Raw genomic sequence first — 144,179 nt, 5'->3', positions numbered from 1 at the left:
CCCTTACTAGACTGTGAGTTCCCCCAGAATCCTCCTATCATGTGTTTTTTAGTTAAGCTCAACAGACATAGGGCTTCCCTGGTGTTTCAGTGGTAAAGAATCTGCCTGCAATGCAGGAGACACGGGTTCAGTGTCTAGGTTGGGAAGATCCCCTAGAGAAGGAAATGGGAAGTGACTCCAGTATTCTTGCCTGAAAAATCCCGTGGACAGAGGCATCCAAGGTGTCACAAAAGTCAGACACGACTTACCGACTAAACCATCACCACTACTACCAGACATATGTAGGATGAAGGCATAAATTATGAATGGGTCACAGTGCTGAAGGTCAGCTTTGAAGACAACTTATGTAACTTTGAGTTCAGTTCTCTCTTCTCTTCCTCACTACCTCTAGTGTTCATCCTACAGAAATTTTATCTAAGCTCGTGTTTCAGTTATCCTCTCTGCCATAAGGCAAAATCTGTAAGCCTGCTTCCTGAGTTCTAATCAGAAGTCACTAACTGCCCCTCAACAGTTTGGACTATGTCGCAAGCTTACTCTGTTATCTAGCCAACACATACTTTCTAACTGATGACCCTAATTTTCTTTTACAGTTACCATTATCTTCCCATGCACATAACCTTGAAACCTCAGCAGTTTTAGATCCCTCTTCTGCCCTCCCCAGCCTCATTCAGTGAGTTATCAAGTCTAGTTTATTCATTCTTTACAATAGTGAATGTCTCTTTTCCTCTCTTTTCCTTCCTCTATTCAAGATTGAGTTTTACTTTTTGATAAACAACTAATTGCTCTCCTTGTCTCAAGCCTTTTGCCTTTCAACATAAATGTATCTATTCTGTTGTTGTTCAGTCACTCAGCCATGTCTGACTCTTTGTAACCCCATGGACTGCAGCACTCCAGGCTTCCCTGTCCATCACCATCTCCTGGAGCTTGTTCAAACTCATTTCCGTTGACTTGGTGATGCCATCCAACCATCTTATCCTCTGTTGTCCCCTTCTTCTCCTGCCTTCAACCTTTCCCAGCATCAGGGTCTTTTCTAATGAGTTGGCTCTTTCCATCAGGTGGCCAAAGTATTAGAGATTCAGCCTCAGTCCTTCCAATGAATATTCAGGACTGATTTCCTTTAGGATTGACTGGTTTGATATTCCTTGCAGTCCAAAGGACTTGCAAGAGTCTTCTCCAACACCACAGCACTCAGCCTTCTTTATGGTCCAACTCTCACATCCATACATGACTACTGGAAAAATCATAGCTGTTACTATATAGATCTTTGTTGGCAAAGTAATGTCTCTGCTTTTTAATATGCTGTCTAAGTTTGTTTATCTCTAATGCCAACAAATATTTAGCCAGTGTCCATTGCTGTCTTAGAAATTAGGGATACAGCAGTGAATAAAAGTGACACAGAGTCCTTGCTTTCATGGATTTGTAACCAATGAGGGATACAGCAAACAAACACATGTATAATCATATAATGTCACATAGTAATAAATTATGTGAAAAAATAAATTATGGGGATAGGCAATAACAGATGGGGCTTCCCTGTTGGCTCAGCAGTAAAGAATCCACCTGCCAGTGCAGGAGTCTCAAGTTCGACCTCTGAGTTAGGAAAATTCCCTGGAGAAGGAAGTGGCAACCCACTCCAGTATTCTTGCCTCAAAAATCCCATGGACAGAGGAGAGTGGGGCAGGCCATAATCTATGGGGTTGTGAAGAGTCGGACACGACTTAGCTACTAAACAACAGACTTAGCTACTAAACAACAACAACAATAACAATAATGTTAGAGAGGTATGACTTTTGAAAAAATAATAGTAATTCTTTCAACATTTAAATTCATATGCAATTCAAGGACACATTACGTAGAGTTTCTTGGATTAACTTTCCTGAAACATGTCACATAACGTCTCTTCTCTATTGAAACACATTTAACAGATATTCATCCATAAAACAAGTGGAATAGAGTCCAAAGTGGTTAGCTCAGGGATACCTAGTCTGGGCCCAGGTATTCTTTTTTACCTTTAGTGTATAAACACAAAACTTGGTTAATTTCTTGGCCTTATACTTTGCTATTTAATTGGTTTATTACTATCTTAAGCCTTTCTGAAGCACCCTTACTCTCTCCTCCCTTCTTCCTGCTCTAGGTCACCCAGTGTGACATGGAATCCACCACCTCGTAATGAACTGTCTCTTTGTGGTTATATTTTATATTCCCAGGTGGATGGCATATTTTTGAAAGATAATTGTCTCATATTACTTTATACACTTCTTAGTACTTTATAAAGTGATTGGCATACAAACACATGTTTGTTAAGTAAGTGTTGACCAACCAGCTACATGAATTGACCACAGGCAGGCTCTTGGCTCCAAGTGGTCACACCCTTGCATCATCTGCTCTTTTCCCTTGGTGACATTAGGCCTATACCTGAGACAGAATCATCACTTGACTTTTCCATTTGAATATGCCTTTTATTTTTCCCTTAAAAGCAATATGTCACTGTAATCCATATAGAGCTTACATCATTTTGTTCTAGGGTGAAATGCTTTGCTTCATCGGGGTGTTAGCTTTCTATACTTGCCACAAGGGGGAGCAGCAGTTCTTTTTCAGGAACCAGAATGACTCCACACTTTTCTTTCTTCTAGTTTCCACCCCAACATTCTGCTCTTCCCCACACGTGGTCCCATAAATTTTTCTATTTTTGCTTTTTCTCCTGTATGCATTTTCCACAAGTGAAAGGAAACTTCTTCACCTTAAAAAATTTAATTAAGATTTCATTTCTCTAGCCGTTAATAGTTTAATTTCCATTCAGATGCTTAATTCCTTATTGTTATAGAACTCTTCAACAGTTCTGGAAAATAATTATCATTGGGAACAATTCAGGGGCAAATGAGAAATTATCTTTCAATTGCTATTCGATGTGGACAACAAGTAGCATATATTTTTGTCCCTCAGTTTACCTAAAGTAGGGAGTGTAAATAAGTATTTAATACTTGCCAAATAGGAAAAGCTCTTAAAACTGGATGTTTCAGCATTCTACATATATGCAGTTCTAGAGTTAGCAGGAATATTAGAAATAATCTGGACCCAAATCCCATTATAAATAAGGACTTTGAATCACAGGAAAATCAGATAATGAGCTGAACTAGTTCAAGGGCTCATTCTGGTCCAAGGCTTTTCCCATGAAGCTCTATTGTCTCTCTTTTGTACTGGCTTGAGGCTCAGATTGACTGAAAGAATTATGATAAATAATAACAACAAAGAAATTATATCTATGATAATATTATATAGTATGATTTTACATTAAATCTGGCCTATAGTTTAAACACAGAAAAGAAATAGTTCTTTTACAAATCCAACAATATTATGCTAAGGATCATTATAAAAATGTTGCTTTCACTTCTGTATACTACAAAATACCTTACATACATGCATAGTCCAAATGTTACCTTGCAATTATTAAAATTATTCAAGTAGATCTATTTGTACCGGTTTGAGGCTCTGATTGAGTGAAAGAAGAATGATAAATAATAACAAAAGTAGAAATTATAACAAAATAATATTATATAGTATGATTTCTATTTATATAGATAAAACTGTATATATAAATGCATCAATAAAGTTCTGTAAGTGTATACAGTCAAAATTGTTAACCTTGACACTTGCTCTGGGAGAAAGAGAAGGGAGCAGGTAAATGCCTTCCAGGGAGGCTCTCATTTTGCACTGCATTTATTTCCATAAAATTAGAGATTCTGCAACAAACATGCATGACTTCTCAGTTTATGAGCAGTTAAAAGGCAAAAATTAAAAGTATAAAAGGAAACACCACATTATTATAAGAAGAAAATGTCACTTTTATGAAAGGCCATTGAATTTGACTAAAAAAAAACCCCCCAAAAACAAAGACTTCCTTTATTTTCTCACTGGAAACATAGTCAGTGATTAGCCAGCATAATAATAAGAGCTCAAAATTCAGTCTTAATGGCAACTCCATACTGAGTTACAACTAACAAAGAATGGACTTGTTTTGCAGGAGTGATTAAAAAATTCTTACGGGTTACTTCCTAGAACATCAGCTACGTTAAGTCTACTATGCACCACAGTGAATATCTTGAAGCAGTAAAGACATCTAGGCTTTATTATTGCTCAAAGTCCAGAGTCAGATGTTTTTCACCCTCCGCTAATGCTTGAGAATGGCCAAGCCCTGGAGAGCTACTTCCAGGTAGCCCTCTATAGACTTCTGGCTAGTGTCTCCTTAGGTTCACTAATCCTCTATTAGCTTTGCTTATTAAAACACAATTATGTTCATGAGTTTCTTTTATTTAAATTTAGCTCCATGATTTCTCCTTCCCTAAAATTAGAACATAACAACATAAATTTTGAGTCTTTTATGTGTTTCTTGCCTTTATATGAGTTTGGAATCTTTTATTAAAAGGAAACATGGAGCCATGGCCCTCACCCCTCTTCAACATTGCGTAAAGGAAATGGTACTCAGGCTCACCCCTCTGACTTATGAACTGCATGTTAGAATAAACACTCCTAGTTCTTCTCTCTACCTGGCCATTTCTCTTTTGGATGAAGAAGCAGCTTATTAGAGTGCTGAGTTCACTGAGAATCTGAATTTCATCTGTGCCACGTTTTTCTATTGGCTGAGATAGCTGATATTTGAGGCCTTGTCCATGAATGACCCCACCTCTTCTCTATTGTTGTTTTCCTCTTGGAGTGTTCTGTTCTCAAGTAGCACAAACTTTCCTCCTCTACCTCTTTTGTATCCATTTAGTACCTTCCTATAGGGCATGTTTGCACTCTCTAGATTGAGGAGATAGAATCCCAGGCAGAGGAAGTCCTACAATATATTCAAATCCACTATTTTCAGAATCTGACTCTGGACTTTGACCCCCACTTATCACCTTGGGTTAGTTCCAAATTGTTTATAAACCTAGAGGAAGATTTCGTAGGCAATCTGTATTCTTCTCTGAGCTCCAGAACTGTATATCCAAGTGTATCTCCTCTTGGGCATCTCAGTTCAGTCGCTCAGTCGTGTCCAACTCTTTGCGACCCCAGGAATTGCAGCACGCCAGGCCTCCCTGTCCATCACCATCTCCCAGAGATCACTCACACTCATGTCCATCGAGTCCGTGATGCCATCCAGCCATCTCATACTCGGTCGTCCCCTCCTCCTCCTGCCCCCAATCCCTCCCAGCATCAGAGTCTTTTCCAATGAGTCAACTCTTCGCATGAGGTGGCCAAAGTACTGGAGCTTCAGTTTTAGCGTCATTCCTTCCAAAGAAATCCCAGCATTGATCTCCTTCAGAATGGACTGGTTGGATCTCCTTGCAGTCCAAGGGACTCTCAAGAGTCTTCTCCAACACCACAGTTCAAAAGCATCAATTTTTCGGCGCTCAGCCTTCTTCACAGTCCAACTCTCGCATCCATACATGACCACAGGAAAAACCATAGCCTTGACTAGACGGACCTTAGTCGGCAAAGTAATGTCTCTGCTTTCGAATATACTATCTAGATTGGTCATAACTTTTCTCCCAAGGAGTAAGCGTCTTTTCAAAATTGACACAGCTAAACTGAGCTCATAATCTTCTTCCTTATGTAAAAATAAATTAACAAAATGCTGGGGTATTTTTGAGCATCCTATAGCTCAGCAAATGCCATCTTCTCTCTAGTTGTACAAGCCAGAATTCTTCCCTGGTTTCTCTTCTCCATTTCATGCTTCATGTATCCAATTCATCACATTTCTCTCCATCTCTACTTGGAGATGACATGGCAACCCACTCCAGTATTCTTGTCTGGAAAACTCCATGGACAGAGGAGCCTGGCGGGCTACGGTCCATGGGGTCTCAAAGAGTCAGACACGACTGAGCACATACACACACTGCCTCTTCCTCCTTATTCTTAAACAACCTCGTCTCTAACCTGAACACCTGAACTTCTGCCATTGCCTTATAACTGATCTACCCACTTATCCCCTGGACTCTGTTCATGAGCTCACCAAGTTAGAGCCTGAGGCATTGTTTTCCATGCCGTTGATGGCATTCTGTTTTGCTTTCAATAAAGACAAAAGAACTCTCAGCATAACCTATAATGTGAAAGTGAAAGTCGCTCAGTCGTGTTCAACTCTTTGTGACCCCATGGACTATAGAGTCCATGGAATTCTCCAGGCCAGAATACTGGATAGGCTTTCTCCTACCCAGAATACTGGGTGGCTTTCCCTTCTCCAGGGATAACCTATAACAGGGGTCAGCAAATTTATTCCTCTAAGGGACTAGATAAAAAATATTTTAGGTTTTCCAAGCCACACAGTCTCTGTTGCAACTTTCCAACACAGTTATTAAAGTAAAAAATCAGTCACAAACAATATGCAAACAAACAGAACTCTGTGGTCCACTAAGACTTCACATTATAAGCAAACAACAGGCTGGGTTTGACTCACATGCTCTACTTTGCCAATCCCTGTCCTAAAATATTCTGCGTATGGCACCCCTATTCATCTCTCTACTCTCTTATAGAATATCCTCCTGCCATGGCTATTCCAGTACTTGCTTCATGCTTTTACCCTTAGTCCACCACATGGCCCTCACAAATGTTCTTCTCTTTGCCTGGTTTGTTCTTCCATCTCTTCTCCTTAGCTCTTATTTGTCTTCAGATTTTGACCCAAAGCCATCTATGGCCTCCCCATCTTTCTACAGTCTCTCAGAGCCACCTAGATCCTTCCTCCAGAGACTTGTTATGGGCAATTCTTATCTCTGCAATTATCCAAGTAATGTCTGCTATCTAAACCTCAGATAACCTCTACTCCCTACCACCCAAGTGTGAGATCCAGAAAGATAAGGATAGTATCTTTCTCTCATTGCTTCTCCTTGCCCTGGTGCTCAGCACATAGTTGGCACTCAGGAAATTCTTGTTGGGTAACCAAGTAAATGAAGACATGAATGAATTATTCCTACTCTCACCCTCATCAGCCTCCTACATCCCACAGAGACCCATGTCTATTTTCTAAAGTTCTTGCTTCATAAATTGTGTCTAGCAATGTTCCTCTCTCTCTCTTTACATATCAATTTCCCATGTTTCTTCATGCTCAGAAGAATTTTTATTGCTGTTGTTTTTACCCTTCTGTCCTTTGTATAGATCTGTCTTCTATGGTGAGTGTTCTTCTAGCTTTGCTTTGGCCCCCAAATGCTTGTGCCACAAATTTGTCAAATCTCTGCAGCCAAAAGTCTCCCTGAACACGTTTGTAGTATGACACAGTTGCCTTTATTCACTTGTTATAATGAGAGAGAACATGCACGATGAGAACCCTTAGGGGCATCTCAGTGAAAGGGTGTGAGAAAGAACTTAGAAGATTCGGACACTATATTTGGTGACTTTAGGGAGAGTTCAAGGAAGCAGAGTTTTGCTCTGGAATAATTGCTGCTATCAGGAATTGAGGATAATTCTTTGAATTCTTTGGGCATCTTAATAATTATTTTCCAGGAGGTAAAGAGGAATGCATATAGCTAAGCCTGTAACTGATCAAAAGGCAGTAGTTACTCACATTAGCCAGATTAGGGTAACATCCGGTCTTTTCTACCATTTGGGTAATGCCCTTGTTTTTGTCTGACAACATATGACTACAGGAAGTTCTTGTCTCTGTCTTGATCCAACAAAGTCAGTGTGGCCTTGCCTGGTTTGGGCATTCTCTGGAATTATTTCTGTTTAATAGGAGAATGACATAGCCTAGCTATGAGTGTGGCAGGCCAGCTCCTAGCAACACAAGGACTTCTAGAGTGCCAGGCAGCTCCCGGCTTTTGGAAACTGCTGATCTTTCTCTCAGAGTGAGTCCTCTGAGAGAGGAGTGAATATACGCGAAGGGTGTCCACACACAGCAAGGCTCTCTGGGCCCTGTTCTGTGCCTGGTAATCTGCCCAGAAGGCTGACCTTGGCTAGCATGGAGTAGAAGTTCAAGAGTAAATACTCTTGTTTATCACTTTTCACTGTGTCCTCGTTGAAGAGTCACATTAAGTTATGAAGTTAGATAAATAAAATTCCTCACTTAGTGAAAAATGTGTGGAATCCTTTGGCCTGTGTTCAATATTATAATCACAGATAAGAATTTGAAAGCACAACAGTTCTCAGTAGTCTCCCCCTAATACATCATTTTTAAAAAATCTCTTGAGTAATTTTGCAAAGATTCTCCATATGATGTCAACAGACAACTGAATTTTAGAAAACAACCAATTCACTAGCAGTGATTATTGGCTGTAGACATTGAATCTCGATATGACATGTGAAAAAGATTTATGAAAAGAAACCAAGTGTAAGGCACAGCCAGGGGACTGTGATAAGGAACAGTCTTCATCTGAATGTAAACTTTGAGGTTTCATATTAATATTAGATGGTTCAGTGAAATAAGAGTTACATAAGCTTGCATTGGCTGATCAGAGTAGAAAACATCTGATTCACCCAAATCCTTTTGAGATCAGTGAGACACAAATTATGAAAGTTTCTGGAAGTCTCTTATCAGTACTTATTTCTGGGAGAAGAGCTTTGATCATATCTGAGGCTATGCGAAAGCAGTTATCAAGGCTGAACAGAAGCAAAACACTAAGTCGTTGGTTGGACATATAAGTTCTTGGCTGGGGGAGGTGGTGAATTTGAAATAAGTTTGAAATTTTATGAACCACACACACATGATAAATTCACATATCACATTATTTATCATTTAATAATCTACAGATGTATCACATTATTTATCATTTAATAATATACAGATGTAGATATTGGCACATGTGTGATTACCTTGGAAATCTGGGTCCTGAGGGAAAACTAATCCATAAAGTCTAGAAAACTCAGAGGCTGGGGATTGGAATCATCTGAGATCTTGTTCATGCACAGGTCAATGATGGCTACAAGCTGAGACTTAAGCCGAGGCTCTGGACTGGAGCACTTATGTATGGCCTCTCCATGTGGTCTGGGCTTCTTCACAACAGGGCTTCTGGGCTCTGAAGGCAAGCATCCTGAGAGCCAAGTAGGAACCTTTTGTGATCTAGCCTTAAATGTCACATAGCATCACTTCTGTTGTATTCCATTGATTGGGCAGTCACAGGTTCCCTCTCAGACTGACTTACATCAGCTTGCTTTTCATATGTATCATTATACATCACGTCACCAAGAAAACTGGAGAGTCAAACTTTTGGGGAACCCAGTGTATTTTTTTCACTGAAGTATTGAAAGACTCCTCTGAAAAAGTTAGAATTGAAACCTAACTTGGTGTCATGGGTACCATGAGAGGGAAATGCCATAAAAGCAGTCAGAGTATGAGAACCCTGAATTCTATGTATAAACTTTGCCCAAGTCTCTGGGTGATCCCTGGACTGTGCATGTACGCGGTGGACTGACAGGAGAAGCGCGACCTGAGCTGCTGCCCAGCACAAGTAGAGTTCTCAGTGTGAGTCTAATCAAGTTAATATCCTGATAGCCCATGAGACGCCGTGTTCCTCAGGGGGGTTAGGATAGAATAGAACAGAGTAAAATAGAATAGATTAAGACAGTACAACATAATGCAATATAACACAGTACAATACAACACAAACCTGCAATGTTCTCTTTTTTTCTTTTAAACTATTGAGCTCATGATCTTCGTTTCTCAAGTCTTACACATTTTCAAAATGGAAGTCCAGATTTAGGGTATCAGATTAATATACAATTTACTATCCAAATTGCTTTGTAAGAGACATTTGATGTTTAAGGAAATCTTTTTTCTAAGATTAAGCTTTTGTCAACACTCTATCTTTGAGGTAGAAAGTTGTATTTTGCCAAGAAAAAAGAGAACTCCAATGTTAGCTTTATTTACATGATCTATAAAGCTGCCATGCTGTGTTCTTCTGCCTTTAGAGTTACATTTCTTTAAAGAAAATCTAAGTTAACAATTGTGACATCCTTTACTGTCTAGTAAAATCTTAGTTAGCAAAGCAATTCTCTATAATTAAACAATACAGTATATTTTATTCTCAAAGAACTGATAAACCTAAAAAACATGCTCTAATATTTTTTAACCACTTTTAATTTCAAGTAAGGTATTTCATTGGTTTGATAGATTCAAGTCATGACTTATCTTTAGTCCAAAACATGTATGTTTTGGTTTGTGTTTTTACTTTGGAAACCGTTATGTAGTTTAAGAAAACAAAGCATTATTGAGTTTAAAAATGTAATGACATTTACACTGAATATTTGTGGCAGGCATGGCTGATAAACTAGGATTTCTGATTTCCAGCCATGGGCTAGTTCTATGCTTTTCTGCCATCTCCTCTCACTGGCAACCCTGGGTGCTCTGGTTTCCCTACCCTTGTTAAAGTGAATTGGATAACATGACATACCAATTGTGAATTAAGAAGCATTAATATTTTTAAAGCATGGTTGCAAAAATAAACTTCCCAAACCAGGAATGACTACTTATCAAAAATTATGATGATTCCTCCTCAGACATGTTATTTTTTAACCATATACTTTTGTTTTATTTCCTGGGCTTTCCTCATGGCTCAGCTGGTAAAGAATTCATAGGTTTTATTTCCTACAGGGTATTAATTTGATATTTCAGAAGAAAAGAAGGGATGATTAATTGCAAATTTCAAATGCAAAACTTGAAACTTTGCCTATATTCTTGACTACAACTATATAATGAAACAAAAATATTTTCCAAAGAAAATTAAATCAGAGTTTAAAAGTAATAACTACAATGGCAACTTTTATTGCATCACATAAGTACATACAGCAATAAGAGCTATTTTAGATCCTTTTTTTTTTCCATCCATGAGACAAAAATAGTTAATAACTATGAGAATACATACTTCATTGTTTAAGACTTACTGAATCATCACAAGCAGATGTATTAATAAGGCACTGGAATCACACAAGGACCTGAATCACTATGTCTTTAAATTTAAGAAAAGATTAGTTTCTTATCCAAAGAAATAAATATTTATAGTTTTTATATACAAGGCATATTGTGTGTGTATATATGTGTATATATATTTGAATTTCTGTATAGCATAAAAATATAATATATATATATATATCCTGCATGGAAACATATAGTAATCATAGAATATAAAATAGAATATAAAAATTGTTACCAGAAACAAAGAACATTTTATCATGGCAGAAAGAGCTAAAACTGGAAGGAAATCAACTATTTACATTTTTGAATGCTAAAAATGCAGAAAGAATATTTTCTCTTCTTAAGTGTTTCCCATGTTTCCATATTTTCTAGACTTAGCTGGGTATTACTTTTAAATCTTAAAAAATTCTGCCACAAAAAAAGGCAAGTAATTATTTGACCAGATTCACAGGTAAAAATAGGAAATGTAACTCTTATATGATCTAAAAATTGTAATCTTTATAATTTCAAGTTTAGTAATCAGTTTAGCATTAAAATGATGTTAGTCATTTTAGCATCTTAGTATCATAAATAATAAAGTTGCAGAGCCTTTAATGAAATATTTCTATCAAATTCAAAAAATGTATCAAATGATGTCTCAAATGACACACTAATGAATTACTGGCATATTGCACTATTTATATATTTGATGTAACAATAACAAATAATAACATGTTAATAAAATTTACCTAATCTATATAAACAATGCACTGACTCATAATAACATTTAGACCAAATAACTTATTAACATAAACAATTACAGATATCTTTAGGAAAAAATTGCAGATACTTTAACAATAATAATTAAAATTAGAGAAACTAACTTCTGCAAGACTAAAACCCCAAAGAATTTTCCACTTTCACTAAAAATTTTGATAGGTAACAGAACTTTACTTCTGGGTCAAAATCATATCGCAAATTTTCAGGCCAACAGATTACTCACAAACGGCTAGAAAAGGTACATGCATTCTGGAAAAAAAAAAAGATTATAACTCAATCTGTAGATGTGAATATCATTATGTCATTACCCATGCATGCTAAGCTTCTCATTCTTGCCCAAGTCTTATGTCAGAGAAGAAAACTTTCTTCTGGGTCACTTATTTCCACCAATCTTCCTTCTTGACCCATAGGAAATCAAGGCTTAAATTTCTTCAACTTTTAAGTAAATGTAGATCTTCAGAGATGGGGAAGACACCCAGCTAACAATTTTAAATCATTTTCTTAAAATTCCCAGAAGTTCCATGTGGCCAGACACATTAAAAAAAAGTGACAAATAACTCGTCTTCAACAAATTCCATTTCAAAGAAAGATCTGGGGAGAAACTAACAAACAAAAAACTACAGGTAGAATCAATGTTTGAGTGGGTTAAAAGAAAAAGAGCTATCTGAATTTAGATGGAACATTTCCAGGAACAATAACACAGGCATGCATTCTCATCCTCTTTTTGATCTTCATTCTGATGTGGAGATTGTGATGGAACTTCGACTTTCCAGTTCATTGACTCTAGCCATGGGCTTCTGCCCTCTGAGTAAGGGTATAGGCTCCTAGTGTCTGCATATTGAGATGATCCTCTCACTTCACTGAGAGCAACTTCATGCGATGGAACAGGATACATTTGATCTCCTTGCCTGTATCTGATTTGGGAAACAGTGAGTTGAGGTACAAGGATTTGCATTGCAAAAGAAAGGCAAAATGGCTTGAAGACAATTTTACCCTCATTGGGGACTTTTTCTGGGCTCCCTGCAAACTCCTCCTGAAATAGCTCATGCTGACTCACTGGCTCTGAGGACACACTTATTGTAGTCAACATTTTTTATGGCACTTGATTGTGAGATCTTAGATTTAGCCATGTTGCTTGGCAACACATGAACATTTTCACTTTGACTTACCTAAATTCAAATTTTAAACTTTCAGAAAGAGCACAGATGGTTTTAAGATTTAGCACTTTATATTTATAAGGAAAAAATATACTCTCTTTTAATGTATTCGCCTACCAGAAGAAATTCTAAGTTTTGTGCTAAACAACTCCATTTATATCTATTTAAATGTCCCTGCCATTTCCTTCAATTTCCATCCCAGCTGTTCCCATCACTACCCACAGTCAAAAAAAAAAAAAAAAAACTATGCTTATACATTTTTAGTCATACTGTCTGCTCTAGAGAGGAATGTGCTGTAATTCAAATAATGCCTCAGTCTATCATCAAACATAACTGGCAAAAGAGAGCATGAGGAGGGTGAGGAAGAAACAAAGAGGGAGAAAGAAGTGGGAAGAGGACGAGCCGGGGGAGGGGAGGAGAAGAAAAAAGAAAAAGAAAGAAAGAGGGATGGAGAAAGGAGGAAGGAAGGAAAAAGAAAGGGAATTTACATATGAACCGCCATTCAAGAAATTACTTTTCTGTATGTGACAAAGTATTTTCAAAGGGACTCATATACACAGTAATTATCATCAGGATTCAAACAATGTAATAAGAACAGAACGGACGTTTCTTCAGAATTTAGCATATCAACAAATGCTTGTAATGATTCTGAAACACAGATACTCATCACGGCATAATTTAATACAAATTATTTAACACATCCCAAAATGAGGGAATGATGATTTATGATATATTAGCATATCTATGCACTATGGACTTCCCTGGTAGCTCAGATGGTAAACGCGTCTGCTTACAATGCAGGAAACCCGGGTTCCATCCCTGGGTCAGGAAGATCCCCTGGAGAAGAAAATGGCAACCCACTCCAGTACTCTTGCCTGGAAAATCCCATGGATGGAGAAGCCTGGTCCGTGGGGTCGCAAAGAGTCAGACACGACTGAGCGACTTCACTTTCTTTCTATGGAGATATGCTAATACTCTTTGTGGACAACAACATTGTGATTGTGGATTATTTAACAATAAGTAAAGATGCTAACAGTATATTAGATTATTAAGTATAAGAGTAGGTTTCAAAACTTTCATGCAGAATATGATTCTAGTTTCTGCAAAAATAAGATGTGTATGTGGACATAGAAAACAAACTTATGGTTACCAAAGGGGAAGGGGTGAGGGAGAGATAAATTATGAGTATGGAATCAATGGATATATAAAATAGATTAATGACAAGGACTTATATATAACACAGGTAACTATATTTAATATTTTGAGAAGAATCAAACAAAATAATATATATGTATAACCAAATAACTTTGCTGTACTCCCAATAACACAATATTGTAAGTCAACTATACTTCATTAAAAAATGTGTGTGTGTATGTGTGTGTTTGTCTGTGTGTAATAAGGACAAAAGATATACCAATTTTTTAAATTGTAGGATTATAGGAGACCTATTATTTTGCCAAGTTTTACTCAATAAGTATGTACTGCTTTTATAATATGGAAAGTAAGCCAATTCAAGTTGCTTTTATACATGTTGTACAGTAGACTAAATTAACGATCAGTTTGCTGAGCTGAATATTAACATAATGTATATCATCTCCAAACCCATCCTTCTATACTCCGCTCTGTGATACTTAGGTTTCAACTTTGCAAATAGTCTGCCTCCTTTCCAGCAAGTTTCCTGTTAGATTCTACCAGTGGGGGCACTACAGAGACTGAAAGGCAAACGGAGAAAAGGGAGATGTTCTTCGCATTTGCTCATTTACATGGGTGTCATCCCAGCAGTGGCCTGTCACATCGTGGTTTGTTTCACTCGGCAGCTTATGGCAGCACTCCCAGAACAAGGCTCACTGCACCCCCTTGGTAGTACTAGCATAAACCCGGGAGTGTCCTCTCCCAATTACTAACCCTCCTAACTCAGTCACTCCTAAAACTAATCATGTGTGAGGGGAAGCAAAGCAAGAGAAGGCTCCCCTTCCACATATCAATGCTGAGCTCCCACACTCGGCTGCACCCTGAGTGGGCAGTGTGTACCCCAATGGTGGGGCAGGTGGCAGAGGTACAGGGTGGCTGGCAGGCCCATCAGCTTGGCAGGGCAGTAAATCATCTTATTCAGCAATTCTCTTTAAAAACTGTTATGAGACAGCAGAGTTCAAGTCCAGGAGTAGAAATGTATAGTAACTGAGGACAAAGGTTGGGACCTCACCCATGGCTTGTTGGAACAGACCCTGTTTGAGTTCTGCCTCGATTCTGTCACCTGAATCAAGGAGATTCACTTGTTTTTGTCACCTGAATCTGCCAGCTGTCACAGGCCAGGGCCAGGAGTTCCTCAACTGAGTACACTGGCCTTTTGTGTTGGCTAGGCAAGACAAAAGGTCATGATGTCCCAGAGGGAATCACTATTGTCCCATGCAACGGAACTGAAACAGGGAGCAATAAGAACATTCACATTCCTCTGGCTACGGTGACCCTGAACTATTCTGATTTCATAAAGATCATACACAGTCTTGGAAGTTGCACAAGACCTGGCAGCCACTTTTAGACTTCTTACGGCTCCTGGGACACTTACAGCGATAATTCAAATGCTGTACAATTAGCGAAATCTTTATGCATTGATTCTCAAATAAAAAAGTATGCATGGGGATATGAACCAGCTAAAATAAGTGAATGCTATAGACTTATAAATTTGCTAGAACAGGGTAAAAGTTGAGATTTTAAACTGACTAATGTTTTTTATTCCTCTCACATTTTTATATGAGTGATTACAGATGATGAAAAGAATGTTGTGGATTAAGTAAAATTTCAGATCTTGTAAAGCAGTTGTTGTTTAGTAGCTCAGTTGTGTCCAATTCTGTGACCCCATGGGTTTCAGCACACCAGGCTTCCCTGTCCTTTACTGTCTCCTGGAATTTGCTCAAACTCATGTCCATTGAATCTATGATGCTCTCCAATCATCTCACACACTGTCACCCCCTTCTCTTCCTGCCCTCAATCTTTCCCAGCATTAGGGTCTTTTCCAACGGGTCAGCTCTTCGCATCTGGTGGCCAAAGTACTGGAGCTTCCACTTCAGCATCAAGTCCTTCCAATGAATAGTCAGGGTTGATTTCCTTTAGAATTGACTGATTTGATACGATTGACTGGATTGACTGTAAATTAGGGGGAAGGGAAAACAAACGAGAAATAAAAATTTGCACTGATGAACTGTAAAATTTACCTGTGTAATGTGGGAAGGTTTTTAAGAGTTTAGAAATAAATTAAGAATGAGCTATGACCAAGAAAAAAGAGATAGAAAAAAGAAAAGAAAAAGAAATGATCAATTTTTAAAAAAAAAAGGCAAAAGAAGTTTCTTCAGCAAGTCTAGTGGTCCTGCCTGACCACTTGTAGCCTCACAGTGGCAGATTCTAAGATTCTAAGCATCTGGGTAAAGAAGGCTGCTGCAGGGAGCCTCTGGAAAACCCCAAGAGGAGGACCACAGTGCAGACCTCTAGGATATGGGAGCAAATGGATGCTCTCTTGGTACATTCTTTTCTTCTTTTTAGAAACAGTTCCTGGAGTGCTTTTGATCCTTAAGAGACTGAACTCCTGACCATGGGACTGTTGACTGAGGAAAAAAAAAAAAAGCACAACCTTAAAACTGAGAGCTAAGCTTTATTTGGGAGACAAACTCAGGACTTCAGCCCAGGATGCAGCCTCTCTGATTGCTCTGAAGAGATAAGGGAAGAGTCAGGATATTCAGGAGTTTTTGCAACAAAGACCAGGTAGTCAGAACTTCCGAAGACTACCTGTAATTAATCAGAAAAGTAGACATCTCAAGTTAATGAATTTGGTGCTTTTCTATGTATGGGAAGGTACAAAAGTCTGGGTTCATTGAAATCATTCCCTTGATATGAACTTCAGCTGTCTGAGGGCAGCATCCTGTGCTTTTCAGTCCTGAGAGTCCTTAAAATGGCGTCCTTAGGGTGCACCATTGAGGTTGGCTGTAGCAGCTGATGGCTTGATGGCTGCAATGTTCTTTGTTCACTGATATGGCAGGCAACATTTTTTCCCTCACAAGACATGAAATTGACCATCCAACCTGTAGTACCCATCATGAATGGGGTATTACATGGTCCACCAAACCAAGAGTTTGGGCAAGTAATTAATCATCAAGTGGATATGTTCTTAAGAGCTCAGGGTAGCTGCAGCCTTCCCTTGTATTTCAATGTCCCTCTTTGATACCCATCCTACTTTGGTGTCTCTTCTTCTCTGATCTAAGGAATTTTCTTATGACAGAGGAAAACAGCTTGAGCTGTTTAAGGATGGATAGATTCTAAGGCAGGTGGCTCTCACACAATTTAGACTTCAATGGACACCAAAACTTTCAATAAACTGGAAATTAAAACTATTTTCCTGGTCACTTCAGCCTCCTAATAGGATTGAACTAACACTCAAAAAAAGGAGTTGGCTGCACAGGGTGGGGAAGTTAGTGTCAGTTATCAAAGAAGACTTGAGTTGCTTTTAAACAGGCATGAGGGTGGGGAGCACACTGAGTGGACCCTCTGAGCACCTATTAATACTTTCACATCCAATAATAAAAGTTAATAGAAAACTATGGAAACCATAAAAAGGCAGGTTATTGAGGATTCAGATCCTTCAGAAACAGAAATTGAGATGAGTTCCCTAGCAAAGAAACACAGTTAGCTGAGTTTTAATGGAACACACAAAAAAGAAAGCTACAAACACTGACCATCTAATGATTAGTTTTATAAATAGGACTATAGAAGGTAGGCATCCTTTCTTCCTTGCTTATTATATGTATCTAATTTGTATTATTATGTGTTCATTCATTTTTATCTTTTCACCTTTTCTTATTATTTTACTTAAGATTTATTGGGTGGTAGATCTGTTATAATTTAGAGTACAGATGAGTCTCCAGGTGAGACTGTAACAGAATTTGAGAAGGTAGTAACATCACCCAGCAAAAGATACTAAGACTCCAGAAATGATTACTGCAGTTAGGACTTTGTGTCTCCCTTTTCCCAGAAAGAGAGGAGAGCAAAGGATTGTCTCTCTAGGCAAAAGAACAGTGTTTGATTTTTGGCAGTTGAAAAATGAATAGACATATGGGTATAATGCAGAGTAATCCAGGAGTGAATTATGCCAGTTCATTAAGCTATTTCCTTTCACCTCCAGACTCTTCGCTCTGTACTGAGGGCTGAGACTGCATTCAGCATTTCTCCTTGACTTGATTGTGTCTTTCTAGACGAGCAGTAGGAAACTCTAGAGGGAGAAGGGCAGGCATGATGGAGGAAAGACAAGCTCATGCTATGTCCTTACTCTTCCTTCGACATTTCCCTACCAATAGTTTTTTTCCCAGGGTAGCAGCAGGAACAGCCCCTTAAGAGCACACGACAAGCTGAATTCTTCCCCCAGCAGGCTGGGTCTCAGCTCTGCAGATCCTGCTCCCAGGGTTTGGATAACTCACCCCAACAGCTCCCATTTTATCCTGCCCTATGGTTATCTGAGGAGACTTCACAAATAGCAAAAGAATGAAGAGAAGTGAAAAGCAAGGGAGAGAGGGAAAAGTACATCCAATTAAACACAGAGTTCCAAAAAATAGCTAGAAGAGACAAGAAGGCCTTCATCAATGAACAATGCTTAATAATATAAGAAAACAGCAAAAGGGGAAAGACTAAAGATCTCTTCAGGAAAATTGGAAATATCAAGGGAGCATTTCACCCAAAGGCACAATAAAGGATAAAAATGTTAAAGACCTAGCAGATGTTGAAGAGATCAAGAAGAGACGGAAAGAATACATGGAAGAATTGTATAAAAAGGATCTTAATGAACCAGACTACTACAATGGTGTGGTTAGTCACCCAGAACCAGACATTCTAGAGTGCAAAGTCAAGTGGGCCTTAAGAAGCACTGCTGTTAATAAAGCTAGTGGATGCAATGGAATTCCTGAAGAACTATTCAAATCCCTAAAGGGTGATGCCATCAAGGTTTTGCATTCATTATGTCAGCAAATCTAGAAGACCCAGCAGTGGCCACAGGATTGGAAAAGGTCAATCCTCATCCCAATCCCCAAGAAGAGTAGTATCAAAGAATGTGCTAATCATTGGACAATTGCATTCATCTCCCATGCTAGTAAGGTCATGCTTAAAATCTTGCCTGCTAGGCTTCAGCATTATGGGAACCAAGAAATTCCAGATGTTCAAGCTTGGTTTAGAAAAGACTAGAGATCAAATTGCCAACATTCACTGGATTATAGAGAAAGCAAGGGAATTTCAGAAAAACATCTATCTTTGTTGTGTCAACTATGGTAAAGCCTTTGACCACGTGGATCATGACAAACTATGGAAAGCTCTTAGAGAGATGAGAATACCAGACCATTGTACCTGTCTCCTGAGAAACCTGTATGTGGATCAAGAAGTAATAGTTAGAACCCTGTATGGAACAACTGATTGGTTCAAGGTTGAGAAAGGAATATGACATGGCTGTCTGCTGTCACCCGGTTTATTTAATCTGCATACTGAGCACATCATGAAAAATGCTGCCTGGATGAGTTACAAGCTGGAATCAAGATAGATGTGAGAAACATCAACAATCTCAGATATGCTAACGCAGGTAGTCACCAGGTATTGTACAGGGAAACCTGAAGAGCTACAGTCCATGGGGTAACAAAGAGCTGGACACAACTTAGCGACTGAACAACAATGAACAACTGTCCAGAATATACTAGAATTCAGTGTACTGGAGCTAAGGAAAACTAAAAGCTTAATTTAAGCTTTGTTTCTCTTTCCATAGTCCCAAAGGAAAGGACTGTCAAAACTTAGATATGAACCCAGATGAGACTAACCCAAATATCAAGCAACTGTTGAACAAATAAATAAAATTTGGTATGACCATACAATGGAATATTACCTAGCAATAAAAAAGAATGCAGTATTTATACACAGTACCAACATGAATGAACTTTCAAATCATTATGTGAAAGAAGTCAAGCCAAAAGGACAACATATTTTATGAATCCATTTATACAAAATGTCCCCAATAGACAAATCTGTAAAGACAGAAAATGGACTAGTGCTTGCCAGGGGCTGTGGAGAGATGGAATTAGGAATGACTGCTAATGAGTATGAGATTTCTTTTTGGAATGATGAAAATTTTCCAATATTAGATAGTGGTGATAAATGTATCCCAAAGCACTGAATCGTACACTTGAGTGTATGCATGTAAATTTCATCTCAAGAAAACTGTTCCAAAAATAGTAATTAAAACCAAATAATAAAACAAGGGGATGAATAGCTTCATTAGTATTTACTCCAGGAAAGTAATTACTTTATTTTTGTTAATCAACCTAAAATGTTTTCAAAGAATGGCATTTTGTGTGTAAACAGCTGTTTTGCATGTGTGTTTATGCAGGGGTGGTGGGAGGTGTTGGTGCATTTTCCATGAAAAGCTCTCACAAAGAGAGGTCTTTAATTGTTCATGGTGTTGCCATGTTGATTTCTGAGACTTTGCAAAGTATTTGTGATCCTGGACTAAAAAGACAGAACAGGACACCTGAAATGATCACATCAGTGTTAACCAACTATATTCCATATAAAATAAAAAGTTACACATAGATAAATAAGGAGAGCATTTCACAGAAAAGGAAGTATGATGGCTAATACTATAAAAAGAGATGCTCAACTTCACCTAGAGTATGCAAATGAATTTAACAGGAAGCTATCACCTCACACCATCAGACTGGCAAACACCGGAGTGGTTACAAGTCAGGAAGAGAACTCTCCTACATTACTGGTGGAAACATAAACAGTGATGGCCATTCAGGAAAGCATTCTAGCATTCACATATTAAAATGAATAATCCACATATCCTTTTATTCAGCATTCCTTGTATTCTAATCTATAGAAATGAAAGTACTAGCATATAAGGAATAGTAACAAAGAGGTATTTTACAATTTCAGAAACAATTGGGTACTAATTTAATATGTGGCAATAGTTTCATATGATATTACTTAGCCTCAAAAAATGAGTTTATATATATATGTATATATAATTTCCCTGGAAATATGTTCTTCATTGATATATAGATAAACAAAAACAAAATTCAGAGAAATTTTGCACCGTTCTATTTACATAAAACAAAGTTTCAAAATGTGTTATATATGTGCCCTGTGTTTCTGTATGTATGGTTCTGTATATGTGGGAAAGGTATAGAAAGCTGTAGAAATTACCTACACCAGATAGGTAATTTTTAACTATATGGATATGGGATGAGATGGGGAGGGGAATGTGGAATAGAGGGAGAGGAGATATCAGTTCATAAAAACAACTGAGCCAGCAAGTATTATATTGCCCCATTTATGTCATTTTATATACAGTATAAATATATGTGAGTGCATGAAGCTGCATAAATGAATTTAACCAACGTGCTACAAATGGATATGTGAAAGGAGCAAGATTCCAGAGGATATTTTCATTCTTCTCTCTAAATTTATGGTATACTTTAAAGTTTTACAAAGGTTATGAGCCATTTACATAATCAGAAAATTTTATAGGACTGTTTTTGATGGGGAAAATAGATAACATAAGCAGTATTTTGCTATTGTTATTTTTAAAGTCATTAAACTTGTAATATCTTTGTTAATTTGTAGGTTCAGAAATTAAAATACTTTGGAGAAAAGATGAAATTGAAGATTACCTTTGCTAGACTGGAAATAAAATATCCAGCTAATCAATATCATAAATCTTACATGAGGAAGAGATGTGTGTAATTAATACACAATGCTTTTCAAAATCTCTGACCCTAGTTCCCCTACCCAAGTTGAGGGTGAGGCATTATGTGAATGGGATCGCTGAAATCCACTGTGTTCCTTGCTCTAATATTCATGTCTTATGTGGTCTCAGTGACTTCTCATTTCTGGGCCTGGAGTTTCTGATCTGTTAAGTGGCCCAGACTAGATTAAATGTTATCCAACCTAATGATCAACAGACTCCCCTACCATGAGGCCAGTACCAAGCATAATGAATCTGAATCTCTGATGCTGGAGGTTAGAAGTTTAGATAGCACAGGTGGTAAAGAATCCACCTGCCAATGCAGGAAACAAAGAGACAGGGGTTCAATCCCTGGGTTGGGAAGATCCCCTGAAACAGGAAATGGCAACCTGTTCCAATATTCTTGCCTGGAAAATTCCATGGATAGAGGTGCCTGGTGGGCTACAGTCCATGAGGCTGCAGGGTCAGACAAGACTGAGAGACTGAACACACACACACACATACACACACACATATATATATTTAATTCAAACACTAAAACACCATCCTTTACCAGGAAGATTGTGTGCATAAAGAAACAGTATGGTAGAAGTCTATATTTTTAAAAGTCCCTCAAGTCTGGAAGAATTAAAATCACATTCAAAACCATGTCATATTCAGCCATGATTGTTTTAAATCTCTGCTGCATTCCTTTGCTGCCGAACCCTCAAACTGTGGAAAACAACTTATCTCCAACGATCTATTGCTGCTTTGGTGACCGATGCCCATGACTGATTTGCTGCTTCTGATATGCACTGGTTGCAGTGATTTCACAAGGTCTGGGGAAGGAAGGAGAAATAGCTTTTCTTCCTAAATTATTTGCAGGTAAGGTTATTGAGGCTGAGGAGGTACCACCTGGAAATAAGTGGATCCTTTCAGTTCAGTCACTCAGTTGTGTCCAACTCTTTGCGACCCCATGAATCGCAGCACGCCAGGCCTTCCTGTCCATCACCTACTCCCGGAGTTCACTCAGACTCACGTCCATCAAGTCAATGGTGCCATCCAACCATCTCATCCTCTGTCATACCCTCCTCCTCCTGCCCCCAATCCCTCCCAGCATCAGAGTCTTTTCCAATGAGTCAACTCTTCGCATGAGGTGGCCAAAGTACTGGAGTTTCAGCTTTAGCATCATTCCCTCCAAAGAAATCCCAGGGCTGATCTCCTTCAGAATGGACTGGTTGGATCTCCTTGCAGTCCAAGGGACTCATCACAGTTCAAAAGCATCAGTTCTTTGGCTCTCAGCCTTCTTCACAGTCCAACTCTCACATCCATACATGACCACTGGAAAAACCATAGCATTGACTAGACGGACCTTAGTCGGCAAAGTAATGTGTCTGCTTTTGAATATGCTATCTAGGTTGATCATAACTTTTCTTCCAAGGAGTAAGCATCTTTTAATTTCATGGCTGCAGTCACCTTCTGCAGTGATTTTGGAGCCCCCAAAAATAAAGTCTGACACTGTTTACACTGTTTTCCCATCTATTTCCCATGAAGTGATGGGACCAAATGCCATGATCTTCATTTTCTGAATGTTGAGCTTTAAGCCAACTTTTTCACTCTCCTCTTTCACTTTTGTCCAGAGGCTTTTTAGTTCCTCTTCACTTTCTGCCATAAGGGTGGTGTCATCTGCATATCTGAGGTGATTGATATTTCTCCCAGCAATCTTGATTCCAGCTTGTGCTTCTTCCAGCCCAGCGTTTCTCATGATGTACTCTATAAGTGAATCCTTTACTTGCCATTATTTCTTTATCTTTGTGGTGAAAACTGTGTCTCTCCTTCCAAAGTGATGAACTGGATTTTCTGGATATGTATTGTATTAGTCGATCCAACTATTATTGAGATTTTTCTTTTCTTTTTTTTTTTTTTTTTAATTTTAAAATCTTTAATTCTTACATGTGTTCCCAAACATGAACCCCCCTCCCACCTCCCTCCCCATAACATCTCTGTGGGTCATCCCCATGCACCAGCCCCAAGCATGCTGTATCCTGCGTCAGACATAGACTAGCGATTCAATTCTTACATGATAGTATACATGATAGAATGCCATTCTCCCATATCATCCCACCCTCTCCCTCTCCCTCTGAGTCCAAAAGTCCGTTATAGACAGCTGCGTCTTTTTCCTGTCTTGCATACAGGGTCGTCATTGCCATCTTTCTAAATTCCGTATATATGTGTTAGTATACTGTATTGGTGTTTTTCTTTCTGGCTTACTTCACTCTGTATAATCGGCTCCAGTTTCGTCCATCTCATCAGAACTGATTCAAATGAATTCTTTTTAACGGCTGAGTAATACTCCATTGTGTATATGTACCACAGCTTTCTTATCCATTCATCTGCTGATGGACATCTAGGTTGTTTCCATGTCCTGGCTATTATAAACAGTGCTGCGATGAACATTGGGGTACATGTGTCTCTTTCAATTCTGGTTTCCTCGGTGTGTATGCCCAGCAGTGGGATTGCTGGGTCATAAGGGAGTTCTATTTGCAATTTTTTAAGGAATCTCCACACTGTTCTCCATAGTGGCTGTACTAGTTTGCATTCCCACCAACAGTGTAGGAGGGTTCCCTTTTCTCCACACCCTCTCCAGCATTTATTGCTTGCAGATTTTTGGATCGCAGCCATTCTGACTGGTGTGAAGTGGTACCTCATTGTGGTTTTGATTTGCATTTCTCTGATAATGAGTGATGTTGAGCATCTTTTCATGTGTTTGTTAGCCATCCGTATGTCTTCTTTGGAGATGTGTCTATTTAGTTCTTTGGCCCATTTTTTGATTGGGTCATTTATTTTTCTGGAATTGAGCTGCATAAGTTGCTTGTATATTTTTGAGATTAGTTGTTTGTCAGTTGCTTCATTTGCTATTATTTTCTCCCATTCAGAAGGCTGTCTTTTCACCTTGCTTATATTTTCCTTTGTTGTGCAGAAGCTTTTAATTTTAATTAGATCCCATTTGTTTATTTTTGCTTTTATTTCCAGAATTCTGGGGGGTGGATCATAGAGGATCCTGCTGTGATTTATGTCTGAGAGTGTTTTGCCTATGTTCTCCTCTAGGAGTTTTATAGTTTCTGGTCTTACATTTAGATCTTTAATCCATTTTGAGTTTATTTTTGTGTGTGGTGTTAGAAAGTGATCTAGTTTCATTCTTTTACAAGTGGTTGACCAGTTTTCCCAGCACCACTTGTTAAAGAGATTGTCTTTACTCCATTGTATATTCTTGCCTCCTTTGTCAAAGATAAGGTGTCCATATGTGTGTGGATTTATCTCTGGGCTTTCTATTTTGTTCCATTGATCTATATGTCTGTCTTTGTGCCAGTACCATACTGTTTTGATGACTGTGGCTTTGTAGTAGAGCCTGAAGTCAGGCAAGTTGATTCCTCCAGTTCCATTCTTCTTTCTCAAGATTGCTTTGGCAATTCGAGGTTTTTTGTATTTCCATACAAATCTTGAAATTATTTGTTCTAGTTCTGTGAAAAATATGGCTGGTAGCTTGATAGGGATTGCATTGAATTTGTAAATTGCTTTGGGTAGTATACTCATTTTCACTATATTGATTCTTCCGATCCATGAACATGGTATATTTCTCCATCTATTAGTGTCCTCTTTGATTTCTTTCATCAGTGTTTTATAGTTTTCTGTATATAGGTCTTTAGTTTCTTTGGGTAGATATATTCCTAAGTATTTTATTCTTTTCGTTGCAATGGTGAATGGAATTGTTTCCTTAATTGCTTTTTCTACTTTCTCATTATTGGTGTATAGGAATGCAAGGGATTTCTGTGTGTTGATTTTATATCCTGCAACTTTACTATACTCATTGATGAGCTCTAGTAATTTTCTGGTGGAGTCTTTAGGGTTTTCTATGTAGAGGATCATGTCATCTGCAAACAGTGAGAGTTTTACTTCTTCTTTTCCAATTTGGATTCCTTTTATTTCTTTTTCTGCTCTGATTGCTGTGGCCAAAACTTCCAGAACTATGTTGAATAGTAGCGGTGAAAGTGGACACCCTTGTCTTGTTCCTGACTTTAGGGGAAATGCTTTCAATTTTTCACCATTGAGGATAATGTTTGCTGTGGGTTTGTCATATATAGCTTTTATTATGTTGAGGTATGTTCCTTCTATTCCTGCTTTCTGGAGAGTTTTAATCATAAATGGATGTTGAATTTTGTCAAAGGCCTTCTCTGCATCTATTGAGATAATCATATGGTTTTTATTTTTCAGTTTGTTAATGTGGTGAATTACATTGATTGATTTGCGGATATTGAAGAATCCTTGCATCCCTGGGATAAAGCCCACTTGGTCATGGTGTATGATCTTTTTAATGTGTTGTTGGATTCTGATTGCTAGAATTTTGTTGAGGATTTTTGCATCTATGTTCATCAGTGATATTGGCCTGTAGTTTTCTTTTTTTGTGACATCTTTGTCAGGTTTTGGTATTAGAGTGATGGTGGCCTCATAGAATGAGTTTGGAAGTTTACCTTCCTCTGCAATTTTCTGGAAGAGTTTGAGTAGGATAGGTGTTAGCTCTTCTCGAAATTTTTGGTAGAATTCAGCTGTGAAGCCGTCTGGACCTGGGCTTTTGTTTCCTGGAAGATTTCTGATTACAGTTTCAATTTCCGTGCTTGTGATGGGTCTGTTAAGATTTTCTATTTCTTCCTGGTTCAGTTTTGGAAAATTGTACTTTTCTAAGAATTTGTCCATTTCTTCCACGTTGTCCATTTTATTGGCATACAACTGCTGATAGTAGTCTCTTATGATCCTTTGTATTTCTGTGTTGTCTGTTGTGATCTCTCCATTTTCATTTCTAATTTTATTGATTTGATTTTTCTCTCTTTGCTTCTTGATGAGTCTGGCTAATGGTTTGTCAATTTTATTTATCCTTTCAAAGAACCAGCTTTTGGCTTTGTTGATTTTTGCTATGGTCTCTTTTGTTTCTTTTGCATTTATTTCTGCCCTAATTTTTAAGATTTCTTTCCTTCTACTAACTCTGGGGTTCTCCAATTCTTCCTTTTCTAGTTGCTTTAGTTGTAGAGTTAGGTTATTTATTTGACTTTTTTCTTGTTTCTTGAGGTATGCCTGTATTGCTATGAACTTTCCTCTTAGCACTGCTTTTATAGTGTCCCACAGGTTTTGGGTTGTTGTGTTTTCATTTTCATTAGTTTCTATGCATATTTTGATTTCTTTTTTGATTTCTTCTATGATTTGTTGGTTATTCAGAAGTGTGTTGTTCAACCTCCATATGTTGGAATTTTTAGTATTTTTTCTCCTGTAATTGAGATCTAATCTTAATGCATTATGGTCAGAAAAGATGCTTGGAATGATTTCGATTTTTTTGAATTTATCAAGTTTAGATTTATGGCCCAGGATGTGATCTATCCTGGAGAAGGTTCCATGAGCACTTGAGAAAAAGGTGAAATTCATTGTTTTGGGGTGAAATGTCCTATAGATATCAATTAGGTCTAATTGATCTAATGTATCATTTAAAGTTTGCGTTTCTTTGTTAATTTTCTGTTTAGTTGATCTGTCCATAGGTGTGAGTGGGGTATTAAAGTCTCCCACTATTATTGTGTTATTGTTGATTTCCCCTTTCATACTTGTTAGCATTTGTCTTACATATTGCGGTGCTCCTATGTTGGGTGCATATATATTTATAATTGTTATATCTTCTTCTTGGATTGATCCTTTGATCATTATGTAGTGGCCTTCTTTGTCTCTTTTCACAGCCTTTGTTTTAAAGTCTATTTTATCGGATATGAGTATTGCCACTCCTGCTTTCTTTTGGTCTCTATTTGCGTGGTATATCTTTTTCCAGCCCTTCACTTTCAGTCTGTATGTGTCCCTTGTTTTGAAGTGGGTCTCTTGTAAGCAGCATATAGAGGGGTCTTGTTTTTGTATCCATTCGGCCAGTCTTTGCCTTTTGGTTGGGGCGTTCAACCCATTTACGTTTAAGGTAATTATTGATAAGTATGATCCCGTTATCATTTACTTTATTGTTTTGGGTTCGGGTTTATACACCCTTTTCGTGTTTCCTGTCTAGAGAATATCCTTTAGAATTTGTTGGAGAGCTGGTTTGGTGGTGCTGAATTCTCTCAGCTTTTGCTTCTCTGTAAAGCTTTTGATTTCTCCTTCGTATTTGAATGAGATCCTTGCTGGGTACAGTAATCTGGGATGTAGGTTATTGTCTTTCATCACTTTAAGTATGTCTTGCCATTCCCTCCTGGCCTGAAGAGTTTCTATTGAAAGATCAGCTGTTATCCTTATGGGAATCCCCTTGTGTGTTATTTGTTGTTTTTCCCTTGCTGCTTTTAATATTTGTTCTTTGTGTTTGATCTTTGTTAATTTGATTAATATGTGTCTTGGGGTGTTTCGCCTTGGGTTTATCCTATTTGGAACTCTCTGTGTTTCTTGGACTTGGGTGATTATTTCCTTCCCCATTTTAGGGAAGTTTTCAACTATTATCTCCTCAAGGATTTTCTCATGGTCTTTCTTTCTGTCTTCTTCTTCTGGGACTCCTATAATTCGAATGTTGGAGCGTTTCATATTGTCCTGGAGGTCTCTGAGATTGTCCTCGTTTCTTTTAATTCGTTTTTCTTGTTTCCTCTCTGATTCATTTATTTCTACCATTCTATCTTCTATTTCACTAATCCTATCTTCTGCCTCCGTTATTCTACTATTTGTTGCCTCCAGAGTGTTTCTGATCTCATTTATTGCGTTATTCATTATATTTTGACTCTTTTTTATTTCATCTAGGTCCTTGTTAAACCTTTCTTGCATCTTCTCAATCCTTGTCTCTAGACTATTTATCTGTGATTCTATTTTGATTTCAAGATTTTGGATCATTTTCACTATCAATATTCGGAATTCCTTCTCAGGTAGATTCCCTACTTCTTCCTCTTTTGTTATTATTGAGATTTTTCAATGTACAAATAAAAAGTAGAAAACAGAAGGAGTGAAAAATTTTGTTACATAAATTACATTTTGGAACATTTTAAGTCAAACTAAACCACTGTGTTAAGAATCTACAGGATCTAGAACACTTTGTTTCAAAAAGGAAAAATGTGTCTTCTTATTGCTCCATATATTCTAAATACCAAATAAGACATAAGTTCATTATGTATTTTAACTTGGGTGCTTTCTGCTCTTCAATTAGTGGAGAATGCTCACATAATAAATATCTTCTTTGGTTACTTTCTAATTTTCATAGAGTTGAAAATATAATGTAATCAGTTAAATATTCATCGCCAGTGATGAACTCACTAGAAAATTTCTTTTCATATATTTTATACTTCTATGACATGTTTCAGTGTGTGAAAATGAGCAGTATGTTGTTTGTTAAAAAATTAATTGCTATTATTTCAAAATTACTTTGTTAAAACAAGTGTGATATATCTGAGGTCTTAGTTCTTTCATGTTTTACTTATTAAATATTTTTAGTTAAGAGCCTATTATGCCCCAAGCATTTTGCTAGGTGCTGAAAATTCAATAATGAACAAAATATAGTTACCATTTTCCTGTTTCCTAGATGTGGTTGGTACCCTGTCATATAAACAAATAACTGTGATAAAATGTAATGAAATGGCCACACTTTATCACTTCATCTATAACTTCCAATTTTCCCCATTTCCCCTTAATACAACAAAGTATAATGATATATTTAAATACTCTGATATGTTTATATGCCTTTAGCCATCAAATGCAATATATTTTAATATCTCTATTGATCTTGCTTCCCATTTAAAAGAAAGGTAGCTTATAAAAATGGCATGAGTTGAATGAACTGCCTGTTAATTTTGAAATATTATTGTTTTTAAATGAAGGATATCATCTATAGGATCATATGTATATATTATATTTAATAATATGATCAAGGAATCATATGTATCATATCTAATAATATATTATACTTAATAATATAAATATAAATGTCAAATTCCATTGTTTTCTATTGGAAAGACTTTTTAAAACATGCTCTCTGTGGACTTTTCTCCTTTTTCCTCACTCCTTTCTTTCTCTCCTCAGTGTCAAGAGTCATAGTGTTAAAGCAAGTGAGGTGTTAAATTCAAAAAAAAAAGATATAATAACAACAACAACAAAAATGGAAAGAAAAGAAAGTCAGAAACACAACATTTAGAAAATGCATATTTAACCAAGTCTGGGAGATCAAGCCAGACAGCACTTGGTAAATACTCTTTGAAGACAGTAATTCTCAAAGGTTGTGTTTGCTGTTGTGCTTGAAGTTTGCTTTACATGGGATCAAAAACACCAGATGACCAGTAATCTCACTTGCCCTTTCTTTTTCTACTCTCTGAGGGCTCTGTACATACCTCCTTTCCTCTGCAACCTTGCCTGCCCCTGGCCATCTCCCAGCTCACTTGTTCTTCTAAAGATGTCTGGGATGGTTAGGATTCAGCAGGTCACACCTTAGCCTGTCAGGACCTGGTGCCTTCTATGCCCAGCATTAGTTCATCGCTTCATTTAGCTTCCAAAGGGCCCACTGACAAGTCTGCCTTGTTAGACATAAATCTCAGTGAGCCCAAGGCAGCCAGCAGTCTCCCGTTTGGTTACCTGTCATATCTCCTTATGTTTTGGCAATCTGAGACACCCGTAGTTCTCAAACTCAGCCGGGGCCATGCCCAGGAGGGTGAACGTAGGATAAATGACTGCACTCCAGGGCTTTTAGATTTAATCTGCACAAAGTCACAATTTACAAACTGCATAGGGTTAGACACGAATTCATGGTAAATTTTTCTAAAGTTTTAGTTTAGTTTAATTAAATTCCCTAATTATTTATTAAAATTATGTAAGCTGAGGGAAACTGTACATGGTACGTAAGGTGTAAAAAATTAACTTATCATTCAATACCAGTTTAGATCTTTACAACAACCTTACAAGAAAAGTAGGTAACTATTTCTTCCATTGCACTGAAGTCCATTCATTTATTCATCAATTCATTCACTTAACAATTTTTTTTTTTCTTTTTAAGAATCTACTCTATCTGGTACTGCTCTAAAAAGACTGATGAAATATTGTCCTTACTCTATAAAGACTACCTGTCTTTCAGGAGAGACACAGAATTAGGCACACACTACATAGAGTAAACGCAGTGACAGAGGTAAGCGAAGGAGAGTATATCCAATGAGGTGAGGTAAGAGGCCATATACAAGGAGAGTATATCCAGTGAGATGAGGTAAGAGGCCATATACAAGGAGAGTATATCCAGTGAGGTGAGGTAAGAGGCCATGTACAAGGAGAGTATATCCAGTGAGGTGAGGTAAGAGGCCATGTACAAGGAGAGTATATCCAATGAGGTGAGGTAAGAGGCCATGTACAAGGAGAGTATATCCAATGAGGTGAGGTAAGAGGCCATGTACAAGGAGAGTATATCCAATGAGGTGAGGTAAGAGGCCATGTACAAGGAGAGTATACCCAATGAGGTGAGGTAAGAGGCCATGTACAAGGAGAGTATATCCAATGAGGTGAGGTAAGAGGCCATGTACAAGGTCTAGATGCACCAAGGAGGTGATGCCTGAGGTGAAGCATGAAGAGAAGTATGAGTTTGCCAGGAAAACGAAAACTCCTGACATGTTCTGACCTTATTTTGTAATTTCATGAACTCCTCTGAGGTTCATATGCATATTATTTGCCTCTCTTCAGATGTTTTAATCCAGACTTCATGCAGTTACAGGAACTAGGCAAAGTCACTTAGCAAATAATTGGCAGAAATGGGACAAAACAAACTCGTTCTGTCTGATTCACATTTAGTGCTCTTTTCATGAAGCAATGCTATTTCCTTGGAGGAGCTAATTCTATTTTGAAGAAACTATTGATAGTGGATAAGAAGTGAATTATGAGATCACTTTAATCTAATTATAAGCCAGAGAGCCAAAATAAGTTAAAGAATTTTGCTGAAATACTCCAATTTTCTAACTCCTCTGTACAAAATAAGTGAACAAAAATTTCCATTCATATTTTAAATTGGGCTTATTATGTGGTATTTCGTATTTTTTGTGAAGCACAGATTACCATTTAAACTTTGTTAACTAAGAATAGAGTTGAGTTACAATTTAATTCCACACTGAAGAAGTTTTTTTTTTTTTTTTTTTTTTTTTAAGAATCATCAGAGAACTCAAAAGTGTGCTCTTACTCAGTCAAAGAGAATGTTTAAAATCATTTTCCTGAATAATTAGAGGAAGTGAGTTCAGGTAAAAGAATATAAGTGCATTCCTCTTATAGACTTTTCTGGCAAAAGAGCAGGAGGTATTTTACAAAAGGTCACTAAGAATACACAGTGGAAAACCACTAGACACAAAATGCCAGCTCTGCCAAGGTTTGCTGTGTGGCTCTGAGTACATCACTTAACCAAGGTTAACCCTTTTTTTTCTTTTGTGTAATGGAGACAATACTCCTATTTTATTCCATTTTATAAGGTTCCAGTGCATAAATTAAATGATAAACATATATATGTATGCATATATCATTATATATATGCATATATCATTTATATGATACATTATAAATGACACATATGTCATTTGCATATATGCATATGTATTATATATATACATTAGATAATATATATATCATTATTATTACATATATAATATAATGCTGAAGTAGCTGAAGTTGAATGGTTCTATGAAGACCTACAAGACCTTTTAGAATTAACACCCAAAAAAGATGTCCTTTTCATTATAGGGGACTGGAATGCAAAAGTAGGAAGTCAAGAAACACCTGGAGTAACAGGCAAATTTGGCCTTGGAATGCAGAATGAAGCTGGGCAAAGACTAATAGAGTTTTCCCAAGAAAATGGACTGGTCATAGCAAACACTCTCTTCCAACAACACAAGAGAAGACTACAAATGGACATCACCAGGTGGTCAACACCGAAATCAGATTGATTATATTCTTTGCAGCCAAAGATGGAGAAGCTCTATATAGTCAGCAAAAACAAGACCAGGAGCTGGCTGTGGCTCAGATCATGAACTCCTTATTGCCAAATTCAGACTTATGAAGAAAGTAGGGAAAACCACTAGACCATACAGGTATGACCTAAGTCAAATCCCTTATGATTATATAGTGGAAGTGAGAAATAGATTTAAGGAACTAGATTTGATAGAGTGCCTGATGAACTATGGAATGAGGTTCATGACATTGTACAGGAGACAGGGAAGACCATCCCCATGGAAAAGAAATGCAAAAAGCAAAATGGCTGTCTGGGGAGGCCTTACAAATAGCTGTGAAAAGAAGAGAAGCAAAAAGCCAAGGAGAAAGGGAAAGATGTAAGCATCTGAATGCAGAGTTCCAAAGAATAGCAAGAAGAGATAAGAAAGCCTTCCTCAGCAATCAATGCAAAGAAATAGAGGAAAACAAAGAATGGGAAAGATTAGAGATCTCTTCAAGAAAATTAGAGATACCAAGGGAACACTTCATGCAAAGATGGGCTCAATAAAGGACAGAAATGGTATGGACCTAACAGAAGCAGAAGATATTAAGAAGAGGTTGCAAGAATACACAGAAGAACTATACAAAAAAGATCTTCACGACCCAGACAATCATGATGCATGATCACTCACCTAGAGCCAGACATCCTGGAATGTGAAGTCAAGTGGGCCTTAGAAAGCATCACTATGAACAAAATAGTGGAGGTGATAGCATTCCAGTGGAGCTATTTCAAATCCTGAAAGATGATGCTGTGAAAGTGCTGCACTCAATATGACAGCAAATTTGGAAAACTCAGCAGTGGCCACAAGACTGGAAAAGGTCAGTTTTCTTTCCAATCCCAAAGAAAGGCAATGCCAAAGAATGCTCAAACTACTGCACAATTGCACTCATCTCACATGCTAGTAAAGTAATGCTTAAAATTCTCCAAGCCAGGCTTCAGCAATATGTGAACTGTGAAATTCCAGATGTTCAAGCTGGTTTTAGAAAAGGCAGAAGAACCAAATTGCCAACATCCACTGGATCATCAAAAAAGCAAGAGAGTTCCAGAAAAACATCTATTTCTGCTTGATTGACTACGCCAAAGCCTTTGACTGTGTGGATCACAATAAACTGTGGAAAATTCTGAAAGAGATGGGAATACCACACCACCTGACCTGCCTCTGGAGAAACCTATATGCAGGTCAGGAAGCAACAGTTAGAATTGGACATGGAACAACAGACTGGTTCCAAATAGGAAAAGGAGTACATCAAGGCTGTATATTGTCACCCTGCTTATTTAACTTATATGCAGAGTACATCTTGAGAAACGCTGGGCTGGAAGAAGCACAAGCTGGAATCAAGATTGCTGGGAGAAATATCAATAACCTCAGATATGCAGATGACACCACCCTTATGGCAGAAAGTGAAGAGGAACTAAAGAGCCTCTGGATAAAAGTGAAAGAGGAGAATGAAAAAGCTGGCTTAAAGCTCAAAATTCAGAAAACAAAGATCATGGCATCTGGTCCCATCACTTCATGGGAAATAGATGGGAAGATGGTGGAAACAGTGTCAGACTTTATTTTTCTAAGCTCCAAAATCACTGCAGATGGTAACTGCAGCTATGAAATTAGAAGACACTTACTCTGGAAGAAAAGTTATGACCAACCTATATAGCACATTGAAAAGCAGAGACATTACTTTGGCAACAAAGGTCTGTCTAGTCAAGGCTATGGTTTTTCCTGTGATCATGTATGGATGTGAGAGTTGGACTGTGAAGAAAGCTGAGTGCCGAAGAACTGATGCTTTTGAACTGTGGTGTTGGAGAAGACTCTTGAGAGTCCCTTGGACTGCAAGGAGATCCAACCATTCCATTCTGAAGGAGATCAGCCCTGGGATTTCTTCGGAGGGAATGATGCTAAAGCTGAAACTCCAGTACTTTGGCCACCTCATGCAAAGAGTTGACTCATTGGAAAAGACTCTGATGCTGGGAAGGATTGGGCGCAGGAGGAGAAGGGGACGACAGAGGATGAGATGGCTGGATGGCATCACCGATTCAATGGACATGAGTCTGAGTGAACTCCGGGAGTTGGTGATGGACAGGGAGGCCTTGCGTACTGCGATTCATGGGGTTGCAAAGAGTTGGACATGACTGAGCAACTGAACTGAACTGATACATTATATATCATATGTATCATTATAAATGATACATATATCATTAAATAATTTGAAACATGAAACACTATACATAAAGGACTGAAAAGAATGATTGTATTTGCTATTATAAATTAAATATTTTATTTGTATCAAGAAGAAGGTTTGAATTAATATGTTTTCAAGGGAAAAATATAGACATCTTAGGAAAATCATAAGTCCTCTCATGAGTAGTTTGTAACAACTCTCATGTTGTTGCTTACTGTTTATTTCAAATCTCAGCATAGATAGTATGATAGAGAGGGTATAATTTAAGTATAATCTACACATTAGAATGGATTATAACATTTAAAGTTTTCTAATTAGGATAATTAGGTAGTTTTTGAAAGACCCTAATCAGTGTTGTATGTCTTTCTATATCGATGACTTCTAGTGATGACATCCCCAGCTGCAATGGAAAAGAAGAGATATTTACAATACTTTTCCCCATTGGAAAGGTGATCTGAGAACTTGGTGAGCCAGCCCCTGCTATCTTCAAAGCAATGCCCTAGTCCTAGGACACCTATTCTTTCCCAGGGCCCAACAGCAAAATCAAAGTCTCGGTTTCAACCAGATAACTCACTGATCAAATTCTCAGTTTCAAGCAGATAACTCACTGATTCGCAAAACTACTGTCGCATTGCCTCCAAAGTACATTTCATGCAAGGTCAGTGGCTGAAGGTGCTCTGTCACTCAGTCGTGTCTGACTCTGCGACCCCATAGACTGTAGCCCTCCAGGCTCCTCTGTCCATGGGATTTTCCAGCGACAATAGTGGAGTGGGTTGCCATTTCCTCCTCCAGGGGATCCTTCTGACCCAGGGATCAAACTCTAGCCCCCTGCAGCTCCTGCAGTGCAGGCAGATTCTTTACCACTGAGCCACCTGGGAAGCCAACGACTGGAGAAGAGAGAGCTAAAATTTCACCTAAAGAAAACGTTGTTTGAATCCCTTTGTACCTTTTTGGCGATACATTTGTTTATGCTGCTTTGTGTCTGTGACTTGTTTTTGTTGTAATGTACCACTGGGCAGATTGCAAACTTGTTGAGGAGATTACTTGAAGAACTATAATTTGAGTTCCTATTCAAAAGATTCAAAAGAACTTATTTTTTGAAAACATTGCTTCCTCTGAAGAATTAATGTGATTCCATCTATTTTAATAAGAGAATCATGCAGCCTACTTTATCTCCTTGTTTCCTTTGGTTTGAAGAAAACTCTAAGTTAGGTTTGATATTTGATTGTGTGTCCTCTGGGCTGATCCAAACAGCCTTTATTTTTGTTTTGTTCCTTTATGTAGTTTTTATTTTTTTGAATTTTGGTCAAATTGCTCTATATTTTATTATTCTAATGGATTTTTATTTTGTTTTTCATTATCTGAAATCCTATATGTAAAAAGGATTAGAACTATGAGCATACTTACAAACAAATGCATCATATAATATGAATTTATGATATTATAAATCCATAATTTATTATGCAATTATGGACTATTGTAGGAAAGTAATTATGGACTACTGTAGGAAAATTTTGCAACAGTAAAAAGACTACCTGTTCTCTACAATCTTATTTTCATAGTAAATAATTGAGAATACAGAAATTAGTGAACATTGGAAACAAAAGTATAAAAATCAAATTTTTAATGAGCTGCAAATTATGGGAAAATAGAATGTTGTGCACATTTTCAATAAGGAATTTTATTAAGTGCATCTATAATAAATGGCTTTTTCAAACAGTAGAATTAGAATAAAAGTTCTCATTATACATCTTTTAAAATGCCTTTAACAGTATGTTATAATACTCAGTCTTTATAAATTTTCTAAACTGGGAAAAGTTGCTAAGCAAGTTTTTAAATCAATTAATTATTTTGAAATTGATAAAATACTTTCCTATTGCCACCCTTCTCAGCCCCAAGCTAATAACAAATGCAGAATCAAGTGGAGGAAGTGCAAGAAAACGCTTAATATCACTTTGAAACGGCCTGTTCTCCTTTAGGTGTTAAAATTTTTTTTGTAGGAAGTCAGGAACTCGCATTCAAACGAGCTAAAGCGACTGACTGATTAGCACTAACTTCCAGTATCTGTGAAGAAGCTAGTGCCCAGTTTTTCCTTTGAACATTTATTTCCTTTGTACCCAACATCTTTGAGGTTTAAAATTAGGATTAATTTCTTAACTTTCATGTTGTGGTCCTTATCATCTCTCTCAATAGTCTAATCTGAGTTAATTAGAATCTGTAGTTACTTCTCAATCTGTGTTATATTAGAACAATTGAAAAGAGAGGCACAGACACAATTATGTTGTTTTATTGTCTAGAGGAGACAGAAAGCCAGTGGGGCTTCTCTTATTAGGTTAATATCTACCTGACTTCAAAATGTTCCAATGATACAAAGAGCAATGGGAGCCACTGCACTTTTCAAATTCCATCCCTTTTCCCCTCGCCCTACCCTTTTCAATCCAATTAATTCAAAGGTGATGGAAGAAGAGAAGTGTTCTACATGTCAAAATGACAATGTCCATTACATGATTTGCAGAATGAGTAGCATGTATGATAGTCTGGGGTGAATTCATGTTTTGACTTTTAAAATAAATTCCCATTTTTGTCATATTTTGTTAAATCCATTCCTTTCCAATCAATATGGATGAAGTATGTGTCTAAATAATCTCTTTTGATGACCACAATGATTTGACAAATACAAGATTGAAATAAATATAAAACTTTGTGAATCCATTACCTCCAGTTCCTAGATAATCTGACAGTTGTGGTGTGGCTTGATACCCCAAAATAAAACTTTGCTTTTGAGTATAGCTTATGAGGCCAACTTTTATTATAAAGGTTAGATACCCAGTTCCTCAAAATCTATGTGGCTTAAATCTGATCTGAATGTCAATGAACAAACATGCTATTTTCAAAAACATCAAAAGAAAGGCATACTATTTGATATAATTAAATATACATGCCAGTTACTGTAATCAAGTAACCTATAAGCCTCCAATCCAATGACTGAAAATTAGTATGAAGAATATAATCAATATGAATGATTCATAAATGTTTAACAAATAAAGGTTTTATTTTTAAAATACATAGGTACAAACAATATTCATTGTAAATGTAGAAAGATCTTAAATTTCACTCCCTAAGAAAACTCTAGTTGAAAATCACCAGCAGCCATTAGAACATGAATAAATGTAAAACAAATGAAAAACAGATTTTAAGGTACCAAGATCAGGTGGTAGGAAACAAAATAAATGTCAGCTACTTAAGAAATCTACATTGAATAAGAAACTACTAATACTCTTCCAAAAGGGATATTAAGGAATTATCTTAAAGATATTCTCCTCAGAGCCCTCTAGATTCATAAAAGCATTAGCTAAGTTGTTTTTTCCTTATGTTTAAACAAAATATATAGAGTGAAAACAATGTTTATTATTAACTAAAAATAGATTTTAATTGATTATAATGTAAAGTTGTTTCTCAAAGGAAGCTGTTATTTTCAGGAATATTTTCAAAGGAGAATTTTTTCCATAGGCCCATTTAGGTAAATTGTACAGAACAAAAATCCTAATAAATATATTAGATATTAGAAACACTGTATAGCCACTAGTTTTTCTACTCTTTTAAACATAGAAATTATATACCAAAACATGATTAAATATTTTTATTAAAAACCAAATTTTGGGTTGGTTTTTAGAAGCTGAAAACATGGTCAAGTTATTTCCTTTTATTATAATCTGTTTCTAGCTGATATATGTTACATTAACTTTCAGTTGCAATGTTTATGTCTATTGGGTTGCTTCACAAATTAAGACTTATAATTTTATTTGCAAAGCAAAAATATGGTAATTCTATGATCTATTCCAGTCCAAAGAGGAAATTCAATTTCATTTTCTTGATAATCAAATGAGGGCAATACTTGCTTAGCTTATCTACCAGTATTATTGTAAGAATACTGATAAAATATATGTGAAAGTTGGAAGACTAATAAAACCTTTGAAAAATGAAAAGTGATAACAGAATTTTTACTACCTATCATGTAGAAAGATCAATGCACTCTATCTGGATGATCTGAGCAGAAAATAATGTTCCAAGCATGCTTTCTATAATATTGCAATATTACACCTTGATGCAAATATGCAGAATTACCTAGCCTGTATGCTGTTTTTGTGCCAATTAGAAAAAAAGAACCTCATCCTCCAGACAAAAGAATACCCTTGCCAGGACAATGACTGGTAAGTGGAGTACAGGTTGGATTAATTTAGGCACACTTGTGTTGTACACAACCTTTATAACTATACACTGTGACTCAGCAAATATGCTTTAATTTAAAAACTCAGGTTTTCACTAAAATATCAATTGAATATGCTAACAGCTGACATGGTCTCACAACCAAGAAAAAACTTATGTCCCACGTGGTTAGATTAACTGTAGCTATATGGGATGAATATGCTCTAAAAAGGTGTAGTAATAATGGCCACAAATTTCCTGAAGTGCAAAACTTAAGCTTTAACGTCTATTGCTGTTACAGTGAAAATATATTCAAGCTCTATTTGTCACTTACAATTGCTAGAAGTCACATTAAAAATACTAAAACAAGTAAATCTAAAAATTTTCAGTATTATGTTTTATATAACCCAATATATCCAAAATATTATTAATCTAACATGTAAAAAATAGAAAATTTCTTATTTTTGTTTTTCTCCTTTATTTTTCACATTGTATTATTAATAATCATCAGACATGCTTTGAATTTTTTAATATATGGCACCAACAAATGTAACAATTTTTTTAAATGATGTTCAAAGACATAAACTATTAACCAAATTCCAAAAAGTAATATTTTAAAAAAATACATAGGTTATATAAAAGATTTTTCAGAGTAATAAATGTCTACTTCATTGAAATATTAATTTCCTATACTTGTTTATTAACTAATGCTGTTGATTGTCATCTTTATTCATAAAATGACTTTTATATTTTTAATAGTCATGTTCATAATTTTCTTTTTAAAAATTAACTCAAATGTTACCTCATAAAAACTAGTATCTCCTCCTATGATCTTCTAACTTGATTGAACTTTGTATTATTTATTTTCAAGGAAGGAAGAGGAAAACTCAATTTATTTCTTTGTTAGTAAGAATAACCTTTCAATACAGAAGGAGTTGGAGAATGTGTTTGATGCTTTATATTACTGTTTTTTTAAGTTGCAACTTGGAAAATAAAATTATGAACAAAATTCTCAGTGTTGATACTCAACTACTCACAACCCTAGTCCCCGGGATGATGCAAGAATTGTAAAGATCTACCAGGCATTAAAAAATTAATGTTTACTGAAAATTTTATTGCACAATTTTTTCTACTTTTATATACTTCTTACATATTCTAGAGAATGTCCACTTTTTAGAGGTAAGCTTTATTATTTTGATGGAGAAAAGATTCTTGAGGATTTATTCTATTCTATTATCCTGTACCACTTTAGTCACCATCAAGCAATGAGATGAAAATTCTGAACAGATGTTCTCTACAGGAAAGCAAATTTGAATGTAATAATCTTTCTCTCTCCAAGTAAATGATTAAATATCATTCAGACTTTTTATATATTTCTACTTAACTAACCTTGGAAGTTTTCATTATGTCCATTGTAAAGTATATAAGTGTAATATATGTGAACACGTGGTAAACATTTCAGAAATTAAACATTTTCATTTTCCATAATTCTATTTATTGAAAATATCTATACCTCAGGTTTCTAAAAACATCTTGAATTAATTTTCTTGTGTATGACATTTTGATAAGATGAAAAAGATGGAAATTTTATAATAGACAATTGCATAAAATCATTTTCCTCAAAAATGGTTACATTGTCTTAAAATTCCATACTAAAAAATCACACAGCAACCCTTCTTTGTTTTATATGGATATACCACCTAAAACCAGTCAGCGAGAAAGTATCCAAAATATTAGAAGCAATTAATCATTAAAATTTTATCCTTTACTGAATCTTTTCAGCTTGCAAAATCTATTCAGTTGTATAAACAACTTTGTATCTGGACTTGATATGAACTCAAATGACTTTTACTGGTAAATGACACAAACTGGTTCTAGGTTCACAAATTGTTCTTCCTTCTATTGAAAATTAAAAAGAGTGCTCATGGAATTTATGTCAGAGAAAGCAATTGTCTTGTTATGTTCCTCTTCATGAAGTCCTCTGAACAGGGAAGCATTGTCAGATTTATTTCAGCAATGTAATTCATGCTACTATAAATATGCTGCATCTTCTAGTAACTCCATGAAGAGGCAATGAATTGCAGTGATAAAGCAGTGTTCTATGCAGAGAATGATGCACAAATAAGAAATGCATGCAGCCTCATCTCTTTAAAGGAAACGAGCTTTTACAAGACAAATCTCATTGTAGATAGTCTGTTAATACACCTGACAGTTTTTACACTGACATTGTATTGTGTATAATGCAGGTTGTAATAAGTAATACAACAGTTAGGGTATAGAAAACCATACTGTTTTACATATTTTTATTTTAATGTAAATAGTTACAGTGGAATTTGAGTTCCAGCATATAAAAGGAAACTATGTCTTTGCAAATTTATGAATTAACTAAATCTTTTTTGTATTTTGGTGTTCCTACTGGAAAATGTTTTTCATCAATGCATAATGCCATATTTAGCCATATAAATGTCAATATTTATTCATATGTATCACAAAGAACACATCCACTTCTGTTGAAGTGTAAAAAATATTCTAGTTAAAACAATATTTCTTCATAGTCTTAAGAAATACATCCAACCTTGTTGTTCTTTTCCGAACATAAAGCTGTTGAGAGTTGTCACTTTATATGTAAGGAAAGATCTATCTATTTTTACCAGTAGAATGGCTGCTGGTCAGTTTCACCCATTTATATTTATGTATCATTTTAGATTTTTGAGGCTCAGGATATAGTACGGGCAAGGGCAAAGATGGAGAGAACATAGCAATACTTGAAATTTTGTGAAACAGTCTTTATTTTTCCCCTAAACTACTTTGGGTTCTTTGCTTACAAATGCTAGGCTTGTCTCTTTGTTGATAAAACCAAGAGACTGAAACTATTGGGAGCTGGATATAAATGTGCGCTTCTTTCTCCTTCCTTTCCTGCCTACATGCCCATTAGAGCACACCACTCTTGCAGTGTCATCTAAAGACCATCCCACGTTCTGCCATGCTGCATTTCATTGTTCACCCATGAGTCCCTTCTAAGTAAAGAGAAACAGATTAGGAGATGTGTGTATGGCAGTGGTCTTCACAGCCTGTACCCTGCTGGAAGAGTAAGAAATACTTGGGAACTTGGTAGGAAACGCAAATTCTTGGGCCTCACCCCAACCTACTAAATTAGAAGCTCAGGGGGTCAGACACACCAATTTGTGTTTTGACGTATCCTCCAAGTGATTCTGAATTTTGAGGACCATTGGAATAGTGAAAGGCAATACACAATAGTCCAAAGTCACATAGCCGGTGATAGAAGAACCTGTGGTAGAAGAACTGAGAAAGCCTGTGCTCCTACCCCAGTTTAGATCCACTGGCTGAAGACTCTATGCATGTATAAACATCAGGTTCTTCTTGTACTTGTATTTAAGGATGATTTGGATATATTTGAAACAGAACTATTCCAGGACTTTAATTGAAGGAATTAATTACAGCACAGGTTTTTATATTTTAATACTGCAAAAATAAGTGAAAATATAATGAATAATGACTACTTTTATTAAATATTACTGTACTTTGACAATCCTACTGGAGATAATGGCTCTCTGATCAAATTCAACTTGTTCTAGAAAAATGCTCATATAACGGGGAAACTGAATATTTCAAAATGCTTAACAAAATCTTTGTGAAGTCTGCTTCGATGCATCTGTTTGAGAAGTGAGTCTCTTGCAGGACAACACTGATGTATTAAACCACATTGATGTGCTCAAACACCTTTCTTTTCTTCATCTTGGTATCAGAAAATCCATTAAAAAACACCAGGGAAACGGTATTCAATTCTCTTGGCACTTTCAGACATTCTATGCTTTAGAACTATTTGTAAACACATAAATGAACTATGGGCATCATCATAATTGTTTTACTGTTTGCAGCTAAGATTTACTCTGCATCCCTCTACTCATAAAATAGCTCTTTTTTTTTTCACTTTACTGCTGGTAATATCTATTTATTTGCATTTTATATATTTTAAAATGTTAACATGGTGGTCCATCTTACCCTTCAAAATACTTAGGGATCTAACAAATTCCATTATTTTGGAGAAAAATGAATCATCTTTCCTCTCAAAGTTAATCTTTCACAAATGATCACAGTTTGGTATGAGCATGAAGTTTTCAAACGGGGCTCTGTTTTGTTTTCATTATAATACAGATTTAAATACACTGTGTGGTAAAATTAGGAGTTGTGGAAAGAAGACAAGTTATCAGGTGATTATTAACAGGTTTGGTTCTCCTACACCTCAGATATTCCCACCCACCCTCTCAAGGGAGACTTTGTGTTATATACAATGAAATTATCATCACTTGGGGGCTTGCACTGCCAAACGTAATCCAGGTGAAACACATTTGTATGATGCAGCCAAGTGTATGACTTAGTGTGCTTATGATGGAATTCCTTTTGGTCTGTAAATTGATAGGTACAGCCAGAGGGATTATGTAAATAATCAGGGGAATGAAATGCAATGCAGAGGGTGTAATTCTATCCCAGGCTGCAAAGCAAGAGGCAGCATGTACCTGGCAATACGCTGGTCTCAAGCGAGGTATCTAAAAATGGAAGCAGTTACTTTTTATAGTCCTGCTCCTCATGGGGACCAATCTCCCCACACTTCTGATGCTACCTGGGAGATTCTAAACCATTCAGTAATTTGCTGCCCACAGGTCTGTTGGCAAACTTTAGGCTTCTGAATTTAGTGTGCTTTGTCTTCATAATAATTAAAAACAATTTATTATGTGCCTAGTATACAAAAGGAATGGTTTCTTACGTCACTACCCCTCTTCCCAGGATCAAGATAAATATTTATTTATGTAATTAATAATTATTCCTTGAATATACCAACTTTAAGCCATGTGTTGCACTAGTGTCTGGGGCACAGTGATAGCAAAACACAGCCATGTCATATCCAAGTGTATCTGAGAGAGTCATAGACACCCTAGTGTGGTAAATTCTGTGGTTAAAAGGCATTGTGTGTGTAACAGTCCAGGTAGTCTTGAGGATGGGGGAAGGTTTCCCAGAATACAGACCTAGTAATACCAAGACCTGAAGTAGTAGTTAATCAAATAGAGAGATGGAAGAGAGATTATTATGGAAACAAAACTTAGAGAACAATTTCATAATTATATGCAACAAATCACTAAGTTCATTAGGTCTAATTGCTTCCTACTAAACAAACCAGTGCCTTAAAAGTCAAGAACATTTACTAGCCATTATTTATCTAGTATTTTGCCAGTCCCCTGAGTGGACATTTTCCTCCACGTTTTGCGTTTATAAATAAGCATAGTCTCTGGAATATTGTAGATCCTCAATAACTATCTGATGAAGTACTATTTAAAAGAATCTCCCCTTGTATCGTGTAGTTTAAATAGAGGAAAACAATCAGATCTTTTTTCTAGAAAATGTCTGCATATATCTTTGGCTTTCTCTTAAGAGCAGAAAGCTTTCTTTAGAAATATCAATCGCACCAGTGATATCCTATCTCTGAGTATTCAACTCCAGGATGTTGGGGTGTGGAGGAGGAAGTCTTTTAAAGAGTAACTTTTATCTTAACTATGAACTTTAGCTTCAAACTAGTTTAATCTCAATCATCATATAATGACCAAGCACTTTGGACATGGCCTTTCCCAGGGTTATACAAGAGAAAGTGTTTCACAATTAAGCAATTAATTTTTATTATCTTGCTGCTAAGTCACTTCAGTCGTGTCCGACTCTGTGCGACCCCATAGATGGCAGCCCATCAGGCTCCCCCGTCCCTGGGATTCTCCAGGCAAGAACACTGCAGTGGGTTGCCATTTCCTTCTCCAATGCATGAAAGTGAAAAGCGAAAGTGAAGTTGCTCAGTCGTGTCCGACCCTCCACGACCCCATGGACTGTACCCTACTAGGCTCCTCCATCCATGGGATTTTCCAGGCAGGAGAACTGGATTGGGGTGCCATTGCCTTATTATCATATTCTACCACATTTATGGAACTGGTAAATCCTCTTTACTTGCCTTAAAATGAAATGTCTTTAATGTGACTCTTAACTGCAAAAATATATATCTACATATTTACTATGTACATATCAATTATGTAAAAATCAAGAGGCTATCTGAATCTTGACTTTGAAACTAAGATTGCTGCAGGGAAAGATGAAAGTTGCCTAAACAACAATTGTTTTCAGTAATACAAGTTGAAGATTAAGGACTTCAGCAATCTGGAATCTGGTAGGAGGCTGAGGATCTATTTATCTATTCACATTGTATCTAATAGAGAAAACTTCATCAGTCATTCCTTAAACACTGCATACAAAATACTTTTTATAAGCAGGGAAATCTCAAGTTAATGTTTAATTTGTTCTCTTTAGACAGGTCATATGAGTCCGATTATTATCATCCACAGCAAATAAGTACCTGCATGAGCAGCTTTGAAGTATAAAGTGCACAGAGAACTATGCATTTTGAAGACTGAAATGCAGGCCTATCTAGGCCAAAGCATTGTTTCCCAGCTGGAGACACAGAGGACTTGAGAGCCCAGGGGCCTGCTCCTGTTCAGGCTCCCACTGCTGATTTTGGAAGGGCTGCACAGGGACCCTGGACTCCCAAGTCAAATCAAGACTCTCTTCACTCAATCCAGCATCTCAGTTTTTTTGCAAAGATTTCCTCAACTGGAGCGATTACTAGATTGTGAACTGTATCTCAATTCTACTTTAGGATTTTCCAAGTTGGAGTGATTAATACGTTGGCAGCTTCCCTAGTGGCTCAGATGGTAAAGAATCCACCTGCAGTGCAGGAGACCCAGGTTCACTCCCTGAGTTGGGAAGATCCCCTGGAGGAGGAAATGGCAACCCACTCCAGTATTCTTGCCTGGAGAAGTCCGTGGACAGAGGAGCTTGGTGGGCTACAGTCTATGGGGTCTCAAAGAGTCAGACCAGACTGAACGATTAACACTTTTACTTTCAATACATTGTGAGCTTCTGAAGAAAAATTTAAAAGTTATTTGCAAGCAGTATCATTACCTTTGGATTACCTGTTATAATCACTGACTTCTCCTGTGAAGGATATTTTAGTTTATTAACCTGTTTCTTTCTTTTATTTTTATTTTTTTTTTTGCTTCCCACTGTCAATAAATAGCTAAAATTTCACAAATGCATGGGAATTTGATACATAATTTGTATTCCCTAGTAGGTGCATCTGTGCTCAGCCACTTGGTTGTGTTTGACTCTTTGTGACTCCATGGATTATAACCCCCCAGAATCCTCTGTCCATGAATTTTCCAAGCGAGAATACTAGAGTAGGTTGCCATTTCCTACTCCAGGGGATCTTTCCCGACCCATAGATCTAACCCGTGACTGCTACATTGGCAGGAGGAATCTTTACCAATGTGCCACCTGAAAAGATGCATGCATGTGTGCTAAGTTGCTTCAGTCATGTCTCTGACTCTTTGCAACCCTACAGATTCTAGAAGGTACATATGTTCAAATGAATCCTTTTCTGGAAAGATTTTGAGAGTAATTCTTAAAGTAATCATTGACTAGTTTTCACAGATTGTTTGATTACTTGGTAACTCCTGTGATATATTAACTCAGGTAGTCTATTCTGTCATTTCCTTACCCACACAAGATATCTAAATTAGTGTCGAATTATTTTTTCTCTCAAGACCTTTTTCTCTTACTAGAATGACTTGGTTCAGAACAGGCTCAGGCAATATAATTTATGGTTCACAGTCTTCTAAAATATTGAGCAAAAATTAGGCTGATGAATCTTCTTACGTTATATAGGAGCCTGGGGGAAAGATGCATGACAGAAACTTCTCTATTACATCACTATGAAGCACATAGGAGTAAAAAATCGAAAAGGAGTTGTGATTCTGAACTTGGGCCTGAACTTGAGACTATTCCTAAGAAATCATAATTTTAATGAGGACTCTATTAAACACTCTCTCTGTGAGACTGATGGACCCAAAGCATTCATTATCCAACCATGCCATGACAGCCACTTTGGAAAGATATCTGAGAAGAGTACCCTGCTAGTAACAACAGAGCCCTGGAATTCCTCTTAAGAGTAGGTCTTAGCCTTAGTTATGCTGCTTTGAGTCCACTATTAGGATACCTATCCCCATGACAGTTATTCACAGGGATGATTTCTTTTAGCAACTTTCATTTTTTTCCCAGCAAATACTTATTGAGCTAATTATGATGTGATATGATATTTTTATACATTATATTTAATACTGTATGGAATATAATATTTTATATCATATAGTGATAAGTGAAAAAAATTCTTGACATAATACTGACCCTTACCACATGAAGTGCATGCTAATATAATATTTCTACTGAATTCTATTTTTAAAAATGTCACAGAGAACAAATCTGACACCATATTGGATCTATTCTTTTAGTTCGAACCTTTGGGCTCTATTGACTGTGCTTAGTCATGCTGGCTCTGCACCTTTATAAAAGAATGTTGACTATTGCCTGAAATAAACACGATAGCCCAGTCTCAAGGCCCTGCCTCCCCAGCTTGACATTTAAAGGTATAACACTTTTCATTCTTACAAAGATTTTAAAAGTCGCAGAACATAGACTAGCATTTGTCTTGTTAAAAGTTTAGAGGAGCAACATGACTGGACCTAAGTGGACCGCTGTAAGAACAAAGGGTTCAATTAGTCCCAAGGGGGTCTGGCCAACACCAGGTAGTTTGCTACAACCAGCCACATCCCTCCCCTTTTAGCATAAAAGAAGCATGAATTCTAACTCAGTTTTGATGGTTCTTTGGGACAGTAATCCATCATCTTTTCAGTCTGCTGGCTTTCTGAATAAAGTCTCTGTTCCTTGCCCCAACACCTCATTTCCTGATTTATTGGCCTATTGCGAGGCTATATGAGGTTGGACTCAGTAATAAAAATGTTCATTTTAAACCCACTAAATTGATATCATTTACATTTCAATTGGACTATTAATTTGACTTATCATTTGATTTGTCATTTGAAAAATACTGTTTCAAACCATATTAAAAATTTTAAGCCATTTAAAAATGATTTGTAAACCCTGTACATAATTTTGGGGTTTTGAAACACTTTAAGAGTTTTTAGCAAAGAAATAGAGTTATCCGTTTCTATCTTACTTTACTTTGTGCTCAATTAACATTTAATTAAGGGTAACATTGGAAAAGACCCTGATGCCGGGAGGGATTGGAGGCAGGAGGAGAAGGGGATGACAGAGGATGAGATGGCTGGATGGCATCACCGACTCGATGGATGAGAGTTTGAGTGAACTCCGCGAGATGGTGATGGACAGGGAGGCCTGGTGTGCTGCGATTCATGGGGTTGCAAAGAGTCAGGCATGACTGAGTGACTGAACTGAATTGAAGGGTACCAAATAATAATTAGATGGTATTTTAATTAATTTTCTCACTATAAATAGTCTAATGAAAATTATTGCTAAATCTGATCTAAATTATTTCTCCACACAAAAGCAGTGACCTCAAATTACTGTACCTGTGAATAGAAACATCCCCCCATTTTTTCCAGCTTTATTAAAATATAATTAACATATAACATTGGGTAAATTTAAATGATATGACATTCATTTGATACATGAATATACTGCAAAATGACTATTGCAGTGTTAGCTAACACTCCCATCACATCATATAATGGCCATCTCTTTCTTGTGGTGAGAACATTTAAGATCAACTCTTTTAGCAACTTTAAAGTATACAATATTATTAACTGTAGTCATTATGCTGTACATTAGGTCCCCAGAAATTATTCATCTATATAACAGGAAGTTTGTACTCTTTGACAAACATCTCCCCTTTTCCTCACCCCCTCAACCTCTGGGAAATCATTCTAGTCTCTCTTTCCCTTTTTGGTATTTTAGGAGAAAATTCTGGGCTTCCCTGGTGGTCCTGTGATTAAGAATCCTCCACTGCAATGCAGAGGACACTAGTTCTATCCCTGGTTTGGGAAAATCCCACATGCCTTAGGCAACTAAAGCCATGCGCCACAACTACTGAGCCAAGCCTAAGTGCCCTAGAGCTTGTACTCCGCAGCAAGAGAAGTCTGAGCACCTCAACTAGAGAGTAGCCCCCACTTGATCCATCTAGAGAAAGCCAGTGCACAGCAACAAAGACCCAGCTCAGCCAAAAATAAAAATTAATTAGTTGATCAATTAATTAAAAATAAGTCAACAATAAGTTCTTTAGGAAAGAAAATTCTGCCTGTGCCATGGAACATGACTTGGAGGGAATGGAGACATCCCAGATGTCAACCATCATTCAGGAGCCTGGACCTTCACTGAGTAGCAGAAGGGGATCTGTGGCCTCTCCTTGGCATGACTTGGCCCAGATTACCAAGGAACCTTTGGAAAGCTAGAGTTTTAGGATGGTGATTTCCACGTGAGCAGTGGTCAGCCCAAGGAAATAAGGAACTAAAGCAAGGGGATTATGAAATCAGTCTAATCAGTTAGAGCTGGATTTAGAAACTTCAAACTATAGAATCTACTTGAACGATAGCCATGTGTACTTTGTTATCCAGATTAGCTAGTATTTTAGTCACTCATGTGCTCATTCATTTAAGATATATAAAATAATTACTATGCATCAAGACTGGATTAAGTGTCAGGAATTTAAAGAAATAAGGTAAATTCCTGGTCTTAAAAGAGATCCACATATCTTTCCCTTGAAGAAAACAAATCTTAGACTTTATGTAATTATTTCTCTTTTGCTCTTTCTGGGATTCCCTGGTGGCTCAGATGTGTCTGCCTGCAATGCAGCAGATCCAGGTTCGATCCCTGGGTTTGGAAGATCCCCTGGAGAAGGAAATGGCAACCCACTCCAGTACTCTTGCCTAGAAAATCCCATGGATGGAGGAGCCTGGTGGGCTACAGTCCATGGGGTTGCAAAGAGTCACACACGACTGAGCGAATTCACTTTCACTTTGCTCTTTCTATGTGCTTAGTAAAACTCTGAAAATCTAGCCTGGCTTTGTTGTGCTGAGAGGAACCTATATTATCAGGAAAAACCAGCATGACAGGAAAGTGGAAACTCGAGAGAACAAATCTGGAGTCATTTGGTTCAAAATGAACATCTCTTCCATTGAAGGCTTTGCTTCCTGTAAAAAAAATCTTTCCAGGTTCTGGATTCTGTTTTAGAGAGATGGCATTCCCTTAATCCTACATTATAATCTTAGTTTAAGCCTTTTCAAAACATGTTAACTATTAGGGAAATCAATTGTTTATCACAAAGAACTGAAAGATGAATGAATGACACTCTCCATTATTCATCAACACATCTCTCTAAATGTGTTTAAGCTCTCAGCAAGTAATGCTGGCAACAGCTGAAACAGGATTACAGAATACTAAGGGACATAAGATAAAGATCTGAGCAGTACACAGAACAGACGTAGAGTTATTCAAAGCACACTTTCCCCCAAACTCCAGCACACACAATAACTCCCTCTGTGAGTAGCAGGCTTCAGCGGAAGATCACAGAACTATCATTTGAGACTATATCAAGAAATCTAGTCATTAAAGAGCCAAAAATGGAGATCAGAATCTTCTTTCAGATTAACTGAGGATATGAAGCATAAGACAATGGGCAAAATATCTTTCCAGTGAAGTGAGGAAGAAAAAGTAAAAGAAAAGAAAGCAGTAATCTATAGGTCAGAGTAGATCCCTAAAGTATAAGCATCAAATATTGTATGCATTTTGGGTCCCTGTAGACTATCTCATCCCCCACCAAGTTGCTATTTCTCCCACATTCCTGAAAATTATAAAAACACTGTAGAAAACTTAAAGTTGTAATTGAGAAACAAGAAAACTCTGAAAACTACTCAATAATCCTGGTAATTATCACTGCAGGGGGACTAGGTTCAATGGCAAACCATTCCTGGGATCCCACTTGGCCCAAATAATTGGTACTCAGTACTTTCACAGGTAGTCGATAGTACCTAGCAAATAGTTCTTTACTATACTAACTGGCAAAATAAAATGGTAAAATGAAATGTTTTCTAAGGCACTTTCCTGCCTTAAGGCCTTATATGTCCAAAGCTTTTGGAAGGATACACCCACTTGATTAGATACATATGAATATAATATAAAGATTCTGTCATAGAGAACACATCTTAACAGTGATATTTGTGATAAATGGCACCAGAAAGTGGGTCTTTATGTTTCTAAATTTATCTATCCTGATAGACAACTTAATATGCTAAATAAAAGCCCCAACTGGACACATGACTTATACAACATCTGTTGACAAAGACTTCTTTAACCTGATAAAAATGCAGTTTTCCCTGGATTTAATCTATGTGTTAAAGTTTGACCTTTAATTTCTTGCACAATGAGTCAGCATTATTTGGTGCTGCTAAGGAGTGTAAACTAATTTCCACACTTGCTGTTATGTAACCTGTAGCTTTATCTTCCCCCTTAGCATTCTCATAACCTTGTATACAGTCTTTTGTGAAAAAGCACACACCCTGTGTGTACACCTAAGGTCTTGTTTATATTTGGTTGCTGTGGCGGTAACCTCAAGAGTACTTTTGTGGTAGGTGTTGCTGTTTGCATCAGAACTCTAATTCACACTTAACTTCTATACTCCACAACTTGGTAAACACAGTGAATTCCATGGGACTACATTGTTTTGTATGCAAACACTCTTTGTGAACAGTCAGCTCATTGGGAAAGATCCTGATGCTGGCAAAAGGAGAAGGTGGCAGAGGATGAGATGGTTGGATAACATCACTGATTCAATGGACATAAACTTGGGTGAACTTCAGGAGCCGGTGAGGGACAGGGAGGCCTGGTGTGCTGCAGTCCATGGGTTGCAGAACTGGTCATGTGCTGAGTAACACTGTAAACAGTGCCTCTTAGAATGTGATGACTTTTGTATCCTTAATGGATGTATTCACCTCTGGAGAGAGCAAGTTGGGGGGCTTGCTCTGAGAAAGAGGCCACATTATAAAAAATTTCTGAATTGCTTGATATTAGTAGCTCATGTCTTGCTAAAACGATAGACTTCTGTTCTCTAACAATTAATTTGTCACTATTCATGACAGGAAAAGATCTTGAAAGAAATCAGAATGTTGGACTTCCCTGGTGGCCCAGTGGTTAAGACTCCATGCTTCCCCCACATGGAGAATGGGTTCAATCTGCTAATCAGGGACCTAAGATCCCACATAACGTGTGGCGTGGCCAAAAGAAAAAAAAAAAAGAAATCAGAATGTTATTTAAAGCATATTATCTCATGAACATATAATACCCTACTCTGTCTAAAAGGTGTGACTCTTAAAACAACATTCCCCTTATCAGCAGCTCGAAATACAGAGTATTGGATTAGTAGCCAGGGGATCCAAGTACAGAAGGAAAAGGTTTTAATATACTGAAATTATTTAGGCCTATAATCTCTTGGATTGTTATATAACATTTCACTCCACTCTTTGGAAATGTTTCCAAACCACAGAAAGTCTTCTGAATTGCAAATAAGTTACTGTGCCAACAGGCTTCTGCCAGTCTTTTGAGCTACATTGTCAGATGAGTTCCCTGGGCACAAATTATTATTTGAGGGACTAGATTCACGTGGTTGGAAGCATCAAACTTTCAATAATCTTTAACACAAAAATCTGGGACCTCATTGTATGTATTTATTTGGACATTTGCTAGGAGCTGTAGGACTGGATGTAGTGAAAAGAGTAAAGACAATTAAGAAATGATTCTCATCCTGGAGCTACTCAAAGACTAGGATAAAAAAAAGATACATAATCACAACCATAAGGCAATATGGTTAAGATTAGTGCAAGGTGTTATAATAATAGCAGGGTTAGCAACAGACTGATGGAGCCTAGAAAGACTTGAACAGGTAAAACTGAAGCTGGAAATTATAGGTAACATTTAGGCTGTTCAGAGAAGAGAAATTAAGACTTTCATTGTAGAGAGTACAACATTATAAATGATAGAAACTTAAAAGATTAAAATCTGTGAAGAATATTAAGGCAATGACAATTTTTATGGCATGGATGATTTAGAACTCGAAATACGTTAGGGGTATATGGAAGATGACAAGGAAGGTACGACGGATCTTTAGTTTGGTGTACCTAGATGCCAGACAAAAAGACTGCACTTCATCTCATGAGAAACTGGAAGCCTTTGAAGAATTTTTTGAGCAGGGAACTAGAGACATAATTATAACTTTCTCTTAACCAGATAATTCTGGTGGCCATATTTAACGAACATCTATCAATTTTCAGTTGACTCCACCACCCTTGGTTTCAAATACGGTACCTTCCTCATTCCTTGTGATTCTGGTGGGATGGTAAACAAAGGTCTCCACCTCTCCACCAAACAAGGGTCTCTATCTCTCTACCCTGAGGCTGGGCACATGGCACAAGCTTGCTAATCAGACCGGCCTAGGAGTGGACCCTGGCCCAAGATAGCTTAATATAAATCTTTGGGGGTAGGTATGATCACACCTATACTAGCAGTCATAATGCTCTTTCTCTGCATTTTCTATCCAAAAGGCTCATTCACATAAGCCTTTGCTTCCTTGGCTATCTTTGTCACCACTGTGTGAACAGAACCTGACCAAGGAGGCCATCAGTGAAAAAGTAGAGCTGAGGGATAGAAAGAGGAACAGAATTCTGATAGCATATTTGAATACCTGTCTCTAGCTATGCTTGAGGCCAACTCTCTTCTTTAGTATTTATTTAATAAAATCTTTTTTGTTTATTTCATAAGCATAATTTGAATTTGGTTTCTGGATTTGTAGCTGAAAGTGTTCTCCTTAATGTAGAGAATAAAAGTCAGATAAGAGTGGAAGAAGAGAGATGCACTTATAGGAATTAAAGTAATATACATGAGTGATGATAAGGGCCTGACATAAGACAATGGAGCTAAAGAAGAGGGTATATCCAAATATATGAATCCTGAATGGATATGCTTCAGTGACTTATTAGAAATGTGAGGGAGGAAGGGGAGAGGAAGAAAGAAGAGTGCCAGATGTTATCCATGAAACCCTCTCCACCATAACTTCTGGGCAAATGAAAGGTCCCATTCTTCACTAAATTGAATGAGTGAAGAAGCAGGATACATTTTAGTTTTCCTTGGGGTTCAGTCCAAGGATATGTATACAGTTTATCGCACCCTGGTGAATAGCCAATGTGAAGAAACAGAGGCTATTGTATGCATCTCCTCCTCGATACTCCAGGAGTCAAGTTCTAAGCTTAGTGTAATTACGCAACATGGCAGTTGATTTTCCTTCATCTAAAAGCTGGGCACTGTCAGATGTGACCTGCCAGCTAAGCTGAGCCCTGGAAAGGATGAGGATGACTCACTGTGCTCTGCTTCTATGCCTGCTACTGCTTTAAATGGGATAGAAACTTAAGCCCTCATCTTTGAAGCTTGTCTTTGTGGGTAACTCTTAAGCAGAGCCGTAATTCAATCTCCAGGTCCCAGAGGTACACGCGATAGTTGTTTCAGAGAGACGATGCCACATCTGTGCCAGAATGCAGCTGGAAAAGGATCTTGTGTGATTTGTCCAATATGATGGAACAAAAAAAAAAAAACAGACTGAGCAGGTGCTTAAAATAAATATATGCTAGTACTTTAAAAAAGAAGTCAACTTATATGTCTAAATCTGTAACCCATAAAGAGCACATTCAAATTTTTATGTAAAGGCCCAAGATTTCAATATAAAGAGAATGAGCAGGAGGCCCACTCATGAAGAGACATGCACAATACACAGACTCTAGGAAACCTATTTAGCCTCATGGGCAATCAAATACATACTACTGAAGCTAAGCCAAAGTACCATCGCATTGCTAATAATGACGAGGCAGGAAATTAAAATGTTAAAGTGAAATTGTCCGTTTGGAATTGAAGATGTCAATATTTAACTTATGGTATTTAAAAACCATAAAATATCATTACTCTTTCTCAATATTCCTACTTCTAAGATTATATCCTGAGGTTATTATTCAGCAGAAGAAAAAGAATTGTGCATAAAATGTGCATTATAGCATTCTCTATAGTATCAAATATATTAGAAAAGTTTAACTGACCAATAATAGGGAATGGATAACCAAAAACGCTGCCAAAAGGTATACAGGCACAATGTTATAAAACAGTGTGGAAATATGGAAAATAACTTCTCAAATAAAGCAGTATAGAAAACTGAACATATACTATATGAACAAAAAGTGTACATTTGGATAAAGACTAAGTTGATTCAAAGAAAACAGAAAGGAAGTAATGTATGTATTGAACCTTAATTTATGACTGAGATCAAAAGAAAGACAAAAAAGGAACTACTCAATAAATAGTACTGAATGACACAGACAAAATCAATTCCAGATAGTTAGAAACTTTAGTGTGAAATGTAAAATTGTCAGACTTTTAGAAGATAGTCTAGGAGAATTTTTTCTGGCTTCAGGACAAGGAATAACTCTTTAAACAGGAAAAGCATTTACCATAAAAATGATACAATTGACCTCATGAAAATAAAAAAAAAACTTCTGTTCATCCAAAGACACCCTCAAAACTACAAGCTACAAGTTGAGAGGAGATATATGTAACACATATAACCCACAAAACACATATATCCACAAAGTATACAGACTACAAGATTTAACAATTGGGTGAAAGTCATGAATATATGCTTCACAAATAAAGAAGTGTGACTAATCATTAAACAAGCTCATTAATAATTAAGTAATTTTACATGACAATCACACTGAGATACATTTCATTCTGGGGTTGTTATATATACAACCCCTTCATGGATTACCCACTTCTCAACTCCAGGAAGAACCGTTCTTATGCCCTTAAATACAAGTGTCACCCCCTTGAACCTGTGGAATGCACTGGCTCTGTTTCACAACCACTAAACTGGCAGAAAATCAAAAGTCTGCCATATCAGCAAGGATGTGGAACAATGAGAATCTCAGTCACAGCTTACTGACATGTAAATTGGTTCAACCCCTTTGAAGAACAGCTTGTCATTATCCAGGATGATTAATGTCAGGTTTAGAGAAGAAATGGGAAAGAGTGTTAACTAGTGACAAACAGAGAAATAAGCAGATATTAAAAATAAAACTGTGGAATGGCTCCAATAAGCATACGTTCCCCACCCCAGAGATGTCTCTAGACAAAAGCGAGGAAAGCAGATCAAGACAGGATAAAAAAAAAAAAAAAATCAAGATAGATGGGGTTAAAGCCCAGGAGAGCACAGGTAAAGGAGAAGCTGAAATAATTATTCAGGCTATCCGTGTTAGTATACCGACTAAGTATACACCAGTGCACTATGACCTATGGACCAAATCCAGCCCAACGACTGTTTTGTAAATAAAATTGTATTAAAACAGTCATATCCTTTCATTTCTGTATACTCTATAAGCTGCTTTGCTCTACAACAGTGAAGATGAATAGCTGTGCAGAAACCTATGGCCTCTTAAGCCTAAAATATTTACTATCTCATCCTTACAGAAACATTTTGCTGACCCTGGACCAAAATATTAGGGAAAGTTAAAAAGAATTAGAGTGCTTGGTAAAATTTTTTAAATATATTTTAGTGAAACAATGAAAATATTTTATATTTCTATCATGGAAGAGAATTACAAGATTCATGTATATAAAGTCAAAGCTAAACTGAAAGATAACAAGGTCCAAAGTGTGTTCTTGCTGGTGGCTGCCAATCTGATATCCAGCTGAAACTAAATCTAGCAGACTTTTTGATCTCTAGTAAACATAGTGGAGGGAATCCCACATGGTACGGTGGCAGAGAACCTGCCTGCCATTGCAGGAGACGTGGGTTTGATCCCTGGGTTGAGAAGTTCCCCTGGAGAAGGAAATGGCAACCCACTCCAGTATTCCTGCCTGGAAAATCCCATGGACAGAGGAGGCTGGAGGGCTACAGTCTATGGGGTTGCAAAGAGTCAGACACAACTGAGCATGCAAGCATAGTGGCAAATCTGGAATAGAAGGCCAAATATAGCTGTAGGTATAACTGACCCAATTAAAATGATCAAAAAATAAATGGTGAGAGATAGAATTTTGCTTCTAGATTGCCTGGGTATTCAATTGCTTTTTATGACTCCTGCAGTTACAACAATGATTTACAATGGGGTTATCCATTCATAGATGTATTTGTCAAGGTAAGACTAAACAATCATAAATTATTTCCAAAATCAAGATTAGAAACTGTCTTGATGTCCAAGTGTGCTGGTTGGGGACTCTGGTTTTTAACTATGATATGAATATTTTACCTGTGGCAACTCGAGTTGAAACATTGCTTGGGTAACCTGGAAGCAAAAACCGTTAACTATTCAGAAGATGGATACCCAAATCTAAGTACTTCTCTAACATCAATATCAATAATTTATAAAACTTTATAATGATTATGAAATATTTTATGTGCAAGGCAAGCTTCCCAGATGGTCCTAGTGGTAAAGAACCTGCCTGCCAATGCGGGAGACATAATAGACGAGGGTTCGACCCCTGGGTCGGGAAGATCCCCTGGAGGAGGGCATGGCAATGCACTCCAGTATTCTTGCCTGGATAATCCCATGGACAGCGGAGCCTGGCAGGCTACAGTCCGTAGGGTTGCAAAGAGCCAGACACAACTGAAGCAACTTAGCACAGCACACATGTGCAAGACACTCCCCTCTGGGCCCAATTTGGAACGAAGCTGAGGGGAATAGGCCATTTTCTCAATGTGTAAGCTGCTGGAAGGTGAGCAAGGGTATATTTGGGAGCAAGATCAAAAGGTATATCAAGGTGTTAACACATTTCTATAGGAGGTGGCAAGTCATAGGAGGTTGGGACTAAATTGATTTGGATAGTAGGTTGGGAAGGACTGGGAAGACAACAGGACTCTGAGGATATTTCTGACCTCACCAAACCTTGGTTTTTCCATCTGTACAATGGGGAAAATAGTTGTATTTTCAATGTAGATGTATAGAGCACTTAGAATAGAATTGGATTCATAATAACTTCAGCTGTCATTGTTACTCTTTATTTTTGGTTAATGTAGTTTTTTGAAAGTTTGATTTTGAATCATGAACAGAGAACTCCAATAGTTCAAAATGGTTGTGTGTAGAATCCCAGGCAGATGCAATGGAATCAACTACTGGATACTTCATTGGTATGAATCCAGAATGTAACAGGATTTAGTATGGATTTACTAAGAAAAATGCCTTTCTAAGCCAGATGCCTGAAACAGTCTTTGAAGCACCAAGGTTTTGGAGTCCTTGAGTCTATATTCACTCAGTTTTAAGAATTTCCTATTTTATACTCTTCAAGGAGAATGCCACTAGTCACCACTAGTCGTTTTCTGGGATAAAAGAATTTATCCATGCACAAATCAGTGATAGCCTAGATTCGGATGCACATAAAAAGTATCTCTAAGGTCAGTCCACACTCAAATGGTAGTTGAAGTTAAAAGCGTGACATAATGTTAATTCTGATGCCCTGTAATGTTGTAGTAGGGTTAAGTGGTAAGGAATGAATAACTTGCAATTCTACGGCACAGTGTGGAATATGTGTATATAAGTATTTCTAAAAATCCAAAGAACTAAAGAGCTTCTTGATGAAAGTAAAAGAAGAGAGTGAAAAAGTTGGCTTAAAGCTCAACATTCAGAAAACTAAGACCATGGCATCTAGTCCCATCACTTCATGGCAAATAGACGTGGAAACAATGGAAACAGTAGCTGACTTTATTTTGGGGGGCTCCAAAATCACTGCAGATGGTGACTGCAGCCATGAAATTAAAAAACGCTTACTCCTTGGAAGGAAAGTTATGACCAACCTAGACAGCACATTAAAAAGCCAGAGACATTTCCTTGTCAGCAAAGGTTCGTCTAGTCAAGGCTATGATTTTTCCAGTAGTCATGTATGGATGTGAGAGTTGGACTATAAAGAAAGCTGAGCACAGAAGAATTGATGCTTTTGAACTGTGGTGTTGGAGAAGACTCTTGAGAGTCCCTTGGATGGCACGGAGATCAAACCACTCCATCCTAATAGAGATCAGTCCTGAGTGTTCATTGGAAGGACTGTTGTTTATGCTGAAACTCCAATACTTTGGCCACCTGATGCGAAGAACTGACTCATTTGAAAGACCTTGGTCCTGGGAGAGATTGAAGGTCCTGGGAGGAGGAGAGGACAACAGAGGATGAGATGGCTGGATGGCATCACCAACTCAATGAACATGGGTTTGGGTGGACTCCAGGAGTTAGTGATGGACAGGGAGGCCTGGTATGCTGCAGTAAATGGGGTCATAAAGAGTCAGACACGACTGGGTGACTGAACTGAACTGAACTGAACTGAAAACTCCAAGAAACTATTTTTGGCATTAGCTGTGTGCTTCTAGAAATTTTGCAGTTTTCAGACTGCATTGGAAACCTAATTTCATATTTGGGAGGTAAAACCTCTTAGAAAATCAACTAGTTAATACACAATAAACTTCCCAGTGTTCTTCTAGGACTTTGGACTTTTGAAGTTCATTTTTTTTTTTTTGAAACACAGTTTGGATCACCCACAGATAATGTTAGGAGATTATAAGTGTTTATGGAGTTCATGATCTCATTTAAAAAACTAGTCTTCATATAGGAACATGAGGAAGAGAAAAGTGCCATTGCTTTTTTCTGTTGTTGCTTAGGAAAGTTGTATCCTGGGAGAAACACTCCCCAATAATTTAGAGGGAGGCTTTGAAATCTGGGCTCAGGACAAATGATACTATTGCCTGAGGGAAACCATTTCCTATGTTCACACACCGTTTGTTTCTAAATGTTTAAATTCCATGTTCTAAATTGTTATTCAGTACTTTAAAGTCATAGTAGTCTGACTTCAGAGAGAAAAGAATTCTGGACTCTCAGGTTGCTGTACAACCCTTTTCAAAACTAACCACAGCAACTTCGAAAAGATCTTGGATTAATACCTGCTTTTGTTTTATTGTTTGAAGGAGGGGAAACTTGGACAAATCATTCTTTATCCATCAGAAAACACACAAAAAATACACAAATTTATCCTTTTAGCATATTCTTGAAGTGTTATCCAATACATGCTAATCATTATTTATGTTGTCACAATACGTAAGAATTGAGACTAAAACAATAGGACACGGGAGCAAAATATTTTAAATGGCATGAACCTCATATCTCCTGAGGGTAGCCATTTCTGGGTCAGTTTGAAAGTAATAAAAACAGTTTCTCAGGCTTTTAATATTTATCATATTGCAAGGTCTACAGCCTCATCAAGGAATCATCCATTATTTGATGCAGTCCTTTGGTTGTCCCATGTGGTCAGTAATCTTCTATTGGCTTCCTTTTTATATTTTTAAAATAATTTACTGAGGTGAAATTTTTGCGACATGAAATTAACCATTTTAAAGGGAAAAATTCAGTGAAATTTAGTCCATTCACGTATGGTGTAGCCACTACCCTTTTCCAGTTCCCAAACATTTCCATCACTCCAAAGTAAAACTCCTTCCCCATTAATCAATTTCTCTCCAGGCCCTGGAAACACCAGTTCACATTCTGTCTCATCTGTTTCCCCTTTTGTGATCCACTCCTTTCAGTGCAGGTTCTTACCAGGCTTTTGCTGACCATAAAGTCATCTGAGAGCACCTGGCTACAGCAATTTACAGCTAAAGAAAGCTGATCCTAGAGCCAGGGACACAATCACTCTTGGTCTCTAAGCTGCCAATAACAACCTACTGCTGCCTGAATGCTCTCCTTTCTCCTTGGTTACCCTCCTGGGCATTGCATGAGCGCTACATCTCTGCTGCCATGACTGAACCAATGGAGTCTTCAAAAATACCAGTGATAATGTATCCTGGGTTCCTTAATGTACCAAAGCCACTGTGGGGAGAATCTTTCACTCTTCACTCTTGTATTTCATATCATGTGAGTAATGGATATAAACCAAATACTACTGGAATTTCTTTGTGTCAGCAGGAGAATGATTTTTCATCAATTAAGAGTTTTTTTACTAATTATTTTCAGCCTACTCTCATCTTATATTATGATGAAACCCATGTTTGGGAAAAGGGGTGCTGGCTTAGGAGCAAATCTCAGTAGCGAATGGCGAACTGTGATTAGACTCAACCATCTCTGACAGTTGAAGCATTACTATAGACCTCAGCTGTTTGTGTGTGTATGCTTAGTTGCTCAGTCATGTCTGACTCTTTGTGACCCCATGGACTGTAGCCCACCAGGTTCCTCTGTCCATGCGGATTCTCCAAACAAGAATACTGGAGTGGGTTGCCATGCCCTTCACCAGGCGATCTTCCCAACCCAGGGACTGAACCCAGGTCTCCCGCATTGAAGGCGGATTCTTTACCATCTGAGCCATCAGGGAAGCCTCTCCGGTGCTATCTTCACTTAGAGTTATTCCCAGGAAGATCTTAGCCCTTCAATTAAAAAGTGCTTCCAGTGGATCAACCTGATCAGTACTCTGGACACATTTAGAAATCTGAACACTGGTAAATTTTAAACCTTGAGTTTAGGTTCAACCTGGAACTCTAAGTACAAGTATTAAACAGTATTGGAGCAATAACAAACTTGTATGATTTTATAACTTTAATATAAATTGACAATAAATTTCTATAAAAGGGAAAAATAATAAAAAGGGGGGGAGGGCCCCCCAAAAAATAATAATAGCACTCCAAATCAGGAGTTTTCTAGGTTTCTATACACATACACTTTTAGGCATGTGTATAGAATAATATATAAATAATATATAACATATTATAAGAGAGTATGAATATTTTGATATTGATTGCCATTTATTTAAAAAGTCTCAAAAATATGTGCAAATAAAAAATGAACAAGCATAAAAATCTGATAGTCTTATGACACTAGTTTTTTTTTTTAATGATTGTGTTCTTTTTAGAAAAATCATTTCCATTTCACTCATTATAGCAGGCCAGATCATGTGGAAATTCTCCTAAAATACAACAAAGATGTGAGATAAAAATATAATAAGTAAAATTTAAATGCACACTTGGCTCAACAAGAAAAAAAAAAAATTCCAGGAGCCAAAAGAACAAAGAGGAAACTTATAATTGAGAAGTAAACAAACTGTCCCTGCCCTTGATAATGTGCTGCACTGATAGCCAAAGGGCTTAATAACACAGTAAGGAGAACAGTCAAGGTTGCATGAAAAGGAGATCGGACTAAGACCTCACATCACTGAATGGCTGACATTCACTAAAGAATAATAGAAAAATATGCCCTTTGAATCACTGGATGGGGAGGCAACAGCATTACCAGCAGCTCCTTAGTCTAGGCTGTGGGTATAAAATTAATCTTCCTTCCTTGAAATTTCATCAACAATGGCGTTTACTCCTCCTCTGTGTTACAACACTTAGACTTGAAACTGTGGTCCCTCCCAAATGCTAATGAAAGGAATATCAGAAAGATAATAATAAAATGTTTCTTCTTCCCATATAATACAGAGGAACAGATACAATTTCATGTCTTAAATTTAGTTCTGATAAAGTGGTAAATTGAGAACATTTATGAAAACATCTCGAATGATTCTCTTTCCCAGTATGGAGATTTGAATAAAAATGAATAATCGTGGTCTATTTCATAACACATTCTTGGAAGTATTATTTATACAACTGAGCCTTTTAAGACATTCAGATTCTGGAGGTTGCTCTGCTGTGTTTGTGAAATGCAACATCAATGAACTTCTATGTATTTTCCCAAGTAACATTATTTGAATTGACAAATTAATTGAGGTTTCATTGTTAGTTCAGAAGAACTTTAAACCACTTTTTACCATTTATTTGTAAACACAAAATATATCTGTGATTCTGTTGAATTCTTTCATTAAATAAAGATTTGAGACTATTCATCTTATTTAAATCAACACAACATAGTACAAAAAAACTATAATTTTTAAAAGAATCAAATAAAACTAGAAAAGAAAAACAGAGTCATTGAAATTAAGAACTCAATTAATGCTCTAACAGCACGTTAAAAATAATTTAATAGAGAATAAGTCAAACAGATTATGGATTTGAGGAAATTATGTTATGATGTATCACAGGGACAAGGTATGGGGATTATGAAACAGAGTGTTCAAGACAGAGAGAAGAGAAGGCCCAATACACGTCTAATAAAAATAAATGCTGTAGCAAATACACATGTTCTTTAGAAGAAGATAAGATCATCATAAGCCTTCAAAATTTTTAAATTCAATGCCTAATACATATCTAGGATAGTCAGAAGAAGAAAAAACAGCATGAACAAAAGCCAAAAGGAACTGCATTTTCTCAAGGCAGAGACAGGATATTTGAATGATCAGACACAGATTTTAAAAGATCTATATTTAAATGAAAAAACTAATCAGTGAAAAAGTTCGCTGAAAACTCAACATTCAGAAAACTAATCATGGCATCCAGTCCCATCACTTCATGGGAGATAGATGAGGAAACAATGGATACAGTGAGAGACTTTACTTTTTTGGGCTCCAAAATCACTGCAGATGTTGACTGCAGCCATGAAATTAAAAGACACTTGCTCCTTGGAAGAAAAGCTATAATCAACTTCGTTCAGTTCAGTTGCTCAGTAGTGTCTGACTCTTTGGGACCCCATGAACCACAGCACGCCAAGCCTCCCTGTCTATCACCAACTCCTGGAATTTACCCAGACTCATGTCCAATGAGTCAGTGATGCCATCCAACCATCTCATCCTCTGTTGCCCCTTTTCCTTCCTGCCCTCAATCTTTGTCAGCATCAGGGTCTTTTCAAATGAGTCAGCTCTTCGCATGAGGTGGCCAAAGTATTGGAGTTTCAACTTCAAAATCAGTCCTTCCAGTGAAGGACAGACTGGTTGGATATCCTTGCAATCCAAGAGACTCTCAAGAGTCTTCTCCAACACCACAGTTCAAAAGCATCAATTCTTCAGCACTCAGCTTTCTTTATAGTCCAACTCTCACATCCATACATGACTACTGGAAAAACCATAGCCTTGACTAGCTGGACTTTTGTTGACAAAGTAATGTCTCTGCTTTTTAATATGCTGTCTAGGTTGGTCATAATTTTCCTTCCAAGGAGTAAGCATCTTTTAATTTCATGGCTGCAGTCACCATCTGCAGTGATTTTGGGGCCCCCTAAAATAAAGTCTCGCACTATTTCCATTGTTTCCCCATCTATTTGCCATGAATTGATGGGACCAGATGCCATGGTCTTAGTTTTCTGAATGTTGAGCTTTAAGCCAGCTTTTTCACTCTCCTCTTTCACTTTCATCAAGAGGCTTTTTGGTTCCTCTTCACTTTCTGCCATAAAGGTGGTATCATCTGCATATCTGAGGTTATTGATATTTCTCCCAGCAATCTTGATTCCAGCTTGTGCTTCTTCCAGCCCAGCGTTTCTCATGATGTACTCTGCACATAAGTTAAATAAGCAGGGTGACAATATACAGCCTCGACGTACTCCTTTTCCTATTTGGAACCAGTCTGTTGTTCCATGTCTAGTTCTAATTGTTGCTTCCTGACCTGCATACAGGTTTCTGCAGCCATGAAATTAAAAGACACTTGCTTCTTGGAAGAAAAGCTATGACCAACCTACACAGCATATTAAAAAGCAGAGATATTACTTTGCCAACAGAGGTCTGTCTAGTCAAAGCTATGGTTTTTCCAGTAGTCATGTATGGATGTGAGAGTTGGAAATAGCTTATTATAAAGCTATACACAGTAATATATACTAATTTTAGTATTCTAAATTTAGTACTTTTAGTATTCTAATATTACTATACTATATATACTCATATATGCTATTTAAGACAATATGATGTTGGTAGTCAGATGGACAAAATGACCAGAGATATAAAATAAAGATACCCTGCCCCAACACACATATTTTTATGAAATGTTATTCTATGACAAGGTAGCACATCAAGTTATTGAAGAAAAGCAAGATGTTCAATGAAAGGAACTTGAAAAAGTGCTTATCCACATAAAGAAGATTATCAATGCTGTGCTGGTAAACCAACTGTCTAAAAACAAAATAAAACAAAAAAGCTCTGATTTGCACTGGTCTGTTCAGGTCAGTTCAGTTCAGTCGCTCAGTCGTGTCTGACTCTTTGCGACCCCATGAATCACAGCACGCCAGGTCTCCCTGTCCATCACCATCTCCCGGAGTACACTCAGACTCACGTCCATCGAGTCGGTGATGCCATCCAGCCATCTCATCCTCAGTCGTCCCCTTCTCCTCCTGCCCCCAGTCCCTCCCAGCATCAGACTCTTTTCCAATGAGTCAACTCTTCACATGATGTGGCCAAAGTACTGGAGTTTCAGCTTTAGCATCATTCCTTCCAAAGAAATTCCAGGGTTGATCTCCTTCAGAATGGACTAGTTGGATCTCCTTGCAGTCCAAGGGACTCTCCAGAGTCTTCTCCAACACCACAGTTCAAACACATGAATTCTTCGGTGCTCAGCCTTCTTCACAGTCCAACTCTCACATCCATACATGACCACAGGAAAAACCATAGCCTTGACTAGTCGGCAAAGTAATGTCTCTGCTTTTGAATATGCTATCTAGGTTGGTCATAACTTTTCTTCCAGGGAGTAAGCGTCTTTTAATTTCATGGCTGCAGTCACCATCTGCTGTGATTTTGGAGCATTTGACAATTCCCATAATGCAATTACTCCACCCATGATTGAGTTTAATAGTTTTTCCAGTAGTCATGTGTGGATGTGAGAGTTGGACTATAAAGAAAGCTGAGTGCTGAAGAATTGATGCTTTTGAACTGTGGTGTTGGAGAAGACTCTTGAGAGTCCCTTGGACGGCAAGGAGATCAAACCACTCCATCCTAATGGAGATCAGTCCTGAGTGTTCATTGGAAGGACTGTTGTTTATGCTGAAACTCCAATACTTTGGCCACCTGATGCAAAGAACTGACTCATTTGAAAAGACCCTGGTGCTGGGAGAGATTGAAGGTGGGAGGAGGAGAGGACAACAGAGGATGAGATGGCTGGATGGCATCACCAGCTAAATGGACATGAGTTTGAGTAGGCCCTGGGAGATAGTGAAGGACAGGGAAGCCTGGCGTGCTGAAGTCCATTGTGTTGCAAAGAGTTGGACCATGACTGAGTGACTGAACCACAACAACCAATGTAAAGTCATCTGACTCAAATTCCTGCAATGTTAACAATCAAGTTTCCTGAACAAGTGTGCGTGCACACCACTGACTTTCCTGCACACCCTGAAAAGTGAAAGTGCTAGTCACTCAGTTGTGTCCAAATTTTTTTGACCCCATGGACTGTAGCTCACCAGGATCCTCTGTCCATGGAGTTGTCCAGGAAAGAATACTGGAGTTGGTTGCCATTCCCTTCTCCCGTGGATCTTCCTCTCCCACATTACAGGCAGATATTTTACCATTTGAGCCACCAGGGAAGCCCACTTCACACGATTCACAGAGATCATTTCCATATAAGCTTCAAAGGGAAAAATAGAATTTTAATGTTCTTAGTAGGAAAAGATACCAGCATATCTTTAGTCTGTGATATTTGGATAGTTTTCTTTTAAAAAGCACAAAAAATATTGATTGTAAAAATAAAAGATTGATAGATTTAATTGTATTACAATTAGGAACACTTTGATCATTAAAAATATACTGTATATAAAGTAAAATTTAAAGATTTATAAATTTAGAGATTTATAACTGACAATAACATGATTAATAATCAGAATCAAGTGTATATTTTTAAATATTATAAAAGTACTTAAAATATGCATTCTAATAAAAGTACAAATCATGTAAACACAATTTTACAAAAACAAAACTGACCAATAAACATATGATGAAGTATTCAAGATATTTAGTAACCAAGGAAGAACAAATAAGATCCCAATGTGATACCATTTTGTATCACTTTATTAAAAATTAAAAAGCTTGAGACTCAAATGCTGAAGAATATGGATCCATAGGGTCATTTTTCCATTGAAGGCAGAAGTACAAATTGATATAATCACTGTGGCATTATATACCAAAGCTTAACATTCCTTTTCCTTAAGAAATATCAGATTTGATTCTAGATATATAGCCAGTAGAAATATATGCAAATATGTTCATACAAGCCCCCCAAAACCCATTATCAATTCTGGATGAATAAACTATTATCAGAAAAGTTTATTACCCAGCAGTCAAAATAAAAAACTATAGTCATGTACATTACTATGGATGAATCACATCAATATAACATGCAAGTAAGAAAAAGAAAAAAAGAGTCCATTTTATAAAGTTAGAAATAATTAATGCGTATACATTAACACACACACACAAGCATATACGTACCATTTTCTGGAATACATAGAGATACAATGGAAGTCAATCAAGAGAATAATGAACACAGGTTTCCTAATTTTCTCATCCAAGGAGGAGAGAAGGGACACAGCAATGGACTGTAGGACCTATAAGTATACATGTAGGTCATCTTCAAAGTATTTTGTTTTGTGTAGAGGTTTGGTAGTGCTTATGTTATTATACATAACCAATTATACAAACCAATTATACAATTAAATAAAACAAAAAGATGTATCTAAAATGCTAAAGGGATAACACCAGGGTCACAGGAAAAACAGAAGGTACACCTGGCTGGAGTTGAAACGAAGGAATTTCTTACAGAAAGGTGGACAGTCCACAAAGGTACTGGATAACCCAGAGCTTACACAGGTAAAAAGCAGTGACCACTTCTGAAAGATTGAGGAGACAGGAAAAGTAAATGGTGTTTTCAGAGCCCAGTGAATAAAGCCAGTACTTTACAGTGAGGAACACTCAATAAGGCTGGCAGTTATACAGGAAGACAGCCCTGTGAGAACCCTGCCAGAATGCCGCTCAGTCACAAGAGAAGCAAGGGAGTAAGTGGCTTGGCCTTACCCTCTTGCTGCACTCCATTCTCCTATCAGCATCTCCCTCCCTTTCTTGCAGGTTGAGCCAAACCATAAGCCAGAGGGCAGAAAGCTATGCCATGAGACAAAGAGATTGAATGAACCTGGAGTGGAAAATAGATTATCTAATAACATTAACATGCATACAAATATATACATATATTTAATTTATTTGGCTGTATTGGATCTCACACGTGACACTCAGGCTCTCAAGCTGTGGCACACAGGCTCTGGAGCATGTGGGCTCAGTAGTTCCTATGCCTCCGTGAGAGGGCTTGGCTGTTCTGTGGCATGTGGGATCTTAGTTTTTTGACCAAGGATCGAACCCATGTCCCCTGCATTACAAGGCAGATTGTTAACCACTGGACCACCAGGGAAGTTCCCACACAAATATTCAAAGAAATATCCGCCAACAATGACATGTTATGGGAAGAGGTGTAAAGGAGTTTAATGCTGGGAGGGATTGGGGGCAGGAGGAGAAGGGGACAACAGAGGATGAGATGGCAGGATGGCATCACTGACTCGATGGACATGAGTTTGAGTGAACTCCGGGAGTTGGTGATGGAAAGGGAGGCCTGGCGTGCTGTGATTCATTGGGTCACAAAGAGTCGGACACTACTGCGAGACTGAACTAACTGAAGATTAGCCAAGGAAAAGAGGTACAAATTAATTTTAGACTTTAATAAATGAAAAAATATACATAATATTTGAAAAACTATTAAAATAATAAAAATAGTATAAAATTCCCCAAATTACACAGAGAATAAATAATTTTTAAATTAATTTACATGAATGTACATTAAATGTAAAATTAGCATTTAATTTAATTTTAAAACTAAAAATTTTAAATCAATTTTTAAAAGAGAAAAGAAAAATAGAGCAAGTAACATAAAAGTCTTTAGTAAGACGATAGACTTTAAACATAAATTTATAAATACATTATATTACATGTCAATAAAATAAGTGATCTAATCAAAGAAAATCTGTTAAGCTGCATAAGTAAATAAAATCCAATAGTGGATCATTCAATGTGCTTAGTTGCTCAGTCATGTCTGACTCTTTGCAACCCCATGGACTGTGGTCTACCAGGCTCTTCTGTCCATGAGGATTCTCCAAGCAAGAATACTGGAGTGGGTTGCCAGACCCAAGGTATCTTCCCAAACCAGGAATCAGACCCAGGTCTCCTGCATTGTAGGTGGATTCTTTACCATCTGAGCCACCAGGGAAGCCCAAACAGACATATAATACATACAGACACAGAGATTGTAAGTAGGAAGATGGAAGAATATATATTATATAAATTCCAACCCAAAGAAAAGCTACTGTGGCTGTAACTTATCAGATGAAGGCAAAAAGCATAGACATGAATAGGGACGTCTTACAGTGATAACAAGTTCAATTCACAAGTAAGGTAAAGCAATGCTAATTTGGCAAGTATATAATAGCCTTAGTAATGTAAGATACAAAGATTTGGGGGTTGTTTATTACCAACCAATAGAAAAATTAAGAAATGCACACCAAAATAAACTATAAGTCAAGGAAGATATCACAATGGAAATTAGAAACTCTTTTTAATTGACTGAAAAAATGAATCTACTGCATTTAAACTTGTTTAGTTGCTAAATTCATGTCCAACCCTTTGCAACCCAATGGACAGAAGCCTGTCAGGCTTGTCTATCCATGGGATTTCCCAGGCAGAAATGGAGTTACCATTTCCTTCTCTAGGGGATCTTCCTGACCCAGGAATTGAAATGGCATCTCTTGGATATCCTGCATTGGCAGGTGGATTCTTTATTGCTTAGCACCCAGGGATGCCCTATCCAAACTTGTAGATGTTGCTAAAGACATGCTTAGAGGGAATTTATATCCTTAAATGAAGTGCATTAAAATTTATAGTTTGACAAATTAAAAAAATATTTCTTCTAAACAAGAAAAGAAGCGAAAATGGAAGAATAAAGAAATTGTACTCCATATTGGAGAAGAGAGATAAGAAGAAAAAGAGTATTCAGTTACCTTTGCAATAGTCCTTCCCTTCTTAATATTACAATTATTGATTTTGACCTATGAGCCTGGCTGCCCAGAAAGAAGTGTGCAATCTTTATTTTTCCTTATAGTTAAGTGTGTTTATGTGACTAAACTCTGATCACTGAGGGTCCTCTAGTCTTTTGTCATTTTTCTTCCCCTTTCTCCGTTTGAATCCTGCAATATGAATGTAATGGTTGGAATTCTGGCAGCCTTCTCTTATCAGGAGGCCAAGAGTCATAGTTCAGGGATGCTGGGGCAGTGAGCTGAAAGGAGCCTCTGTAGCTCTCAACTCTGCTACCACGCCTACCCTGGATGAGCAGTTTATAATATCTGTTTATGTGAAAGAGAAATCCATTTCCATTTTGAGTATTTACTCTGGATTTTTCATGATGGGCACCAAGCCTAATCCTAACTGATATAAGGACAAACAGAAAGCACAAAGCACATGAGTCATCACAAAACAAGTAGAAATGGACTAAACGTATGTGTTTAACAAAGACTCTTGTAATCAGAAACTCTCAGATTGGATTAAAAATATGAGAGTGATTTGCTCTTTAAAATCCAGACCTGCAATGTCAGGACACTAGACAGTTGAAGGTAATAATTACTTCAATAAATAAAATTAATAGTTTTACAGGAAAAAGGCAAGGAATCACAGATGCCTGAAATTTGGCCAGTGTTGTTTTGTCATAATCGGAAGGGGAAAATTCAAGAAAAAAGTTTGATTTTGAGAAATGATAGTGAGTTCAATTGTGTTTGTGTGCGTGCTCTCTCTGTCCCTCAGGTTCACCTCTTTCCGGTTCTCTGGACTGTATTCTGCCGGCTCTTCTGCCCATGGGATTATCCAGATCCAGGCAAGAATACTGGAGTGGGTTGTCATCTCCTCCTCTGCCTGACCCAGGGACTGAACTGAGTGTCCTGTGTCTCCTGCACTGGTAAGCAGATTCTTTATCCACTGAGCCAGTGACTTCAATCAGGAGGTCTTAAAATATGAACTAAGAGACTAGGTAGTTAACTTACTTGAGTGAAAATAGGCTGAACTAAATATTAGAGATAGGTTGGATCTATGTTTAGTGCTGTGGTGCTCAAACTTGACTTTAACTCTGAATCACCTGATGGGTTCCTTAAAGCACAGATTATTGGGCCCTATCTCCAAAGATTCTGATTCAGTTGGTCTGAGATGGAACCTGAGAATTTGCATTTCTAAAAGTTTTCCAGGTGATGTGCATGTCGCTCCAACTCTGAACAACATGAGGAAATAGAGCTGCTTCAGTGGTTCTGACAGCTGCCCACACATTACAATTACCTGAGGAACTTTAAATGCATACCAATAGCTGGGCTCATGGAGAAGGCAATGGCACCCCACTCCAGTACTCTTGCCTGAAAAATCCCATGGGCGGAGGAGCATGGTAGGCTGCAGTCCACGGGGTGGCCAAGAGTCGGACATGACTGAGCAACTTCACTTTCACTTTTCACTTTCATGCACTGGAGAAGGAAATGGAAACCCACTGCAGTGTTCTTGCCTGGAGAATCCTAGGGACAGGGGAGCCTGGTGGGCTGCCATCTATGGGGTCACAGAATCGGATATGACTGAAGCGACGTAGTAGATGGGCTCAAACTCCTGTTATTGAATCAGGATCTCTTTTGTTTTGTTTTGAACTCCCTAGTTGATTCCAATAGGCAGGCAGGCTAAAATACTCCTCGAGATTTCCGATGTTCAAGTTAAAATTTGTGTTGTTTTTTTTTTCTACGTAAATGTTTCTTTTCTTTTATTTTTTTTCAATCATACTGTATGGTCCACATAAAACAAATATGCAGGCTCTCAGTTTTCAAACCCAGCTATCTGGCTAGATGTGACATGTAGCTCAGGTAACCAACAAGCAGCTGGAATGTAAAGCCTGAAAGTTTTTGGTTATAGATCTGGGTACATATAACTTTAAAATGTGGGAACAAATTAAAGGAAGCAAATTCAAACCAGGTTTGATATTATCCAAGAGAAGGCAATGGCAACCCACTCCAGAACTCTTGCCTGGAAAATCCCATGGACAGAGGAGCCTGGAAGGCTGCAGTCTATGGGGTCGCTAAGAGTTGGACACGACTGAGCAACTTCACTTTCATGCATTGGAGAAGGAAATGGCAACCCACTCCAGTGTTCTTGCCTGGAGAATCCCAGGGACAGAGGAGCCTGGTGGGCTGCCATCTATGGGGTCGCACAGAGTCGGACAAGACTGAAGTAACTTAGCAGCAGCTAAAATAATCATTAAAAAATTAATGGCTCTCATAAACAGCATTATCTATTGCATTTTACTTTTGCAATTGAATGAATATTCATTTATAGTACAACTGAAACTGAAAAGTTTTCAAGATGTCAAGCACCTGAGAAGTTTCTATTCCAAGGTCAGATGGGAGGGAAGCTTTCCTTTATTTGAACAAGAATATTTAGATTTTAACAATAAACCAGAAAAACACACAGAACATGTGATCGGTAACAGCTTGTAATATTTAGCAACCCTGAACTCGTGCTTACATTGGTTATATTTTGGGTTCCTATGACTGATGTAACAAATTACCATAAACTTAGTGGTTTAACACAGCACACATTTATTCTCTTAAAACTCTAGAGGTCAGAGACTGAAATCAGTTTCACTGGTCAAGGTCAGAGAGATGGGCTGAGCCAGCACCCTCCAGAGATTCTGGAGAAGAATCCACTTCCCTGTATTTTCCAGTTTCTAGAACTGCATTCCTTGCATTCCCTGGCTCCTGGCCCCTTACTTGTCAAATCTAGCAGCTTCAGTGACCAAGCCACCTCCTGTTTCTGTGGTCAAATCGCCTTTGCCTCTTTCTTCTAAGGATACTTGGGACTGCATCTAAGACCCACCCTGACAATCCAAGATAAATAATTGCTCAAGATACTTAATTAAATTACAACTGTTACATTTCTCTTGCCGTATAAAGTGACTTTCACAGCTTCCAGGGATATCTTTAGAAGTCATTATTCTGTCTGGGAAAATTATATAAAATATAACAAAAAGAAATCACATGATTCTTTTTATCATGCATAAATTCAGAATGGCAGAAATGACAGTGAAAAATTCATCAAAATTCATCTATTTAGCTTTCCAAACACTGAGGCAAAGGTCAAAGGCAAATTGCAGATTTCAGCCAAATACTAAAAAAAGCACAATTTCTCGGCATACCTACAGATAGTACACAGGTTTGTAACCTGTTAACCTGTTTTTTTAAAAAATAATTTATAGCATAACACAAAAATTCTCCAAGTATTTGTTTACTGTTTTCACTAATCCAGGATTTATCTAAACCATTTGGTATTTTAAATTTTATATTATTCTAAAGATAGTTATTCATAATTTAGACATATTTGATTGTATCCTTAAAATAAATTTCTAGACATAGAATAAGGGTTGACTATTTTTATAATTTAGTGCAGTTTGCCAAGTATTATTAAGCTCTAAGAAACTCTATAGGAAAAGGGTAATTTCTCTGCACCCTTCCATGTGCCAGGATTGGGAGTAAAAAAATAAAAATACCCTTGACTTAAAGATGCTAACTTGTTGCTGTGCATTTTGCACTTATAATTTATATTTATTGGATGACATTTGAGTGGAGAGTACTCCCTGAGAAACTTTCTTTACCTACAACCATGATTTAACTCACTTCCCAGATTAACTTGCACCTCTGAATTTCCTTTGTAAGAATATTTTGACTGTGTAATTTGTTTACAAATTCAAAACCGGGGAGAAAAGAACACGTGGCATTAGAGTTAAGTTACTCATCATCTGGGGTGAGGAAGAAGGACATAGTGACAGAAAGGATGTACAAAGTGGACTCTGAGGTTCTAATATTGTTCTTTATTTGATCCCAGTGGTGATTATTTTGTTTTGTTTCTTTCATGATTTTTGTTGAGATGTTACTACAAAAAAGTTATGATTTTTGCAGCTTTCTATACATGTTATGAGCTTCCCAGGTGGCGCTAGTGGTAAAGAACTAACTTGCTAATGCTGGAGATGTAAACGACATGAGTTTGATCCCTGGATCAGGAAGATCCCTTGGAGGAGGGCATGGCAACCCACTCCAGTATTATTGCTTGGAGAATCTCATGGACAGAGGAGCCTGGGCTATTGTCCATAGGGTCTCAAAGAGTTGGACACGACTGAAGTGACTTAGCATGCATGTACACATATATGGCATATTTGACTCTAAAAAATTTTTAATAAAAATAAATTAAAAGAGAAAAAAATATGTAGACTCATGTCTACATACACTCAGTTTTGGAAACAATCTTCTCTGCTTACCAGTAGTCAAATCTCTTTGCTCCAAATTCTTATCATTCATGTGAACCTAGTATTTCAACGGCATGGTTGAATTAAATGTTATTTAAGTTGCTGATTTATTAGGAGGAAAGGGCAATTGATTTCTATGAAAACAAAACTGAGTGTTATGTAAACACTCAATCTTGTCAAATTATGAAACACGCTGGCATACTAACAATCTATACATAAAACAATCATTAAAAAAACTAGAAAATGTATAAAACTCTCAAAGTAGTCTGCATTCAGATTGCCTCAAAGATGTCTTTAATGGCTTTAAACTCCTTTCTGCATTTTGAGGAAACAAAAGCAATGTGAACACTACTCATGCAAGGTTATTTCAAGCTCCAGCAGCAGACCCAGCTCTAAGAAATGGATTTGGCCCATGAAGTTCAGCAAAAATCTATTTAAACTAAAACAGTCTTATAGAGGCTTTAATCTAATGTTTCTTTTAGTTACCCTGCTAATTAGTTAGTATCCTGATTGTATCAGGTAAGGGGGCATCTGCCATTTTAGTAACACAAGACAAAGAGAAAACAGTTGATAGGATATGTGAGGAGCAGGAGAAATCAAAGGTTAAAAAATAAAAAAATAAAAAAAACATTGCTAATGGGCAAAGGATGTCAGATGAACAGAAATTAGCCCACAAAAAGATATGTTCACACACTCTAATGCTTCTTCCACCTCCCTTTTTAATACCCACTTGCCAATCGAGCAGATTCTCTCATCACGTAACAAGATCCATTTTTTTCCAAACTATTAAAAGCCAAACAGGCACGTGAACCCATGTGGTGCCTGTTGAAACCGCAGTGATCAAAAGCAAAGGGACATATCCATCGCTGGGTTCACCACCCAGCAGACTCACCCTGTGATGCTGAAGGCACACTGAAGAGTCAGGGACAGCAGATGTCACTAAGCAAAGCAAGTTCAGCTCCAACAGATCGATTCTGGATTTTGAAATCAGAAAATGTGAAGATCAGCGATTTTGTATTTCACCATACAGTTATGTGTGTTAAATGTGCATGTTTTTTATTTCAGCTACTCATGTGAGTGGGGAAAGCTTAGGCCCCAATAGCTTTTCAGTGACTAAGGCTTGAGTTTTAGAGGACTTTTAGAGAGATTCCTTATACTATGACACAGCAGTTTCAGCCATGGTTGGAGACCAATCAGCATGGTTCTTGGGATAATGACAATTTTCACCAAGGACTAGAAGAAGTCAGATTTAAAAGAAAATTAAATTAAGCTCCTCTTCCCACCCCTTCACAGGTGTGTGTGTGTGTGTGTGTGTGTGTGTGTGTGTGTGTGTAATTTAACTTGCCCCTAAGAAGGAAAGGATGATTAAATACTTCATCTATGACTCCCAAGTTTAATTTCCAGCCCATCCTCTGCTGAATAAGCCTGCTAAAATATATAATATATATTGTATATAAAAATATACAAGCTTTGACCCAGTCTTGAAGTGGGGCTTCCTTTTCCCTAAGTTCTCACCAAAGCCATTTTCCCTTTGTAAAGGAGGGAAGTGATCTCCTCGGCCTTTTACCCATGCAACCACTCCTAAGAACATACTATTCTACAAGACAAATTCTAGAAGATGGATGATATCAATACTTACTTCAGAAGCACAGATCTCAGGCTCTGTGGTTTCTGGATAAGAAAGATCTTTGGAGAAATGTCTGTTTAGTTCTTTGGCCCATTTTTTGATTGGGTCGTTTATTTTTCTGGAATTGAGCTGCATAAGTTGCTTGTATATTTTTGAGATTAGTTGTTTGTCAGTTGCTTCATTTGCTATTATTTTCTCCCATTCAGAAGGCTGTCTTTTCACCTTGCTGATATTTTCCTTTGTTGTGCAGAAGCTTTTAATTTTAATTAGATCCCATTTGTTTATTTTTGCTTTTATTTCCAGAATTCTGGGAGGTGGATCATAGAGGATCCTGCTGTGATTTATGTCTGAGAGTGTTTTGCCTATGTTCTCCTCTAGGAGTTTTATAGTTTCTGGTCTTACATTTAGATCTTTAATCCATTTTGAGTTTATTTTTGTGTGCGGTGTTAGAAAGTGATCTAGTTTCATTCTTTTACAAGTGGTTGACCAGTTTTCCCCACACCACTTGTTAAAGAGATTGTCTTTACTCCATTGTATATTCTTGCCTCCTTTGTCAAAGATAAGGTGTCCATAGACATTTCTCCAAAGAAGACATACGGATGGCTAACAAACACATGAAAAGATGCTCAACATCACTCATTATCAGAGAAATGCAAATCAAAACCACAATGAGGTACCACTTCACACCAGTCAGAATGGCTGCGATCCAAAAATCTGCAAGCAATAAATGCTGGAGAGGGTGTGGAGAAAAGGGAACCCTCCTACACTGTTGGTGGGAATGCAAACTAGTACAGCCACTATGGAGAACAGTGTGGAGATTCCTTTAAAAATTGCAAATAGAACTCCCTTATGACCCAGCAATCCCACTGCTGGGCATACACACCGAGGAAACCAGAATTGAAAGAGACACATGTACCCCAATGTTCATCGCAGCACTGTTTATAATAGCCAGGACATGGAAACAACCTAGATGTCCATCAGCAGATGAATGGATAAGAAAGCTGTGGTACATATACACAATGGAGTATTACTCAGCCGTTAAAAAGAATTCATTTGAATCAGTTCTGATGAGATGGATGAAACTGGAGCCGATTATACAGAGTGAAGTAAGCCAGAAAGAAAAACACCAATACAGTATACTAACACATATATATGGAATTTAGAAAGATGGCAATGACGACCCTGTATGCAAGACAGGAAAAAAGACACAGCTGTGTATAATGGACTTTTGGACTCAGAGGGAGAGGGAGAGGGTGGGATGATATGGGAGAATGGCATTCTATCATGTATACTATCATGTAAGAATTGAATCGCTAGTCTATGTCTGACGCAGGATACAGCATGCTTGGGGCTGGTGCATGGGGATGACCCACAGAGATGTTATGGGGAGGGAGGTGGGAGGGGGGTTCATGTTTGGGAACACATGTAAGAATTAAAGATTTTAAAATTAAAAAAATAAAAAACTATTAAAAAAAAAAAAAGAAAGAAAGATCTGCCCTTCAAGTAAGATTAAGGTGGGAGAGTTTCTGATCCTCTAATCACAATGCTTTCCTCATAGAAGATACTCAGTAAATATTTGTAAAAATTTAATGGGCAGGTGTGGTAACCTGTTTCATAGCTGTTCCTTTTACCTACATTCTGTAATATCTGGCATAAAGGGACCTGTTCTTATGTAATTATTCAATAAAATATGATTAAGAATGAGTGTATAAATAGTGAGATGACACACCAAGTGTGCTGTGAAGCATTGAGCTTTGACTGCCTGGACAAGTGTTTGACTCCACAAACAACTGCAAAGCTGAGAGCAGAAAAAAGTAGCAAAACACAGCTGTCTGGGCCTGGCCAGAGCACCACTCTGTGAGTTATGTAACAGCTGTTGTGTAATTGTGCATTTAATTCAAAACACATTTTTAAGAGAGAAAACAATTAGATTTTCCAAAAAGAATGAAATTGTGAGTGAGGGGGATAGGGACAGAGAGAAAAAAACAATGAAACAGCACAGAAGTTTCTATCTGGTCTTCAAGCAGAGGTACAGGGGAGGCAAGGACCTCAGGGATGGTTGTCTTAGCATCTAGGGGTCTGGCCTCTGAGCTGAATCTGTTTTTGTAAATAAAATTGTATTGCAAAGTGTATCATGGTATTGGTTGACTGTAGAGCTGAGTAAATCAAAACAGAAACTATGTGGCCTAGCAAGGAGAAAATAATCTTTATCTCTTTACAGAAAAAAGTTTGCTGACCCCCATCTTAGACAAATAAAAGGCTACGCTTGAGGGCCTGTGAGGGTGACGACTCAGAGAACAAAACAGCCGACTCTCGAGCCCATCTGTGAACGCTCTTATGGAGAGGAGGACAAGGAGAATAAATTGGAATAAGAACCAAGGTTTTGGTGTCACACTGGGCTGAAATGAAATTTTGGTTTTGTACTTATAAGATTGGTGTTCATAAACAAGCTCTTTTATGTCTGTAAAGTGGGGAACCCAGTAAGGGCGGAAAGAGAAAGTACGGTTCCTGCCCCTGATTTGGAGTAACTATTCAACAAACCTTAGCTTTCCTACTTAAATCCCATATTTGGAAAAGCTGGCACTTTTCACTGGAAGAAATAATTATTACTCTTAATTCTTAGTAATTGGTTAAAAGCACCCAAGGTTTTCCATCTTGTTCTGACTGTAACTTTTGCTAGACTTTTGATAAAATAAACTTTTATACTTAAAAATGGGAGTAGTACAGTTAAAAATTGTCCTATTTGAATGTTCCCAACTTGAAACATTAATCTCATTTTAAGAACCTATATTACTCAAGAGTCCTGTTTAAATTCATTCTTGGTACAATTGCCTGCGTCAGTGATTGATAAACACCAGCCAACTTCCAAAACCAGGGGTTACTTTCATTTTAAGTGAGTTTAGCAGACGATATTGCCATTTGCTATTGTGGTGAGTGTGTGACAGCACAGTTTGAGTTCCCTAAAAAATCCTGCTGACATTTCTGTTCCCACGTATAAAAGATAATTTATATAAAGACCATTTAAATAAAGATAAAGACAATTTAAATAAAGATAATTTAGAGCTCCTGAAATCCTAGTAGGTCTGCTTACCAAGCACTGAAATACATTTGATGGGTATGAGTCTTTTAAAGTGGCCTTGGGGTAGGGTCTCTAGAGGGGACCTAAAGAAAAGCACCCTGCTTTTCTGGGACATGGACAGTTTAGCCGATAGCACTGTCCTAAAGACACCTGGCCAGGGTCCTTGCCTCACTCGCCTCTGCAAAGAACAAGTGCCCTTTAAGATTCCTTTTCAATCCTTGAATTCTCTGACTCCAAGTCTGTCAGAATACAGAAAGTTTCACAGTAACATAAAAAGCACGAAAAGCCAAAAAAATAATAACTGGTCTTAGTGGCCAGAGCAGCTGTGCTTTCTACACTTATCACAGGTTTCGGCTTTGTAAATTAATTCGTCTGCAAATAGCGCCCTGACTCCGGACGCAGCTTCAATACTGGAGCACTGGTTTCTTAAGGATTTAAGTTTAAAGTCAAGGGCTTCCTGCTCTAGGTGTTACAAATAAGTAGTGTCGTTTTCTTTTTGCTCCGAGTTTGTTCATCCAATCATATCCCAGTATGCAAATAAACCTTAGCCCAAGCAGATAAAAAGGAACAAATAAAGCCAAGTGCTCTATCAGAACCAAATCGCTGAGCCTGTCACCTGTGTTCAGGAGCAGAACCAACAATGTCGTCCTCAGCCATGCCAGACGTACCTGCCCCACTCACCAATTTGCAGTTTAAATATACTAAGGTTAGTACAACTTCTGCTTGCTGCTTTGCCTCAGCTTTATAAAAACTACATTTATTTAAAGCACAAAAGGTCAATTTAAGTAAACTGGTGTAGAGAGCCCTTTGCAAATATAAAAATAAAAGGCTTGCAAAATGCAGGTCTGGGTTTAGTGTCTTGATCACATAATGAATTCTAAATGGTATCAGGCAACTTTTCAGAAATTTATTTCTTAAAATATTTCTAAGTAAAAGGAATGCTCTTCACTGTAATAGGTTCTTGTGCCAGGATTCAGTGGACTTTACTAAGCAGTTCTATTAACTTTAGGCAGAGCACCCAGCATGTATAAGAGAGGCAAATACTTACTAGAGAAACTTACTAAAAACAGGCAAACAAATGGAAAATTGTTTTTTTTTTTTTTTTAAAGAAAATAGAGAGAGAGAGAGAAACAGAGTATAGTGAAGTAAAACAGAGCATACTGAAGTAACATGATTTTTATATATGTCAAATGAGTGTTAAAATTGAAAGACCTGAATCTGATAATTGGATGAAGGAAAACTCCAGTTACAAAAAACTACATGGTCCTTGCATTATTTAGCATATTTGGGAAAAGAAAGCCTTCTTATTTACTTCCTCAGCCAAATTTGTTGCCATTGGAGCCGGCATGTAATTGTTAGCTGATAAATATTTAGAGAAAAGAGAGCAGGAGCCAGACCCAGACTTAAAAATCCACAGTTAGGGAGAAGGAGGAAATGGATCCTATTTGAGTCAATCAAGAGTATCTCTGAACTTTGCCTGTTTCGCACTGTTACATTCCTGCTTTCTAGTCAGAGCCTAGAACTTTCAGAGAAACAAATAAACAAAACCAATCTAACCAAGATCATTTAAGAAATGAGATTTATGGTGTGATGCGGAAAGGAAAGTAAGAAAGGAACTATTCCCACTCAGGGAGAGCCACTTTGCTGTCTGACTTAACCAAGGAAATTCCAAGAGCACTGTAAGTTTATGATAAAGTCCTGCTATTATTGTTTCCTTACTTGTAACCACGGATGGTTTTGAAATTCTAGTCTGTTAAATTTTCATTTTCATAAGCACAACAAATGAGGAAGTTGTTCAGCTGACTGGCTCTTTTCCTTAGAAAAGTGTCTGCAGAGATCAGATTGTGCCTTTAACATGATTGACCAACAGTTATAAAGTGTATTAAAGTATTATTTTTACAAGGTTTTATTAAAAGGGAAAATATTTTTTCGTCCATTTGATTTTATTCCAAATGGGAACATGAAAAATGCTATGAGACTATACCCTCCAAACATTTTGCACTTGGCAAAAGCACGCCTAACAGATAACAAGACTCCAGTTTTCCCAACTTTCTTACTGTTTGTCATTTGCAAGATATTTCAATCCAAAGTAAATACATTTAAAAATGCGTTCGTTTTATAAAGATCAAAACCACTGGCAATGATTGAATTATCTATCCCCTTATTATTATAACACAGTTTTGTTTTGTTTTCCCCCATGATACTGGGAAGATATTTTGATAGTCTGAATGTCACATTTTCTGGTAGTCTGAATGTCACATCTTTTAAAAATTTGGTTTGCAAAAGTTTGAAGTCTTCCTTGTCTGTAATTTCTGGCGAACTCTAACATGAAATATTCTTTCTACTGAACTAAGCTTCATTAAGTACTTATTAATTAAACATGTGAGAAACAGTAGTGGGCAAATGAGACAGTCCTCAAAATATATATACAAACACAGATCTAGTGATTCTTTAACATATGAGATGATTTTAAGATTAATATCGCCTGTTCATTTAAAAGTCATTACACAAGAACACCCTCTAGGGAAACTAACTGACCTACGTGCTCAAAAGGAGGCAAGATTCCAAGCAGGAATTTGCTCTTGCATATAAGAACTTTTCTGGGTAAAAATACCCAGTGCAAGCAAGTCAGTGAATTTTGATTGCTCACACATCTTCTCTATAAATCTGTTCTGCTCAGATAGCATTTTATTGTCTGATTTATTGGTTACAGCATTTTCACACTTGGGAGGACACCAGTTATGTATGTAATTAAATCTAAATGGGTGAGCTTTTTCAAATGCCTTTGCATTTCTTTTTACTGTGCCTAACTGAAGACCTGTATTGGATTTGCACTTGCAAGAGGAGTTGGAAAAAGATGGTTATTAGCTAGCTTTCCTGGTTGCAAACAAAATAAGCAAGGGACTTTATAGTGTCTGAGAAATTACCTTCTATAGCAAGCCCCTAAACTACGTTATTTTCCTTGCACTATTTTAGCGTTCATGTTTATTATCATTAGAATATGTTGGTTGTTGGGGCAAGGTGGAGGAAAGAAACAAGCAAGACTGAGTAACAGAAAACTATTGCAACTACCGTAGAAGAACTATACATGCTCTCAAGCTTGAGACTGCTTCTAGTCCAAACAAAAGATCCCATTGATGCATAACTTTTATGACTTTACAGTCTACTTTCTTTTTTAAGGTACATAAAACAGAGATTAGAGTTTAAGAAATACTGCATAAAATGATACCAAAGTTTTTGGAATTTAAAATCTCAGTAACATTAGTATAAATGCACTCAAACTCAGAGTCTGTCTCTATCCTCATATCCCCTCGCCCCTTTCCAATTCTAAACAAATTCTAAACAAAATCTCTGCCAGCTCTCTGCTCATCCTTTTAAAGGATGAGTTTCTTGGGAAATTGTGTGATCTTTGAGAAAACTACATTACCTCTCTCTGCCTTGGTTTCCTTACATGTAAAATGGGAATTCTTAAGGTTGAAGAAACCATCACATGCATTTAATGCATATGAAGCCCTTGAAATAGTACCTGACACATGGGAAGTGATCGATTAACATTAGCCATCTTAGTCCGATTTATTTTTCTGAATTCCATCCAATTTTCCAGGACCTTCTTTTACTCAGCCTTTCCTAGATCTATTTCCCACAAGTGTTCTTCTCATTTCATTGTCATCCCCTAGCTTTTCTGTCACTCTTTCTTGCACAGTCATGCCCCACCTGACAAGGATTTCATTGGAGCCAAGTTCCAAGGGTTTATCCTGGATTTCAGGGATCAAGAACTTTCTCTTACAGGATTTGGTATCTTTGTTTTCCATTCTCCCTTTACAGCACTATTTTCTACCTAAAAGACAGATAGAAAATTCAGGAAGAAAGCTTTCTCAGACAGGAATCAAACCCCCAAATATTTAGTTGACTCTTACATGCAACTCATTCAATAATGAATGACTTATTCATGCTAGAAAAGATCTTCATTGGCTAATAACATTTCACATACCCACACAGACACTCACACAGACAGGAAATATCATAGTTAAGTTTCATTGTGTTTACTCTGTGCCAATGACTGTTTTAGTTATTTATGATGATTTTATTCACTCTTTACAATAACCCTATGAGGATGTTACTATTCCTGCTTTGTAGTTGAGAAGACTGAAGAATAGAGTGGCTAAGTAACTTTCCTTAAGTTACACAGCTAGTAAATGACAAACCTAGACTTGGAATGCTGGCAGCTTCAGCCCTCACCCCAAGTGACTCGTCTAAGACCAGTATCACTACTTTGGGACATGGAGTTGCTGGCATCCCAGTCTATCTTTATTCTGACTTTCATTTGTTCATTCCTGATTACTAGAGGGGACATGCCTATGAGCCTTTCCAGCTGTTGCTCAGCTGTTTCCAGGCCAACAGGAGGAAGTTTGCCACCAATTTAGAAAAAGAGGAGAACAATAAGAAAGGTTTGAAACAAACAGACTTTCCAATTTGATTGAAAAGGTGGGGTTTGAGCTGGGAGAGGCCGTGATGCAGAAGACTATGACACAGGTGTGCTATTCCTGTGAGAACTGCATTTCTTCAACTCCTAGGAAATAATAAATTTTGCTTGGAGGAGGATGTATTTCCCCAGTTTTCTGGTATTATTACTTAACCCATGTAGGTTAAAGATATGTTTTTGATAAAGAATGTTTATGAATCATTGAATACTATGTGCTAGGCACAATTTAAAGTGTGTGTGTGTGTGTGTGTGTGTGTGTGTGTGTGTGTGTGTGTGTTCATGACTATCTCCCTTTAAATTCTTAAAACAAACAAGTTCAGGCCACATGCATTTCCAAATACCCCATTCTTTTCACTCATTTCTCCTTTTTTCCCCTCCTCTCTCTCATTTTATATCCCTTTATTTACCAAATCATCGAGTTGTTCTCTGCTAGGTCTTATGATATCAGAAAGCAAGAATGATTCTTGCCTCATGGAGCTTGTATTCCTGGAGCGGGTGGGAAGAAAACTAAAAAGAGGAAAACTGAAAGCTGAGACAATATGAGAAGAAGAGCTTTCTTTGGATGAGGTATCAGGGACAGCCTCTTTAGGAAGGAAGGGGACAGTTAAGGGAAGTCTGAGGGAGGCAGACATAAGGTGGCCATGGAATTGAGGAACCAAAGACCCAGAGTAGGAACACCTGCAGGGACGTCTGTGGACAAGGGCATGGTATATTCAAGGAACTATCCAAAGCTGACCATGGTCGGAATGAAGTGAGAAAGAGAGAGCATGGATAAGACTGGAGATGAGGCTGCTGCCAAACGGCCTGATGGGTTTCATTTGAGCAAACCACTGAGGGGTGCTTAAAACAGAACAGGACTTAGGTTCAAGACAAAGATGACTGTGCCGTGGCACTGCTTTCATTTGGGAGATCGTTTAGCTTCCCTCTGACTGATGCAATATTTTGTTTGGTCTTGGCTCGGAAGCAGTTGAACAAATAGCGGGATGGCTGCAAGGTGAGGCAGCTTAACAAGATAAGTCCGGCTTCGATTTCCAGCTCTTCTACTTATTTAATGATATGACCTTGGCCAAGCTTCTAAGCTCCTTGAGTTTCAGTTCCCTTGTCTGTAAATTAGGAATAATAATGACTACCTTGGAAAGTGGCTGTGAGAATTAGGGTAATTTGTGGAAAGTGCCTGGCACTTAGTTATTAGCTCCTTGGTCCAGGCTCTTTTTAACCCTCTCCTTCCCAAGATGATTCCTAGAATTCTAAAAATTTTCAGTTGCCAATGTAAGCAAATCAAATGCTTGCACTGCATGTCACAGTTCAAAACTACATTCATCTTTTGGTCTCATTTGAAGTTCATAATGAGCTGCCAGGAAGGAGATAGGGAAGATGTCTCATTTTAAAGCTGAGGAACCTGAGCTAAGATAGCTTAAGTGACTTGTTCAAGGTCACACAGCTTTTAAGAGGCAAAGACAGAATGAGCTGAATCTTCTCATTTCAGATCGGATTCTTTTCCACGAGAGTTCATTTTTTTCCCTCAACACTGAAAATAGCAGTATTTAATATTTGAATCTCATTAGATTGTCTCTAACAAGTGCTTTTGCACCTGTTACTTAACTTGTATCATTCATTCTTTACTCTGACTGAGAGAATGGAAATTTGGATGATAAGAGAAGAGAGATGATTTGGACATCAGATCCCTAAACAGGTGGACTAGTAGAAAGAAGATACTTCAGAGCAGTATAATCTCAAATTTAATTATGTAAGTGACACTTACAGATCATGTTGAAATGCAAATTCCAATGCTATAGGTCTGAGGTGAGATCTGGTATTCTGGATTTCTAATAGACTTCTAGGATTTGTTGATGCTACTTAAAGCATGGTCTGTTGACCAGCAGCAATTGTCTAAAAGCGTTGAGTCAGCCTTATAACTTTACCTACACAGTGGTCACCATTGAATTAGGGACCTGATGTCCTGTTTCTCCCAGAAAGTGGCTGTCACACTTTCTGGGAGAAATAGGAAAGTCCACTCACACCTAGCCAGGTCAGAAGTATTTATTTTCTCCTTCAGAAAGTGCCAAGTCCTGCAAGAACTAGACCATGGCCACAAGCCAGTGATGGAACCAACTTTGATTTTTTTCCTGGGATATAAACCTTCTTTAAGAATGTAATATTTAACTCATCTCTGAAGAGTGTGTCTTGGCAAACTGTTTTGTTCTCAGATACCTGCCTAGCTTTAAGAAAATCTTATCAACAAAATCCTAAGGTAAATAGCACATCCCCTAAAAGAGGGTGTTATTCCCATTTCATAAGGGCTCTCAGAACAAGTGTTCACAGGGTTTCCTTAAACTGAACTTCACATATTTGTCACTACTTGCCAGAATAAGGGGGTGGGGTGAGAAAAACTCTTTAAGAGTATGAGAAACAACTCATTTGAAGAGCAACCCAAAGTTAGATTGAAAAGTGAAAGTGAAAGTGAAGTTGCTCAGTCATGTCCGACTCTTTGTGACCCCACGGACTGTAGCCTACCAGGCTCCTCTGTCCGTGGGATTTTCCAGGCAATAGTACTGGAGTGGATTGCTGTTTCCTTCTCCAGGGGATCTTCCCAAGCCAAGGATCGAACCCGGGTCTCCTACATTGTAGACAGATGCTTTACCGTCTGAGCCACCAGGGAAGTCCAAAGTTAGTATCTCTAAAATGGTCTGGGTAATCTATGGGATGATAAAACACAGATCAGCATAAAAGAACACTCCTGGGAATACTGGCATTGATAAAATGGCCATGCACTTGTCTTAAAGTGGCAATTATCTAGCATAGAGCAGTGGTGGTTTGGGTATTCATGATGCTATTATAATTGTGGCCAAATGCGTTATATGTTTATTAGATTGAAGTGGCCATACTGAGCCCTGTTCCACAAAATATGGGCAATAATTGCTTCATTATTAAACATTTAATTAAGAGCCACTGCTAATAAACAAATCAGGAAAGTAAATTTTTGTGTAAATTGGATTTCATCATAGTGATACATTTTGAGTATATATGTGTGCGAGTGTGTAAGTGTGTGTGAGTCTGTCTGTCAAAAGTTCCCACAAATACCAGCATTGCTTGCAAGGTGTGTAAAATGTTGCTAATATTTGACTTTCTGATATTATAATATCTATACTTGATACCTTTATTGTAATGTTGGAATTATTAATGTGAATTTCTTGACTGGGCATTTGCATAAACATCGCACTTCTTAAAATTTTGTCTGAACAACTCTCTCCCTCACCCTGATTCCATTAACTGACCATTTCCTCTTCTCTCCGAATACATTTTCAGAAGTCAAAGAAATGTAAATATCAAACAGCTGAATTATGCTCTACATTTGCCACTTTCTTTAGAAGGAAGGTATATATGCAAGCAATTATATTACTGGGTCTTAGTATTGTTAAGTATTAAATATTTACAGAACTTTCCAGTGCTTCTGCAGCTTACCTCTGATATAGGGTATACATAATGTATGGAAATTATTGATGAGTATTTTTGCCAGCTATGGGACAAAATGATGATGTGGCTCAAAACAGAAAAGCTTCAGCATCTTTTCTTTTTCCCTGATTGAGTTGAAAAGGATGAAAAGGCTCTTCCAAAGACAAGTAAGAAAAGAGTATACACTCATGTTACTAAACTCAGACTGTAATATAAAACAGAAATGAAAAAGAAAAACTTTCTCTCTCCTACTTTTGTTTTGGCCACCCTCTCATTTTATTTTCATTCTTTTGACTGCAGTTAAGCATTTTCCTCCCATCTGTTATTTCCTCCTTAATTTCCTTTTGGATTTTTTTTTTTAACTTTGAGTCTCAACATTTTGCTTTGCTGCCTCAGGGTTTGGGTTAAAAATAATTGCCAGAAGATCTAGCTTTGATTCTTTTAAATGTTTAACACCCCCACCTGACTTTTGCTTAGTCTCCCTCTCTTATTAGCTCGCATCTTGGTTCTTTCTCCCTGCCGTACTTCCCACCCTCCGGGGCTTTGGTACATTTTAGTTTCCTAATGCTGGGGAAAAGTTAACACATTTACAACGTGCATCAGTTCCTATATGTTTTCAGCTGTACCCATTATTCCACATAGCCGAGGCTTGGGATGTCAGGTTTGGAATTTCACACAGGTGACATAAAATAGAGAATCCCTTCAAACTTCCTCACTCTTGGCATGACTTAAAAGAGATTCTTTGTGTGTTGAAAATGTGATCTGTTAAAATCTCTCTGCCACCAAGACAGCGCTGGCTTCTCTTACGGCATCCAGAGCTGCTGGCCCGGGTACAGTTCTGCATAGATCAGGTGAATTTGGGGCACCCCAAGAGACTTTTGGAGGGAGTCAGGGCTTCTCTTTTAAGCCAATGGGTTTCAAAATCTCAGCAGATAAGGCTAATAGGTTTTATTTGCCTATTAGACAAATCTAACTTCATCTAAACCAGTCATCTTTTGAGAAAAGTGCCTATTTATTTAGAATTGTAGCTTTATACCAAACACACTAAGATATAAGAACTTTTCCTCAGGAAAGGCTTTCTTTCATTCAAAATTATGACTTATTCTTGGTCACTAAATTACATTTAGGAAACAGCCATTTTCTTTTTTAAAATCAAAGTTTATATAATGTATCTCTTACAATCTGACATATCTAAAATTTAAAGAGTAAAAATCAATTATTAAGTTGCCTCAACATTTCCATCGATTGTTTTCCCAAATAAGAAGCACTTGAAGTTTAAGAGTATGCATAGGCATCTATAATTTCCCATCAGTATTGTGAACTTGGAGTCTACTGCACATATATATTATTTAAAAGTATCCTGAGTCCAAACTTCATAATTAGAATATAGTTAACATAGTGGTTAAATAGGATCCAGTAATTGTTTTTTACTTTTATAGCATGATCCCTTTCCCTTCAAACTTGCTAAAGGCAAACAGCACATGGAAAATGAAGTTGTAATCAGGATAGATCATTTCAACAGACCTAAAATGGTTTCATAATCATTTTAATAAACATTTATCAACCTATACATCTCCATTTTATATAACTATAGGAAGGATGATTATTCAAAACCATTCAGCTACACAGGTGGCTGCAAGGCATATATAAACTGGATAAAATTAAAACAGAGAACAAGATGATCCAGATAGCCCTACCAATAAATTCTCCACAGCTAAGGGGAAGAAAAGGATGCTACAATACCAGATTCTTTCATCTCATTATCTGCGCCAGATTTCGTTCTCATACTGAAAGGCTGCTGTTTGGGGGAGAATGTATATCATTGATAATTTAGAGACTATGTTGATACATCACTCTTCTTTAAAGGCTTAAGACCTCATGCCTGGAATGTTAAAAGGGTCCCTAGGCTAATCCCCTGGACTCTGTCTGTTGTTGTTGTTGTTGTTTAGTTACTAAGTCTATCTTGTCGGAAACCTTTGTGACCCTATGGACTGTAGTCCATGAGGCCTCTCTGTCCATGTGATTTCCCAGAGAAGAATACTGGAGTGGGTTGTCATTTCCTTCTCCAGGGGATCCTCCCAGACCAGGCAGGGATCGAACCTGTGTCTCCCGCACTGGCAGGCAGATTCTTTACTATTGAGCCACCAGAGAAGCCTGACTCTGTTTGCTCTATCTCAAATCCATTTTTGGTATCAGTATTTCTAAAACATCCATTTGATCCCGTCACTGTCTTATAACATCCAGGACAGAGTAACTTGGGTGTCAAGATCCATCACTAACTGGTTTAATTTTCACTGTTGGAATTTATCTAAGATTTGTTTCCACTGGAATTCTCTGCTTGGGGCTGATCTCTTGACTGTGTTTCAAATATCCCAAGGGGGTTCCCTCTCTCTGCTCTTTGTTTTCCTTCTTTCTACCAATTCAGTCCAAATTTTCAAGGTTGCATTCTTCCAGGCCATGCTCCTTTCTTCTATGAGTTTCTCTGTGCAACTTACTAATTAAAGCATTGCTTTGGTCATTGCACTCTACAATCTTCAATTCTTTACTGACTGATCATGATATAAATATACTCTCCTTTTAGATCACAGCCACTTGGAAGCAGGGCCATAGCTCACTAATCTTCCATGTCTCCCTATTACTAACAGTATTTCTCAGGCGTCTACTCATTATTTGACTAACACTTTTCTGATAAAACAAAAACGACGATTTTGTGTCATATGAGTATAAGCACAAATTCGAACAAAAATTAAGTTCACTGTGTTCCCCTATATTAAAGATAGAAACTGAATAATGCAGAGTAATTGCTGGTAATTTGAGATCATCTGCAACTGATCTCTTTAGTAGCCTGGAGGAGGATAAACTTCTGTTCTTACTTTAATGTTCATTTACAAAATATTCACTGACTCTAATCTGAAAAGGGAGTTTTATGTACAGTTTAAATACAAGAGTCTGATAATGAAAATAGATGGTACATACATATTATAATGGTTCTTTCACCAAAGAGAATGTATGAAGGGATTAAAATAATTTGTAATACACTGGGATGACCCTGAGGGATGTGATGGGGAGGGAGATGAGAGGGGGGTTCAGGATGGGGAACACATGTACACTCATGGCTGATTCATGTCAATGTATGGCAAAAACCAGTACAATATTGTAAAGTAGTTAGCCTCCAATTAAAATAAATAAATTTTTTTAAAAAGTAAGTTGTAATATATGAGAGCATATTATTGAAAAGCTGAAACCACAAATTATCAGTGTAAGAGGACTTAGGTGGGAGATGAAAAGCTTCACCATAGGCTTAACAAAATATAATACATTCTGTACCTTCTTTTTATTAGAGTTTTGGTGAAATTGCACTGTGGAAGGGTAGGATTCTGGGCATATTTCTGACAGCGGGAGACTTTGTGCTCTCTTAGTTTAGAGATATAAAATTGGAGGAGGTCATACTATCTTTAGAGCAGAGAAAATGCAGAATTAGAAATTTGCAAGGCTGGCTAAAGAATCTAGGACAAATAATATGATGTCTTTAGTTTTTGTTTGTTAGATGATGAGCTGATGTGTAGATAGCTAGCTTTAACTCAAAACAAAACATAATAAGTAATTTATTAGTAGGAGATTCAAATGCTATGTTAGGAAAGAGGGAAAAAAAGAGGTTAAATCCAACTGGACCAACTAGTGAAATCCTCAGGAGGAAATGACGTTTTAAAAGAGCTTGAAGTATGAGGAGAAGAAAATAATGAAACTCCAGTCTGAGAAACAGAGTAGAATGAGGCTGAAACAAAGGGGAAAGAGTGGGATAAAAGGTTGGAAAATGATCTTGGGGCCAAGTGGTGAGACACCTCAAACACCATGCTGAGGAGTTTGAGAAGGGAGAACAACATACATATTCTGAGAAGGTGACACAATTTGAACTGCTTTTTCTAGGAAGATTATAATAAGATGAAAAATCAATTAGGCAGAGATAGGGGGCAGGGAGAACAGGGAAAGGTTTTTTGTGTCTTTTTTTAAGCAGCAGCAGCAGAGTTAGCGAGTGAGTGAAAGTCGTTCAGTCGTGTCCGACTCTTTGTGACCCCACGGACTATCCAGTCCATGGAATTCTCCAGGCCAGAATACTGGAGAGGGTAGACTTTCCCTTCTTCAGGTAGCAGAGAACACAGTGTTAAAAAAGGATGAGTAGGGGTTCTGTGTGTCTTTAACAGAAGAGGGAAGGTGTGTGCATGTGTGTGTGTGTGTGTGTGTGTGTGTGAGAGAGAGAGAGAGAGAGAATGCAAGAACAAGTTTTAGAATCTTAGTTTGAAGTGAGAGCAGTGTAAAGCTAGAAATGACAATGAGCTGAACTTGGGACACTTTGATTAAGGTGCTTCCCAGTGATCTCTTGGGGGAAAAATAGGACTAAAGACATAGGAAAGAAAACACTGTAAACTTGAAGAATATGAACTATAAAGTCTACAGTAACTTCAGGAAAAAAAGGATAATATACAGTGAAGGACTCTTTATCAAACATACCAAAATTTACACATTCAGCCTAGTATTCGTTTCTTTCAAAGCAGTCAGTTTTAGGTATCTAGACTTGTTTCAACTATTTGTACAAGATTAAGATTTGTTGTTAGGCCCAAAAAGGAAGAATTTCACTTCAAATTTGCCTTTAGAACTTAGAACAAATTATTTTTAATATCTTTGTTATCAAAAGATAATAAATCTTTATCCTTTGAAAGTAGATTTGATTTTCACAAGTAGGCTAAAATCATTTAAACTTCATCTAGGGTATAAAGTGGGTAAGCAATCAGAGCCAGGCTTCTATGCACAATTAAGCTGTGACTATAAGTTGATGGTATTTTCTTGTTCATCATAAATTTCCTCTAACCTTTCTTAGTATACAAAGATAAATTTCATTGAATATTTAAATCTTATGTGTACAATAATGATATAACAGTTTTTTATTTCTCCCTCAGCCATCTTTTAAAAATGAATTTTATCATTAAATAAAATATTATAAATTAAAAAAAATAATAGCTACAATGCTGATTCACTCCAAAAGATGTTGAGCAAGTCAGTAGTTGTAATATAAATTTATTTTTCTTTAAGTTCAACTAAGAAGTTTATATTTTTTTCATAGAGGCTAATAGGAATTTTATGGTCTTCGTCTGTATTATATTACCCTATCAGAGAAATAAGGATTTTCTCGATACTTCTATCTTTCTCAAACTTCCATATTCGTGTCTTTGGACATCCAGTCTCTTTATCTGAACTGCTTTGCTTCCCCTTTAATTTACTCATGACCACATCTTTTTCCTGTCAGTTCCAGGCTAGTGCTACAATTCTTTGGAACTCCTCCAAATACATAGGTTACATTGGCATGAATAGGCAAATAAGGAGACATATCCTTCCTCTTGTTTTTTTAGCAAGTCAAAATATCAAAGTGGACACATGTGCAGAATATTATAGATTCTACCCATATGTAACTACTGGATTCTCGGTTCTTTGATTCAATTTTAAGTTATTTAGTTAAGAGTTCTACACTGAGGTTAAGATCACTTGAGGGCTGGGATTGTGCTGAACACTTTGACTGGGATTTTTTTGTTCTGAGGATAAATCAGAGAAACAGACACACACTGTCCTTGACCTTATCTTAACTTACAGCTTAGGAGGGAAGGCAGACTTTAAATATGAGTTTTTTTAAAAGTGACAAGCTTTATAGTAGACGTGTAGGAGAACAGGAAATGCTTTTGTAATAATTTTTTAATTTTTTTGAGTAACAATCTTGTAAATCACAGAATATAGAATTAATTATGTGTAAGCATTTTGTGATATATAGTAATATATATCTTATTAATTTGACAGAATGTTAAGCTAAATTTGGACACTGCACAGAACAGCTAAGTCAGTGCAAACTCATAGGTTAATTTAAAAGACTACTGTTATTTCAAATATACACAATATAAATAATTAAATCAACAATGTACAATCTTGAGAGTTGTCACAGGGGAATCTTTAATAGTTCAGTAATTTGTATTTAACATAACAACCAATTTAAACCTTGAGGGGCAGTGTTTCAATACATTCTCCCTCAGAGTTGCACAATTAATAACTTATCTTTAAATATCAAGTAAAGTGGAGGTGTCTGAGTTAAGATATATATTACAGATCCACTGTGTATGTCACCTTTCATTTAAAATTTCATGGGTCAATTACCTGTGGTTTAACATTAAATAAACTAGTTTATGTTGTAAAAATAATCTAACAGGAAGTCACAATACATAATATTCAACACTGTACTTATGATTTTTTTGTATTTCAAAAATGAATAAGAGAAAAAGAGAATAAACAAGAAATAATGGAATGAGAGGAGAAAGAAGAAATTCTAGCTTTTGTCAGAAACAAAATATCACTTTATTCACCACAAAAATAGTCCTTCTTAATTTGGCTACATAAGATATTTTTATTATGTGAAAAGATGAATGAGATATCAAAGGTATTATAGTTTCCATAAAGAAATGCAAATTCAGCATTGCAAAAACTGAAACAGACTTTTTAAATGACATACTAACACTTCTTAATATTTTTACTCTTTGTGTACACAGAACAAAATTCAATTATTTTCTGGACCACCTGTTTCTTTAGATGCAAGTCTCTTTTTCATAGATAGAACTAAGAAATCTAGTACCTGATTTCATCTGAGGACAAATAATTTACTAGACAACATTTTAAAAAGAAGAATGAAACCCTTATGTCTTTAAAAAGTCAATGAAGAAATGTCACTAACTGATTTTTTTCCTAAGCAATCTTCTTTTAAAATCCTCCCTCAGGCTACTTTTAAGACAGTAAGCTAAAGGATCAGAAAATAGTCACTTACCATACCAAATCACCAGTAGCCCAAGATAAGCATGTTCAGAATCTGAAGTGGAAAATAGACAATGATTCATAAAGATCAAGCCCAATTAAGCCTTCACTCTTGCCTCAAATTCATGGTTATTTAAGATAACAGCATCTTTCTCTAAATTGTTTTCTCCAGTCTGTATTTTCTGTTCTTTAAATGACCTCATATCTTAGTGAAATTGTAAAGTATTACTTTATTTTAGTGTGTTATATATGCACGCGTGTGTGTGTTTGTGTGTAAAATGTTTTAAACAGTCAAAAAAATTCCTGGAGAAGGCAAGTAGCTGAGGGAGGTGAGGTTGTAACATTGGGTTCACTTAGTGCTTTAGTTTAAGTTTATAAAAAGTTTCTAAAATTGGCTGGATATTTAAGTGCCTTTTTACTTACCTTCCCTCTGTCTACAGATCTTCATAAACAATGAATGGCATAGTTCAGTGAGTGGTAAGAAATTTCCAGTCTTTAATCCCGCAACTGAGGAGAAACTCTGTGAGGTGGAAGAAGGAGATAAGGTGAGTTTTGTAACACTATTTGCATTTTATGCCAGGTTTCTTTGTTTCTCACCATTCTGAGTGCCTAACCCCTATTCCATCTTCAAACAGTCATGTCATGAAAATATGGTTTCCAGGGCATCTGGGGAAATATTCTTGGTACATAAAGGGTACTCAATAGTCACGTTAATAATGATGAGCCTGTTCTTCTGGGTGTGGAGTTTCTTTTCATATTATTTTCCTTGCTTGTTTTTCAATTTAAATAGTATCTATATTTATTGAATGACCAGACTGCATATGAAGTGAGTGGTCATAGGTTTAAAAAGTGGAGAAATCCTTTATTTATATAAAACATTTTTCTTAAGTGACAAAAGGAAACTAAAAAAAAAATTTTAATACAGGACTTTAGTAACAATACATTGCCAAGTCATTGCAATAACAAGCAGTGAATTAACATTAATCAGTACCTAAAAAACTGAATTTTAAAGGATTTAAGTTGAATCACAAATTGTGTTGTTTCTTTTTAGCTAATAATATAACAACACAAGCTAACTTTTATGGTGATAATTTTTAATATTGATTTTAAAAAAATTTAGTACACAATGCAACCCTATGTACTATTGCTAGCCACTTTTACAAATGATGATAGAATTGCAGAAATAAACGGGTAATTTCCTGAAGATGATATTGCTAATACATAATGAAATCAGCATTCAAATGCTGATTTGAATCGTGCTTCTGACTCCAGAACCTGTGACCAGCAGGGCTACTCTCTTTCTTTGTTAATATTATTAAAGTAAGAGAAGAAGAAGTGAAGTCACTCAGTTGTGCCCAACTCTTTGTGACTGCATGGGCTGTAGCCTACCAGGCTCCTCTGTCCATGGGATTTTCCAGGCAAGAGTACTGGAGTGGGTTGTCATGTCCTTCTCCAGGAGATCTTCCCGACCCAGGGATTGAACCCGGGTCTCCCGCATTGTAGGCAGATAGGTCAGGGAGTGAAGAGATTAGAAGCCTTCAGAATTTTTATCTGAACACATATCTTAAAAAGAATATGGTTTAATTGGAAAAGATTTTTCTGGTCTTTAGTTGTCTAGCTCTTATCAAGATTTTAATTTCTGTCATGTAAGATATAAAGAGGTTAATTATTTTGCTACATGAAAAGACTACTTATTGGAAGATGAAAATTCAGCAAAACTCAAGGATAATACTACTTTCAGTAGTATTACACTGTCAGTTCATGGCAGCAGTCATATGTTCTCGTCCTTTCTCCATTCTTTCCTTATCTTCTTCCCAATCAACTAATCTCAAGATATTACACCTTGCAAACCTATTTGAAAACAGTGATAGACCTGAAGGGCTCTTTAGGATTTAGGAAAGGCCCTGGATTCAGGTTGCAGTATTATCAGAAGAAAAAAGACCCATGCCTTGAGGGGCAAGAATGCAGAGTTTAGACAGAGGAGTCAAGGGCTTGAGAAGTAGAAACAAAATAGAATGGAGACACATGTCATCTGCTTTCAGATTTCACTTTCTATATACCAGAGTTCGTCCATGCATAAATTCCTCAAGGGTTTCTCATTGACTATGGGGAAAAAAATTTTTGCTTCTGGCTTCCACTTTTCCCTATCAGTGTAAGAGTTCCAACCTTTACCATGCCCCAAACATTGCATATTGGCCACTGCCTCTAGACAATGGCCGTGGTACTGTCCTTGGGACCAAGTTCAAGTCATCATCTGTGATAAGAGCACAAAAGATCCACAGCTGCATTTATCATTTAACCTTTTGGCGCTTCTATTCCTTTTTGTATAAAAGAGGGAGATAGAAAAAACTTGGGGGAGTTTAACTAAGGAAACATGGGGGACTTCCCTGGTGGTCCAGTGGTTAAGACTCCATGGTTTCAGTGCATGGGGTGCAGGTTCAATTCCTGGTCAGGAAACTAAGCTCCCACATACCTTGTGGTTGACTGCCCTCCCCACAAAAGAATTGGAAAAAAAGAAGAAAACAAGTAAGTGAAGTGTTTTAATAGTGCCAGGCATATAATGAAGCCTCCATTGTTATAGGTTTCACATTTCTTTAAGCTTTGTCTAACCTTTCCAGGTATAATTGCTCTCTTCTATGTCATTATAGAGCACCACGTTTAAGTATATTCTAAACCTTGTGTTTTATTGCTTATTGGTTAATTTGTCTGAGACAATATGCTTCTTGTAGAGATCGAAGATGTGAGATGAACTTGGTTTAGAGGTGAACTTGTAGAGATGAACTACATCTCACCTTTATGCCCATGGTATCTAACACACTATAAGTAATGAATAAATGAAATAATTTACTCCTTTATCAAGTTTTGTTTCTATATATTTCATACATCTCAGAAATCTAGTACTAAATTGACTATTGACTAAAGCGGTAATTCTAGAAATTTTGAATGCTTTAGAATTTCCTGGGGGGTGGTGCTTAAAACACTGATCCCCGAGCCCCACCTATCCCCAAGTTTGTTTCAGTAATTCTAGAGTGAGACCTGAGGACCTACATTTCTGACAAATTCTTAGCTGAAGCTGATGTTGTTGGGATCAGGATAAGGGAATATACTTTGAGAACCACTGAACAAATATATTAAATCATAAGTTGTAGCTCCTCTCAGGTGTTATTAACATATAACAGGAGGCAGGGGTTCTGACAAGTACGGAAGTTAATGATTGGGAACTGTGCTAAGACAATCCCTCTGCATCTCTCTGAAATGGTGCAAGACTGAACTAGGGCAGAGAAGTATTGATGATCCCTGGCAAAGTATTCAGGAAATGCAGAACCCTGGGTCCCAATGAGCCATTCCCAGAAATAAGAGAAAAATTGGTTCTTCACATTCAATATGGAGAAATAGCTTTTAATCAGAGACTCGTAGAGATCTACCCAGCATTCTGTTTGTGCTAAATCACTTCAGTCATGTCCGACTCTTTGCAACCCTGTGGACTGTAGCCCACCAGGCTCAGTGGGATTTTCCTGGCAGGAATACTGGAATGGGTTGCCATTTCCTCCTCCAAGGGATCTTCCTGATCCAGGAACCCACCTGCATCTCCCACAGTCCCTGCATTGTAGGTGGATTCTTGACCACTGAGCCACCGGGGAAGCCCCCAACCCAGCATTGCTGCTGCTGCTAAGTCGCTTCAGTCGTGTCCAACTCTGTGTGACCCCAGAGACGGCAGCCTACCAGGCTCCCTTGTCCCTGGGATTCTCCAGGCATTACATGACCTCAAATATCCTAGTTGCTTGAGTGGCTGTGACAACCCTGAAGAGGTGGGAAAAGCAACAACAGGCAAGCTGAGGGCAGAGTTGAGCCCCTGATGGTTGCCTACTCTTTCTCTCCAGAGGTGTCCTGGCCTCTCAGGAGGGAGACCACAGAACTGTTTGCAGTTTGCATTAGAGAAAGTAAAAAACATTTCTTAATTCTTTAGCTGTGGGGCCTTGGACATCTCACTTGGCCCCTAGCTTCTGGAATGAGTTTCCTCAGGAAAACAAATCTGTGCCTGGAATTCCAGGTGAAATCTTGTCAGGCCATCTGAGGGCTTGGCATCGTTGGTGAGATTTACCCTCTTTATAAAGTGGCATGAGGGAAAGCTGATGATCACACCTGAAGCTTTAGAAATAGCGATTATCCTTTCGCTCTCTGCTTATTGACGGTTACTGCTGCTTGTCGAAGAGAAGAACTGTCTGTGCAAATGTAGATTAAAAACATTCATTAACGTCCAACAAAGCTTCAAATCAGGTCACTGTGCTAATGGAGTTGGCTGAATACTTATCTCTCAAGTAAGATTGTTTATGGTATAAACTGTCCATAGCAAGCAACTGTTTGCTTGAGATCCAGTGCTCTTGTCATCATATTCTTTTCTGAAATAATCAACCAGCTTTTGTTTTTAAATAATTATTGCTGTTCTCACAAGTTTGCCGACAAATGTATAGTAACTTCTAACGTTGCTTAGTGAAGGTACAAATCTAGTAAATTACAGGGTCACAGTAAACCTAATATTCTGGAACTGACTCTTTAGATAATGAGCCAAGAGGTTTTAAGGATTTAATTTATGAGTAGAATGGAGCTAACAATGGGCTACATACAGCCTTTCAATGGTATTATAAAGAGAGGAGGAGGGGCAAGAACAAATGGAGGTTACAAAGCAAAGCACAGATGTGGGTGGGAACTGTTTTCTTTTCACTTCAGTGGCTCTTTTAGGCTATATCGCCTAATCCCACAAGCTGCTTTTAATACTACAGCATGACCTAGCAAATAATTGGTGGGGATAAAAGTAAATGTCCATTACAGTAAGTGTCTGTGACAGGTGTAAAACTGGTCTGATAACTATTTTCTCCAAATATGGATGAATGTAATATGGAAATGCGTGGTCTGGCAGGAATGGATGAGTTCAGTCCTTCCTTAACTTCCTCTGTTCAACTTGGGGTCCCTTACTTTAAAAAAAGGAACACTTTAAACACTATGAGGTAAAAGCGCTATTGATGGTAGAAAATTTGAGTGAATGTATCAAATTGTTTCCTAGTTATTTAAAAATTATGTCTTTGGATATGCTAGTCCTGGATTAAAAATCCAAGCAATAATAGTCTTGGGATAATAATAATAATAATATTTTTTAAAACCTCTATACCTAATAGTTTGATTAATGTAAAAGCTGTGCTATGTAATGGAATCAATTAAGATATGAATTATTTTATAAATATCAATATAAGAAGATTATTTATATAAGGAGCACCCTTATATGAAATCAATGTAATGTAATGAAACTCATTATCCAATACATAATAAAATGTTTAAATATTTATTAACTGCCTATCGCAGACTCAAAGAGTAAGAAATATTATAGCTTATACTAGCTGCTACTGCTAAGTCGCTTCAGTCGTGTCCGACTCTGTGTGACCCTGTGGATTACAGCCTACCAGGCTCCTCCGTCCATGGGATTTTCCAGGCAAGAGTACTGGAGTGGGTTGACATTGTCTTCTCCTAGCTTATACTAGAGGTAGCAGTAAATATTCATTGCAAAGGAGATCATTATCAGGATAGCTTTAAAGCTATCCTAAAACTGGATTTTGGAATCAGATTTGGAATCAAATTTTGGTTCTACTATAACTACATCTCATGTCCTATAAAACCAAGTCTGTGATGCTTAACTACAGCAGTAGCATAGTGCCAGGAACTTAGTAAGCTCTTAACTAGTAGCTATTATCAAGCTGGTTTAGTTTGGCAAAGGTTTAGATAGGTTGTGATATTTGAGCTGGGTCTTAAAGAATATGAAGGATTTTGAAAGGCAGGGATGAGCTGGGAGAACGTTCTAGGACGGAAAATTACAAAAGCAATTGTGAGAAATAGAGGGCTACCTAGAGTAGAAAACGTATAAACACAAGTTTGAGTAGATGACTTAGAGACTGAAATGAGAGGCCTTGAAAATCAGAAAGAGGAGACTGGCTTCAGGACTGTGGGCAAAAGGGAGAATTTGCAAATACAGGGAAGGAAAAGTGATATGGTCAAATTATTTGAGGAAGATTAGCCTGGTAGAAATAGGCAAGACCATAAAGTGGTGGCTCAGTGGTAAAGAATCTACCTGCCAGTACAGGAGATACAGGAGATGCAGGTTTGATCCCTGGGTTGGGAAGATCCCCTGGAAGAGGAAATGTCTACCCACTCCAGTATACTTGCCTGGGAAATCCCATGGACAGAGGAGCCTGGCAGGCTACAGTCCATGGGGTCAGAAAGAGTTGAACACAGCTGAGTGACTAAGCACACAGCAGGCAAACAATCTGAGGAGGGAAGAGAATGGACTTAGGAGGGTTAGCAACAATGCAAAATGATAGCCTAAAATAATACAGGGCAGTGAAAACTGAAAGGAAGTATTAAAATACACTAGAATTGCTGAGTTGTTTGTTTTGACTCACTCCAACTCCAATAGAACACACTACCACTTAATGAACATTTAACAAAATGTCTGTCACACAGAAAATGTTTCAAATATCACCTTATTTAGTCTTCAACACAACTCCATGAGGTAAATTATGGTGGTGGAGTAGTCGCTAAGTGTTATCCATCTCCTTGCTAGCCCCTGGACAGTAGCCTGCTAAGCTCCTCCATCCATGGAATTTTCCAGGCAAGAATACTGGAGTGGGTTGCCATTTCTTTCTCCAGATCTTCTCAACTGAGGGAATGAGCCCATGTCCTGTTTTGGCAGGCAGATTCTTTACCACCGAGCCACATGGGAAGCATGTGAGGTAAATTATCCCTATTTTAAAGATAAGAAGAGACATTGCTGGTGGTCCAATGATTAAGAACCCTTCTTGCAATGCAGGGGGCACAAGTTCAATAACTGGTGGGGAAACTAAGATCCCACGTGCAGCAGAGCAATTAAGCCCACACGCCACAACCACTAAGCTTGTGTGCCACAACTAGGGTATCTGTGTGCCACAACAAAAGATCCCACATGCCACAGCTAAGACCTGACACAGCTTAAATAAATAAATATTCATTTTTAAAAAGATAGGAAAACGGAAGGTTAGAGAAGTCATATAATAATATAGCTCACTTCAGAATGAACTGAACCAAATTTCTCATGGTTTATAATAATGACGTGATTATGTGGTTGTATGTTTCTCCCACACAATTAGGATTTTCCAAAGGTTGGTCTCGTTACTTCACTATTTTATGGTTAGCAACCTGATAAGAATGCTACAGAACAGAGTGTTGAGCAAATCTTCAGTGTTTAGCAAATCATAAATGGATGAATAGATGGATACTTCAAAACTTACATAGTTAATAGGTGAGGAACCAGAATTCAGATCTGGGTTGTTTTGTTCCAGAGCTATATATTAACTACCATTACTCTATTTCTGTGCCTGAAAGATAAAATATATGAGAAAAGGAGAAGCATGATCTAAAGAATATAACCACAAAACTGTCCTTATTTATAGTAGCATTCTCCAGGAACATATTTTCCATATGGCAGAGTTACTTGTCTTGAAGCCAATTATTCCATATCCCTTTGAGAGGCCAGAATGCCTATGATAAACCATATTTGGCTAAGGCTGATGATAGAACACTGAGCAGAAGGATCCCAGGGAAAGCTGTGTCATACAGACCTTTTTAAACACAGAGCATGTATTTTATAAGCTGTGGTATCTACAGATCATGCTGGCAATTTCAGATTCTTGCAGTTTGCCTTTAATGTTTTTCAATAGCACTCTTCCAAAATGATTTGGAGAAGGTGAGAACCTATGGCCTAAAACAATGTCTAAATATAAGCAATCAATGTGGTTAACTGAATGCTCAAAATAGGAACTATATATGTATATATATATATATATGCGTTTCTTAGGAATGGAGAGTAATAATACATTTATTTTATTGTATATAATCGTCATTCCCTCAAATGTTAAACAGTAATATATACAAGTGTATGATGCTTACAGTGAAAGAATATTTGCTTGTAGTCTGTATTGTGATAATATTACCACTTAGACCAGATTATGCTTCTAAAGTATTTCTCTGGCCCAAGATCATTTTAGTGTGGCAATAAATATTGTAAAAATAATTTACTTTGCTTGTATTTTAATTTGCAGACATGTAAGTTTGGGACGACTTCTTCTTTTTTTTTTTTTTTTACTTTTTGGCCACACTACACTGGATCTTAGTTCTTCAACCAGAGATCAAATCTGTGCCCCTTGAAGTGGAAGAGTAGAATCTTGGCCACTGGACCACCAGGGAATTTCCAGTTTGGAACTTCTTAACTAAATATAATAAAAGACAGGGAATATTAATCTGAGATCCATGCCTCCTCAAGGGAAGATACCATTGTTGAATGGGCTCAGTTTAATTTGGGTAACTTAAAAAAAAAAAAAAAGAACAATTTTCTCTTCAGTTTCTTTCAGGGAACTATCACTCCTACCCAAAAGAAAACACACTGGCCTAAGAGGTACACGATTTGTGGAGTTTGTATAGCTTCACAGAGTGAACAGACTGATGTACAAAAGAACACTGGGATGATGTGCATGTTTAAAGTATTTGCAACTGATTTGATGGGGGAAGGAAAAAGGACACAGGAGGTAGTAACGGAAGAGGTAGTGGTTTTTGTAGTAGATGGATTCTATAGGAGCTCATAGATCTGACCAAAGATCTATGGGAGTGAGTGACCAGGGAGAGCACTTAACTGAGGCAGAGGAGGAGAGAACAGGAGGAGTAAACCAGTTTAGGAAAAGGTGTGAGTAAAGACACACTAATGAAGGCAAGAAACCTAGACTGAGTGTGAAATTTCTTGATTACTTTTGTTTGAATTAATATAATTAAAGCAATGTCTTAATAGTAAGAAACTGACCAGTTGGGAAATGAGAGGTTGTAATATACTGACCCTTCTTTATACCAGACCCTGCTGCCTCTATGCCTTTTTTCCTTCTGCACAAGAGGACTGAGGACATGTTTATAATGTTTACTCTTCAACAGCAAAACACAGTTCTTATTCACCCTTCAGTAGGTTCTTCATGAGAGTACCCAGCCCATAAAATCAACAGAGATCCAAGAAGATACTCACTGTTTAAGATCTTGAGTTTCCCTGGAACTTTTGGCAACCAAGTTACCAAAACAGTAAAATGTAGTGATGAAGAGCTAAGATTCTACAGCCAGCTGGGCTCTGTATAAAACATAGTTTAGCCACTTTCAGCTACTGAGCTTGAGCAAATCTCAACCTTCTTTTTTTGCTTCAGTTTCCTCATCTGTAAAATAGAAAATGTATCTGTGTCATAAAGCTATTGGAAATTAAATGAGTTAATATGTGTGAAGCAATTAGAACATTACCTGATGTAAGGTAAACACTCCAATGATAGCAACTATTAAAATACAGTATTTCTATTCTAGGAAATCATGCATGTGCTATGTATATGGCACTCATCATTCCAAAAAGTAGACAGCAGGTATAATTCTAATATACAGTAGTTGAGTCTGTACAATGTGCTGGACTTTGAGCTGATGAAGACACAGCTTATGAGGAACTCTAGTCTATTTTATATGGTTATTATCATTGAATTTATGAATATATTTAGCCCACTAATTGAATTCACTTTGACTTGCAGGAGGATGTTGACAAAGCAGTGAAGGCTGCAAGACAAGCTTTTCAGATTGGCTCTCCATGGCGTACTATGGATGCTTCAGAGAGAGGACGCTTGTTAAACAAGTTGGCTGACTTAATTGAAAGAGATCGTCTGCTCCTGGCGGTGAGTATTAACTGAACTGGGCAGAACTCAAAATCTCTAGAAAGCATTCATGGTTCAGATTGGTAACTTATTTTGTTGTTAGTGGTCACTATATACTCTCTAAACAACAATAACAACAATATACTTTCTAAAAACAAAACAAAAAACTTCTACCAGCTCTTGTATATGAACCATACCACTGAGCTTATTTTCAGACAATAAGTACTCTGCACTCGGGTCCTAGATGATGTTAATATCTACTCCCAAAATAGATTTTGCAGTCTAAACTTTGGCAGATGCTGAGTTAAAACAAATTAAACAAATTTCTTTCCTTAACTGTAGAATTTCTGAGTCTTTAACAAGGTCATCTGCAGCATGAAGATTCTAGAATAATAGACTAGCTTTCTTGAATTTACTTGACTACTGAACTCTGAGTGAAAAAAATCTCATGGACTTTCTTAAAGGTGCCCAGAATATTCCTTTAAAATGACTCTTATTTCTCCAGTCTTAGCCTACCAAAGCAGTTAATAAGTGGCCACTTTTTCCCCTCCTGAAATGAACTGATACACATTCACAATGGCCTTGATTAAATTATATGCTTTTTGTAGGTGAGAGAGTAATAAAGAAAAATCCATTCATGTGTTTATAAAAATGTTATTTTTATGTATACTCCTTTTAAAAAACATTTCAGCAGTTATATGGATTAGCACATAAAATGGGTAGAGGGGGTGTTTCCTTGTTTTCTCCTTGAGAAGCCAATTTAACACAGGGCAACAGCAACAGAAGATTTCAGAGTAAGCTTTTACTGCCTTTAGAACCCTAACTTGCAGTAACAGGAAGGCTTTCTTTTTTAAATCAACATTGTTAGTTATAGTTAATCAAAGTGTTGTTTATTATCCAATCAAAGATTCAGCATAAAATATGCAAAAGTATGGAATTAGAAGTTATACACAGTATAACATTAACTGAAAATATCCTATAGGAGGAAAGCAGAATATGTTAAAACTTGGCTTCCTTAACTTATTTAATCTGTGAATTACAGAGACAGAATATTGTACAACAGACAAGGAAATGATTTAAGAGTTTGTCACCTGTACATTTTTGCCTCAGCAGAACATCAGGCCCCAAAGTCTTAAAAGTTCTCCTTAAGAAAAGGAGGAAAAGAAGAGATAGTCATCCTAAAACCATTAGGGCACTAGATTAAAAAATGCTGAACTTTACAGACTAAACATTCGAGTAATTATGGTATTAGTGACAAAACTCAGAGTTTCACAATTCAGAATTCTGTGGAAGAAATCTCATGGATTAAAAAATATCTAGAGGTTACTTAAGTTTGTGTGAATTGTGTGAGAATATCCACACGGAATGTAAAAATTAAAAATGATTATTGAGGGATTATTAATGGTCACTGACAGTAAATAGACACCCACTGTTGTATCATGCAACAAGTAAAATCTTCTTGGAACCCTGATCCGACTAAAGAGACTAAGCACCAATCTCACAAGCTGTGTGTATATCAAATTGTGACCAATTCCTGGAAAGCTGGTTCACTAGGGGCCCTCAGAATGAGACAGAAGGGCACTAAAGTTTAGAAACCAGAAGCGCAATACCTTTTCTACCCGTATTTTATGTCGTTAAGCAAGTCATTTTAACTCTTTTTTTTAATCGCCTTTTTACAAAGAGGAAGTTACACAAGATTGCTCACAGGATTTCTTCCAGTGTTTTCAAAATTCCCTAGCACATAACTATTCAAAATATTCAGTTCATTTCAGTCGCTCAGTTGTGTCCAGCTGTTTGCAACCCCATGGACTGCAGCACGCTAGGCTTCCCTGTCCATCACCAACTCCCAGAGCTTGCTCAAACTCATGTCCATTAAGTCAGTGATGCCATCCAACCATCTCATCCTATGTTGTTCCCTTCTCCTCCTGCCTTCAATCTTTCCCAGCATTAGGGTCTTTTCAAATGAGTCAGTTCTTCACATCAGGTGGCCAAAGTATTGGAGTTTCAACTTCAGCATCAGTCCTTCCAATGAATACCCAGGACTGATTTCTTTTAAGATTGACTGGTTTGATCTCCTTGCAGTTCAAGGGACTCTCAAGAGTCTTCAACACCACAGTTCGAAAGCATCAATTGTTTGGTGCCCAGCCTTCTTTATGGTCCAACTCTCACATCCATACATGACTACTGGAAAAACCATATTTTTGACTAGATGGACCTTTGTTGGCAAAGTAATGTCTCTGCTTTTTAAAATGCTGTCTAGGTTTGTCATAGCTTTTCTTCCAAGGAGCAAGTGTGTTTTAATTTCACCGCTGCAGTCACCATCTGAATGATTTTGGAGCCCAAGAAAATAAAGTCTGTCACTATTTCCATTGTTTCCCCATCTGTTTGCCATGAAAGGATGAAATATTAACCATCTTTTTAATATAAAATTTCTATGGAACTTTAGACTTGGGATGATCTCTTTTTCAGACAATGGAGGCTATGAATGGTGGAAAACTATTTTCCAATGCATATCTGATGGATTTAGGAGGCTGCATAAAAACACTACGCTACTGTGCAGGCTGGGCTGACAAGATCCAGGGCCGTACAATACCCATGGGTAAGTAACTTTAGGAAACCACCCAGAGTGAGGGTAGGGGTGTGGAGAACACTATAGAGATGAATAATTCCAAACTCTCCCTTTTAAAGATGTCAACCAAGTAGGGGAAAATTATTTTCTTCTTGACTTTGAGACAATGCAGTTCTGAACCTGGAAGTTCTGCTAAGATTCATCATATGGATTTTAAAATTGTTCCAGCATAATCATGCAGAAGATAACACTACAGATATTTTAGAAAATATTAGAGTAAGAACATCTGTATGCCCACAATCACTGATTTAAGCAGTTGTCTCTCTAAGGAAACTTTTCAAAGCTGGCCTCTGAAATTATTTATTTGGGTTTTATTCCAACAGTGACATTTACATTCTTCCTATAATGTAATTATTTAAGCCTCTTTGTATGTTTCAGTATGAGTAAGCTCTAGTCATTCTGTGTGCCTGGTCTAACTCAGTATAGTTAGAGCAGGCTAATTAAACAAACTAATTCACATTGATTTGTTTCAAATAGTTTCAAAGAAAGATGAGCCTGTGTTTATAGCTTAAGAATTTGTGTGAGTGAATATGTTTGCTTTTTAGTATTTTAATACCGTATACACATAATGGGATAAGAATATGAAAAACATCAATTTGGGAAACACCAGGAGCTGAATTTAATTCATATAAACTTACTGACTATGAAAACAAAACATCCTCCAGGACTGGCCCTGATGTGCATTTCCATCTAATTGGAGCAGCCCTCAGCTTAGAAGTGAGCACCAGGAAGTGCAAAGGGGAGAGAGAGACCATGGTGGGACCAAGAACTGTGGATATTTTAGAAACTTTTATTTTACCTTTGACAAAACAGGAGAAGCCATTTAGAGTACAAATACATCTTGACAAGGGGCCCTCTTGCTATGACAGCCGGGAAATTTTTGTGGGAACTAGAACAGAACAAATCACAAAGCATAGTGCAAATTCAGGATGAGCACATCAAGGTCACATGTGGTCATTCATTGAGGCATATGAGTCAATCAGATCCAGACTGAAAAGAAATGTTTTCTACTTCTGACATCTTTTTCATAGATTAAGAGAATTTGCTTTTATCATTTGGTAAGCAAAAAAAAAGAGGACTTTTTAGAACAAGTCAGTGGGAAAAACTTGCCACTCATAGAGAGCTATTTTTTAATTCTACTATGTTTTAATTTTACTATTTTTAAAATTATATTAGGCACTTTAAAAATTACTGCTTGAACTTGAGTCATCAGAAACAGAGCTCTGTTTCTTTCCTATTTATACACCTCTTATTTCCTTTATCATGAAAGAAAGGAAATTTTGAGAATAAGTATGAATTAGAAAGTAGTCCTCTGGGAGGAGCAGAGATAGAATAAACTTATTCAGATCTTCAACAATTGTGCACCTAACTCAGTTTTATGGTTCCTCTTATTTCAAATTACTATTTGAGGGCTCACCCTATTTTAGGCTTTTCATTTTGTAAATAATCAGAAATATAAACACTTTTTAAATTATTGTCTATATCTTCCTCTCACATCAGCCGCAAACCACCATTCTATGACTATCAAGCACATTTGTCCATAAATGTTTGTGCATTTTATTTTCCAGATGGAAACTTTTTTACATATACAAGAAGTGAGCCTGTTGGTGTGTGTGGCCAAATCATTCCTGTAAGTTGTTCCCTTATGTAACTTTCAGTCTCCAAAGAAATGAGTTCTAATTCTATTTCATTTGGTAATAATGCTTTCTCAGGCACAAATGAATGCTTAGATATTTGCTAAATGTGGAGCAAATATAGTCATTTTTGAACTTAGGTCTCTCTGTGACTATACCCTTTGAATACGAACTAGGTAATCTAAATCCTATCTATACTCTGGTACATCTCTTGAGTGTGTTTCCATAGTGCAATATCACCAAATCTTAACCTTTTACCCTAAGGTTTGTTTTAAAAAGCTCTATTGTAAACTCTGTTTAAGACTTACGATTAACATGTACATAGCAAAGCAGTCATTGTGCAAGACACCAGCCATTTCAGTGAAGTATAGTATGGCCAACAGCTCTCTAACACTTCATATATCTGCATTGGGACTTCTCAGCATGGAGAATAGCAGCAACCAGAGTGCTCAAATTCATGAATGAAATTTCTTAACTAAATGAAAGAAACCATGCCAGAGGCATTTGAAGCAGAGTATGGAATATATTTTACCTTTAGATAAAAGGCTTTGATTCTCCATATTCTTCTTTGAGAAAGTACCATGTTTAAGCAGAATCATGAAGATTTCCTTTTAAGTCCAACAAATAGGAGACTTCCAATGATTTTACTTTTAAATGACATATTCGAAAAGGCAAAAAAAAAGAAAAAAGAAAAAAAGGTAAAATGCCCGGGTGTTCTTAAATGAGGAAGTGGTAATGACTATCTTTTGTTCCAACGAGACTGAAATACATGTGTACCAACGTTTTGAATGAAATTGCTTGTTAGTTCAAAACTCCCAATAAAATCCATAAAATTACATAATCCTGAATAGTAGTAATTGCTAACATTTACTGTTTGTCTGTGGTGAACCAATCATTGTGTTACACGTTTGGACCACTTTCTCTATGAATCTTCAGGACAGCTTTCTGAAGTAAAGAGAATTGTTGTCAGCATGAGCAGATGATGAAATCATACATAGAGTGCATATAACTTGTCTGAATTCATATGGCTGCTCAGTGATTGAGCTGAGATTTGAACCAACCTGTCAGTCTCCAGACTTTAGACTTCTGCCTTTAGCAAGCTGTTTTCAGTGGAAGTAAATATTACTAAATATTATTATTGGGTAAATAGTTATAATTAAAGACCTGTTAAGGAGTGAGGAATCGTTACACTTTTTAAACACAGACAACTTCGAATATATTTAATAGTAAGGCTTGTTTTCTAAACCATACAGTGATTTCTTTTTCCTGGTAGAAAATAAACTCAAAATAAGAGCACTTGATAAAATTTTATGACTTTCTCCTACTCTCTTCCTGTATCTAGTTTATTCGGAGTTTGTTTTTGTTGTTGTTGTTGTTATTGTTTTTAGCATTTATGAGTTGCTTTGAGCAATGAACTTAATTAGGATATAACAGATGCTTAAACAAAACTACCACAATTCTTATTTAACATCTACAGGGAGCATAGAATGTAGAAGTTAGATTAGCAAATGTGGCTTTCAGTAATACAAAGAATCTATTGTTACATATTGCTTTCTAGTGGAATTTCCCGTTGCTCATGTTCCTCTGGAAGATAGGGCCTGCCCTTAGCTGCGGAAACACAGTGGTTGTCAAACCAGCAGAGCAAACCCCTCTGACTGCTCTTCACATGGGATCTTTAATAAAAGAGGTATGTTTGCTAAATCAAAATGTATGCATGATCTCAGGAATCCTAACTGATAGTAGGAAGACCTCATCTGGTGCTACTATAAACTACATTATCTGCCAACGGCACCTATCCAGTGGGGACACATTACACGTGGCTATTGGCAAGGATTTCTGGCAGTCAACCCAAATGAATCTATGCCCAAAGGGAGACAGGAAGTCAGACTCAAAAGCTTTATGTCAAACTGTCACCTATGAGCTCTTTTTTATTTCTTTTGCCCAAGATTCACAAATGCAGATTCATGTGGAAATTGGTATGATTTTCTTCCAAATGTTGAAATGTAAGTTGGTTTATAACTGCTATTAATGACTTGGAAATTCTGCATATTTATTTAAACTGGTCCAGCTGAAGGTTGGAGTCCTTTGAGCTTGCTTGTGGTATTGGGCTGTATTATTTCTAAACAATTCACCCGTGAAGGAATAAGTTTATATTCTCTTTCCTATTACAGTTTCTTTTGCATTTACTTCCTTGCTCAAAAGCTGACAAAAGAACACATAAAATTTATTTTCATTGACTATCCAGGTTGTTTTATTTTTTTCTTGTAAGCAAGTTCTTGTCCTTGTTCCTTCATATCTTACCAATATTTTAAAAATAAGCATTAGTTCTGAGAAATTTAAAATTTAGAAAATCTGGACCCGTATCTTAAAAATATTCTGCACTTCAAATTAAAAGTAGGCAAAAGACATGTCAAAATGAGAACTTCTGATGCAAATAACATGAAATTTTAATGTGCTGTTCCATTCGCCACACTGCTTTATACTTGATAATTCTATAATTGGTATTGGAATCAGTCTGTGATGCTTGATCATGAATTCAGTGACCATTTTTAACCTAACATTTTTTCTGATTAAATAATGTGGATAAGAATTTGCAAACAAATTAGTATGCCCTGACAATGAACCGGTAGAAGTTAAAAATATTAACATCCTTTTGGCTTCTTATTTTTGCTGAATGGATAATAAAAGACATTGTTTTCCTTCCATGTGAATAATTTGCCAAACACTCTTACACATACTATCTTGAGTTAGTATTATGAAATTTGAGACAGCCATCACTGGGGTAAAGAACCATGAAAGTCAAACGCGGACTTTAATGCAACCCATGAGGTTAAGTGAGCTAAGCAGTGAAATAAGAATAATAAATGATGAAACCACTTAGATAAATCTTTCCTTGTAGAGTAACTCATAAGATCAGAATCAAGAGGGAGCTTTGGCTCCATACTCTCCTCTTTTTCTGTAGAATTAAATGACCAACTGTTCTATTTTGCTTGTCTTTTAGGCAGGGTTTCCTCCTGGAGTAGTGAATATTGTCCCTGGTTATGGGCCTACTGCAGGGGCAGCCATTTCTTCTCACATGGATGTAGACAAAGTGGCCTTCACAGGATCGACAGAGGTAACATCATTTACTTAGGCCAGTAGTGAAGCAGTCAGAAGCGTGTTTTATGTTACTGCCTTTAAGCCGACATTTCCTTAAAACAAAAGTTCTTTTAATGATTTGTTCCTTATTCTAGCCTTCAAACATGTTTATAGAACATAAGCAGATGTCATTGAGATGAAACGGAATACCTATTACCAATGTGGGAGGATTGGAGTAAACTGTTTTTAGTATGTTATTACTTTGTGTGACGAGAAATATGACTGATCAGAACTTGTCATATGATTTGTAAGGTTTATGATAGAAGATATAAATTAGGCCACAGTGATGTGTATGAATGAATTGTAACTTTAACCTGTAGATTAGGAAGATCAAAGAACAGAGCCTCACCCTTAGCTCCTTATTTGGCGCTCTCCCGTGAACATTCCGAAAAGAAGCCAGCAGCTTAGCTTCCTGGATCCTAACTTTTCTGCCTCACTGGCTCCAGCTTGGCTATCCAAAAGGTGAAAGAACAGGATCCCAGCCATAGGCACTTCAGAGGACATGAGAGCTGGTAAATGCTCTCTAAATGCTCTGGGTGTTGAAAATGTTTACTTTTTAAAACTTTGTGGAGAAAGAAACAGGAAGAACATTCCAGATAGTAAGGGAAAGCTAATTTGATTATTTTATACTCCTGATTAGCCACTTCAATATAAAAATTAAGTTTACATAGAGAACTAAAGTAATAGAAAATAAAATTTTATTTTTCTTGATCCTTTTTAAGCTAGATAACTATATACTTTTTTCTTGTTGGTTTATAGACATAGAGTAGAAAAAGTTGACATTCTACAAATTCCTAATTGAGACAGGAGAAAACCAATTCTTCATTCAGGATTCTGGGGATAAAACAATTGGGAATGTTTGAGATAGAGCAATAAACTGAAAAATGATGAAGTCACAGGTAGAAATCATAGCAGAGGAGGTGAAGCATGAAATTTCAAATTCCTTGGCCTAGTATTGTAGACCATCCTCATCAGGGCCCATGCACTGCTTATGGTCCTGGTCTGGCCCACACGCTTTTCTAGCTCGTCTGAGTCAGAGGCTGCTGTTCCCAGATGCCATCTCCACAGCACTGCCTGTTTGTCTCAGCTCATCCCTAAGACTCTACAGCACTTTGGGAGCACTTTATCTTCCCCTCTCCCCCAAAACTTTGATATTAGAAAACTAAGAAACATCTGTGTTCAAATGCTAAGTCTACCCCTTGTGGCAGTGTGCCTTCCAAAAGTTAAGTATCCTTGCTAAAGCTGAGTTTCTTTATATGTAAAATGGGAATAATAATATCTGTCTTATTGAGTTGCACCAAATGAAACTGAATAAGCTAATGTGTAGTAAAACATTTAGCATCCTACGATTAAACTAAAACATTTAGTATCCACATATTAAACATATTAAAAGCATTTAGTATCCACTAAATGGCATGATTACTATGTGTTCTATTGTCATTTCCATTCTCTTGTTCCTTCCCTTACTCTTTAATTTTTCACACTAGTTCAGGTGTGAGGGAAGAGGTCCCTTCTCCACATAATATTTCTTCATCACCGCCCCATCATTTTCTGATTGTTCCCTGTATTTTTTCATTCCCATAAGTTTTGTTCATGCATGGCCACACTTACCATAATGTGGCTCCCACCCCAGGCCACCTGGACTTTCTCTGCAGTCCCAGGAGCATCCTAAATTTAAAAGCTTTCCATCTGTGCTCCCATTGTCCTTGATATATAACTGTAACAGCACTTGCTCCTTGCTTTGTTATGTATCTCTCTCCACTTTGTTGACTCTCCTCAAAGACTGTCTTATCCATTCTTATCTCCAGAAACCAGTATAGTAACTACTTCTGATTGAGTACTAAAGAATTAAGTGTGACTAAGGAACTGGCAAACCACTCCATTGTTCTTGCCTAGAGAATCCCAGGGACGGGGAGCCTGGTGGGCTCCCGTCCCTGGGGTCGCAGAGTCGGACACGACTGAAGCAACTTAGCAGCAGCAGCAGCAGCAGCAGCAAGATGACTTTAGAAGTCACACAGAAAAATCAGTCTTTCTGGGTCGTCCTCTATTAGCTTCAAGTCTGTGGCTTGGCAGGTAGAAGTGAACTTGCCAAATGTCATGAAAGAGGCAAACCATGGATTTTATATTTTTGCAGTCCTTTACAGCAGCTATGCTTATTATAAAGATGCTTCTGGCAAGGTTAGAATTTTAATGTCCCATTAGATTCGTTTAAAATAGTAATCAACCCACCTTATATGAGATGTGCTAAGGTAGAACATTTTTATGAGCATTTGCTACTTCTGCCCCACATGGCAATGCCACGATATCATGGAACGTATCTTTTACCACAGTCTTAACAGTGTTTCCCTTCTCTTCATTCCAGTGCTTACCTTTTCTTTGAGAAAAAAATTATGAAGTTTTACTTTTTTTCCAAATAAGGAAACAAAAGTATGGGGAAAAGACTGATTCTTCCTTATTTTGACTTTACCTAGACCTTTGGCTGCAGTCCATGGGGTCGCAAAGAGTCGGACACGACTGAGCGACTGAACTGAACTGAACTGAACTTGGGAAAGCTCAAGCAAACCTTTTATCTGCAAATTACACAAACAAAAGTATAACCTTTCTTTCTCACTCATACTTCTAACCATTCTTCATGCTAGTTTTTTTAACACCTGTAGCTTTTAGAAAAATACCTCTGATTTTACTCCCTTCCCCAAGACAAAAATATCTACTTTAATAAAGTATCTCCAGCAAATCTTTCTAAGCCAATAAAAGAAAAAAAAACTTAAAATAAAAAAGATGCAGAAAGAATTTGGAGAATTCAAAGGGAAAAAAGCAAAGAATATTTTTTAGGAAATACAAAATTCTTAATCACCTCAAATGAAAATTCAGTTTTTGAAACTGGTCATGAGAAATATTAATATGTTGTGGAAGCAAAATAAGATATCATAGAAATTTCAAATAGGGTTTCCCCATTTCCAGTCTACTTTTAGTTTATTATTTTAATTAACTTACATTTATAGGTTTGATTTTGGGCATGTAACTTTTACATAAGATGAAAATATTAGCAGATTAATTAATGCTTTACTCTGTAAAGCACAGTAGGGGTCAGTTCAGTAGTCACTTAAAATTTAAACACACACTCAGCAATATCTACCTATCATTTATTTAGTCAGGATAGAAACTTGTTACTGAAATCGATGCATTGAAAAAGAAAAATGATCCAGAGAATAAAAGAAGCAAGATAAAATGAATCATCTTGTAAAAAAGAAAAGCAAAGATCATTTTAGTGTAGTAAGACTTCAATAAGAAATAATAAAGAGGAAACAGTTGTAAAACAGACCAGGTTTCAGACACGAGAAAAACATAAACAACTACAGAAAATAATCTTGATGGGAAGTGATCTGCAGAGGAAAAAAAAAAAAAGAAAACTCTTTCCCTGAAGATAGGCCACTAGCGTTAAAGAAACAAGTTCAAGATTCCAGCTAACTAAAGTAGCAGCACAGAGTACAGATCCAATTTCTTTCTCCAAGTTCCAATATCCAAGGTATGGAGGACAGCAGGAGAAAGAGGGAGTGAGAGAGAAACAGTTACTGCTACCAGGCAGGTGACATCTGTTTGGGAAATTGGTGTGTATGCAAATGATACAATCCACGGGAAACTCTGAAATCAGAGTTCCTTTGAGGGAATTTACTGGGGATCAGAGAAAGAAAGGGTCACGTTCATATTGAGTCATCATAGAATGCTAAAGAGGAGCTAAGATACAAGCTGGACCCTAAGGAATGATAGGATTGGAGGCAGCCCAAGTTGGGGTGAGCATGTACTGAGAAGCAGAGATTCAGGGGTGGTAAATATGCTACTTTATTTGGATATGGATAGAGTTTTCTGTATTTCAACAGAGGGATGAAAAGTCAAAACAGAGTAAGTTATGGTTGAATCATGGTATATCAGATTGAACAGAAGAAAGATGAAGCTCTGGTTAAAATGAAAAGTAAACTCCTGTTGTGCCATGTACAGTAGAATCATGTACATCAAATCAGTTATTACATTCAATATATCTGTTTTCATGATATATCATATGTTTATGCTTGGATGGAAGAGCCTTTGGTAGCAGAAGCAGCCAAATCTGAAAAAATGCCATTTTTCCCATTTCTCCCACAAATGTCATATAAATTTAAATTGCTAAAGAAACTTGCCTTGATGGCAGCAGATTAAGCCTCCTTCTTTGTAATGCTCCATTTCAGGTTGGCAAACTGATCAAAGAAGCTGCTGGGAAAAGCAATCTGAAAAGGGTTTCCCTGGAACTCGGGGGAAAGAGTCCTTGCATTGTGTTTGCTGATGCCGACTGTGAGTAAAAGCCTCTCTGCTCACTTCTCACACTTCCTCCTTTTTGGCCGGGTAGTACCATACAGAAAAGGGTTTCCTTCTAATGTCAAAGTGTAAGGCATTAACCAGAGTTCAAATACACTCTTAAAAATCTGTCAAACTGTCCTGAAGTTATAAAGCCTAGATAAGTCCAACACAGACACGATTTCTTCCTAATTAGGAATAGATTGAGAAGGAAATGGCAACCCACTCCAGTGTTCTTGCCTGGAGAATCCCAGGGATGGGGGAGCCTGGTGGGCTGCCATCTGTGGGGTCGCACAGAGTTGGATACGACTGAAGCGACTTAGCAGCAGCAGCTGTTTTCTCGGGCTTGCTTCATAGCTCAGTTGGTGTTTTCTCAGCTGAACTCTAGAGAAACTGTTATGCATTTAGGAGCCATAAAGTATATTCTTAATTTCATACCTTAAATATTAGCACCACCTGAAGTGTGGTAAGATACCCTCAGACATGTTGCAGTAGACCAGCTGGAGAAACAGCAAGGTCTGCATTTGTCATCTCCCTTCTGTCTGGATCACACGTTCATTGAATGAAATGGCCAGAGGAAAGGACACCAACTATTTAAATAATTCCTTTCATTTTTTTTTTTTCTAGCAGGTATAGTTGAATTTACATATATTAAATCTCTAATTATGATAGGACTCCATTATACCCTAAGTTCATCCTGACTATATTATCAAGTAGACTGCCACAATTATTTCCTAATTGGAAGTTAGCAGAAAACGATCAAACATTCCTCTGTATCTTTAAGAGCTGCATTATTTGAGGCAATCAACTTTTTAGAGCATGCTACCTTATTATACATTCTACAGACATGACATGATTTCTCACTTTACCAAACCTTTCTGTAAAATGCTTTCACTACAACTTAAGCATATGTGATTAGTTTGCAAAATAAAGATGCTACGCTTAGTTGCTCAGTCGTGTCCAGCTCTTTGTAACCTCATGGACTGTAGCCCGCCAGACTCCTCTGTCCATCAGAGTTCTCCAGGCAAGAATACTGGAGTGAGTTGCCATGTTCCTCCAGAGGATCTTCCCAACTCAGGGATCAAACCCAGGTCTCCTGCATTGCAGGCAGACTCTTTACCATCTGAACCACCAAGGGAAGCCCCAAATAAAGATAGCAATAGCCAGTTGCTATAATGTTAAATCTCCCGCATTCATAAAATTAAAATGCAAAGAAAACTTTCTTCTGGTAGTTTAGGATCTACTAATGAAACAAACTATTTGCTCTTTTTAAGACCCATGTAACCATTTCAAATAAACAGATAAGAATTTATAAGCATATGTGAAATAACATGGCATACTTTAGATAAATTTGGAAAAATTTTCATAGAATAGGGTTGTAAGGTGGTTGAGCAGTTCTGAATATTAATTGTTTGGGGTTTTGAGGGGGTTATGATTTTTCTTAGAAATACCACTTTTTCTACTGATCAGAGTATATAAGAATGTTTTTACATCTTTATTTAACATAGTGGATATTTTATATTTTCTTTGTCATTAGTTCAAACCTGAGACCTGAAAGAAATATTCAGTCATTGAATTATAAACGGAAATACTTATAAAAGTCACTTGAAGTAAGATTTAATCATAGATTACTTTCCAAATTTTGTAATTATTCATATTAAAGTTGTATTGATAACCATTATATTTCAGAATTTACTATTTTACTATTATTTGAGTAGCAAATAAAGGGTCAGAAAGGCTCATTTGTCACCTGACTGGTAAGAGGTAGAATATATTGAATCTATGTTTGACTACATGACTTGCGATTTTTTTATACCACCATATCACCTCTAATAAAGATATATAAAAAATATATTATTTTTAGAAAATGCCTTTTCTTTAACATGAATGTCTTCTCTGCAGTGGACAATGCTGTTGAATTTGCACACCAAGGAGTATTCTATCACCAGGGCCAATGTTGTATAGCTGCATCCCGTCTCTTTGTAGAAGAATCAATTTACGATGAGTTTGTTCGAAGGAGTGTTGAGCGGGCGAAAAAGTATGTTCTTGGAAATCCTCTGACCCCAGGAGTCAGTCAAGGCCCTCAGGTGAGTGTAAAATTGATGGAATAACGTTCACAGGGCGTAAGAGTAAAGTATCTTCTTTAGGTCTGGTTTTAATTGAATATGATTATTTCCCATCCACATATATTCCTTGGGGATGATATTGCATCTGTTTAGTGACTAAAAAAATAATGAATTGAACTCCCAGTGATAAAGAAAGTATCTTGATTTTATGTTGCCCAGTTTTCACATCCAGAAACAGTTAAAGAGATGTTGGAAATTAAAGACATGAGGAAAAGTAACAAATACTAAAGATTTGTTTTTCTCAATCTGTACACCTCTGATGTCCTATATACAGTTCCTATCCACTTGGAAGTTCTTATACCATCTTATCGTTTATTTCATCCTCAGCATCAATCCTTTTTTTCAGCTTCCATCCCACAGATATAGGCAGCTGGCATGACTAAATTCTTTCCAAATTCTTTAGTCACTCTGACCTTCTAAAAATAGCACGAGTGTCCTAAAATGTCTTCAGTTCTGACTTTGTACCAAACTTCCCATTTTAGTTGTTAAAGCCCAGTTATTCCTGAGGGCCCCCATTTTCTTCTGTTGGCTTAGAACCACTGTCAGTGAGAGTGTCTCTCTTGTCTAAAGCCCAGCTTTCCCTCTCCCTTACACAGTTCTTTGTTCTTTGTTTTCAAGATCCTGGACCTTAGGTGCTAAATTTACTCCTGCTCTTTGAGGTCTTGATCCAGAGCAGAGTTTTTACGTGATCTCATAGAGTTTACAGTGTAGAAAGCTAAGAGGCTGTCTTGTATTTTCCTCCTCATGCCAAGATATTCAACTAGGAAAATTTTAGGACTTAGGCAATACCAAATATTGAAACCTAAAAGCCCTAAAATAACTGGTAAAAAAGACATACATTTTGTTAAGTCTAAGCCTGTTATATTTTATATTTATCTTTGTGTTTAGTGAGTACATAGAAGTAGTTGCTAATTTTGATCGTATTTGGTAACTTTTCATATGGATGCCAAGACATATAGTAAATTCAATTTTGATTTGGTCTCCTATTCTAAGAAAGTATGAGACTCTACGGTTTTACCTGTGATTATTTCTTTCTCTAAATATCTATCTATGGAAAAGTAAAGCACATTTCCCATTTGAGACAAATATATCAAAAAGACATAGATAAATAAATAGATAGATAGATGATAGATATCAATGGATAGATAGATAGGTAGATAGAAATATATATATGTGAAGAGAAAAGGAAATAAGAAGAGAGAATGAGGGAAGAGAATATAACTTAATATTCAGTGTTGTTGGGCAATACTTCTCCCCATCAGGGGATCTGCAAGATTCAACCAGAGGCTCAAAAATTGAGCTAGGACACTTCATTATTCCTAAGAGAAGGAAGTTAAAATAGACTTGAAGGAAATTTCCATCCATAAGGTTCTTAAGTGAATAATCTAGTGATCTAACTGCTTAACATAATAATTTAATCTTTATAAGTGAAAAGATTTTGGTCACAGGTTGCATTGAATAAGTAGAAAAAGTAGATGTGTTGGGACTTTGAGAAGGCAAAGACTTAAAAGTCCATGAGACGTCTTTACCTTTTAAAATATTCTCTATTGTTATAAGAAAGAGCTTATGGAGACACTCATTTATAAGCTTTAATATGTGTTATAACTTATAATATAAAATTATGTGTATATATATATGGATATTATAATTTCTTTTTCAAGTAAAAATACTGATTATTTCCAAATCCTTAAGGAAATGCACATTCTGGTCTTTGAAATCAAACTGGAAAAGGACTTTACCAAGGAAGAATTTGTTTTATATATATATATATACATAGTGCTTAATCTAATTGGATATAGGAGCTGGATTGTGTGCATTGAGAACTTTATGAAGCCTTTTCCTGGGATTTAGAAGACACAGGAGATTGTAGTGTCAAAGAGAAAGATAGAGAACAACTTTTTAAGTAGTGAGTAGAGACAAGGTAAATTGGCGAGAGGCTTTCACCTTAACTCCTGGATCTCCAGTGTTTTCCCTTTAAATCTTAACTCCAGCCACATCTGAGACAAGGCAGTCTTCACCAGTGATTTGGAGTCCCCTCCTTCCCCCCACACCAAGTAGGAACTGAGGTAATAGGTAGGCCCAATTCTAGTGTGTAGAGATGAGGTATGTGCTCCTGATGTTCCCAGGTAGAATTCTGGAGTCATTCTTTTCCTTATAAAAATATAGTTTAACAAAATATTTAAGTTCTGTAGTTCTTAAAATATATTTAGATGTGGTCCATTTAACAAAGCAGGTTGGCAACAATCAGGACAGGTCAAAAATTAGAACCAGACCTGTTGACTGCCCTGGAGGGACCTGAAGTGGGTGAGATAACTAGGCTGTGGTCAGCATGGACCTGGCCACAGAGGGTGGTCAGGAGAAGAATCTCATCATGAGGTCTAAAGATCTGAAAGTCTTCCTGAAGTCACAAAGCATCTGCTTTGTAACTACCATGTCTAATGAAACCCAGTATCAAAGTTTTCTTTTTTATCTTCTGTCTTTTAAGTTCCATCAGTATTACAGTTTCCAGGTAAGACTGGTTGATGATTAACAGGCATTTCTTTCTGTGTAAGTAAATGACAGTTGTATGAAAAAATATGGGCTTCCCAGGTGGCTCAAGGTAAAGAATCTGCCTGCCAATGCAGGAGACACAAGAGATGCACGTTCAATCCCTGGGTCAGGAAGATCCCCTGGAGGAAGCAACCCACTCCAGTATTCTTGCCTGGGAAAATCCCATGGACAGAGGAGCCTGTTGGCATATGTTCCATGGGGTCGCAAAGAGTGGGACACGACTTAGTGTCTGGGCACACACACATGAAAAGGTATACACATGTTTGCAGTGCCAATATACTTCTCTTGTATAACTGTAAAACAAATGCTAAATACAAACATTTATCTTCAAGGTTTCTTTCCAGAAAAGTCATGAGAATTAAACATGCCCAACAATGAATCTGAGCCTCTGTCAGCTGTTTTGGTTGGAATATGTTTAATAACAATATCTGAGCATTTTGAAACCCTTATTTACAGGCTGGGCAAACTATTATCTTTAAAAGTTGCCACTTTTTCTAACTTTTCATGTGATATTTTTCCAATAGATTGATAAAGAACAATATGAAAAAATACTTGACCTCATTGAAAGTGGGAAGAAGGAGGGGGCCAAGCTGGAATGTGGCGGAGGCCCTTGGGGGAATAAAGGCTACTTTATCCAACCCACAGTTTTCTCTGATGTTACTGATGATATGCGCATTGCCAAAGAGGAGGTAAATGGTTTCATTCTGTTCTGTTCTCTTTTTTTGCCATATTTTGTCTGCATGGATATATACAAAGCATTCCTTTAACACACTCAGGTCTTTGAACACCTTTCTCAATAAATGTTACTCTTCATTTCTAATACTGATAAATGATTATTTTTTATTAAGACTAAAAATAGTCAGGAATTCATTGGTCAGGCCAAGAATTTCCAGATGAACACAGATAAGGATGCTTAACAATTGCTAAATGTTTCCTTCACAAACTTAAATGGAAAATACAATTCCACATTCATTGATGCTTTTTTCTCCTTTGGAAATAATATATTTGAAAATAATTGGAAAAGAATAAAGTGATATGCAGTTTTTAAAAATTAAGCTCCTTATTTTGAGATAATTGTAGAGCCAGTTGTCATTGTGAGAAATATTAATACAGAAAGATCCCATGTACTCGGTTTCCTTCAATAGGTAACATCTTATAAAACTATAATATCACAAAGAGTATGTTAACATTGATGCAGTCAAGACATAGAACATTTCATCATCACATGAGTTTCTCATGTTTCCCTTTCATAGCCAGATATATATCCTCCTAGGCCACCCCATCCTCAATCCTCAGCTTTCTTTTCACCACTAATGTCATCTTTATTTCTATAATTTTGTCATTTCAAGAATGTTACATAAGTGAATTCATATGTCATGCAACCTTTGGATTGACATTTTTTTCACCCATCATAATTCTCTGTAGATATATCTAGGTGGTTGCATGTAAGAATAATTTGCTCCTATTTATAGGTGAGTATTTCATAGTATGAGTGCATCATAGTTGTTAAACCATTCACTCATTGAAGAAGAAGTTTGGGCTGTTTCCAGTTTGAGACTACTTTAAATAATGCTGTTATAAATATCAGTGTACAGGCTTTTGTGTAAAGGTAAGTTTTCTCTTCTCTGGGGTAAATGCCCAGAAATATAATTCCTGGGTCATATGGTGGATACAGCTTTTTAAGAAACTGCTAATCTTCCACTGGATCATGGAAAAAGCAAGAGAGTTCCAGAAAAAACATCTATTTCTGCTTTATTGACTATGCCAAAGCCTTTGACTGTGTGGATCACAAGAAACTGTGGAAAATTCTGAAAGAGATGAGAATACCAGACCACCTAACCTGCCTCTTGAGAAATCTGTATGCAGGTCAGGAAGCAACAATTAGAACTGGACATGGAACAACAGACTGATTCCAAATAGGAAAAGGAGTACGTCAAGGCTGCATATTGTCACCCTGCTTATTTAACTTCTATGCAGAGTACATCATGAGAAATGCTGGGCTGGAAGAAGCACAAGCTGGAATCAAGATTGCCGGGAGAAATATCAATCACCTCAGATATGCAGATGACACCACCCTTATGGCAGAACGTGAAGAGGAGCTAAAAAGCCTCTTGATGAAAGTGAAAGAAGAGAGTGAAAAAATTGGCTTAGAGCTCAACATTCAGAAAACGAAGATCATGGCATCTGGTCCCATCACTTCATGGGAAATAGATGGGGAAACAGTGGAAACAGTGTCAGACTTTATCTTTTTGGGCTCCAAAATCACTGCAGATGGTGACTGCAGCCATGAAATTAAGATGCTTACTCCTTGGAAGAAAAGTTATGACCAACCTAGATAGTATATTAAAAAGCAGAGACATTACTTTGCCGACTAAGGTCCATTTAGTCAAGGCTATGGTTTTTCCTGTGGTCATGTATGGATGTGAATGTTGGACTGTGAAGAAGGCTGAGCGCTGAAGAATTGATGCATTTGAACTGTGGTGTTGGAGAAGACTCTTGAGAGTCCCTTGGACTGCAAGGAGATCCAACCAGTCCATTCTGAAGGAGATCAACCCGGGGATTTCTTTGGAAGCAATGATGCTAAAGCTGAAGCTCCAGTACTTTGGCAACCTCATGCGAAGAGTTGACTCATTGGAAAAGACTCTGATGCTGGGAGGGATGGGGGCAGGAGGAGAAGGGGACGACCCAGGATGAGATGGCTGGATGGCATCATGGACTCGATGGACGTGAGTCTGACTGAACTCCGGGAGTTGGTGATGGACAGGGAGGCCTGGCGTGCTGCGATTCATGGGGTCGCAAAGAGTCCGACATGACTGAGCGACTGAACTGAACTGAACTGAATCTTCCAGAGTGGCTGAACAATTTCATATTTCCATTAGCAGTATATGAATGATCCCAATTTCTCTGCATCCTTGCTAACTATTTTTGTGTTGTGAATATTTTTTATTTTAGCCATTCTGATAGGTGTAATAGCTCATTGAGGTTTAAATTTGCATTTCCTTAGTGGCTGCTAGGGAGAAGGAAATGGCAGCCCACTCCAGTATTCTTGCCTGGAGAATCCTGTGGACAGAGGAGCCTGGAGGGCTGCTGTCCATAAGGTCACACAGAGACAGACACGACTGAAGCGACTTCGCATGCATGCATGCATTAGAGAAGGAAATGGCAACGAACTCTAGTATTCTTGCCTGGAGAATCCCAGGGACAGAGGAGCCTGGTGGGCTGCCATCTATGGTGTTGGACAGGACTAAAGGGACTTAGCAGCAGCAGCAGCAGTGGCTGGTAATATTGAACATCTTTACCTGGGATTATTTGCCATCTGATATCTTCCTTGATAAAAGGATTTCTTTTGCCCATGTGCTAATTGGAGTGTTTGCTTTTCACTGTTGAGTTTTGAGAGTTCCTTATACATTCTAGATACTTACTGTTTCTTAGCTGTGTGGTTTGCAAATATTTTCTCCCAGGCTGTATCTTGTCTTTTCATCTTCTTACCAGGGTCCTTCTCAGACCAAAGTTTTTAATTTTAAGGAAATCCAATTTATTCATTTTTCTTTTTATGAATAGTATTTTTGGTGTAAACTCTTATGAGCTATACTTTATTTACTCCTAGATCCAAAAAAAAACTTTTTCTGTGTAATTTTTTTATTGTTTCCAAAAGCTTTACAGTCTATGTTTTACACATAAGTCTGTGATCCATTTTAGGTTAATTTTTATACAAGGTGTGAGATTTAAGTAAAGGTTGTTTATTTCTGTCTATATGTTCAATCGCTCCAGCATCATTTGTTGAAAAGGCAGTTTTCCTTCCACTTCATTACTTTTGCAACTGTCAGCATTTGAGTTATGTGTATTTGTGTATTAATTTCTGTGTTCTCTACCCTTCAATTGATCTATGTGTCTATTTCTCTACCTATATTCCATTTTAAAATGTAATTATTTTTACTGAAGTATAGTTGATTTATAATGTTGTGTTAGTTTCAGGTACACAGAAAAGTGGTTCAGTGATTCTTGTTCAGATCCTTTTCAATATAGATTATTACAAAATATTAAATATATTCTCTTGATTTTAGTAGCTGTATAAATAGTCTTGAAATTGGAAAGATTGCATTCTCTAACTTTATTCTTCTTTTCCAAATTGTTTTAGCTAAGCTAATTCTTTTGCTCTTCCATATACATTTTAGAATAACCTATTCATAAGTATTTTAAAATCTTGCTGGAATTTTGAGAGGAGTTGTGTTAAACATATAAGTCTGTTTGGAGAGAATTAACATCTTTATTGTGTTAAAAATTCCAGTTATTGAAGATAGTAGGTCTCTCCATTTATGTATATCTTCTTTTATTTCTTTCATTAGCACTTTGTAGTTTTCAGTATACAAGTCCCATAAATGTTGTATTGGACTTATACCTAAGTATTTTTTGAATAAATGGTTATTTCTGATTTCAACATGCACATGTTCATTACTAGTATGTATTGATACAAGTGTACTTGGTTTTTGTATATTTTATTGTATCCTGTAACATCACTGAACTTGGATATTTTAGAAGGTTTTTGGAGATTCCTTGGTAATTTATATGTAGATGATTATGTCATCTACAAATGGGGACAATTTTATTCACTTCTAATCTGTATGCCTTTTTATTTCTTTTTCTTGCCTTTGTCACTTGCTATAATTCCAGGACTGTGTTAAATAAAATCAGTAAACATGGGTGTCTTTTTGCTCTCTATCTTAGGAGGAAAGCCTTCAGTCTTTACCATTGAATATGATGTTACCTGTAAGATTTTCATAAATGCCTTTGATCAGGTTCAGAAATGCCTTTTTATTTTTAATTTGTTGAAAGGAAATGTCTTTTTATTTTAATTTGTTGAAAAGAAAGGAAAGGAGGTTGGATTTTATCAAATGATTTTCCTGCATCAACTGAGATAATTATGTGGTATTTTTTTCCTCATTCTATTAATATGATATACACTGAGTGAGTTTTGAATGCTGAATCAGCCTTGCATCTCTAGAATGAACCTCATTTGGTGATGGTATATAATTCTTTGTAGGTATTGGTGAACACTAATTGCTAATATTTTTTAGGAATATTTGCTGTAGCTTATAATGGTCTGTGGTTTGAGGGATATTGGTTGTACTTTCTATTATTTTTATTGATAACAAAATAGCATTTAGTGATTGTTTACTATGTGCTAAGTGCCTTATAGTCAATATAAAACATAAGTATATTTATATGAAATACTGAATATAAATTCTCTTCAAAAAAATTAGAAATACCAAGGGAACATTTCATGCAAAGGTGGGCTCAATAAAGGACAGAAATGGTCTGAACCTAACAGAAGCAGAAGACATTAAGAGGTGGCAAGAATACACAGAACTATACAAAAAAGGTCTTCACAACCCAGATAAGCACGAAGCTGTGATCACTCACACTCACCTAGAGCCGGACATCCTGGAATGTGAAGTCAAGTGGGCCTTAGGAAACATCACTATGAACAAAGCTAGTGGAGGTGATGGGATTCCAGTGGAGCTATTTCAAACACTAAAAGATGATGCTGTGAAAGTGCTGCACTCAATATGTCAGCAAATTTGGCAAACTCAGCAGTTGCCACAGGACTGGAAAAGGTCGATTTCCATTCCAATCCCAAAAAAAGGCAATGCAAAAGAATGCTCAAACTACCGCACGGTTGCACTCATCTCACACGCTAGTAAAGTAATGCTCAACATTCTCCAAGCCAGGCTTCACCAATACATGAACTGTGAACTTCCAGATGTTCAAGCTGGATTTAGAAAAGGCAGAGGAACCAGAGATCAAATTGCCAACATCTGCTGGATCATGGAAAAAGCAAGAGAGTTCCAGAAAAACATCTATTTCTACTTTATTGACTATGCCAAACCCTTTGACTGTGTGGATCACAATAAACTGTGGAAAATTCTAAAGGGATGGGCATACCAGACCACCTGACCTGCCTCTTGAGAAACCTGTATACAGGTCAGGAAACAACAGTTAGAACTGGACATGGAACAACAGACTGGTTCCAAATAGGAAAAGGAGTATGTCAAGGCTGTATATTGTCACCTTGCTTATTTAACTTATATGCAGAGTACATCATGAGAAATGCTGGGCTGGAAGAAGCACAAACTGGAATCAAGATTGCCGGGAGAAATATCAATAACCTCAGATATGCAGATGACACCACCTTTATGGCAGAAAGTGAAGAAGAACTAAGCCTCTTGATGAAAGTGAAAGAAGAGAGAGAAAAAGTTGGCTTAAACGTCAACATTCAGAAAACTAAGATAATGGCATCTGGTCCCATCACTTCATGGCAAATAGATGGGGAAACAATGGAAACAGTGTCAGACTTTATTTTTCTGGGCTCCAAAATCACTGCAGATGGTGATTGCAGCCATGAAATTAAAAGACACTTGCTCCTTGGAAGGAAAGTTATGACCAACCTAGACAGCATATTAAAAAGCAGAGACATTACTTTGCCAACAAAGGTCTGTCTAGTCAAGGCTATGGTTTTTCCAGTGGTCATGTATGGATGTGAGAGTTGGACTATAAAGAAAGCTGAGTGCCAAAGAATTGATGCCTTTGAACTGTTGTGTTGGAGAATACTCTTGAGAGTCCGTTGGATTGCAAGGAGATCCAACTAGTCCATTGTAAAGATCAGTCCTGAGTGTTCATTGGAAGGACTGATGTTTAAGTTGAAAGTCCAATACTTTGGCCACCTGATGTGGAGAGCTGACTCATTTGAAAAGACCCAGATACTGGGAAAGATTGAGGGCAGGAGGAGAAGGGGGGCAACAGAGGATGAGATGGTTGGAGGGCATCACTGACTCATGGACATGAGTTTGGGTAAACTGCAGGAGTTGGTGATGGACAGGGAGGCCTGGTGTGCTGCAGTTCATGGGGTCGCAAAGAGTCAGACATGACTGAGTGACTGAACTGAACTGAAAATAATAAATATAAATATTTTATTTACATATTATTTAGACATATTTATAAGCATTATATGACTTCCCTGGTGGCTCAGATGGTAAAGCATCTGTTTACAATGTGGGAGACCTGGGTTCGATCCCTGGGTTGGGAAGATCCCCTGGAGAAGGAAATGGCAATCCACTCCAAGACTGTTGCCTGGAAAATCCCATGGACAGAGGAGCCTGGTAGGCTACAGCCCATGGGGTCACAAAGAGTCGGACACGACTGAGCGACTTCACTTTCACTATAAGCGTTATATACAAATACTTAGTTGTAATCTATTACTTTGGCTTATTTCATTCATTTCTTTTTGAATAGATATTTGGACCTGTGCAGCAAATCATGAAGTTTAAGTCTTTAGATGATGTAATCAAGAGAGCAAACAATACTTTCTATGGGTTATCAGCAGGAATTTTTACCAATGATATTGATAAAGCCATCACAGTCTCCTCTGCTTTGCAGTCTGGAACCGTGTGGTAAGTCAAACCTATGTAATGTCATCTTTTCCATGTTAACAACATTAACAGGTTACTTTGAAATTTCTCTGACTCTCACACTGATCCCTGCCTAGCCCCTAGTCTCTGGACTACTTTGTTAGTTATTTTTGTTCCATCAAATTGTACTTTGTCCACTCAGTCCCAGTAACAGCCCAAGATTATTTTTCTTGCTGATAATGTCACACCCAAATCCATAGAAAGTATTTATCCTTGAGATGTTGAAAAGTATAGGAGGCAGCCAAAAATCCTTGTCCTTCTCGATAGCTCTAGAATCTTTTTTTCTGAAGCAATGGGACAGTCACTATTTCATTACCATGTATTCTGTGCTAAGCCCTACACTGTGAAGTGAAGTGAAGCCACTCAGTCGTGTCCGACTCTTTGCGACCCCATGAGCTGTAGACTACCAGGCTCCTCTGTCCATGGGATTTTCCAGGCAATAGTCCTGGAGTGGATTGCCATTTCCTTCTCCAGGGAATCTTCCCAATCCAGTGATTGAACCTGGGTCTCCCACATTGTAGACAGACGCTTTACCATCTAAGCCACCAGGGAAGTACACTGTAGTCCTCACATTTATTACCTCATTTTACCTTACTGCAACTGTTAATTGGTATGGTAAATTTATCGACAAAAAAACAGTAGTTTAGTGGGTTTATGTAATTGATCAAGATCACACAATAAATGACTGCTGAGGTTCAGATTATTTCAGACTCTAAAGCAGTGATTCTCAACACTGGCTGTGCATTAGAATTGTCTGGGGAGCTTTAAAAATATCTACACTCATGTCAGTGGAGGTGGGTATGCATCAAATCCACCAATTATATCAGTGATTGTTACTGAATCTGGATGTAGTTTTTTAAAATTCTAATTATTCATGTTTTTATAATTATATTTGTTCATATAGACATTTTGAAAGTTTTTAAAAACATGGCAAAGGATAAAAAAATTGTATAATGAAATTCAACTCCTGCCACAGCCTCTGTTTAAGCAATTTTTTTCAATTAATTAATGAAAAAAATGAACTAAGTAATATGAGATATATTACAATTACAAAAGAAAATTGATTCTACCCTAAGGAGACAACCCACAAGAGAACCACAAAGCTTATTGAATATAGGCAGTAAAGAATATTCATTCAACAAACTCTAATCTCTCACAAATGGTATCCATCCACTTATAGTATGTTGGGTATTCTATCTTTCATAATTCAAGCTATAACTTCTCAGGGACATGGTGTACTGCCAACATGGCTATCCACACATAGCATCGGATCATTGCTTTTATTTCTAGTTAGTGTATATACATGTACTTACACTCCTGCATTCTAATTTATGGTGCTATTTTTTTAAGTGACTATGTAACACTAAAATTAATAGAGTTTTTAAAGATCTCTCTGAATTTCAAAAATTCCAAATTTAGGAGTTCTAAGTAGGTTAAGTGTGAGCTATAATGTACTTCTTTCCTTTTCAGGGTGAACTGCTATAGTGTGGTATCTGCCCAGTGCCCCTTTGGTGGATTCAAGATGTCTGGAAATGGACGAGAACTGTAAGAATAACTTTCACTAAGATATTTATCTTGATAAAAATGGTTATCACTCTGAAGGAATTATGATAATCCTTGAAAGTGAGAGTTAGTCACTCAATCGTGTCCCACTCTTTGTGACCCCATAGACTAGCCCGCCAGGCTCCTCTGTCCATGCAATTCTTCAGGCAAGAATGCTAGAGTGGGTTGCTATTTCCTCCTGCAGGGGCTCTTCCCAAAACAGGGATTGAACCCCGCGTCTCCTACATTGCGGGCAGATTCTCTGCCATCTGAGCCACCAGGGAAGTTACTATTCAAATTAAAACCTGCTTCTGTGCTTTCCTGGAGATTTATACTGTCAAATAGTTTTTAAATGCTGGATTTACTCTCAAAAGTGCAAAAATGTGATGGAAGAGGGAAATATTATTTATTAAACTTTTTGTAAGGGATCATACTAAGCACTTTACATTGGTTCTTGAAATATTGCCAACTTTTTATTTTCTGGATACATGAATGTAATTTGGTAAACATTTCCAGAAAGGAGGTGGAAACTACCAATTGGTGATTGTAAAAAGTGTGCAAATATAAGAATGCTTCAGCTATTTGAATATTTCTCTTAAATGAACAAATTAGGTGTCTTTATCTCAAAATACTTCTCAGTGTAGGAGGAATGATTCTCATTGTTAATATTTTTAGATATGTGACTCTAAAAATTTACATAACCTGAATGAGTTGTTTTTGGTTCTAAAATTTAAACTGAAAGGAAAATTTATTCAAGGAAAACATGTTTTACAATCATGACTACATTGAGGATATATATATTATATAAATGAATTTATGAGCCTTCAGTTTTTTTTCAAACTGGGACATACTGACTTTTTAAAATATACACATACATATTTATGCATAGCATGTAGTGGTAATGTTTGATCAGTTTTGCTCAAGCAATTTTAATCATTTTATTTCTTAAAATTTTCTTGCATTTCTCAATAAATTTAAAAAATCATAAAGAAAAGTCATATCATATTCAAACCTTATGAAATCAAACAGTGAAACGGCTCATTTTGTAAATGGCAAGTAAAAATTAGCCTCTGTCTGAGAGTATTAAATAGCTAGGTACTTGTCATTTAAATAAAACAATATTGCAATGAAACAACTGTCTTTGGGGAGTCAGTGAAAGGGGGCCGTGTTAAAATGATCCATCCTCTTTCTCAATATACTTTCATTAAATAGTTACTCTATATATGAGGTCCTTGGAGCCCTACAAACACAATACCATGTCCCATCTTCCATATAATTGTAGTGACATGAGGAACATATAACAAATATATGTATATATATATATGTGTGTATATATATATATGTGTGTGTGTATATATATATAGTGAAAAATAAACACATACTATGAGATAAATAGTAACAGACTGTGAATCCATAGGTCATGGAGGTAGAGAAGCAATTAAAATGCAGAGTGCAGTAATTAGAGCATAGAAAATCTGTGCACCTCTAGACTATAACATTTGCAGCATCTCTCTTAAGTCTCACTATTTCCATCTGTTAAAGTCAGCATTTGTGGTGGGGATAGGAGTCAGGGAAGAAAGTAAAAGGTCTATGAGCTCTTTTCCATGCCTAAGAGTCTGTGGTTCTAACCCTCCTGTGGAAATTCAATTGATAAAGACAGTTGATAGACTAAGAGAAGATGTAACAGAAAAGATAGGACTTGATCTAGGGCAGGAAAAAAGCGTCAGATGTTAGGAAGTAGAGAAGAGGACATTTGTGAAGGAACAATCCAGGTGGAATATTGAGGGGTGAGTGAATTTGCCTGGCTGGTAGGGAATTATGGGGGAAGTATGATTTCAGAGGTAAATAGGATACAGATTAAGAAGGCTTGAATTCAAGAAAATCAGCTTACATTTATTAGTGGAGCAGTGAAAAGCCATGGATAGCTTTAGAATATTGTTGGAGATGCAGAGTAGCAAAAGATCAATTCAAAAATGCACAACATAGCTGAGAAAGCATGCTCGGAAACTAACCAGCCTGCATTTGAATCCCGACTCCACCATTTGCTAGCCTTGCAACCCAGTTCAAATTATCTAACTTCTGAGCCTCTGTTTCCTTCTACTTAAAAGGGAAATGCTAATATTCCTTTTAAGATGGCTTTGAGAGTTAGAGAACATACATCCTATTCATTCCTTAGTACTGTAACTGTCACAAAGTAGGGACTCAACAAATAGTTCATCCTCCTCAAGTTCTTTTTCCTTATGATATCCATTATTGGGGGGTCCCTTGGGAGCACTAAGTACTTTGTACAAAGAACTATAATGAAACTCAGATTATTTTGAAGATTAGTTGATTGCTGGCCCAGATATCCAATACAATTCCCTAGGAATGTTGAAAATAAAATAATCAGAAGGGATGAAATGATTAAAGCAGACTAGACATATAAATTTTGTTAGATTTTTAGATACAATTTAGTCAGACTTTATGTTCAAGACATAACGAATCAAATAAGAGAAGGATGAAGAGAATCGACCATAAATTATTCCCCCAAAATGTGGAATGTGGGTATAGATAACTTCCTTATTGAAAATATAAAGGAAAACATTATACTGTAATTTTTACTTCAAAAATCCCAGCTGAGGATTCCACTGTTAATGTCTATCTGAAACCAAAGTTGGCAAATTTAATAAGTCATCCACTGCAAGACGTTTAAAGAGCATGGCTGAAGCAATAATCTCAAATGACCCCCAAGAGTTCATGTACAGTTTATCCTCAAGGATAAAAAGGTAGAATTGATTATCTGGTTGATCATTGATCAACAGAGTCCTTAAAGAGCTAAAAATAATAGTATACAGACCCCACTGAGGTACTGATGCTGGGTGTCCAAAACAGAATTGGCACTCCCACCATGACATTAGCCCTGGAATGAGTTAAATGGCAGAAATCCCTCTCTATGTGTAATTGGACTCATTTTTACTTAGATTAACTTAGGTCACTTGAGATTTTACTAGCATACCATTTCAAACTTAATTGGCCCTCAACGCCTCACAAGATGTTTCTTTCTTCCTGTCCCTTTCAGAAATGGGGAGAAATAAAGTATCATAAATTGGTGGGCTAACATGAATAGATTTTGCTTGACTATATTTGCTAAACCAGTTCAGCAAAATTTCCTCTGTGCCTACTTAATTAATTAGCGCCAAGCTAACTTCTGGATACAGGGTGAAAAACAGGCATAATATGTTACTGCATCTTATTACTCCAGGGTGCACCCTGGAATAAGCATGGGTATCACCTAAAAGTGTGTTGGAAATGCAGTCTCAGGCCTCTCTCCAGACCTGCTGAAATAGAATCACCATTTGTATCAAGTGCCAGGTGACTGGTACACTGACAATTTTAGAAGCACAGAACCAATAACTCATAGACTAGCGATATAAAGAGAAATGTAAACAGGTATTCTGTGTTATATCAAGACATAAGAATGTCTATACATCAGAATACTAAGAAGCAAGGTTTATTTCAGCTTAAGTAAGACAATTATCATACTTTGTACTCTCCTGAGAGTTTCAAGTGTCCATGTAACCCAAAATACAATGGAAAGTCTATTGGCAAAAAATCATGGGTTAATATATCTAACTTTGCGAGATAAAAATACTTACTAAAATATTATCCTTTAATGGGTTTCAGACAACTGGGGCTAAACCCTTTAATTACTTTGAAGAACATGCTCACTGAAGCTTTTAGAAGGTATTTTCAGAAGCTTAATGGTCCAAGAAAATAATCAGTGTAAGAGGATTAGGTTACCCAGGAGAAAAAGATGTCTTCTACATACCTGTCTACATCACCAAAGGGGAGGGGTAGAAAAGGATCAAGATCTTTTTCCACTGTAAGTCTACATGTGCATGAGTGTTATGATTTTAAGAGTACTCTTATAATTTCATATAATTTCATATAATTGAATCCTTTTATCAAAACAATATAGAGAATAAGTTAACCTAATTTTTTTGGTTATCTCTTTAAGGAAGGGTAAATCACAGTTTCTAAAACTGGTAGGAGGTCTCAATAAAACTGATAGCAAGATATCAGAGTTTTGATTGATTGACTCAAGTTTAATTACTGATCATTTGGGTTGGATTTAAGAGTTATATAGCAAATAACAGGGGTTTCATGAATCAAAAAATCCACAAAAAGTCCCACATTTTAGCCCAATGAACCCTCTACCCCACTCAAATCAAAACAAAACAATCAACCCTACACTCAAATACAAACCTGTAACAATAAGGTCAAGCTTTTTGTTTTGCTTTATTCTGGGGTGTTTTTGCCTTTGTCAAGAATCAAAAGATACTACTACAGTTACAACTAGAAAATATTCTATTCTGTTTTAAGCTAAGCTAAGCTAAGCTAAGCAGGGTCTCTTGCCTGCAATGCAAGAGACCCAGGTTCGATCCCTGGGTGGGGAAGATCCTCTGGAGAAGGGAATGGCAATCCACTCCAGTATTCTTGCCTGGAGAATCCCATGGACAGAGGAGCCTGGCGGGCCACAGTCCATGGGTCCACAAAGAGTCGGACACGACTGAGCAACTAACACTACTACTACTACTAGGGTAAGTTAGAATGAAAATAGAAGTCTGGTCATTTTTAGCAACTTCCTCATTTCTAGACCAATAGGAAATGGTGACTACACTAAACTGAACTTGAATTTACAATTTTTCCGTACTACCCAAGTGATTATATTTTGAATATAACTATATTTCCTCTAGTAATACACCCATCTTATATATTAGAACCTCAAAACTAGAAATGATAAAATTCCTCTTGGGCTTGTGTATGTGTGTGGTGAGCACTTTTACAGTCGAGTAGAAAAAATTGTCAAAAATGAACAATTTCCTTAAAAGTCAATTGAGTGTACGTGATCATTTAAAGCATGCAAAAAAAAAAAGTAAAAAGTTTTCCCAAATGGGATTTATGTAAGACCAGATATCTTATGGTAGGCTAGCTACCTTTTGAAATGCTTTGGTACACAGACCACAGAAAATATTTTCCATTGTCCCTAGCCAGATAAGCAGGAACAAACTTATACAAAATCATTGACCATAGTGTATTTGTACAGCTCTGCTAAATTCTGTGCATTTTTTTCTCTGCTCTCTAGAGGAGAATATGGTTTCCATGAATACACAGAAGTCAAGACGGTCACAATCAAAATTTCTCAGAAGAACTCATAAACTATGAGAGCACAGAGATGACTCCTCAATGGCTAAGCATCTCCTGCAGTGGCTAATGTATCTTAGTGGTTTTAAATGCAAAATTGTTCTTTCCTTGATTCTTTAAACATAAGCTAATCATATTAGCATTAATACTACACATAGACAACTTGACTTGTATGTTATTCTGAAAGAATCATCAGCCTTCTGCTATGACACCCAAGCCCTCTCTGAAATAAAAATGATGGACTTGGATGCAATCTCTCTAGCTCTGTAATAGCCATGTGCTTCTCTTTGTAGCTACTTGCCTAGGATAATCACTTTATAGAAGAGGACAGGTTGTCATTTAGCATCTTTCTCTTGATGACCTCTTGAAGTACTTACTATACCTGTTAACTTCAGACTAGGTATGTTCTGTTCTCTGTAGTGGTTCAGTCCTTGGAATTTGTTGAAATGTTTCCTAGAATGTCATGTCTGCTTGTCAAATGAAGTAATGCCTGAAATACTTAGATGTAACCTAAACATACACCTTAATAAAAACAACCTTGCATGATTCTTGTTCAGTGTGAATTTTTTAAGTAGAGTTTTTGGCTATAGTGATTTATTCTCCCTGTCACTCAAAAGCAGTGTTAAATTGAGCATAAAGATGTATTTGAAAATTAAGTTTAATCTACTCATTCTCAAATAAGTAAAGAAACAAATTTTATTTTCTGGAAGAATTTTTGAAATCAGTAGCAAACATTTGAGATAGGTGGCAAACATTTACTGAGTTCCTATAGAGTTCTGGACACTATGTTAGGTGTTGCAGAAAATAGGTTAATAGTGGATGGTCCATTATCCAAAATGCTTTAATATGTAGAGAACAAAGATACTGTCTGAAAAAAAAAAAAAAAAAGATGGGGCACGTAATGTAAATTAGAATTAAAGACCATAAGATTATAGTAAGATGCCAAAGGGTAGTGGTGACCAATACTGATGAACTTAGGAACGGCAAGAAGGAAATTTGACTGAATATGAACCTTAATAATGAGCAAGTTTGCAATGAATAAAGAGGAAAGAAGTCCTACAAAATAGTACCTCTGGACATATTCCATCAAAAAATTCTATATAATATTTTCCCCTCGGAGTTGCTGATTGCACATTGGCATAGTCTAAGTTCTGAGAGAAGTCATAAAACTTGTTTAGTTTTGTTTAATAGGTTTTTTCCCCAAATTTATTTAACCAAAGGCTTTGCTTTCCCTTCACTCATTTAATACCAATGAACATTAAGAACCCCGTGTTGGAATGTACTGTAGTACGTTGTACTGTAGTACAGCAACAAGGTAGTGCTGAGTGTTCTGATCAGGGATCTAGGGGTCAAAGGGAAGCAGCAGGGAAAATATCATCTGTAAAACTAACTGGACCATATTTATGTAATTTTGCCCTCAAAGAGCCTCTTTTTATGCTCCCACATGGGAAATGACTTAAGCCCAAGTATAATGTTTTTTGTTTATTCCTGGGTTGGGAAGATCCTCTGGAGCAGGGATAGGCTACCCACTCCCGTATTCTTGGGCTTCCCTTGTGGCTCAGCTGGTAAAGAATCCACCTGCAATACAGGAGGTGTTCGATTCCTGGGTTGGGAAGATCCTCCAGAGAAGGGAAAGGCTACCCACTCCAGTATTCTGGCCTAGAGAATTCCATGGACTATATAGTCCATAGTGTCAGAAAGAGTTGGACATGTCTGAGTAACTTACTTTCACTTTCATACATATTATAAAACTCTTAGTTCAGCAGCTTAAAATTTAAGCCTAGTAATCTTAAGGATAACACTTTTTTCCAGATTCAAATTTTATACAAATGGTTAAGCTTGTCATTTTACATTAACAGATTCCTCAGTGGCACTGTTACTAGAACATTGTAATAGCTGCTGTGGTCAAGTGCAACAATGCATGAATGAATGAAATTTACTAGCTTCTTACATCTGAAATAATTTCATTTCTAACTGCAAGAGTTTCTTTAATTTGTATGGGCCAGTAAGATTTGCAGTCTGGACTGTTTTACATAATTTGGGACATAATAACCATTGTGAAGTCGCTCAGTCATGGCTGACTCTTTGTGACCCCGTGGACTGTAGCCCACCAGGCCCCTCCATCCATGGGATTCTCCAGGCAAGAATACTGGAGTGGGTTGCCATTTCCTTCTCCAGGGGATCTTCGCAACCCAGGGATCGAACCCAGGTCTCCTGCATTGCAGGCAGACGCTTTAACCTCTGAGCCACCAGGGAAGCCTATTTTGAAAACAGGAGGAATTAAATTCTAGGGAGAATCAAAAGATGTTAGGACACTGAGAAGGGAAAAAAGCCAAATACAGAGGAAGGTTGTGTTTTCCAAAAACCAGACGGTGTCTACATCATGAAAAGATGTTTAAAGTCATACACAAACAAATTAATAGATAGACAAGTTAATATTGTAATGGTGTTCCACCAGAACATTTTTAAATATTGAACAAACAGGGATGAACATAGAACAAGACAAAAGCCAGAAGCAAGTTTAAATATTTGAAAATTAAATCTTCCTTGTATAAATAAGACATTACAGGATTAAACAAAAAAAATCTGTTTAATATTGGCTCATTCTGACCCTGTAGACATTATTTGTGTTCCTTCTCCTCTGATTTCTAAAGCTATACTGGCAATAATTCTTAAAACATTGAAAAGTTAAAGGATATCTTATTAACCCATGATTACAGGATGTACAATTGGAATTTTATCATAAAGAATTCAGTTCTGCAGTCACAAACGTGACCTTGTGGTCTTCAATATCCACATGGCAGAAGTATTTTCATCTCTAGGAACACCAAAGTAACTCAGGAGTGAGAGGTAACTGTTTAGGAAAAGGCAGTATCAGGGGTCAAGAATGGATTCTCAAATATCTAGTATCTTTTCTTTTTTATTTTCTTTCATTTTTTAGGATGCATGTTTCTGGGTTTATTTTGAAATAGTCAATGAGAAATAGAAAATATTTTTCTTAAATTCTTGTAGCCAACTAAAAATAGAGTTAACTCAAAGTAAGAAATTTTAGTTATTTCTTCACATAATTCAGGGAGGAGTAATGGACCCAAAGACACCTTTCCCTGGGCTCAATGAATATTTTGAGTACATAATTTCACTCAGACTTTTAGAAGTGTGCATGAGTCATCAAGTAAATTTATCTTTTGGTGACTTTTACAGGGTATATCAAACAGCCAGATTATATTTTCACATGAAGCATTAAATACCCAATTACAATATCATTGTTGATTCACCCTGGGGTTTTTCAGTGCTCTCTGGAGGTATAGTTGAGTCTTCCCTTTTTTATAGTGAGAAAATATAGAGGAAGGAGAACTGGAGAGGACAGCTAAATTACCTGGATATTAAAATTCAGTGGCTCCCAGAAAGGCATGGACGCTCACTCTTGTAACCTGATGAGACTATAGGAGTCTGGAACATATCAAGACACAAATGAGGGAGAAATGTCCCTTTGACATTCTGTGAGAGAGGGTGGGTGGAGAGATGGCATCTCCCTCTGAAGGCAAGGCCACAAAATTTCCAGGGGAGTTTGAGGTTATTCTAGACCATATCTCTAAATCATTCTTTGGATTCTAGGTGGTAGTTTTATTCCAAGAGAAATAGTCACATCCATTAATTTAATTTAGGATCCATAATTTAATTATCTATATCTTAATTTAGGATTATGCATTTACATCTATTAACATATATAAACACAGGATAATTTTTAAATCCCTAGAAAGTCAACTTTATTGCCTAGTAGAATATCTATGCCAAGGGTATTGCAATGTTTTTTGAATAATTACTTCAGTGTAATATGCTAACTAGTTTCACAAACATTTAGCTTAGTTTTCTTTCATTTTGTTTAGTTTAGTTGTGTTTTAATAGACACCTCTGAGTTTTATAGAAATGTTTATGGGAGGCTGACAAGGCATGATTCTGAAGTGATTTCACCAGAGTTTCATGATTTTAGATTTTTTTATTTTTGTCTAGTCACTTAAAAATTCATCAGACCTTGAGAAATATAACAAATATAAAAATGCAAATCTGATTAGGCTTACAAATAATTTTTAACTTTGTCATTTTAAAATAATTTAAACTTTTGGAGGAACTGCTATAGCAACACAAAGAACTCATATATCTTTTATTCACTAATATTTAATATTTTTCCTCATTGACTTTTTCATTCTCATTCTCTATATAGATTCTTCTTTTTCTTTTTTATCTTGAGACAAACTTTTAAGAATAACTCTTGAGCATCATGTCCCTTTACCCCAAAATACTTCAGTATCTTTTTCTAGAAATAATGAAATCTTAGCTACAGTATAATTATCTAATTCAGGAAAGAATGAAGGGAAGGAGCCAAAACAAAAACAATACCCAGTTTTGGATGTGATTGGTGATAGAAGTAAGGTCCAATGCTGTAAAGAGCAATATTGCATAGGAACCTGGAATGTCAGGTCCATGAATCAAGGCAAATTGGAAGGGGTCAAACAGGAGATGGCAAGAGTGAACGTCGACATTCTAGGAATCAGCGAACTAAAATGGACTGGAATGGGTGAATTTAACTCAGATGATCATTATATATACTATTGTGGGCAGGAATCCCTTAGAAGAAATGGAGTAGCCATCATGGTCAACAAGAGTCCGAAATGCAGTACTCGGATGCAATCTCAAAAATGACATAATGATCTCTGTTCGTTCCCAAGCCAAACCATTCAATATCACAGTAATCCAAGTCTATGCCCCAACCAGTAATGCTGAAGAAGCTGAAGTTGAACAGTTCTATGAAGACCTACAAGACCTTTTAGAACTAACACCCAAATAAGATGTCCTTTTCATTATAGGGGACTGGAATGCAAAAGTAGGAAGTCAAGAAACACTTGGAGTAACAGGCAAATTTGGCCTTGGAATACAGAATGAAGCAGGGCAAAGACTAATAGAGTTTTGCCAAGAAAATGCACTGGTCATAGCAAACACCCTCTTCCAACAACACAAGAGAAGACTCTACACATGGACATCACCTAATGGTCAACACCAAAATCAGATTGGTTATGTTCTTTGCAGCCAAAGATGGAGAAGTTCTACACAGTCAACAAAAACAAGACCAGGAGCTGACTGTGGCTCAGATCATGAACTCCTTATTGCCAAATTCAGACTTAAATTTAAAAAGGAGGGAAAACCACTAGACCATTCAGGTATGACCTAAATCAAATCCCTTATGATTATACAGTGGAAGTGAGAAATAGACTTAAGGGACTAGATCTGATAGATAGAGGGCCTGATGAACTATGGATGGAGGTTCATGACATTGTACAGGAGACAGGGATCAAGGCCATCCCCACGGAAAAGAAATGCAAAAAAGCAAAATGGCTGTCTGAGGAGGCCTTACAGATAGCTATGAAAAGAAGAGAAGTGAAAAACAAAGGAGAAAAGGAAAGATATAAGCATCTGAATGCAGAGTTCCAAAGAATAGCAAGAAGAGATAAGAAAGCCTTCCTCAGGGATCAATGCAAAGAAATAGAGGAAAACTATGGGAAAGACTAGAGATCTCTTCAAGAAAATTAGAGATACCAAGGGAACATTTCATGCAAAAATAGGCTCAATAAAGGACAGAAATGGTATGGACCTAACAGAAGCAGAAGATATTAAGAAGAGGTGGCAAGAATACACAGTAGAACTGTACAAAAAAGATCTTCACGACCCGGATAATGATGATGGTGTGATCACTAATCTAGAGCCAGACACCCTGGAATTTGAAGTCAAGTGGGCCTTAGGAAGCATCACTACAAACAAAGCTAGTGGAGGTGATGGAATTCCAGTTGAGCTGTTTCAAATCCTGAAAGATGATGCTGTGAAAGTGCTGCACTCAATATGACAGCAAATTTGGAAAACTCAGCAGTTGCCACAGGATTGGAAAAGGTCAGTTTTCATTCCAATCCCAAAGAAAGGCAATGCCAAAGAATGCTCAAACTACCGCACAGTTGCACTCATCTCACATGCAAGTAAAGTAACGCTCAAAATTCTCCAAGCCAGGCTTCAGCAATACATGAACTGTGAACTTCCTGATGTCCAAGCTGGTTTTAGAAAAGGCAGAGGAACCAGAGATCAAATTGCCAACATCTGCTGGATCATGGAAAAAGCAAGAGAGCTCCAGAGAAACATCTATTTCTGCTTTATTGACTGTGCCAAAGCCTTTGACTGTGTGGATCACAATAAACTGTGGAAAATTCTGAAAGAGATGGGAATACCAGACCACCTGACCTGCCTCTTGAGAAATTTGTATGCAGGTCAGGAAGCAACAGTTAGAACTGGACATGGAACAACAGACTGGTTCCAAATAGGAAAAGGAGTATGTCAAGGCTGTATATTGTCACCTTGCTTATTTAACTTCTATGCAGAGTACATCATGAGAAACCCTGGGCTGGAAGAAGCACAAGCTGGAATCAAGATTGCCAGGAGAAATATCAATAACCATAGATATGCAGATGACACCACCTGTATGGCAGAAAGTGAAGAGGAACTAAAAAGCCTCTTGATGAAAGTGAAAGAGGAGAGTGAAAAAGTTGGCTTAAAGCTCAACATTCAGAAAACAAAGATAATGGCATCTGGTCCCAACACTCCATGGGAAATAGATGGGGAAACAGTGGAAACAGTGTCAGACTTTATTCTTGGGGGCTCCAAAATCACTGCAGATGGTGACTGCAGCCATGAAATTAAAAGACGCTTACTCCTTGGAAGAAAAGTTATGATCAACCTAGATAGCATATTGAAAAGCAGAGACATTACTTTGCCAACAAAGGTCCGTCTAGTCAAGGCTATGGTTTTTCCAGTGGTCATGTATGGATGTGAGAGTTGGACTGTGAAGAAGGCTGAGCACCGAAGAATTGATGCTTTTGAAGTGTGGTGTTGGAGAAAACTCTTGAGAGTCCCTGGACTGCAAGGAGATCCAACCAGTCCATTCTGAAGGAGATCAGCCCTGGGATTTCTTTGGAGGGAATGATGCTGAAGCTGAAACCCCTGTACTTTGGCCACCTCATGCGAAGAGTTGACTCATTGGAAAAGACTCTGATGCTGGGAGGGATTGGGGGCAGGAGGAGAAGGGGATGACAGAGGATGAGATGGCTGGATGGCATCACTGACTCGATGGACATGAGTCTAATTGAACTCTGGGAGTTGGTGATGGACAGGGAGGCCTGGCGTGCTGTGATTCACAGGGTCGCAAAGAGTTGGACATGACTGAGTGACTGAACTGAAATGAACATTGATGAGGTACTAGTATCTAATATACAATCCACATACAATTTTCTCTAATTTTCCCACTAATGTCCTTTATGATATCCCCACCTTGATCCATAACTTAATTGGGGGCCATGCATTGCATTTACTTAACCATCGCTTCCTCTCATCTTACTATTCCTTGATAATGGCTCCATACCTCCTGCACACGTCTAATATTCTGTCAAGTTGTGTTGTTGGCCTGGAGAAAACCCTACAGGACAAACAAAACTCACAGTTACTGAGTTAACAAGAATCAGAGAAAAGCAGGTTTAATAGTTTTAAGGAATAAATATTTCAAGATTTGATTATTAATTACCATCCTCCATGGTAAACTGACAAGGATATTTATAAATTGTAAAATATACCTCTTCTCTTGGGCAAGTTTAAAGAAAAGTTTTATGCTCTCTTAAGGGTATTAGTGACTGTCCCTTGTTTGTACTACTGAAATATTGCCCTTTTTCATTCTATTTCCTAGCTTACTTACTTGAATATTTTCCCTTAATAACAGATTGCTTGTATTCTGATGATATCTGTGGAGGTACTTTAATTTGAACTAGTTACAAGTCTCTAACCACATAGAAACACACTAAATGACTTTCCTATCAAAGTGCAATGAGGACATAAAGATGTTGACCTTTGGAGTCAACGAAACTCTAAATTCTGGTTCCACTGCTCACTAGTGGTATTAACCTATGCTAATTATTAAACTTTTCTCATTTAGCGATCATTCAACAGATAATGGGGGCTATTGATACTTGGGGAGAATTATAATGTTCTACATAAGCACATGGTCCTTGGAGCACAGCAATATGGTTTCAAATCCTTGTTCAGCACTCATTGGCCTTGGAATTTGGGACAAGATACTCAACCTCTCTGAATTCAAGTTTCTTTATCTATAAGAAGAAATCAATAATGGTACTTAACCTAATTGCATTATTCTATTGAATGAAATAATGTTTGTAAAAGGTTTTGCAGGGTTCTTAGGATGTAACAACTGCCCAACCCATTACTAATTTACTAATATCTTAAATTAATAACAATATCAACAAAAATAATAAAGTATATTTAGACATCAAAGAAAGTGTCTTTCTTTTGACCTTGACTGTATCATCTCTGCACTCCTTTTCTCAGTCTTCCAGGGGCCTGCTGCTAAGCTAATTTCAGTCAGGACCCCATAATTGTGATTTGCTCATCCTTTCCATCTTAAAAAAATCATTCCCTTCAAATAAAAGTTAAAATTTACTATCAAAGACAGAACAGGATGGAGAGGAATGTGAACAAAACTTGGCTTAGAGCTGAGGTTGGAAGTTTGAATACATTTAATCCCAAAGTGGGGTTAGTTCTAATTAAATGAACTCAACTGCCTTTCACCCCTGAGTTACCAGTCATCATGATTAATCTTTAAGCTAATAGTCAGGGACAGCAGGACTAAGCAGACGACAAACAGAAGAGACTGGTTTCAAACGCCGCCCAGGAGCCCACAATGACATTGGTTAGCCAGTGATTGAGTCAGAGCCTCAGCCAGTACAAATTCAATAAGAAGGATTAGGGGACTTAAAAGCACATAGCTTAGCATTTGTGTTCAATGTTCAGTCATCCCATATTCAAGTAACCACAGACTGTCAGAACTAGAAAAAGACCTAGTGTTCTGCTAGCCCCAATAACTTCACAGAGGCATGGAGAAATCGAGACCCTTGAACAGTCGCTTAATTACCATTGGGAGAGTCTGGCTAATGCCCTCTTGTATTCAAACTCCTAGTTCCGTGCTACTGCCTGGGTTCCATGTGGCATTATAGATGTTTAACTGATACTTGACTAAATATGTAACAGCCATCATTTAATTTTATTTTTTATAATTTAGTCCTTGTATCTAGAAAAGCATGAAGCTGTGTAATACCCATTGTTACATTTTGTTTGTATATATTTTGTTTTCTGGAATATATTCCTTCTGTCTATAAAAGGAAAAACTCTAAATGATAGTTTTTTAATAAGCCTTCACATAAGGCAAATTAGTTTCAATCACTTACCTGCAAAGCAAAGTGCCTTGATATAGTTTCAAAACCAAAAATCTGTTACATTTATTGATTTAACAGTAATTTGACATCTACTGTGTACAAAATAACTGCTGCTCCTAAGTCACTTCAGTCATGTCTGACTCTGTGCGACCCCATAGACAGCAGCCCACCAGGCTCCCTTGTCCCTGAGATTCTCCAGGCAAGAACACTGGAGTGGGTTGCCATTTCCTTCTCCAATGCATGAAAGTAAAAAGTGAAAGTGAAGTCGCCCAGTCGTGTCTGACTTTTAGAGACCCCATGGACTGGAGCCAAGGCATGCTAAAGAAATAACAGGTATTCAGTTCTTGTTCTGTGAAAACACAGTCCTAGTGATTTTCAGAGGTTATTTGCTTCTCATAAAAATGAAAGCTCCTGCTCTCTTAATGCTTATATCTAATAGAAAAAAATGAGAAATGTATACAAAATCATAGAAGTAAAAGACAGAATGTACAAAATATATCAAGATTGATACAGAAAAAAAAAATCTGCAGTCATTTGGAGGGAGAAAAGTAGTTTCTCCATGGTTTTGTGATGCAGGCAAAAACTGGCCCAGCCTGAAATGGAGGAGGATCTGAACAAGATGAAGCAGGAAAGGTGTTCTGGCCACAGACAGAAGTAAAATCAAAAAGTCCAAGTTTTATAGGGTGAACAGTGAAGGTTCTGCTTGTTTGGGAGATAAAGCTGGACAGGCAGCTTGGGGCAAGATCATGGAAACCTTGAATTCCAACTTGTCATAAAAATGACAAGACAAAGCAAAATCTTAAAGTGAATGGTAAATTCATTAAGATTTTTGTCAATTAAAATTTTAAATAATTGTAGATTCACATTTAGTTGTAAGAAATAGTAGAAAGAGATCACACCTTTTCTCCAA

General features: G+C 37.1%; 1 protein-coding gene across 1 annotated transcript; it reads left to right on the top strand.

Moving 5' to 3' along the window:
• Positions 1-79,430: 79,430 nt before the first annotated feature.
• ALDH1A1 (aldehyde dehydrogenase 1 family member A1) lies at positions 79,431-134,501 on the top strand. The gene is made up of 13 exons (XM_052644627.1): positions 79,431-79,538; positions 94,052-94,156; positions 103,238-103,378; positions 105,827-105,956; positions 107,555-107,616; positions 109,179-109,307; positions 110,622-110,735; positions 114,982-115,084; positions 116,990-117,174; positions 120,288-120,452; positions 127,054-127,211; positions 128,700-128,774; positions 133,897-134,501. The coding sequence occupies exons 1-13, from the start codon at positions 79,473-79,475 to the stop codon at positions 133,967-133,969; spliced, it is 1,506 nt and encodes a 501-aa protein (XP_052500587.1). The 5' UTR covers positions 79,431-79,472; the 3' UTR covers positions 133,970-134,501.
• The last annotated feature ends 9,678 nt before the right edge of the window (positions 134,502-144,179 follow it).

This window comes from Budorcas taxicolor, chromosome 8 (genome assembly GCF_023091745.1).
Source record: "Budorcas taxicolor isolate Tak-1 chromosome 8, Takin1.1, whole genome shotgun sequence".
In the NCBI taxonomy this organism is placed as follows: Eukaryota; Metazoa; Chordata; class Mammalia; order Artiodactyla; family Bovidae; genus Budorcas; species Budorcas taxicolor.
The sequence above is the reverse complement of the archived record's forward strand: the minus strand, read 5'-3'. Positions and strand labels throughout refer to the sequence as shown.

What these genes read in the sequence shown, in the direction of transcription:
- ALDH1A1 (XM_052644627.1), top strand. Translation starts at nt 79,473, where the DNA reads ATGTCGTCCTCAGCCATGCCAGACGTACCTGCCCCACTCACCAATTTG. An exon ending in TGCAGTTTAAATATACTAAG is followed by an intron (nt 79,539 to 94,051) that starts GTTAGTACAACT and finishes CTCTGTCTACAG; the next exon opens with ATCTTCATAAACAATGAATG. An exon ending in TGCGCATTGCCAAAGAGGAG is followed by an intron (nt 120,453 to 127,053) that starts GTAAATGGTTTC and finishes CTTTTTGAATAG; the next exon opens with ATATTTGGACCTGTGCAGCA.